General features: G+C 41.2%; 1 protein-coding gene across 1 annotated transcript; it reads right to left on the bottom strand.

Annotated features, from left to right (window-relative positions):
- Nucleotides 1–5,910: 5,910 nt before the first annotated feature.
- On the bottom strand, nucleotides 5,911–71,951 carry FAIM2 (Fas apoptotic inhibitory molecule 2). The gene is made up of 12 exons (XM_036761550.1): nucleotides 71,664–71,951; nucleotides 50,478–50,673; nucleotides 47,045–47,148; nucleotides 46,596–46,660; nucleotides 45,745–45,798; nucleotides 35,746–35,796; nucleotides 33,429–33,468; nucleotides 32,548–32,585; nucleotides 31,782–31,869; nucleotides 31,420–31,515; nucleotides 27,651–27,704; nucleotides 5,911–10,389 (listed from the first exon to the last, which is right to left on the bottom strand). Exons 1-12 carry the CDS (start codon nucleotides 71,676–71,678, stop codon nucleotides 10,240–10,242), a joined length of 951 nt encoding a protein of 316 aa, XP_036617445.1. The 5' UTR covers nucleotides 71,679–71,951; the 3' UTR covers nucleotides 5,911–10,239.
- Between the last annotated feature and the right edge of the window lie 53,999 nt (nucleotides 71,952–125,950).

The raw sequence follows: 125,950 nt of genomic DNA, 5'->3' as shown, positions 1-125,950 counted from the left end.
GCTGTCTTTCCCTTCTTCAGATACCTTGAATATTGAAATTTTTAGTTCTTTCACAATTGTGTCTTTGCCAGCAGGGATGTCTTTTATATTCACTTAGTCCAGTATAGCTGCCTTTGCCATCTTTATTTCCTTCTGATACTGATCCTTCCTATGGGCATGGGGATTATGCTCAATTGGATTTGAGTATAGGTGGTTGTGCAAACAACTGTATGTGAATATAGTCACCATGTACCTGTTGTGGATGGATTGATTTAAGTAGATTTGGTTGAAATAATATATAGCTGCTTGGAGTAATCTGTTCAGCACCCAAATTCAAGTCTTTGCAATAGTGATGGGGTGCTTGTGCTTGGACCCTAGCCCTAGGACCGTATCTCTCCCCAGCCCAAGGACCCTATTTTTAGCAGTAACTCATGGGCAGGCCCAGTGAGACAAACTATCTCTCCCTGTCATAAGAACAAGCTGACCTCTGTAGAATTTCCCTTGTATGAACAGGACTATCTTGTACCAGCAGAATTATCACGTACTGATTCCCACAGTTATCGTATACAATCCAGAGGTCAAGCTATAGACTCTAACTGGTAAGGCTATCTTGTCACAGATGTAGATGTATAGATGTATAGACCCCTTAGAAGCAGCCCTGTGGGCCTCCCTCCCCCCAATGCCAGTAATGAATGACTCCTATCCCCAAGGTACAGAAATTTTATGTTCACCACCTAATTAGCAGACTTGCCGTACAATTCACTGTACTTTTTCTATATAAGCTTTAGCATCACTCCTGTTAGGTTGAGAGTTCCTTAAGGAGCTCTGCCCGCCATATTAGTGTTACAATAAACTTTTTGGCACTTGACTGTAAGACTGCTTGAGTGCTTGAATTCTTTCCAGACAATTCCACCCTGAACCTTGGTATTTTGGCATTCCTGCTTCCCTAAAATCACATCAATAGCACATCTTCACACAGATTTTTGATATTTGGGGATAATGCCCTACTGGCTAGTATAGTATAGTAGAAAGTAAAATATAGTATAAAGAATGATAGACCTAAAGTCAGGGGGCATTCATAGTCTGTATCCAGTACTTCCAGTACTTATAACCATGGTTTCAACACTTCCTAACTATGTGACAATACGATTAACTCCTTTGAGCCTCAGTTTTGACATCTATAAATTGGGGATAGTATCTCTTACCCTTACTACCCCCATAGGGTTGTTAGGTGAAAAGCACTTTGTAAACCTTCAAGTGTAGTATAAACGATGAATTATTAGGAAGAGGCATATAGAGCTGTTTTAGATTATCATGGTCAACATTAATCAACAAGAACTTATTAAGCATCTACTAGAATCTCTTTCAAACTGTCCAAATCCAGTCTGAAAGCTGTTTCTTCATATACGTATTTAGCAGTATATATTAAAACAAAGTACTTTTCTACTCATATAAGACATTAAAATGTTAACCCACAAGTGGCAGCATCCCATACCTTTTGACATAATATTAATTTCTTCCTTTACATAAAAATACTTTTTCTTCCCTTTTTTCATTATTTCTTTATGAAAAAGACCTTAAAAGACAGTGTACCTTACACAAATGTCTCTCTCCCTATAGGCCCCAGGGATATAGATACAAAAAAGAGTGGAATAATCTCTATGCTTAAGGTGCTTATATTTCTTTTGGGGGACATAGTATGGACACACATAAGTATATGCAGAAAAAAATACAAGGTAATTAGGGTTAGGGTTAGGAAAAGCTTTATGTGATGCTTGAGTTATGTCTTGAAGGAAGAGAGGGAGTTTATGATGCAGAGGTGAGGAGGAAGTACAGGCATGGGAGAGAGCCAAAAGGCCAAAGATGAAAAATAGAATGTTTTGTGTGAGGGACAGTAAGTAAGCAAGTATACCTGCAAGGCATGATGATAGTATGGTAACAAAATGGGATTCCATCCATGTTTCTATAGTTTCCCTGTTCTTTTGGATAGTTAATACTAAGGCTTTATAAGTGGAAGGTCAAATGACAAAAACAAAAAACAAAAAGCCCTTCCATTTACTTTTAAGTTTTGCCCAGCTCTTTCTTCACAATAACCCCGTGAAGTAGGTAGTGTAAATATTATTATTATTATTCCTATTATAAGAATGTAGCAAATGTTTCTTCCTTGTCTTTTTGGTCCTAGGACCTTAGGGCTCAGAAAGTTTTCCTCAAAGGGAAACAGATGGAGCAGCATTTATGAGACATACAGCTAACATCTGTCAATCAATAAATTTTTATTAAACATCTACTATGTGTCATGCAATGTGCAAAATTCTGGGAATACAAAAAGAGGCAAAAGAAAGTTCCTGCCCTCAAGGAGCTCACAGTCTAATGGGAGACAGACCAAACAAACATATATAAAGCAAGCTATACACAGGATGAATAGGAAATAATTAACAGAGAGAAGGCACTAGAATTAAGAGGGGTTGGGGAAGGCTTCCAGTAAAAGATGAGACTTTGGTTGGGATTTAAAGGAAGTCAGGGAGATCTGTGGTTGGAATGGAGGAGGGAGAGCATTCTGGGCATAGAAGACAACCAGAGAAAATGCCTGAGAGCTGAGAGATGGACAAGCCAGGAGGCCAGCACCACTGGATTGAAGAGAGAGAGCTCTGATCCTCTCTGGAAAAGAGAGGACAGTGAAAGCTATCCTGCTCTGAGTGAACTTTAGGAGTGACATTTTTAGTTAAGGAAACATCACTAGAAAAAAATATTCCTCCAGTTTAAAGTCCTTCCCAGACTTACCTGAAGAAAAGAAATATTATCAGTACTTAATCAAACTCCTTTGGAAACAAACCCCTTGTACTGGGAAGCAAAATGGGCTCTTAGCACTTAATTCAACTAAGTGCCCTTGAAGAGTTTGGCCTTTATTTCCTTGATTAAATTAGGAGTCCTTGATGACCTCCTTGCCTTGAGGGAAAGCCTAGTTTACCTGGGTTTGAGTGACATGTTTGTGACATCAGAGGCTTTTAGACCACGTGGGTTTAAGTCACCTCTTTGTGACGATTTTAGGTTATATGGATGAGTCGTATGTGTGACTCACCCTTGACCCTGAAAAAGATATAAAAGCAGAGATTGGCTTTCTCTTTTTCAGAGCTCTGACCTGCAGCAGTAGTGACTCGTGACTCTGAGCCAGCCATTGTCAAGCTTCCGGTTGAACTCAGATGTTGGTAACTATGAATTGTATTTGGTCTTTTTATAAATGTCTGTTGGTAATTTGTTTGTATTTGCTCTGAAGTTCAGGGTGCTGGCTTTTCCCTCTGAACTAAGTGAACGATATTCGTATGCTGGATTAAAGTAAGATTGCTAACCCCTTAACGTTGCTTTCCTTAGTAAAGCAGATCAAAAGAACCTGGACTTGAAGTGTTCTGTGAGCTGGTTGTTGTGGGTTTTACACCCCCCACAGCAACTGCTAGCCCGATTGTTGAAACACCCCTTCCCCTAAATCACTGTCCCCTCCCTTCACTTAGACCCAACCTCTTTCTTTTAGGAAAGTATGTGAAAGGTTAAGGATAAAAGGGCTACTGTAGGTAATACACACAGACTGTAAGACTTATTCATTGATACTACTAATTAGCAGTTCTTTCAGATGGTTTTCTGAGTTCTTGCACCACAGATAGAGGGAATCTTTGTGACCTGTCTAGAAAAGGTCTCGAGTCTATGAGGTGGATAATGTGAATTGCTCCCAGGCATGTGCCATATCCCACTGTAGGATCCACTGTCCAGTACAATGCTGCACATCACATTTCCATTTTTTTTCTGTCATTTCTGTGTGGGTCCAATGACCCCAGGTGGAAGAAAGCCACATACAAGTAGTGTTGAAGTCAAGTTCACTTTTGGGGTGGGGGAAACTCCAACCTTGGTTCCATCTCTCTTTCCTTTTTCTTGTGTTCGTGTATTCAAGCCTATGTTTTCCTCTCAGGTGCACACATCACTCTTATATTCATCCAGGTCTTCGATGAAGCAGAAAGTAGCTCAATTTCCTCACCTGCTCTTTATTGTCAGGGTCCTTGCATTCGATGGCCATGACCCCTCATTTTTCCCAGGTAAACATTCTTGTCTGCTGTTTCTTCTCAGCAGAGTCTCTGTAGGTACTTGCCCTTTAGTCTGGGTGACTAGAGCTGATCTTTTATTTGATTTGAAGAAATTAATTCAGACTGTTCACTGGAAGGTCGAATATCGAAGCCGAAGCTTAAATACTTTGGTCACATAATGAGAAGACATTACTCATTAGAAAAGACCCTGATGTTGGGAAAGATCGAAGGCTAAAGAAAAAAGGGGGTGTCAAAGGATGACATGGACAGATAGTATCGTGGAAACAACGAACATGAACTTGGGCAGACTTTGAGAGATAATGGAAATGTCAACCAAATGGAAGGGCACAGCATTCTGTGGTTTACAGGATCACAAAAAGTTGGACGTGACTGAACAACAACAAAGCCTACACATGGGAAGGTGTCCTGGGGTTAGTCTGATTTGAGTTTTCCCAAGTTCCATAATTCTTTGCAGCTTGGAAATCTCTCATAAATTGGTTTACTGTGTGGATCACACTTTGAGCATTTTTGTTTCTCCTTAAGCATGCCTGCAGTTCTTGGGGGGGATATCTTATACCCTGAAATTCGTGTTCTAGGTTAGCCACATTTGCTTCCTCAAGTTTTATTGTTCTCTCTATCAGTCTCTGCAATTGATTCTCTATCCATGTTGCTGTAATCTCACTGGGGGACCGCCTCTTACATTTGCATCCCCATTGGCTGGAACATAACAGGGCTCAATAAATTCTTGTTGATTAAATTCCCTAATGGATAAATGGTCAAATGAGAGGAACAACATAGCTTTCAAAAGAATTGAAAATTATTAATAACTGTATGAGAGACTGTTTCAAATCACTTAGTACTGAGAGAAATGCAAATTAAAATAACTTTGAGGTTTCATTAAATTGCTCAGTGCTCATGGTTCTAAGGGATTTATGTGGTTTTCAGATTATAGTTGGAAAGATCAAAGTCATATGCCATAACCCAACAGTCTAGCACGTTCTATCTATTTATATCTCTTCCCTTAAAATGAACAAACAACAACCACTGATTAAATGTTTTTTTTTTCACTTTGGGAACTCCATTAATCTATATTTTTTAGGGTACATACTCAGTTCAGGCCATATGAATTTACACTTGTTAATATGTTCCTTTATAAGTGTTTTCATGCTTTATGTATGCATGGATAGTGTTTTCTATTTTCTTTGATTCTCCTCTGTCTTGTACAGTAGGTACTTAATAAATATTGCTGTCTCCCAATCCTATTCCTTTTCACCATACTGCCCAAACCTCCTGCTGATTTCCCTACCTGAAAACTCCCTAAGGGGTAGAGACCATGCTTCCTCTTTGTACACTGCCTTACTAGGCAGGTGTGATGTGGTGGAAAAAACACTGAGTTTGGAGTTATAAACCTGGATTCAAATTCTGCCTCTGGCACCTAGGAGCTGTGTGACTTGGGAAAAGTCATTTAACATCTACAGACTCAATTTTTGCATCTGCAAAGTGAGACGATTGCTATTGGCATTGCCCGACTCTCCAGATTGCTGCATTCAATATATAAAGTATGATTATTACTACAGAACTTTGAACACAAATATTTTCAGAAGTGATGTACACATCACTCTCATGAGGAATGACTGAATTCTAGGATTGGTAGGACCCTGCAGGTGGAGACAGGCCTTTTTCTCTTATAATAATAGCTGAAAATAAAAATAATACACTTGAGAGAGTTCACTATTGTGAAGCTAAATGACTTTAAAGTGAATCGCCCTCTGGTCCCACCCTCCCCCTCCCCCTCCCCGCCACATCCAGTAGCTGAGGTAGGAGATGCTGAGTATCACAAACGAGCCAAGAGAAAAAGGTGTTGGGACCACAATTGCTTTTATTCTTGCCCCAGGGGCATTAACAGCCTATGGGAAGAAATTTAGGCAAACGAAGGGCACAAGTGTCAGCCACTGGGTAGACATCAGAGGAATTCAGGCAACAGAGAAACAAACATATTCAAGCTAGGGGGGTTTGTGGCAGATCAGCCCTGATTCCTTATCCCAGGTCCTTAATTCACTTTCTCAGCTGGGCCAGTGCCTGTCCGTATTACCCTAAGGTGCCACATGGGGGCAGCAAAGGTGCCAAAACCCATCCCTTCTAGTGAGACACCTAAGATGCTGATGACTTTCAGGTGGGTATTGGGGAGGGTGAGGCAGCAACTTTTAGTGTCTCATGGGCAGGAAGAGATGGGGGAGGGGAATGGTGGAAAAACCTAATCAAGGAAACAGCATTCCTAGGGTCTCTCCTGCATGATCCTGCAGAAATCAAGATCTGCTATATTTTTAGCCTTTATTCAGCAGGATTGTACAGTAATTTATGCAGAGCATTTTAATGGCAGTGACACCAGAGACTCCCATGAACTCTGAGCTCCCTTTCCCCCCACCTCCCAGCCTGGCTCTGGAAATACAGTGTCCCCCTCCCCTGGTTGGGCTGGACTCTTGCCCTGGATCAACTTCTCAGATATTCCTTGGTCATTTAATAAAGTGTCCTGTCCTCAGCTCTATTTTTCACCCCCAACAAAAATGTGAGGTACAAAGAGTGTGTGTGTGTGTGTGAGGGGGGCAGGGATGGCCCTCCTCCCTCTCCAGCCTGTGGCACCTGCCCAGTTTTGATTTCTTGTAATCCTGCATTCCTGCTTCCTCTCCCTTTCTCCTTAAAAGGCTCATCCAGGTGTTTCTGGGGCTTGTCTTTCATGACTTATTCTTCTCCAACTCGCTCCTGTGTCTTTCCCGTTGGAGGAAAAGAAACTTGGGAGGTGGGCTATTTGCATCCTTCCCCCCCACCCCCGCCTCAGTTTCTTTTCCTGAAATGCTGAGATTATTCAAAACTTCAGACTCCCTATAGCACACAAAGGAATCAAGCATGTGGCTTTAGCCCAACAAACACAAAGAGAGGAACCGCAGTGATTCCCATGATTTCTACTGGTTTCCATATCGTATCACACTCTGATAGTTTTTTTTTTTTTAAACTGAGGATAGACTGGGATCTCTTCCTACATGTTGAAGAACTCAATTCTGGAAAAATCTTTTGCTCCATTTTTCATAAATTAATGGAGCAAGTTGATTCTGGCAAGCAGGAAAGATTTCAGAAGAAAAGAAAGTTAGAGACTAGAGGGCTCTTTTGGGTGGTGGGGAGTGGGGGTGGGGGGGGGAGGCTCAAAAGATGGTGCTGAGGCTTAATAGGCAGCAGAAAAAGAACCCAAACAAACTTCAGATGGAAGGAGGCGAGTAGCTTGGAGATTGGAAAGGGGTAGAAAATAGCCACCAAAAAGAGACTGTAGGGTCAGGAACAGGAAAGGGAAGACTGAGAAAGCAAGAGATGTCCCTGCTAGCAGCAGCTAAATGACAAATCCTATTTATCAATCATTTAAAGATTCAAAATTTCCTAATACCTATCATTCTGGTCCCCAACACTCAGTAGCACAGAGAGGACTTGTCTAACAACTAGGATCGAATCCAGCCTCGGGCAGATCGGGCTGGCAGATCTCTCCATGAGAAGTAAAAGGGATACTAGAAGATGTGGAGCAGGGCAAAAGACATCAACTTCTGCAATGTTCCTGAGTGGGGAACGTAGGTTCCCCAGGCCACATCTCACCAGCTAGCCCACCTGTTCTGATTCCCCAGGCTGTAAACAGCATTTTTTGTACCTGGACCATACTCTGCAAAATATACTTGGGGCACACTGGATTAAAAGAACCTAGTTCCTTGGAATGAATGAAACTCTAGGGTACAGCAAGGTCTTTCTGCTTTGGGTGGCATAGTTCACCTGGGGTGCCTCTGGAGTAAGTACACCTTTGGGTAGCTTTCTAGTTTAACTGTTCTTGCTACTTGGGCACTAAACTCAGCTGTTTCTACCCTACTGAAGACGTCTAAATGCTGTGAGGGGCCTGCAGATTTGTACCACTCTGAGAATCCCAATCACTCCATTCTAGTTACAGCGCAGCTAACTGCCTCCTGCTCCAATCTCCTGTTGACAGTTTTCTTTGCCCCTTGAGTACTCAAAGTATCATTCAATCCTTTTGGGCCTTGTCAGGTTGGAAGTACCAAGGGGTGGGAGTCAAGGGGTAATATGGGGAACTTAGTACATCCCACTTCCTTCCCTAAATGGAAAACCCTAGCTCAGCTACAAAGCCCAGGAAAGATCTTGCTCATGCAACAGGCATGCTGTGCAGAGTAGGCATGCAAAAAGGAGGCTAGAAGGAAAGGTGGGAAGAAGGAACGCTGATGGCTGGGCCGAGGGGCTCTAACGCTTCACCCAGTAATTTTCCACTGGTACCAGAGCCACCACAGCATGAACGAGCAGCCAGCTCCTTCCCTCTCCACCTCCCACTCCCAAAGGCCTCACTGAGTCCCCTCCCATATGCAGGCTACACTGCCAGAGGCTAGGTGGCTGACGCACATGCACCTGCCCAGGATCCCAGCCGACCACCCAGGCGAAAAGGGGCCCCAGCCTCATCACATGGACCCAGTTCTTATCAGGGGCTTGGTTGAATTAGCCATAGGCTGGCCAGTTTCCAAACTGGGGAGATGGGAAGATAAAGAGGAGAGAGAGGGGGAGCACATTTGACCCCTGAGGGGAGGTTGGGGAAAGCAGCTGGTTGGGGTGACCTGAACCGAAGAGGGGAGAGAATGGAAGCTGGGAAGAGTGAGGAGCGTCTTCTCTTTGGAGTATGTAGACATAGGCTCTGGCTTGGGCATTTAAGACCTGGGTTCACTGTTTGGCAAGGCAACAAGCTAGGGAGGCACTTTGGGGAAATGGAGTACAGGGAGGTGGCCACCCCAGGACGGCGGGGAGGGAGAAGAGGGTCCCCTGCTGGAGATCCCGGCACAGCAAAGAAGCTATTCTAGCCCCTGCCCAAACCAGTATTTTTTTTAAAAGACTCTTCTCTATTACTCACCAGAGGGTAGCATTCCTTCTCTTTCAGGGCCCAGGAACCATTTCTACTTCGCACTATTCACCAATCCCAAATCCTCCCTGGTCCCTAGAATCTTAGGAAGACAACTTGGGGATCTGGAAGGGAAATGAGTCTCGATTCTTTTAGTCAGCGCTATACCACAGTGAGGCAGAGAGTACATCAAGGGCCGTTCTACATCTCTCAAATATCCCCTTTGGGCGTATCTGGCACTGATTCGTTATTTCTTTAGGCTGTGATCTCTCTTCCTGATACGTGACTCAGCTTGGTACCTCTATCCCCTATCTCACTCTCCGAGGCCTCAGAGCAGACCTTTAGACAAGACTCTTAGCAGGGGCTCGCTTCTCCCTGCCCCTGCTACCCCAGGGTGCCCAACTCTACACAGGCATCTTTTTAGCACTGTGTTGGAAATGCAACCACAGATCTAACTGAAGCTCCCACATGAACAGTGAAGGGCCATTTTAAGGATTGCCATTCTTTAAACAGCATCCCTCATTCTCTTCCCCCAAGTATAATAATGTCACAGACAAACTCTTAGCTTTGGAGTTAGAAAGGATAGGTAGGGTACTGAGGCGTAGGGAGGCTAAAAGACTTGTCCAAGGTCATATATGCAGTGCACAGCAGACACAGGACTCAAACCCAGGTCCCGTGAGTCTAAGTACTACTGCATGTTGCTTCTGCGTATCTTCAGGGTGTGAAGCTTGGTAGGCTATTTTGCCCTCATGCTAACTCATCCCATTCATAAAATGCTTCAGTTTTTGACCCAGGGAAAGGTAGGGATGAGGGCCGTAACAAAGAGGGAAAACAGTTTTCTCTCAAATCACACAAATCTTCCGGGGTTCAGGATTCAGCTCACCCTTGGATCCCTCTGTTGACATCTAAGATCCTAAACCATTGTCTGCCATATCCCTTGGACTCATACCCCAAAACTAAGGTGGGAGATAGGGATTACACTGGATTTACAATCTCACATTTGGAAATGGAAATGACAGTCCTGATGGGCAGGGAAGCAGGAAATTTAGTGACTCCAGTCCTTTGGCTTCCAGAATTCCTCACATATATACAACCTACAGAAAATAACTCCAAGGATGCTGTAGAAGGAGCATAGTTGGCAGAGGGGTGATGGCTAAGATGATGTTTAGTGCTATATCTTAGGGGCTGGGAAAGAGCAGGGGATGGATGTTACAGGGGGACAAACAGGTCGCATTTCTTGGAGTCGGAAGAAGGGAAGTCTTTTCAATCCCGGTTGGTGCCAAAAAGCTGCAGAAAGAAGGAGAAGATGTAGACGATGTCCAGGTAAATGTTGAGTGCTCCAAAAATATATTCCTCTGGGCTCAAGGAATAGCGCCGGTTTCCCATCAACAGCTGTGTGTCGAATGCCAAGAACTAGAAGGGCAAAAGAGAGAGAGAGTACTGTCAGAGACTGTTCTGAGAAGGGTTATCACTAGGGTACGTTATGAGGTTGATCTTTCGTTTTGATCTAGGTGTCCTTCATCACAATTCTGTTGGGAATATCCTGCTGATACCTGGCTGCTCTGACCCATAGACTCAACCGTTGGGTCCTTTACTCCTACTCTAAATCATTCCCAACCCTCTTCCTATACACACCAATTCTGAACCGACCCATTTTCCATCCCAAACTTTCAGAGATATCTCAACTACAAGATAAATTAATATAGTTTATGCATGATTCCTCCTGGACCATATTTGCAGGAGGCAATGTGGCATCATGAAAAAAAAAGTGTTAGGCATAGTCTAGTATATATGTTGTGTGTATCTTTATGTATATATTCTCTCCCCCAATAGAAGTAAGTTCCTCGAGGGCAGGGATTGGTTTTGCTTTTTTTTTTTTTTTTTAAATAATCCTCAGTGCTTTGCACTGTATCTTTGACATAGCGGGTTGACTGTATGAATCTGGGGGAGTTATTGAACTTGAGTTTCCTCATTAGTATAGGGAGAGTAACAATCACTTCTCTGGGGGGGGGAAGAATCCTTAGGGGGCAAAGGGCTGTGCTTGGCCTAGTTGGGTGTTTTTTTCCTTTTCAACCGTACACTCAAACTGTACAGCCTGGGATCCCAAGCTGCTGGAGAAGCATATCCTTCTTTATCTCTCAGAGGATCACTGATTGAGGGCTGGGACTTCAGAGGTTATCAGAGGTTATCTGGTCCAACTTGCTGATTTTATAGATGAGAAAAGTGAATTGGGGGAGGGGAGAGTAGAAAGGAGAGAGAACAGATTTTTGTTCATTAAAAAAAGAAAAGAAACTAAAATAAATAAATAAAAGAATTGAAGTCTATAGAAGGGAAGTGACTTAATTAACATAGACTGTCTTAGGCGTGCCCTAAGCATGGATGGCTCCTCTTTCTTTCCCTTTCCTGTGCATAAGACCCGGGTTGCTTTTTTTTTTCCCCTTTTTTTCACCAAAAGCATTTAACTCCCACCAAACCTCTGATGATCAGCCTTCAGTCTCAGATCTTGGCCAGCCTCCCAAGGTCCAGGTGGCTGCCTGCTGTGTGTCTGCTGATACCCCACTGCTCAGACCCATAAACACATCCATTGGGTCTGTCTGGTGTGATGTAAGGGAGTACTTCATGGACAGAGATCCCTACCTCAAGATAGCAATGTCACTACCTGTTATTCCCTTCCTATAATTTTCTTCCTTTGAGTTTTGCAAGAGATCCTTCTTAGAAAGCAAATACCCTTGGGTGATGTTAAACCTAGGCGGATAAAGCATCAGGCCAGGAGTCAGCAAGACCTAGGTTTGAACACAGCTTCAGACATTTACTAGTTGTGTGAATCTGGGCAAGTCACTTAACCTCTCTCTGCATCAGTTTCCCCAAGTTTAAAATGAGGATCCTAATAACACTTAACTCCCAAGGTTGTTGTAAGGATCAAATGAGATGATCTTTGTAAAGCATGTAGCAGAGGGCTTGGTACATAGCAGGTACTTCATAAATGCTTATTCCCTTCCTTACCGTCCTCCCTTAAACTTTATCAACAGAACAGCTTAGCTGATAGCGACCTGAGAGCAAGACCCTGAAGAATAGGGACAAGGGACAATAGTCTCTAATGAGGGCAGGAAGGAGGAAAAGCATCCGGATTGGAAAGCTGATAGGGAGACAAGCTTTCGGATTTCACATTATTAATTAGCATTGGACCTGATCACCATTACTCTAATCCCTCCCAATGACTGTTCACTTGTCGTAGTGCCTGCCCTTAAGCTTTTCCAGGTCAGTATAGGAGAATATGACCTCCCAGAGGGTAGAAGGTGAACACATCTGGGGGACAGCCCCGAGGGTGTCTAGCAATAATAATACTGATGATGATAATAGTAGCTAGTCTTCACATAGCTCTTTAAGATTTACAAAGTACACATATTATTCCATTTGATCATCACAACAACCCAGTGAAGTAGGGGCTGTTACCATCCTCATTCCACAAATGTAGAATGTGACTAGAAAGTGACTGAGGCAAGATTTCAGCCCTATGACTTCAATACTCTTTCTATTTTTTAGTTTTTGATTGGTTTGTGGATTGGGGGGGAAGGGGAAGGCAAAGAGGGACTGAGGAGGTGAAGAGAGATGGACAGAGCCTTTATGGTAAGACCCCAGGATCTGGGAGTATCAGCACTGAGAAGAGGAATCTGGACAGGTAGCATCTGTGGGAAGGAAACACTCCGGGGTGGGAGCTGTGGCACATACAGGATTTCTCCTCTTGTCTTGGCTACCACCAAGCTCTGGGTTTCCTTTGACACAGGAGAATCTATATGCTGTCAACATAGGGAAGTGGTCGTGTTAAACAAAGGATGAGAAAAGTGCTAGAGTCACTCATTCTGCTTCTTCTATAGGACAGACAGTAGAGAGTCCTTTCCTGCCGTCTGTTCTTGAGTCAGTCAGTCCGTCAATAAGCAGCCAGGTGGCTCAATGGGGAGAACTCTGGGACTGAGTACAAATCCTGCCTCAGACATTTTCTAGCGATGCCATCTAACCTCTGTCTGCCTCACTTATCTCATCTGTAGAATGGGGGTAATGGTAGTACCTACCTTCTAGGATTACAGTGAGGAAAAAAATGAGATAGTATCTGTAAAGTGCTTTGAAAACCTTAAAGTCTTATATAAATGCTAACTAATATACCCTGGTAGGGACGTGCTCCCAAGACAAGTGAAGAATGAAGCAGGAGCTAAAAATATGTGGCTTTGTTCCCAGGACATTTGAGGTGCAGAGTAGGCAAAGGAATCTTGGATAAAGAGGACCTAGCAGATTTTACATTTTAAAACACTCTAATGCTCGTATAAGATTTTAAAGTTTGCAAAGCACTTTATATACTATCTTCATCCTAACAACAATCCTGGGGGATATGTGCCATGGTTTAATATATAGCCAGCCTAAAAAGTCTCAAAAGTAAGAAAGTCTAAATTTAGAGTAATTAAAGGTAAATCTTCAAGAAGAGAAGACAGAAATACAGTAGGATATAAAAAGCTCATGAAATAATAATGGAGAACTTATATCCTTAAAGCTCCCACTCACCAACCCAACCCTCAGCCCACCATGTGCCCTGGGCACAGGCAGCCAGCTCAAGCAACCTGGCAAACTGCTATTTAAAGGTGTAGTTGTAAGGGACCCTGCTTGGTTCTCCCATGGTAGTGAATAAATCTAAATCCTCTCTCCTTACCACTTCCTTCCCATGCCCTACTCCATAAGAATAAGACATTAATTCTGCCCAGCCATTTGAAAGGGATTCCAACTATGGCAGGGGTTAGAAAACTTGGCATTGCAGAGCCAGCCAGAGGGGAAGGGGTTCCATCCAAAGAGAAAGGGGACTAGAACCCTACCTGGGGTCAGGCCTTCTCTATAGAGTGTACTTCAAGCAAGGACCTAGCCAGACCTCCGAACCCCTAACCCAATTAGGATGAGGATGCCCAATTTCAAGGGGTCTGTGCAGAAGTGGAAAGGGAAAGAGCCAGCAGAGATAGGAGAGAAGTTAGAGACATGCTAGTGGGAATAAAAGGAAAAATCATGAAAGACAAAAAAATCTAAAGGAAAAAGGCTGTGTGTAAGCCAGACCCTGAACAGATAAAACAAGTGTTGCTCACAAAGAAGAAAAAATAAGCAATAAAAAAAATTTTAAAGACCATAAAACAGAGTATAATAGCCTATGAAGGAAAGTGAACCAAAAATCCTCAGTGGAAAAAAAATTCAGTCGGCTTCCCAAAGAAAATAGAACAAAAGTAAAAACCTACAGAGTGATTCATAAGAGACACAACTTTTCAAAGGAGATATTAGGATAGGCATCCATACCTTCTCATTCATCAGATCACTTTCAAGGCCAGAAATAAAAATGCTTCTTTCCAAGAAACTACAGATCATGGACAGGGCTTCCATAGGTTCCTGGAAAAATGCTATCCTCAATAAACAGCTACTGTAAGTACTATTGATGGGCTTTTAAAGAATTAAAATATTAAAAATACAAACAATACCAAAACTGAATATAATTTAACAATTAATATATCTTCAATGATTATGAAGGCACTTTAGGAGCTTGTTGTGGTTCAGGGTAATTATTATATTAGTGATAGGATATATCTATTAAAGATTATTCCCTATTGACAAAATTCCAGATAAACTAGTTTTTAGGGCATTTCTCTCTTCCCCCTGACACCTAAAAAGGAAGAAAGACTGGAAATCAGAGCTCTCAAAGCTGAATTAACAAAGGTGAACAACAGGACAGAAAACTTAGAACACACCAGGGAAAGCTCTCCAAAGAAGTAGTGGTTCTGAGAAACAGAATAAGAGATTTTGAACCATAAAAATACAGAAGTGGAAGCAACTTTGACAGAGGGAAACAAAAGACACTATATTGAAAGCATGTATGAACTCTACACCAAAGACACTGGCTTGAAGATAGGAGACAAGTAAGTGTAACTTAAGAATAACAGGACTCTAAGAAGAACTTGGTAGAATTTAAAAAACAAAAACCAAACAAAACACCTAAATACTATATTGCAGAGGGAAGAAAACCACCTAGAATTTCTGAATATAGATAAGGATTTATTGATTGAATCTAAATATTGTGATTATAGAAAAAGCTCATGCTTGAAATTTCAAAGAGCTTTTGAGGAAAAAATTGGAGAAAATGCAGAGGCAAAAAGGAAACTCAGTGATCACTTTCAATATGCTCTTCCCCTTCATCTTTCCTTCCTCCCCCCTTCCTCTTAACTCCTGTTTTTGGCCTATTGCTCTGGAAATTGTAATCAAATCAACACTACCATTGCTTTTGAAAAGGATGCACCCCCAAGCATTATTGGGAGTGGGATTTGGAAGAAGCATCATCAGAGTCTACATGGGCTATGTATACAAGAAATATAGTGAACAAATATATAAGACCAAGAGCCATTCAGTCATTAATGGATAAATGATTAAAAAAAAAAAACCAACAACCAAAAAAACCAAACCACAAACTATTAATACATAATGAAAGATTGCTCTAGATCACCAATAATAAAAAGAATGCAAAATAAAGCAATTCTGTGTTTTTGCCTCATATTCAGCAAATTGGCAAATATGACAAAAGATAAACAGTCATTCTAATATCTTGGTGGAGCTATGAACTGATCTAATCATTCTAAAAACAAATTTGGAATTTTGTGGGAAAAAGTAACTAAAATGGCTATATCTTTTTGCTCAGATATCTTACTGCTTGGCATTACTCCAGGGAATTTGAGGACAGAAAGGTCCCATGTATACCAAAATATTTATTCAGAGATAGTTGTACTTTTTGTGGTATCTAAGTCTTGGAAATGAGGCAGGTACCTATCAATTAGGGAATGGTTGAACAAATATGAATACAATGGAAGAGGATTGTGATTTTTGTTTTCAGAGAAACTTGGGAAGATGCAGAAACTGCTTTAGAGCAAAGTGAGCAGAATCAGGAGAATAATTTATATGATAAACAACTTTAATTTTGATCAATTCAATGACCACCCAAGATTTAGAGGGTCAGTGATGAGGCATGCTACCCATCTCATGGCAGAGAGATGACAGATTCAAGGTACAAAATGAGAGACCAAGATGGCAGAGTACCAGCTAGGACTCAGCTGAATTCTCCCAACAGACCCCTCCAAACAACCTTAAAATAACGGCTCAAATCAAATTTTAGAGCAGCAGAGCTAACAAAAGGGCAGAGGAAAATACTTTTCCAGCCTAAAACAACTTAGGACATCCATTGGAGATGTCCGTAAAACCGGGGTGGCATAACAGGAGCACGGGCAGCGGGCTGCAACAACATCAGCAGCTTTTGGAGCTCTCTGCCCAGAGATATAAGGGGATTGGGCAAGTGGTCAGAAAGGGGTGACAGGGGACCCTTTGCTGGCACTAGATGCAGCTGGCACGGATTGGCAACTGTGTTGCTCATAAGCAGTTCTGGATTGCACTTTCAGGGTGGAGAGGAGTGCTTGTGTTTGGTTACAAGAGAGCAGGGATCCTAGTCACAGTTCCAGGGCCAAGAGAAGCAATAGCACGTGCAGTTGCAGGGGAGCAGTGGCCCTTCTTGGGTAAAGACCAGAGAGCAGACCAAGAGAGCAGTGATCATATCTTTCCCGGAATAATACCACCTTGGAAGCACCAAAAACTTGCAGACCCACAGAATTAGCCCTGAAAACAGCAGCAACAGTGCCTCCCCATCCCCAGGTGAGCAGAGTCCAACTTTAACATAAAGTTCAAAGTGAAGAAATAGACTGAGAAAATGAGCAAAGAACAACAACAACAACAAAAAGAACCTGACCATAAAAAGCTACTACGACGGCAGGGAAAGTCAAGACATAAACAGAAAAAGACAACAATGCGAAAACAGCTACAAGCAAAGCCTTAAAGAAAATTGGTAACTGGATCCAAGGCCAGCAAGAATTCCCGAAAGAGGCAAGTGTGGTAGAGGAAAAACTGGGAAAAGAAATGAGAGTGATATAAGAAAATTATGAAAAGAGAATTAACAGCTTTGTAAAAGAGAAACAAAAAGTACTGAAGAAAATAACACCTTAAAAAACAGAATTGGCCAAATGGAAAAAGAGGTACAAAGCTTGCTGAAAAAAATAATTCCTCAAAAATTACAATTGGGTAAGTGGAAGCTAATGATTCCACTATACTTCAAGAAGCAATAAAACAAAGTCAAAAGAATGAAAAAAATAGAAGAAAACGTGAACTATCTTATCAGAAAAATAACTGACCTAGAAAATAGATTGAGGAGAGATTATTTAAGCATGACTGGATTGGGGTAGCTAGGTGGCACAGTGAGTAGAGCACTGGCCCTGGAGTCAGGAGGACCTGAGTTCAAATCCGGCCTCAGACACTTGACACATGTACTAGCTGTGTGACCTTGGGCAAGTCACTTAACCCCAATTGCCTTGCCCAAAAAAACAAAACAAAACAAAAAGAATGACTGGATTACCTAAAAGTCATGATCAAAGAAAGAGCCTAGACATCATATTTCCAGATATTATAAAGGAAAACTGCCTCCGTATCTTAGATTCGAGTTAAATAAAAACCGAAAGAATCTATCAATTACATCCTGAAGGAGATCCCAAAATGAAAATTCCCAGGAATATTATAGCCAAATTCCAGAGCTCCTGGATAAATGAGAAAATACTGTAAACAGCCAGAAAGAAAGAATTCAAATATTGGGGAGCCACAGTCAGGATCATGCAATATTTAGCAGCTTCCATGTTAAAGGAGCAGAGGGCTAGGAATATGATATTCTGGAAGGCAAATTACAACCAAGAATAACCTACCCCACAAAACTGAGTATAATCCTTCCAGGGAAAAAATGGATATTTAATGAAATGGAGGACTTCCAAGCATTCCTGATAAAAAAGACCATAGCTAAATAGAAAATTCAATATTTAAACAGGAAACTCAAGAGAAGCAGAAAAAATAAACATGAAAGAGGGACTCAATAAAGTTAAACTGTTTACATTCCTAAATGGAGAGATGATACATGTAATTCCTAAGAACTTTATCATTATTATAGCAGTTTGAAGGAATGTACATAGACAAAGGAAACAGGTATGAGTTGATTATGTTGGGATGATCTAGAAAAAAAATTTAAGAGTGAGAAAAAGGGATGCACTGGGAGAAGGGGGAAAATAAAGGTAGAATGGGGAAAATTTTCTGACATAATAGAGGCATGTAAGGAAGAGTTTTTATAGTGGAGGGGAATATTGAGGGGTGGTGGCAGGCAATGCTTGAACTTCACTCTCATCAGAATTAGTTCAAAGAGGGAAGAATATGTATACACAGACACACATACACATATATACACATATATATGCATGTGTGCATGTATGTGTACACATACACACACTCATTTGAGTATAGAAATCTATCTTACTCAGTAGGGAAATAGAAGTGGAAGGGGATAAGAGATATGGAGGGTATGTGATAAAAGGGAAGGTGGATTAAGGGAGGCAGTGGTCAGAAGCAAAACAGACTTTGAGGAGGGACAGGATAAAAAGAGAGAGAAAAGGATAAACACAAGAAAATAGGATGAAGGGAAACAGTAATCATAATTATGAATATGAATGGGATGAACTAACCCATAAAATGGAAGTGGATAGCAGAATGGGTTAGAAACGGGAACCCAACAATATGTATACAAGAGATACACTTGAAGCAGAGAGACACTCACAGAGTTAAAATAAATGGCTGGAGCAGACTCTATTATGCTTCAGCTGAAGTAAAAAAAAAAAGCAGTAGTAGCAATCTTGATCTCAGACAAAGCAAAAGCAAAAATAGTTCTAATTAAAGGAGGTCATCAATTGGGGAATGGCTGAATAAGTTGGAGCATATGATGGTGTACTATTGTGCTATAAGAAATGAGGAGCAGGAAGATTTCAGAAAAACCTGGAAAGACTCACATGAACTGATACTGAGTAAAGTGAGCAAAACCAGGAGAACATTGCACACAATAACAGCAACATTGTGCAATGATCAACTAAGATAGATTTAGCTCTTCTCACAATACAATGATCTGAGATAATTCCAAAAGACCCATGATGAGCAGGCAGATTTCAGAAAAACCTGGAAAGACTTACATGAACTGATGTAAAGTGAAGTGAGAAGAACCAGGAGAACATTGTGCACAGTAACAACAATGTTGTACTGTGAAAGTCAATGTCAACTGTGAAAGACTTGGTTACTCTGATCAATACAATGATCCAAGACAATTTCAAAGGACTTGTGACGAAAAAATGCTATCCACCTTCAGAGAGAGAACTTATGAACTCTGAGTGCAAACTGAAGTATAATTTTCTCACTTCCTTCATATGTTTTTATAATATGACTAAATTGGAAATATGTCATGCATGATTTCAAATGTATAATTTATATAATATTGTTTGCCTTCTCAGTGGGAAGGGGAGGGGTGGGAGGAAAATTTAAAAAGAAAAGAATGTTTAAAATAAATTTCTTAAAAAAGGTGCAAAATGAGAACTATGTTTATGAACATAGTCAATGAAGGAATTTGTTTTGCTTGACTATATATATTTGTTATGAGGTGTTTTTTTCCCAATGGGGATGGCAGGAAGAAGAGAAAATAAAATTTAGTTAATTAAAAAAATTAATTAAGAAAGAAAAAAGGAAATAAGCACACTAATGCATTGTTGATTGAGCTGTGAATTGGTCCAACTATGTTAAAAATATATTTGGAGAGATCCTAGTTCTAAGCACATACTCCAAGGAATTTGAAGAGAGAAAGGCCTCATAAATAATAAAATATTCATTCATAGCTGCGCTTTTTGTGGTAACAAAGACTTGGAAATTAAGTGGGTGCCCATCAACTGGGAAATAACCAAAAATTGATTTGATGTAAATGGAATATTATTATACTCTCAAAAGAGGAAGAATTCAGGAAAACAAGGGAAGACTTGTATGAACTCACACTGAATGAAGCAGGCAGAATTAATTAAACAATATACACAATGACTACAATAATGTAAACCAAAAGAACAATAAAATAAAATTGAATGTTATGTAATTATAATAAGTAACAAGCTCTGCAGAAGAGATGAGAAAATTCACCTCCCCATCTTTCATTGAAGATGCGGAACAATGCACATGTTGTTAGATGAGGTTAGTGTGTTGACTGGTTATGCTGAAGTGCTTTTGAAACAAGACGTGTCTTTGTTATAAGAGAAGGCTCACTGGAGAAGAGAGATAAAGATATATTTGGAAATGATGCTATATAAAACAAAAGGAATCAATAAAACTTTAACATTAAAAAAAAGTGGTCCCATTCTTTAGGAGAGGCTACTAGGAGGCATAGTGAATAGAAGAAGGTTGGGGCTGAAGTCCGGAAGACGTCAGTTCAAATCTAGCCTCATATACTTACTAGTTGTGTGCCCATTGGCAAGTCATTTAACTTCTACGGCCTCAGTTTCTTCAACTGTAAAATGGAGTTCATAATGGCACCTACCTACCTCACATGGTTGTTATGAGGGTCAAATGAGATAATACCTGTAAATCACTTAGCGTAGTGCCTAGCTTGTTCCCTTACCTTCCCCTTTAATAATGTGTGGTCAAGGGATAGTAACAGGTTCCAGAAGAAGAAATGTAATCTATCAACAAATATCTGAAAAATTGTTCCCAAAGGAACTTCAGCTTCTTGAGGACAGGAAATGTTTCATTTTCATCTCTGTATCCCCAATGCTATTCACAGTGTCTGGCACAGAGTAGACGCTCAGTAGATTCTGGATGATCGATTTCCATTACTCATAATCAGAGAAATGCAAAGTAATTTCAAGTAACTCTGACGTATCACCTCGTGTAACTCTAATTGGCAATGGTAGAGCTATGAATAAATCAAACTGTCCTTGAAATTTTGAATTGGTCAGAAACAGTTAACTAAATTGTTCATAGCCTTGGATTCACTATTAGGTTTATCTAGTAAGGAGATAAATGAGAGAAAGGATCTTTATTTACCAAAATATTCATAGCAGCACTAATAAAAAAGCTGGAATAAATGATGTGTCCAACAATTGAGGAAAGGCTGAACAAGTTACAATATATCGATATAATGGAATAGTATTTTAATCTACTAAAGAATGACAAATACGAAAAATTCAGAGAAACTTGGGAAGACAAACTGATACAGACTGAACTAGTCAGAATCAGAGGAAACATATATTATGAACAACGACTGCAACGGTATAAATGAAAACAACACTTGAAGAAAATAAAATTTAAATATAATGGGAAAATACTGATTCCAAAATACTCAACTTAAAACACACATGACAAATAAATCGAATTTAAAAGATGTGTGTTTTAGGCTTCCAAAATGGTTTCTTTTAAACTAGGAATCTTTTAAGTCTCAGTATGTGACTTGCCTTAGCCTTTGGCTCCTGGGCACAGGAAACCTACAGACTCCAGCAGTGGTCTGAGGGGAAGTGAAGTGACTGAGGGGACCTGTGCCCTGTTCACCCAGAAGTGCCTCTTCTCTTTTCAGAAAGGGGAGGGTACCTTGTCAGTGACCAGAGTCCTTGAACATTTTTCACTATGGTCTGGTCTCTAGGTGACAGTCTCATTTTTCTTTGTGAAGGGTGATCTGTTTTGATCTGAAGTAAATCAATATGTTTGCACGCGTGCATGTGCATGTGTGTATTATATATGTTAATCTGACATGTATAATTGACCATAAAAATAAATATAATAATAAAATAAGCCAATAATAAAGATTTATATATATAAACAATAAAATAACAATAATATGCAAATTAAGAAGCAAATTGAAGCTCTCCAGGATGTTAATAAGTAGAAAACCTGGGCCTTTTACAGAGCATCCTTTCTCTGCAGGACTGTGAGTCATCTGTATGGCTCTGACTAGCTGGAGAACAATAAATATCCCAACCCTTCAACCTGTAAGGATGACTCTGTGGTCATTCAGCTATCTACAAGGCTAGCCATCTACACTCCCGACATCTCTTCTAAAAACCCAGACTAAAGTATTCTCCAAATCCTCTGGGGCTTCTTCCGGATAAAGAGTTAATTCAGACCTAGTATATTTCCTGACTCACCCCCCCCCCCCCCCGCCCTGAAACTGGGGTGTGTCCCTCACTTTCTTTCAGTTAAGCTGCCCTGAACCTCCCAAATAGAGGAAGGTGTTAATAGGATTAGCACTTAGGTTATTAGCATTAGGAAAGTGTGAGTGGGGTGAGGCCAGGGATGGGGAACACAACGCACTTTCACCTTCTAGGGGAAATAGCCTGGTCAAGTTAGCCACCCCACCCTTCATAAGCAATCTTCCTGGGCTGGGCTGTCTGATCCTGTTCCCACCTGTCTTTCCTGTTCCCTGGAAACTCAGCCCCTTTTTCTCCCCAAGTGAGGCAGATCTCTGGTACATCATGCAAAGAGAGATAAAGAGAAAAAAGGCTGGTCAGCTCAACCAAACTCGGAAACATCATCTTCTACAGGTTGCAGCAAGAAGGAGTTGGGTTAGATCTCAAGAAGGATTTTGGGCCAAGAGCCTCAGAATACTCTTGAGTATCTTTTAGTTAAAGATGAGCCATTTATGCAAAAGAACATAGGCCCAAAGGACCCAGGGACTGGGAAGAAATAAAGGTAAACTTAATAATAAATATTATTTATTTAGGGTTGTTTGAAGGCATAGTAGATAGGCTGTTGGGCCTGGAGTCAGGACCACCCAATTTCAAATTTGGCTTCATGTATAAGTCCCCTGAAATGAAGATTATAATAGTATCTACCTCCCAGGGTTCTTTTGAGGATCAAATGAGACAATAATTGTAAAATACTCAGCACAGTGCCTGGCACAAAGTACATGCTATATGTTAGCTATTATTATTGTTATTATCATTACTAATAATCCCATCTTGAATTTGTATAATAGTTTAGTCTTCAATATATTTTCACATATATTATTGATATTTCTGTCAAGTAGGTAGGACAGGTCCCTTTCCCTCTAAATCTATGGTCCTATAAGGAAAATGAAATTCAAAGAAGTGGAGATTTGCCCAAAGTTATTAATAATGAGTTGGTGGCAGAATGGGCTAGACTGGAATCCAGGTCTCCTGACTATCAAGGCTCCCTCTACCCACAGGCCTCTCAATGAGTGAAGGAATACAAATGCATTTATTAAGTGCTTATTACGTGTGAAGCACTGTGCAAAATGCTGGTGAAATAAATCAAGGAACAATTTGTGCATTAATGAAATGGAGACATTAAGGCATGGTAGAAAGAAGTTGACATTAGAAGATAAGTGGAAGCTGGGTTCCAGCGCCAGGACTGTCATTAGTTAGTTGAGCGATGTTGGGAAACTCATTGAACCTCCCGGCCACTCAATTTTTTCACTGATAAAAGGAGTGGTTTGGATAAGAGAATAAATAATTCAAAGGTCCCTTCCAGTGACAAAGTGAGGTCAAGCCTTTCATTGCCTCCATCTTTCAACCTCAGCTTCCAGCAGTGCTTTCCTTACCGGAATCCACCTCTGGATCTTTTCCATTGTCTGTGTCTCCTAGGACTACAACAAATTCATATTTGAAGTTTGGTTGGAACCTTACTGCCCAGCAATTATCCTGTTCAATACCTGTGGCTGTTCGAAACCAGTGCTTCTTAAACTGTGGGTCTCGACCCCATAGCACTGAAGGGGCCCGAGAGTGAAAAAGCTTTACAAAGCACTGTTCTAACCTCCTATGCCCTTTGACCCCTTTAACCCACCAACCCCTCCCTCATTCCTGGTATGTCACCTCTGGCCCTCTGTATGAATCCCATAGAAATGCACAAAGAGGGGCCTAAGGGAAGGGCCAGGGAGATTCCATTTCTGTTAGATCTACTACTTAATTTATTTCCTAGGTCTTTAGGGAAGGTCTTTTTTCCCCCTGCCATTTTAGCAACGTAGAGACCTCTGCCTCATCCAGAAAGAACCAAAGGATTGGACAACTCAAGTTCTCAACTTCCTAGCTCTGGGCAGGCATCCCAGAGAAGCTAAGCATCCTGCCCAAAGCCACACAGTCTAACAAGATCATGGGCTGAGCCAAGACTAGAAACCAAATGGCCTATGGTCTGTCCCTGAACTCTTCCCCTCACTTCATCACACCATACTCCTTCTGCAACATTACCTGCTGGGTTCTTCAAAATACCTTAACAAAAAGTACACTGGAAAGACAAAGAGGGATGAGGTTCATGCTAGGGCCAAGCTCCAGCCTGGCTTACTCATCCACTTTCATTGATATTTTGGTTCTTGTGCCCAAGGGCTCTGTAATCATTGGTCAGGAACTAGGTTGAGACAGTGGGTTAGGAGTGAAGGGCAGGTTATCCCCAGCCTGGGAGAGACAAGGAGATATGGATCTTAGGGTCCCAGAGAACACAGGATGCCTAGAAATTTCCACAATCTTTCCATCATACCTCATCACTGCCCTGGGATCCTCTAGAGAGACTGTGGTTTTCTGCCCATCCTGAGACCTAGTACTCCAGTGCAGAGCACTGTGAGGGAACTTGAGAATTGGCTGGGGTTAGAAGGGGCAGAGACCAGAGGCTGAAGCTGAGGGAGTGCAAAGAAAGAGACTAGCAGGAATGCATTTGGAATAGGAGCCCTCAAGGAAACCTTTGCAGGTGATTCGGGATGGAATCCCACATCAAAGGAACTGCAGACATTGAGCAAATATGAGCCCAAAGAGCTCTTACAGGGAGACAGGGTATACATGAGTCATAGTCTTGACCCAGCTCTGAAATCCCTCCTACCCTCTCTGGTTCTCTGTCACTCCTACTCTGTCCTATCTTACCTCTTATAAGTCCATTGCACAGATGGGAAAACTGATGCTAATGAACAATCTCATTTGGAGGGGCAAGAGAAGCAAGATAGTAAGTCAGACTGCACCCATGGCCCAGGAGTCCTATATTACTCTTCCTGAGCCCCAACATGGAACAATGTAGCTTATAATCCTAGAATATTAGAGCTGGAGGACACCATTACAACCACAAGAACCCAACCCTATCCTACCCAACAGGAAAGAATATTGCAGCCAAGTATTCAAGGGATTTGTCTAAGTAGTTCTACAGTCAAGTAATGTCACAGCTAGGGCTGGCACTCAGGGCCCCTACCTCCAAGGCCAATGTTCTTTCCAGTGATAAAGGGAAAAAGTGAGCCTCAGGGATGGCATTTTACAAGGAGAAAGCCCAAATTTTATTTCCTTTGCCCTGGACACACATAACTTGTGGAATTATCCTGGCCAAGTCTATTTAGAGAAAAGTTTCTTAACCTTGGGTCCACAGATTCTGTTCCCTCCCCTCTGCCCCCATGGTCTATGGATAATTTGGGGGAGGGAGGTATCTGTGAGCTTGTATGGGAAAAAATTTCCATCTTTATTTCAATATAATCGGCTCTCTTCATCATCCGAGGTATTTTATCCTATGCATTTAAAAACATAATTTTGAGAAGGGGTCTTTCCAACCAGACTGGAGGTCTGGTGACCAAAGGGTTCTATGACAAAGAAGATTAATAGTCTTTGATTAGAGGTCTAACTATTATTATTATTATTAGGTTATTACATTTTTATATATAATAATTATTAGGTCAATCATAAAAAAAAGACTGGGGACAAATAGATGCTACAGTATTTTTATATCCTATGACTCTGAGATAGATTTAATTTATCATCCTGAAGCTTGACAAAGGAAGCTATTAAATCAATTTCCTAGCCTGAGTTTGGCTTTCATGTGACAGCTGCTGAAACCCATTCCAAAATCTGGGCTCTATTCAGAATGTGATGAGGCCAGTGGATGTGACTGGAAAGACAGGCGCCTCTAAGAACTTCCACTGGATCCCAGGGGAATCCAGGATTCCCTGTGAGGCACCAATATTCTCTACAAATGGCAAGGCAAGACAATAACCAGGAACACACTGCCAGACCTGGGGCAGTGTGGTGGTGGTGGTGGGGGGTGGTGTGTGTGGTGGTGGGTAGTGGTGGTGGGTGGTGGTGGTGGTGGTGGTGGGTAGTGGTGATGGGTGGTGGTGGTGGTGGTGGTGGTGATAGTGGGGAAGCAGGAGAAACCAGGTGAGCAGGCAGGCTCCCTTGGCAGACAGGCTCTATGGTTTTATCAGCCAGCAGGGCCTACCTCTGAGGTTTCTGTTCCCATAGCCTCCACCCTAGAAAGAGCGTTCTGCATACCTGTATGGCTACAAAAGAATCCATGCCTTCGGGCACCCTTGCCACACAAGGATTATCCTCCCTTGATAACATTTGGAGAGACTATCTCTCTCAGAAGCTTACTGTGGCTCACTGTTACCTCTTGGGAGTCAATCTAAATTCAGAGCTTAATTAATTTTTATATCAACTTCTTCCTTCAGACTTTCCACCAACCTCATTTTCCTCATATGGGCTTTGTGTTCCAGCTAGGTAAAGATCATTTCATTTTGATTGAACTTTGGAATTGATCATTTACCTCACCTGAGACATCCTCCCTCATCTTTTCCCCTCAGCCCTATCCCTTTTTTCCAAACCTTCTTCCAAGGAAGCATTGTGTAATAGAAATAATATGCTTTAAGAGACAAGAGAAAGTCAGTAATTCTCATCATATCACCCTGTGGAACAAAAGTTGACTGTAAAAACCACATACTAACGTTATCTATGTTTAATTGTGTTTATTTTTATTTTCTTAAATATTTCCTAATTACATTTTAATATGATTCAGAAGTGTGGTGGGCGGTATCCACATATCTGATACCTTTGATAGAACGCGAATTTGTTCTGACACTAACTAGTACGGACCTCCCTCTGCCCCAAGTACTAAAACAAGATTTCTTTCAGTTTCTGAAAATATTCAATCAAATTAACTAAAATTGCCCCCTACAAAATTACACATTTCTAACAATAAAAACTTATATTGGTAATATATGCTAAATAATCTGCAAACAACAATAAGCATCCAAACATAAAAAGAAATGACTGACTGGTGATGTTTTCTTTAAGAGAGGACTTATAGCCTCCCTTACAGGCTTTAACACATTCTACACAGTATATAGTCATTTGTTTACCTTTTACCACTCTATTTGATTGTATGCTCTAGGAGGGCTGGGGGGCAGCTAGGTGGCACTACATGCATAGAGTCCTACGCCTGGAGACAGGAAGACTCATCCCCCTGAGTTCAAAACTGGCCTCAGACACTTAGTAGCTATGTGACTCGTGCCTCTAAACTTTCTTCTAGGCTACAGTGGAGTCCCAGAATGTGTTCCCTCCAAGATGTCTCTTTCTCATCCTTCTCACAGTTTCTGAATTCTCCCCTCGGAAGCCTTCCCAGGTTGACCAACAGTTTTGTGAAAGGCTCCATCCAAATGACTTCCCTGGGTCATCCCACCCCTCATTCCAATGACACATTTATTTGCCCTCCATTCTCACCCTTGCCCACCTTGATTTAATATTTCTGCTGCTTATACCCTTCACTTCTCTTCTATCTATCTTATAGACTACATCTGCCACTCACAGGTATATGATGAATAATCATGGAAGGGAGGAAGAGGAGGATGATTCATCATTGCCCTGGTGATGGTTGTGGAGGAGGAGACTGAGCAATTATCAACCAGAAGACAAGAGAAGCGATAACTCAGGCTGCATGGGCCCTGTACCCTTTGGGGGCTTGGCCAGACTCACCATTGTAAACACGATTGCTCCCAGCACAGCATAGATCCCGTGAAGCCAGGGTACCTGCCAGGACACAGATACAAACTTACGATACAAACTCAAACTACCTTGTATTTATTTATCTATGTCACTGAATCCTCCCAGGAGAAAGTAAACTCTTTCACGGAAGGGATGGAATCATTTTTGTCTTCAGATCCTTAGGCTCTGGCACAGGATGTTACACTCAGCAAATGCTTAATAAATGTATAATCAAATGACTCTGGAGAAAGGGTGGGGAGTAGGGTTGGATGGAGGGAGCAGGGTGAACAGACAAAGGGAGGATAATAGAGCCTTAGAAATGTAAGGGCCCTCAGATACCATCTAGTCTAATGCTTGGGGCAGAATTCCCTCTTCAACATCCTACACAAGTGGTTCTCTAGCCCCTACAGGAAATGATGGAGAACTCTTTATTTCCTGAAGCAGCCCATTCTCTTTTTAGACAGCTCTAGTGAACTAAGTGGCACAGTAGAAAGAGCACCCTGCCTAGAGTTTCAAAACCATGAATTCAAGTCTAGCCTCAGACACTAGCTAAGTAATGACTCTAGGCAAGTCACTGTACCGCTGTTTGCCTCAGTTTCAATAGAAACAATAATAGCACCTGCCTCCCGGGGTTATTGTGAGCATCAAATGAAATCATATTTGTGAAGTACTTATCACAGTGCCTGGTACATAGTAGGTGCTGTGGAAATGTTTGCTTCCTCCTCTTTTGCTTCTTTTCTCCCATCCAGGTGCACTCCTTTGAACTTCTGCATGCCTTGTCCCCATCTACCTTTCCTCCTACTCATTTTTCAGCTTCCTTTTATGCGTTGTCTCTTCCCATTAGATTGTAAGCTCCTTGAGGGCTGGGACTGTCTCTTCTTCTTCTTCCATATTTGTATTCCCAGAGCTTAGCTTAATGTCTGACTAGTTTATTAACTGACTCTAACTGTCCCGAGGTCTCCTCCCATTATGTTGAACTAGAATCCTCCTGTCTGTAACTTCCACCAGGAGGTAGAAACAGCAAATAGTCTGTTCTTGGTTATCTAAGGTCTTTTACCTAGGTGATTAAAATGGTCAAAATTCTTGCCATTCCCAAAGATGAAGCCACTAGAAAAGATTTATTTCTCCTTAATCTCCCTGCTGCCCAATGTGGATCTGCAAGAAGTAATCAAGAGAAGTGTGAAGGGGCTGAATTATACACATTCGGGCTCACCAGTCCCTGGAAAATGGAGAATTGGCTGCCTTGGGATCTTCTGATGAGTCTGACTTCCTCTTCTTTCGGCAGAATCAGGCTGTATTTGACAGTACTGTGCATTTGACACGCACAATCGAAACTCTCACCTTCCACACAACATACACAGTTTCCATCCCTTCCCTCTCCCATCTCCAACCTTTTCCATGAACGTGTCCCCCAACCTGGTTTGATGTACTCCCTCTTTCTCTTCCAAATCTTGTTGCATGCTTCCTCCCAGTCAGTTAACAATAAGCATCCTCACCCTCCATTCCTGGAAGCCTTCCCAGATTAATTCTACTTGTTTTCCCTCCTCATAATTTTTCTGCTTGATTGTAGAGTTTACATTTATTTCTCTGTGTCTGTTTCCTCTGAGGGTACCATTGTCTTCATCAGACTCGGGAGTTTCCAGATGGCAAGCACTGGGCATCCTCTCCCTCTGGCACTCTCTCTCTTCCTTCCAGTGTGAAGAGAGAAGAGTGGGAAGCGGAGAATGGTCTGGATGAGAGGCTTAGAGAATAGCAGGGAAGGGGTGGTCTCTGAAGGTCCTTGCTAGACAACAGTAAGAGATTAAGACTGCCTGGGCATGAAGTCTTCCCTCGACTCCTCAGATGAAAGTAACAGTTATTTCTTATTTCTTATAGAGTTAGACCCCTCCTTTGCCCACATCACAGTCTACATTGTAGCTAAACTTATTTGCATACAGGTCTTCTCCCTTTCTCATCTTTATACATCAGTGTCTAGCACACCACCTTGAACAAAACAGAAACTTTATTAATAAAGTTTCCATGACTTCAATAAAATGAAAAGGTAGAACCTAATGCAGCCAGAGGGTTACAGACTTAGAACTAGAAGGAGCCTTAGAGTTCATCTAATCTCCCCTCCATTTCATGGATGAGGAAGCTGAGATTGTGACTTGCCCACTGGTACACGTACAGTTGTCAGAGCTGCGATTGAAGTTCAGGTTTTCTGACTCTGAATCGAGTGCCCTTTGCTTTCTCCTAATTATCTTCCCCACCAGGAATCTCAGTTTAGGGAATATTCTATAGGACTGCATTCCTTTCATCTTCTTCCTCCTACCATCCTGGGCTCCCCACTACTTAACACTTCCTAAGGTGGTAATATCCAGCCCCCTACTGGAACCTAGCATGCCCTCTACGTCACATCTGCCCCACCCTCCTCAAGGCCCTAGCTGTACAGATTCTTGGAAACACAAAAGACCTGCTTGACCAACTAAGGTCAACAATGGACTGCTTGATGCTATAGAGGCCCCTTCCTGTCACTCCTGCCCCGCTGCCCTCAGGGGCCCCAGCCTAGCTCCGGCCCCTCCCTTGATCAACAGGATCCAGGGAACTGCCAAGAAAATAGTGGGGGCTTTGACTTACTGAAGACAACTTTGTGACAGAAAGGGACAGGGTTAGTGTTCTAACTAGACCCCCTCCCCCCACTTTTATCTTTCCTGCTGATGCCTCCCCTTCTCTCCCAACCTTTCTGGTGACGGTGGGAGCACATCCATGTTTGGATATCTTGGCTGCTGCCAATATGGCCTCTCCCCACAGTTCCTGGTGCCAAAGCTGAAGAGTGGCCAAGTGTGGGATGGGGGAGGGGAAAGCAAAGGAGATAGAGATACCCATGTGGAGCTTTCCAGCCCATTATCCTGGGGACTATGGTATTCAAACCCCAAGCTATAACTTGTTCTCCTAAGCCTATTCTTTCCTCTCCCTGGCCATGGAGGGTCATTGTATCTCTTTCCTTGCTCTGACTCAACTCTCTTCAGTGGCAGTTTTACTCTAAAAGGCTGAAGATTTCATAGTCCCAGCAGGTGGATTCCCACCCCACCCCCAAACCCAAACAAACAACCAACCCTTTTGTACTAGTTCTTACACAGATATTCCAACCCTTGTTCAATGTCTGTTTGACCTCCAGGTGACCCCAGAGCCTCCCATTTAGGGTATCTCTAATCAACACCAGTCTGGCCTTCCAGATGACCACCCTCCCGCCACCCAGCTCAATCTACCCTCACTGTGGTTTCAATTTTTCTCCTCCCCTCAACCCTCCATGCATGAGAAACGTGAAACCGGATGTCAGCTGAGGAGTCAGGCAGGTGCCCATACCTGCCAAAGAAAAGCCACCTTGTTTGCCCATGGTCTTTAGCTTCCAGTCTTGCCAGTACACATGGTATTCGCTGCCAAGCCCAGGGTAGGGCTGCTGGGTGATGACACAACTACCTCCTAACTAGTCTAACTGTCGCCACCAGATCCGGTCTTCCTTCCCCCCCCCCTCCCCCGCCAACTTCTTGTTACCAATTTCTGCCCTCAGTGCCCCTGACCTGGGCTTAACTATCCAACATCCCTGCCCGGAGGCCAGGGGAAGAGTGCACACATATAGATCCCCAGCAGTGACCTGCCTGGCTTATTGTTGGCCTTAAGACCCCGGGACAGAAGGGGAGCAGAAGGGGAGAGAGAGGAGTGTAGAAGGCCTGGACAGGGATGTGAGAGTAGGGGTTTGTGGAGGGAGGAGGTGACTCACATATTGGAAGGGAAGGATGATGGCCAGAAGGATCCCACTGAAGAACATAACCATGAGAAGTACGAAGAGGATGCCTTGGCAGGATGTGAAGTCAAACTGTGGGGGAGAGAAGCCAGTAGAGCAGCATCATTTTGGAGGTCCTCTCACTTCCACAGTCAGCAGCCTTGATCTACCTTCCAAACCTTGCTTAATATCGCCCTTTTTTCTCCTCAGTCCTCCACCCAGCTGTAGAGTTTTACCCATCCTCTGGATGTGGACCCCAGATCACCCCTTCCCCTGATCTCCTGTTTCCAGACAGCCCTAACCTCACTGATTCCTACCCAGTCTCCCCTCCTTCATTCACTTGGGGTCCTTCAACTAACCTTGGTCTGGAAGCTGAACAGAGTCACGGAGAGGCAGACCAGGGCTGTGATTCCCAGACACAGAAGCACGGACTTGGTATTGTAGTAACTGTGGAGGAAGAATCTTTGTCACCTGGGTGGGCAGGACCTGGGGCCCAGGGCTAGGTCATCTGGTTTGGGACCTCACCAAATGGAGTTCACCTGCATCCCAATGAACCCTACCTTCCTTCTTGGTTAGAATCAAAGAGCCCCTTTTCTCCTGAGTGGAGTCTGGAAGTCTTTTCTTAGCTGGGGCTCCCCACTTCCTCCCTCAGTAGAGAGGAGAGGATAATCAAGAAGATGTTTTTAGGGCTCAGTTTCCACAGGGAATTTGCTAGGGAGTTCAGCTAGGGGCAAATCACCCCCTGTGTCTAACCATCAGATGCCTACATTTTTGAAGACGAGTAAAAGTTGATGAAAATGACCCTCAAGGAGTATTCTTGTAAGGAGTTACAAAGGGGCAAGGTATAGCCTAAAAGGGGGTGTGCGCTGGTGTCTGTGTGTGCGTGTGTGTATGTGGAATTTTGCCTTGGCAATATTAGGAAGTTTAGGGACTGATTTGCACGTGCATATCAGCTACTTGGTGGGGAGACATGGAACTGATTAGGCTTGGCTCTGGCTGCCCTCTCCCCTCTTAGAAAGAAGGACTGATGCAGGCAGATATAGAAGTCAGTCTAGAAAAGGTAGGCCAGGTTCTTCCATTTCCTGGAATTACAGTTACATCCCCTACCTCTTCCCTTTTCATTACCTGGACAACATCCCAGTGAGGTAGGCCATAGACAGGGTCTGCAATGAGAAATAAATTAGAAGGGAGAGCTCCCAGAGGTTTTTGGGACACAAGCTCATTTTATTTGAGTCATATCACTTGTGTCTTATTTCTTGCTCTTTCTTCCCACCAACATTACTGTCCCCCCCACCCCCAAACCCATTCCCTAGTCCCCAGGAGGGATGGATGTCATCAGTCTCTGAACTAGGCTAGATCCTAATCCTGGCAGCTTCACCCAGTGGTCTGGGAATTGACTTATCCAGTTAGAAGGTCCCTGGAGATCCCTGCTAGAGGTCAGGCGTGGAAGACAGAGACAGCAATCCTATACGAAAACTGCCCCAGGAGACAGGTCCAAAACTACCCTAACTTCTAGCAACTGGTATCATTTGTCCAGGTGTTTTCTCATTATCACCATCTTGTCTCTACTTCCCGCTCATCTCTAACTTAAATCTCTGCTCCTCACCCCCACCCAAAGACCCTATCCCTTTCTTCCCCATATCTACCCTAAAACCAAAGTCCCTCTTGGATTATTTTTATAAACCACTGGATAAAGGATTGGAAAGGAGGAACTGAGTGTATATGTATATGCATGTGTATGTGGGACAGGGGATTGTAGGAACTGTGGCTTTCTTTTTAAAGGAGAATCGAGATAGCAATAGCTCTGTTCCCAAAGACATCATAAAGGGCACTGACCATCTATAGTCTCAACCCATCCCCCTAAGTGGAAATGTTCTGGTCCTGATGGTATCCTGCCTCTAAATTTTAGACTCTCAAACTTCAGAGAGATGAGAGGACCATGCCCATGTCTGAGACCTGCTCAGCCCTTGTCCCAGGCCACCCTCAGCCCCTGCTTCCTCACTTACAAAGATGCTCAGGAGAATCAGGTTCCAGGGGAAATATCTCCTGTAATCCAAATCACAGAGATCAGAGGTAGGCCCATGGAACCCCCTTCACTTTCTATACCCTCATTCACATCTCAACTCTTTGCAACTTGGCTCCTAACTCATCATTCAACTGGTCACTTTTAGAAATCTTTTAAAAATGTTATTCTGAGCTTGATAATATCAACAAATATGAACAGTTCTATACATGAAGAAGGAAGAAAAATTACACATGAAACTGCAGATCTCTATTTTGGACAGCTTGGTTTTGAAAGAGTTTACAATAACTTCAACTCCTGAGTTTCAAAGCTGCCCTGCTTGTCCACCTCCCTCTGGACTTCCTTCTGTGATCTTTTATACATTTTAAAAATGCTTCAATGACCCTTTTTCCTGGTATCATTATCATTACCCTTTTATTCCCCCAAGTCCCCCACCCTGATTTTAACACAAAAACCCTCTCTTGTAATGAACAAGCAAAACAAATCTCCATGTTGGAGATGCTTGCAAATATATGTCTGACTCTACACCTCTAATCCATCATCTCTTAGTCAGTAGGTGAATGGCATGCTTCATCATTGGTTTTCTGCAGTTAGGGTTAGTCACTGTATTGATCAAAGTCCAACAATCTCTCAGGTGCCATATCTTTTCTCAGTTCTCATTCTTGTAGACCTTTCTGCGGCCTTTGAGTATCGACCACTTCTCTCCTTCTAAAGACTCTTTTTTTTCTGGGTTTCTGTGATACTGTACTCACTTGGTTTTCTTCCTACCTATCTGACTACTTATTCTCAGTCTTTTTTGCTGGAGCAACATCCATATTACATCCTCTAATTGTATATACCCCAATGCTGTATCCTGGTCTTCTCTTCCATATCTATACATTCTCACCTAGTGATCTCATCAGTTCTTGTGAATTCAATTACCATCTAGCCCTATGCAGATGACTCTTCTATTTGTCTATCAATCATCTATCTATCTATCTATCTATCTATCTGTCTGTCTGTCTGTCTGTCTGTCTATCTGTCTATCTATCTATCTATCTGTCTCCCTAGTCTTTACTTTGCTCTTCAGTCTCAACTACCTGTTGGATATTTCCAATCAGATGTCCTGTAAGTATCTCATATTCAACATGGCAAAAACTGAACCTAGTCTCTTTCCCTTCAAATTCACTTCTCTTCCTGCCTTCTCTGTCTCTGTCAAGGGCACCATCATTCTTCCAGGCTTCCGGGTTCACAATTTTGGCTTCTTATTATTCTTGACTTCTCACTCTCCCTCTCCCTCACTCCACACATCTATTCAGTTACCAAATCTTTTCATTTTTACCTTGCTAACACCTGGTATCTTCCCCTTTCTTTCCACTCACATAGCCAATATCCCTAGTTCAGGTCCTTATCATTCTCCCATGGATCACTGCAAGAGCCTGTCTTAAGGTATCTTAAGGTGTTTCCTGTTTTAAGTCTCTCCTTTCACCAACCCAACCTGCACATAGTCAACTGCCAAAGTGATCTCTCTCAATGACATGCATGTCACTCCCCTATTTGGTAAATTGTAGTTGCTACCTAGTGTCTCTAGGATCAATTATAAACTCCTTTGGCATTTAAATCCCTTCCCAACCTGGTCACAATATACCTTTCTAACCACATTATGTATTATTGACCTTCGCTCACTCTGTGATCCAACCAAACTTCTTATTCTTCACACATAAAACTCCATCTCCCATCTCCATGGCTGTCTCCCATGCCTAGAGTTAACTGCCTTCTCACTTCTGCCTCCTACAATCCATTATTTCCTTTAAAACTCAAGTGCTACTTTATAAAGAAAACTTTCCTGACCTCCTAGTTGCTAATGCTTCCCCCATTGCCTTTTATTTTGTATATACCACATACATATGTACAATACATATGTTTACATGCAGTGTGTATGTATATGATATCTCCCCCCATAGAAGGTAGGTTCTCTGAGAGTATAGACTACTTCATTTATGTCATGGTATCCCCAGTAGCCCAGTTCTTGCCACCTAGTAGGTGTTTTATAAATGACTGTTGACTGAGTAATTCTATCAGAGGGCTAGATCCCTGCTGCTTCCCTAACTATCATACTATTTCCTGAAGACTCCTGCCAACCCTGCCCCCATTCTCAAGTCTATATAAAGACAGGGCAAAATAAGATCTTGATGGAGATACAGAATGACTGGATCTTCAAAGAGCTGCACAGTATGTGGGTCCCTAGGGTTCCAAATCCCAATTTCCTGCTCCACATCCCATTTTCCCTCTCGATCTGGCTGCCCCTTAAATGACCATACCTTGGTCCAGAACAGCAGGCCAGGATTAGATAAGTCATGAAGAACACAGCACTGAGGGAAGGAGAAGATACAAAGCATTAGCCATCTGGTACCAGAGTTAGGAGAGGGAGGAACTGTCTCCCTTCGTTCCCCACCCCACGCCTTCCCCAAGAGGGACACCTTTGGTGGAATTGAGAGAACTATGTGAGATGAGAAAGACCTGGAACTGATTCTTGACTGTGGGGAGAACTTAAAATTGTAGCATTTAAACGTAGAAGGGACCTTAGAGATTGTCTAGTTCACTCTCCATCCCTTAATTATTAGTTATTAGGTAACTAGCACCCAGAGAGGAAGTGCAGTATCTTATAAGCAGCAAGCAGCAGAACTAGTATTCAAGCCCAGGGCTCTTTTCACTACACCAGGGTGCCACCCATGGCTTCCATGTAATTCAATTCAACAAGCATTTATTAAGCACCTACTAGACCAGGCACTCACCTCGGGGAGGAAACAGTCCCTGCCATGAGCGGGGCTCATGTTCTACTAGGTGAGGGAAGGTGGTAGAAGGGGGAAGTGGTATAAGTAAGGTATGTAGAGTAAGGTAAGTAAATACAAGATAGCTTAAGGATGGGGAAAGTGCTAATGAAGGGGTTGGGGGTGCAGTACTCTCTGGGAAGTCTTTCCCAAGAAGGTGGCACCTGAGCTGAGCCTTGAATAAGAGTGCAAGGCAGCGGAGTTGAGGAGGGAGTGCTTTCCAGGGATGGAGGGGACTGCATCTTTGTCCAAGGCACTAAGACAGGAGATGGAATACTGAGCTTAGGGAACAGCTAGGAGGCTAGTTTGACTTGAGGGTAGGGTGCATAAAGGGCACTCGTATGAAATAAGTCTGAGAGGTAGGCTGAAATAAGATTGTGGAAGACTGAGGAGTCTGGAGTTTATCTGGGGGGATTCCAGGGAGCTATAGAAGGATTTTGATTTGGAGAGTGATATTCTCATTCCTATGCTTTCATTATTTTAGCAGCTCTGTGGAGAAGGGGAAGATTGGAAGCAGGGGGACTAATTGGGAAGTTACTATAGCAATCTAGGGAACAAGAAGAGCCTGAACTAGGGTGGTAAAAGGTAGGGTCAACAAGATTTGGCAACTGACTGGCTAGATAGGGTAGAGAAGGGATATTGAAGAGTCAAGTATGGCACTCCAAAGTTGTAGAATTGAGAAATGGAAGGGAATAAGTATTTATTAAGTACCTACTATGTGCCAGGCATTGTACTAAGCACTCTTTACAAATATCTTATTTGATCCTCACAACAACTCTGCAAGGTAGGTACTATATTACTGTCCCCATTTTAAAGCTCAGGAAAGTGGGCAAACAAGTTAAGTGACTTGCCCAGGGTCACATAAGCTAGTAAGTTAGTGTTTGACTTTAGGCACTTCTCAGAAACACCCCACCTCCAGGCATTTTCACTGCCTGTCTCCCAAGTCTGGAATTCTCTCCCTTCTTCACTTTAACTCCTGGTTTCTATCAAGTTCCAGATAAAACCCCTTCTATGGGGATTCTTTTCTGATTCTCTGCTTAGTTTGAGCACTTTCCCTCTCTTGATGATCTCTAATTTATTCTGTGTATAACTTGTTTGTACATAGTTGCTTGTCTCTCCCCTTAGTCTGTAAGGTACTGGAGAACAAGGACTATCTTTTCCCTTTCTTTGTATTCCCTGAAATTAGCACAGTGTCTGGTACGTAGAAGGTGCTTAATAAAAACTTTCTGACTGACTGAATCAAGGAATGGGGAAATTTGGAGGATTGTTAGATTTTTGAGGGAAAGATAGTGACCAAAATAAGGGTTTAGGAAATGCTGAGTTTGAGGTGGCTATGGTATGTTCTGGTGGGTATGTCTAACAGGCGTTTGGTGATATGAAACTGGAGCTAAGACACCAGTATTCAATATAGAGATTCGGGAGTCATTTATAAAGAGGTGATAATTGAAACCATGGGAGCAGTTATAACCAAGGGAGGGTTGAAAAGAGGGCCCCGGATAAAAGACATAATTAAAATTTATTATATTAAAAATAGTTTGAAGACAAGTGTTCTTAACTTTTTTTGTGCTTCATGGACCCCTTTGGCAGTCTGGTAGAATCTACAGACCCCTTCTGGGAATAATGTTTTTAAATGCATAAAATAAAATTACAAGATTACAAAGGAAGCCAATGATATTGAAATACAGTTATCAAAATGTTGGTTAAAAAACCCCTGCCTTAGAAGGCAGAGGAGAAGTTAGAAGAATTATAATTAGAGAGGATAATTTTAGAGTCCAAGTTCATGGAGGTAATACAAATGATGGAAAATGGTGCAATCCAAGATATGACCATCCTTGCGGGTAAATGAAATAGAAGGAAGATAACAGGAGTTGAAGAAGTTGATTAATTGTCAGGCCAGGATGTTTGAGGACTCATTAACATTGATACTGAGGGCAGGTGATGGGATAGAGAGTGAGCTAAATGCTAAACTCCTCAAGGAAGGAGGGAGAATGACCTGGAGGTCAGTGGATTGTAGCAACAAGAATAGAGAGTGAGTGGTATAGATGGTACAGATGTGGGTGACAAAGACAGAGCAGGGAAGTAACAGTGAAAAGGAAGCAGTCAGTATGACTTTTCTTCCTCCTGTCCGGGTGTGTTGGTGAACATGAAAGAAGGGGGCACCCCTCTCTAGAAAACATGGCCAAGAATGTCACTAGGGGGCATAATAGAAGGGCAAAGTGCAGAAGGAGAAGGACTGGGGGTGGGGAAGGCTGATCCAAGAGTAATGGAGGGAAAGGAGGTTTTGATCTGGCAGATGGTGACTAAATCACAAGGCTTCAGGAAAGAGATGGGCATAGCATAGAATGAGGCTCTCAGTCAAAACCCACCATGATCCAGGTGTCTGGGTGATGATTAGTTCTAGAGAAGTGGTTCTAGGGAAGTAGGATGAGAGCATAAAAGGCCAGCCTCATCTGGGTATGGTCCCCAGCACCTAGTCCTTGTACCACCTTCTATCTTGTCTACCTTGAATAAAAATGCACATCTCTACCTCCTATCTTCAAGGCTGCACACCAAAAAAATTAAAAAAAAATTGCCTAGAAGGGCTCTGAAGAAATCCCTGCTTAGATGTGGAGGAGGAAAAAACGTCACAGACCCCAGGGTTTATCTCAGCTTCACACTTAGCCCCAGGAATCATGACTTGGTGAGCCAGCCTCTGTGAGTGACACAGTGACACGAGCCTATAGAGGTGTGTGATATTGCATCCTCAGTGCCTAGCACAGTGTCTGGCATAAAATAAATTTTTGTTGATTGACTGAAATCTTGAGCTTGCTTCACAGCTCCTGCAGCACTGTGAAGCTTTTCCTCCCTATCTCCCTAGCTACCAGTGCCCTTCCCAATTACTCTGTGTATTTACCCTGCCTATACTTCATACTTACTTTTTATGTATATACCTCAATAGAATGTAAGCTCTATGAGGCAGAAACTTTTTTTCCCATTATTTTTTTGGCTTTGTATCCCTGGCACCTAGCATGGTCAGTGCCTGGCACATTAAGTCCTTAATAAATGCTTGTTGATTGATTAGTCAGGAATACTTGATTCAATTTTCTCTCACATACATATATATATACATATATATTTCATATATAATTATTTAGATACTGTCTTATGTATATACTCTCACATATATGTGAGTATATATGTATATGTGAGTAATAAATACAATTTGTCTATATGAGTATCTGAATATGTGTGTATGCATATACATATACGCGCACACACACAGATATAGACCTCTGCCTTCTATTACCCAAGCTCAATAGTTACCTACTCTTTCACTTTTTTCTTCCTAAGGACTGTCTCTTACAGTTTTTATCACACTTATAGCCTTCCTAAGGTTATCTCAACCCCCAGTATCTAAGTAGTCTTGAGCCAGGTGAAGGTCTCTTGTCTCTTTCCAAACCCAACTCAAGATTCCTCGCTTCAAAGAAGACTTTCTTGTTTAACCCTGAATCTGGGATCCAGTTTCATCCAATCCCTGAGCTGGAATTGTCTGGAATTCTGTCTCAGTATTTGTAGTGAGATTATTACACACTGCTAGGCACTGTGGTACATACAAAGAAACATGATGTAGACTTTCTCCTCATAGAACTTATAATCTAGAAAGTGAAATCAGATATACAATCATTTATAATATAAAGCAGTAAAGGCAATACAAGTATCATGTGAGTAGTGGAAGCTGGATGTTACCAGACTACAGAGGAAAGAGAGATCACTTATGGTTGGTGTGACTTGGAGGTGGCATTTGAGCTAGGCTTTGAATGAGGAGGGGAGGGGGAAGGGGAAAGGGGAAAGGGAAGAGGAAGGTGAAGAAGGGAAGGAGGAAGTGGAAGAGGAAGAAGGGGAAGGGAAAGGGCAGGGGGAGGGGAAAGGGAAGGGGAAAAGGGAAGGGAGGTACTTCCAGATAAAAGGAGTAGCAGAGGCAAAGGCTAAGACGAAGAAAAGCAGAGGGCACATTATAGGATTAGTATATAGTCTATTTTGACCGTTCTGGAGGATTTCTGTAGAAAAGGTTTGTATGAGAGAGACAGGTTGGGATCAAATCAGTGAGGTCCTTGAATGATATGCTTAGGTCTTTTTTTATATATTTTTTGGTTTTTCATGCTTAGGTCTTAAAAAATAATGCGATGACAGCCATGGAATTTGAGGAATGGTGTGACACTATCAGTGTAGTACCATTGGAAGAGTAATTTGGCGGTCACGTGCAGGATGGGGCAGAGAGGTAGGTGAAGAGGTTATGACACCAGTCCAAGGGGAGACAAAGAGAACCTGAACTGAAGCGGGGGGGGGGGGGGCGTGGAAAGAAAGGGATGGATCCCTCGAGATGCTAAAGGTAGCCGTGCAGGACTCAATTACATGCCGAGCCGGGATAGAGAGATGCTCCAAGCGTTCTCACCTGCATGATAGAAGCACACCTAACAAAAACTGGGAAGTAAGCAGGAGCTGCAAGTTTCATTGGTCAGTTGGTAAGTGCAATTTGTTCAGTTATTTCAGTTGTGTCTGACTCTTCATGACCCCGTTTGGGGTTTTCTTGGCAAAGATACTGCAGCGCTTTGCCATTTCCTTCTCCATTCATTTCACAGATGAGGAAACTGAGGCAGTCAGGGTTAAGTGACTTGCCCAGGGTCACACAGCTAGTGAGTGGCTGAGGCTGGATTTGAACTCAGGTCTTCCTGACTTCAGGGCCTGTACTCTATCCACTCCATCCTTTGCTTCACCTAAATGCAATTTAGGACATATTAAATCTAGGATGTTGTTGAATTTAATGTCCACCAGGTAGCTAGAAATCTGGGTCTGGAGATCGTAGCATCCTGACTTTAGAGCTGGAAGGGACCTCAGAGTCCCCTTGGTATACAAATGAAAAAACTGAAGCACAATGAGGTCACACAAGAAGTAGCAGAGCTGGGGATTTGAACCTGGGTCCTGTGACTACAAATCTGGTGTTCTTTTCATTCTTCTTCACTACTTATCTTATGCTTTTGCAGAATCTTCCACCTACGTGTAGGTGACATTTGAAGCTGTGGGTCTGGAGAGTGCCAAGAGAAACAGTACAGAAGGAAAATGGGGCTGAGGTCATAGAACCTTCAGGGACACCTAAATTTAAGAGGAAGAAGATCCCGAGGAAAAGGAAAAGAACCAGGATCTTGCAATACTATGGAAGCGAGGGAAGATAGTGCTTCAAGAAAGAGGCCCAAATGCTGCCGAGGGGCCTCTCACAACTCTTAATCAAAAGGTCAGTTGGTCAGTTGAGGAATGGAGTCGTTGTTCTTTTGTTTTGGGTTGACCTGACTCTCTGCCACCCCTGGAAGCTCTGGCTTCTCCTGCTCTGGCTTTCCATGGCTCTTCAGGGTTTGCTCAGGCAGGGGGAGAAACAACAGAGAAAGATGGAGACTGGGAAAAGTCGGGACAGCCGACTGGGGCTTCAGGAAGGAAGGCATCATTCCTCAAAGTAAGGAGGAGGGGAGGTAGGAGGAGAGGCTGAGTCATGAGGGAGGTGAGAAGAAGAGCAGCAGGAGCGTTAGACTGAGTCCCCAGGCTCAGGCTGAGTTCGAGAGTCTCAGGGCTGTTTACAGACTGTCAGGAAAGGAAAATTTGGCTCCCCTGAGGCCAGCAAGCACTCGGAGGCCACCAGGTGCCTCCTGGGTGGAGGGTCCTGGGCATTCTGAGCAAACCAAGATAACCAGACACACACCCCAGGAACTCAGACAGAGAAAGCAAAGAGAAATGAAGAGCAGCCTGACAGGGTTCCAGACAGCTTTGCTGGGCGTTGGGGGGACTGAACAACAATAGAGCTCTGGGGACTCCAGCCAGGGAAGGCTGCCTGGAGGAGGAGGGGAGGGTTCCCTGGATGGCGACTTGAGGTTTGGGCCAACACAAATAAAAATAATGCTTTACTCCTTCTTCAGCCCTGGATTTTTCTCCTTTCTTTCCTCCCCACCCCCATCTTATTACTTACTTACACACACACACACACACACACACACACACACACCCCATGATTAACATCTCTATGTGCTGCCCAGTACCACCCCCTCTCCCCTTGTAGCCAGGAGAGGAGGTTTCTGCAGTCATGGTTGGAGAAATTTCTCTCCTGTTACCCAGTCTGTGATGGCTACATGCCTATTTCCCATGGCTAGATCCTCTCCCAAAGCTTCTCCCCTTTTCACCTTGCCCCCCAACCAAGGTGGATCACAGAAGCCCAATTGGAGCTGACAGTCTCAGAGTCTTTCCCCACACAAAAATTCCCATAGCAACTTATGCAGAGGAGCCCTAAGAGCTAGGGCCAGGGAGATTATATTTCTCATTAGGCTTGATGCCTCCTTTCCATGCAGCCCTGGTTATGTGGGCCAAAGCTTATTTTCTAGGCTGCTCCAGCACAGGATGCTGCGCATGACAAGGGAACCATGCCAACCAGACATGCTGCTGGTCCCAGGGAGACCTCATTAGCTTGGAAGCACATGCAGGAGGGGAGTAACCCTTAGGGCACCTGTCCTTCCCTCCTCCACACACACAGAACATATCCCCAGGGTGATATTTCTTCCAAACCCTGCTCCCTTAAGAAAGGTCAAACAGTTGGAACCAGGGAAGCATCTGCAATCTGGGTTTCAGTGGGAGAACCTTCCTCATCAGTCTAGCGCTATTGTGGGTGGTGGGGGCAGAGTTCTGGTTGCTTTGAAACTCTGGGGGACAGATGGCTCTAGAGGAGAGGGCTACTCTTGACCTGGAGTCCATGACCTTTTAAAAATATTTTTATAACTCTATTTCAACATAATTGGGTTCCTTTGCATTTTTGCAAAAAATTTTGCAAAAAAATTTGTAAACAAATTAGCACTTTTTCATTTTTCCTGTGTATTTTTAAAACATTTCTCTGAGAAGGGTTCCACAGGCCTCACAAGTCTGCCCAAAGGGTCTTGGTCTTGACAGATTTTTGTCATCTCTCAATCAAATGTTGTTACATGCGTCCCATGTAGTTTGCCACTGTTTTCTAGCGTAGCTCAGAGGGCCAGTTTGGAGCAGGATTGACAACCTGTTCCCAAAGTGAGTTACCTGCCTAGGGCTCTATCTTTTTTTCCAGAGGAGGAGGGAGACTAGAGGATAATGACAGCATACCTTGAAAGATGGAGTACACTGCAGGATTAAGTCCAAATTTCTCAGTTAGGTATTCAAAAGGCCTTCCATAATCCACTCCCAATCTGCCTCTCCAAATGTGCTTACTCTCCTACATAAACTAATTCGGTCTGGCATAGCGTAAAGAACAGTTTCTCTGGAGAGAGAGAACCTGGGTTCAAGTCCTGCTCTTGACACTTAACTATAAAACCTTGACCAAGTCACTTAATCTTTGCCTGTCTCAGTTTTCTCAACTGTAAAATGGGGATCCTAGTAGAATCTACCTCCCGGGGTTGCTGTGAAGATCAAATGAGATGATATTCGCAAAGTACTTAGCATAGTGCCTGGCACATAGTAGGTGCTCAATTAATGCCTGTTCCCTTCCCACCTAAGGCTCAGGGAAGTGACTGGTCCAGGATCATACATCTAGTAAGAATGTGAGGCCAGATTTGAACTTAGGTCTTTGAACCTAGGCACACACTATCCACTGTACCACCTAGATGCTTTAGTTTTCACACGACAGTTGGACTAGATGATAAACTTTGAAGTCTCTTCCCACTCTTAATCCATGATCCTGTCAATGCTGTGTTTTGTCCAGACTGGCCCATTCACTGAAGCCTGAACAGACAGTGAGAATTCCCATCTTGATCCTCTGCCTGGAATATCTTTCCTAACTTCCTTTCCCTACTCTTCCCTAACTTTGCTGCTCCCTGCTTCTTCCTGTGGACTCCCACAGCATTTAATGTCATTTGGCCTCGATCAAATATTTCTTTGTATTACTAGTTATCTTTTTCACATGTGATTTGTTTCTCTGACGATATTTTAAGCTCTTAAAGGACAATGACCCTATCAGAAACCTCTCCTTTATCACCCATAGTTCCCAGCAGAGGTGCTCAGCAAATACTTCTTGAATGATTAAGATAGTGGTGACGGCAGTTCTGTTCCGGGGTTTTTCCCTCTGGCCCTCCTCCCTCATCCAACTGGCTCCCCAGCTCAGCCCAGTCCCAGCCCCCAGGAACTCCCAGAAGCTAAATCTACATGGCAAAACTGTTTAGACAGTTCAGACAACAGTACAACCTCAGTTTATCTTGATAAATGAGGCCAGTGTGTATTTTTTTTTGCTGGAATCATATGGATTCTTTGCCTGCATAGACTTGGCCAGAATTATCCAACTGATACAAACCCATTCCCCTCATTTTACCCACTTGTTTCTTAGAAGGCTAGAATTTGTTTGGAAAATTAAGTAGGTAGTTAGCAAGGGGATTACCCTCAAAATTACTACCATTGTTCAGCATTCTTTCTTACAACCAGGACCCCAAGACCAGAGTTTCCCTCTCTAGATGGGTTTTCCCTTTCTTAAGGGGATAAAAATAATACCCAAGGAGTAAAGTCTAGCTTTGTTAACATCTAAGCATTATAGAAATGGGATTTGTTACAGTGAAGAGGCAGGTGAAGGAAGTTCCCAGGCCAATGCCTCTCTTCAACTGGCCACCACTCATGGGTAGAGAAACAACAAATTAAATAGAATGCCCTAGGATGGAGGCCAAAAGATTTGGGGGGCTGTTGTATTTTTCCCTTTACCTTTGGGAGGCACCATGGTTTAGTGGAAGGAGTATTAGATTTGGATTAAGTAGCCTTGGTTTCAAATCTTGGCTCCTATCCTTATTACCTCTGTGACCTTGGACCAGTCATTTACTCTCTGGGTCTCAGTTTCCTTAATAGTAAAATGAGAGATGACCTCTAAAGCCCTTTTTATCACTTAGCCTAGGAGTCTGTGACAATGAACTCAGTATGATGATTGGTATTTAGTATGTTCTTTTTATTAGCTGTTTTATAAGATTTGTGTTATAAAACTATAATAAATTCTTAATTTGAATAAAATATGAGCTAATACAATTATTTGTAAATGTCGTTTTATGAAAAACATGGAAGAAGTGCGGCCATTTTGATTATAACAAAGATGGACAATGCTCCATAAAAACTTAATAAAAGTTCGGAAACCACTTCTCTAAGGTTCCCTTATAGCCCTAAGTCCTAGGATTCTACATTATCAGTGCTGCTAAGACTCAAATTTCTGCCAACAGAACCTCTCTGCGGGCTTTGATTGGCCCAGTCCTCTCTGAGAAGGAGAGGGTCCAGGCCCTCTTGAATAGCAGAGGTCATAGGACATTCCAGAGGATACGTATGTATAGGCCCTCATCAGAAGCCTGGTCCTCTGTGTCTGACCCCTCTTAGCTAGCAAGAGGCAGTTTGGGAGTTCCTGGGACAACAAGGTCTCTCTACCTAGACCCCCTGGGAAACGGTTTCCTGACCCAATCCAGGAGCAGGCCCACTTGCTATACTCACTAGGATGCCCAGTACCAGGCTGGGTTGCTCTGAACATACATCTTGACTGGTTCACTGCAGGAGAGAGAGAAAGAAAGAGAGAGAGAGAGAGAGAGAGAGAGAGAGAAATTAGATATACTATATTTCTTTTTCCCTGTCCCAAGCCCCATGCAAGAAACAAGCATTTATAAAGATCCCTATCTGATACCTCTCAAACCTGGCTCTCCTCTATAAGGAGGTCTATGCTTGAGATGCCTAGTGTGCGGATGGGTCAAAAAGCCTGAATCCTGAGCCTAGATGATCCATTTAGGTAATTCTGGGGCCTGAGAGATCCTGCTTGCCTTTTTCTCTCAGGCCTTTCCCCTCAGACCTCCAAAACACACAGGTCCCTTCCTTTGACACTAAACTTAGAGGAGACACACAGAATTCCTCCCCAGAGTTAAACAGAACCAGCTACGTATTTTAGGCCTTGCATATCTGCCATCTAATTTCTTCAAGGAGGCTGCTAGGTAACACAGTGACTAGACCATAGGATTTGGAGTCAGGAAGACCTGAGTTCAAATCCTGCCTCTGACATGTCTATGAACCTCTTATAGTCTCAATTTCCCTATTTGTAAAACAGAGACAATAAAGCATCTTCCTCACATGGTTGCTGTATGAGATAATTATATGCAAACCTTAAAGCACTATATAAATGCTAGTAGCTATTTATTATTATTTATTATTATTCAAGATCCAATGCTCTTCTCTGCCTTGTGCGTTAGCTCAACAAGTCTATGTGCCTGCTGTAGTGGTACCTACCAGCAAACATGAGGAATCGTACTTCTTCCCCTGAAGGGGAAGGAAAGGCTGAGCCCGTAGGCCAGACTCACCAGAAGGTGAAGAGAGCCACAACCCCCACAGTCATCAGCAGCTGGATCATTAGGATGGAGTACACCTGTTAGGAAACAGGGTAGAAGGAAGAAGGGGTTCTCAGCAATGGGGATGAGCCACTCAGGGCCTGGCAAGCCCTAGGCCTGCCCCCGTGGGTTAGAGATGGCAGTCTGGCTTTCCATGCAGTCTTATGAACAGGTGACCCAAGTCAAGACCTGAGTAGCTGGACTAGATAAATTCTTACTCTTCTTGGAGATACTGGAAAGGGGTGAAGATAGGACCCGCCGTAGGAAGCAAAAAGCAACCAAGGGGTTGAAAAGTGGGGCCCACCGGGGAAAGGCTGAAGGGGCCGATTCAGTTTGGAGAAAGGAGGAGGGCGTGCAGAACATTAAATATCCAGGTTTTCCCTAAAGATGTGGATGGGGCTATGGGGAAAGGGGCTACTTACCTTCCTGACAAATACTCTTCTCACGTTAGGATCATCCCAGCTGAAGGTGGTGAAGATCTCAGGGTCTCCAGAGTACCCACCACTTCCATAGCCAGGGCTGCTATCTGTAGAGCACAGTTGGTTTTGTCCTTATTCCCCATGCTTCTCCATCTGCCCTATCCCTGAACTTTCAAACAGACTATTCCTGCTCTTTGCAAACCCTTTTCCTTTTCTCCCTCATTTATATGTTGTTCCATGAGCCCCTCTTTAAGAACCTTTCCCTGATTTCAACATTATTCTCCAGATTCCCAGGGTCCTTCAGCTCATCACTGATGTTCACAGCTCTGCTTTACAATTGCTTGATCTCTCCTTGTCTCTCTGTTCTGTGTCCTTGGTACATCCTACCTCCCCCAACAGACTTGGACTCATCACTTCTATTCAGGTGGTTCCCAAATCTATAGCCCTGATCTCGCTCTCGAAGTTAAATCAACAAACATTTATCAAGCACCCACTATATGCCAGACCTATATCTTCCACAACCATCTCCAGTTGTATGTGCCAACAGGTCCTCAAATTCAACCCGTTCAGAGCCAAGCCTTTTCTCTTTCCTCTAAAAAATCCTCCCTACCCCTTCTAATGGTACTTTTTAAAAAATCACTGGTACCATCATTTCACCCAATCTCTCATGCTTGTAACCTTGGAGTTATTTTCAACTCTTCTCTTTCCTACATCTCTCATATCCAACCAATCATTTGTCAAGTTCTAGGTGGCCCAGTGGATAGAGTGCTGGGCCTGGGGTCAGGAAGACCCGAGTTAAAATCCAACCTCAGACACTTGCTAGCTGTGTGACCCTGGCCAAGTCACTTTACTGTGTGCCTCAGTTGCCTCATCTGTGAAATAGAGATGATAATAGCACTTATCTCCCAGGGTTGTTGCGATGATTAAATGAGATAATAATTGTAAAGCATTTAGCACAGTACCTACCATATAGTAAGTGCTACATACATATTTGTTGTCGTTCAGTTGTGTCCGACTCTCCGCGATCCCATCTGGGGTTTTCTCGGCAAAAGTTTGCCATTTCCTTCTCCAGCTCATTTTCCAGATGAGGAAATGGAGGCAAATAGGGTTAAGTGACTTGCCCAGGGTCACACAGCTAGTAACCATGTGACGCTAGATTGGAATTAAGACGAGTCTTCCTGACTCCAGGTCCAGTCCTCTCTCCACTGTGCCACCTAGCTGCCCTAATTATCATTATTAAGTTCTGTCAATTCCCCAATCCTGAGAGTGAATAGTGAATAACCTTCCCCATCTTGGAACTAAGCTATCGCTTTGTTTGCATTTCTGTATCGTTTTTTATTTTTGTTATTTGTATGTGGGTTCTCGTAGACCTAGTAGACCACAAGTTATATGAAGGCATAAACTTTGTGGATCTAAATTTTGCACTCCTTCAGCATACCCCAAACTTGCTGTGATTCAGTTAGTCCTCAGTGAGGAAGAGTGCCAGAGGCAGATGAACACCACATCCTGACCTCAGAATTACCTTGATTGCCCTTGTGGAATTCAAGACCTAAAGAAACTTCTAGTGGGCTAGAGTATGGTCAAAGTCATAGGTTAAGTAGCTTGGTAGGGTAGGATTAACTCAGGGATTGAGTGATTTTAAATATGGGCAGCATTCTTTCCAAGCCCCAGGAGGTCCACAGAAAACTCTTCAAATGCCTCTTCGACTCAAGCAGCTGTGGGTCCTGGCAGGGGGCAAGTGTCTATGGTTGGGGTAGGGATCGTAGGGCGTCCAACCTTGATGGCCTAATGGTTCAGAAGAAGGTGGGATAGTTTCCTAGCCCTTTTCTGCCCTGCCCATTCCTCAAGGATGGATGGCTGATGCTGCTCTCCTGGTAACGGTCTTGGGGATATCCTGAAATATCAGGCTTTGAAGAAGGTGGTTCTGGAGGAACTCGATATTACCTCTTTAGGCAATTCTGGAGTCCTTAGAAACCTTAACTTCTAAGCCTCTCTACTATCCTCTTTCCTCACCAGCAATGAGTACAACCTATATTCCTCACTCTTAGGTGAGGAAGGGACTATTCTGTACCCATTCTTCTGCACTTAAATCAAGACAGAAGCTGGGCCTGGAGTCAGGAAGACCTGTGTTCAAATCTAACCTTAGACACTTACTGGCTGTGTGACCCTGGGCAAGTCACTTAATCTCTGTCTGCCTCAGTTTCCTCAACTATAAAATGGGGGTCATAATAGCACCTACCTCCCAGGGTTGTTGTGAAAATTAAATGAGATAATGTTTGTAAAAAGCTTAGCACAGTGCCTGGCACATAGTAAGCATTTAACAAATGCTTATTTACTTCCCCTCTCTCCCAAATCCTATTTCTCTCCTTAACCCCCAACTCCTTTAGTTGAGACTGGTGATGAGGGTAGGAATGGTAATAAAAAGTAGAAGTGGGGAGGAGGAGAAAGAGTTGGTGACAGTCCTACTGTTTCCATGGTGTCTTCTGTGCAAACAGATCCTATGGATTGGACAGACCCACACAGAGGCCCTAGTCCTCATTTTCCCCCTTACACTGAGCAGAGGATATGGGGAGTTTTAGGGAATCTTTAGGTACTTTCTGAGTCCCTTTCTTTCTATTTCAGGATCTAGGGCTGAAGCTGCGGGCAGGAAAGAATAAGGTAAGAATCTGGAAAGAGAGCAGGGCGCAGGGGAGTGTGACAAAAGGGAAAAAGAAGTCAAGGCAGAGATTGGTTCTGGGCTGCAGAACCCATCGAGCCCAGAATATTGAGGCTGGAGAAATACCAAGACTTCTATCTATCCCAGTGAAATGCCCTTTCTGGGAAACAAGATAGAGTTGGATACGGGGAATTCAAAAGAAAATGAAGACATTAGGAGCTGTCACCAGCAGGTAGTTTAGAGGACACTATTCCCAGGCCCTGTTACCCTGTGCCATCTAATCTAGATAGTCAACTCCCATGATTCCCTGGTTCTGCTTTTCCCTTTCAACCATGCAAAATCCCAGGCACACACCGTTGTCTTAGCCACTGCCACCTCTGAATCTTGACAAGCCATTACCCTTACCTATGATGGCCTCTTCTCTCTTTTGGACTCATTATCCCCAGAATTGTTGGATGAACTCCTCCTCCAGATTAGAAAACCTTCCCTTCTCCTTCTTCCCCCTGCCATTCCCACTTTGGATAGGGATCCAGAGCCCCAATCAGTAATTCCTAATTTGGTCCTTAGTTCTGTCTACCTGTCCTGCCCTTCTGATCAGCCTTTCCAAGAACAGAAACAGTTATGTCCCTTCCTTCTTCCAGTACCTTAAAACTTAGGAACTGGGGCTGACTAATCGATATCATTACAACAACAATACAGAAGATTGCTTCCATGCTACTTCTAAGTTTTTCATAGGGTCCCCACCCCAAAAGTCCACCCTTCCAGGTTGGGGAGACTTACTTGGGTCCACGTAAGCCCAACTGGGATGAAAGGGCACCGTTGGGGCTGGTGGAGGGAAGGCCCCAGCCTTCAGCCCCTCCCCTGAGGTAGCTTCCTCATAAGTAGGAGGGGCCAAGGGAGCTGATGGAGTCTCCTTCTTTTCTCCATTTGCCTGTTGCTGCCCCTCTGTCCCAGGGGCCTTGTTAACCACTGAAACCTGTGGAAAATGAGCAGAGAGTCAGTTATTAAGGAGAAAAGAAGAACCATGCCTTGATAAACACACACAAACACACACAACTTAATTCTTATGTCACTTAGCTCCCTGGGGAATGAGAAAGAAGGGAAGCAGACCATTCTCTTTTTCTATTTCCTTCTTAAAAACAGTATTTTCTTTTTTTCCCCCAGTTACTTGTCAAGAAAATTTTCAGCATTCACTTCTACAAGATTTTGAGTTCTAAATTTTTCTCCCTCTCCTCTTCCGAAAATGGTAAGCAGTTGGATAGAGTCTAAACATATGTTATCATGCAAAAATATTTCCATATTAGTTACAGTTGTGAAAGAAGAGACAGATCAAAAGGGAAAAAAAGCCACAAGAAAGAATAAAGTAAATGAAAACAATATGCTTTGATCTGCACTCAGAGTCCATTGGTTCTCTATCTGGATGTGGACAGCATTTTCCTTCAGGAGTCCTTCGTACTTGTCTTGGATCCTTGGGTTGTGACAAGAGCGGAGTCATTCATAGTTGATCAATTACACAATGTTGCTGATACTGTGTAGAGTGTTTTTACCAGTTCTGCTTATTATCTTCATCAGTTTGTACAAGTCTTTCCAGGTTTTTCTGAAATCTGCCTGTTCATCACTTCTTATTGCACAATAGTATTCCATTATATTCATAGACTACAGCTGGTGCAGCCATTCCACAATTGATAAGTATTCCCTTGATTTCCAATATTTTGCCACCACAAAAAAAGGCTGCTGTAAATATTTTTGCACATGTAGCTCCTTTGTCCTTTTTTTTGGATGTCTTTGGGATACAGACCTAGTAGTGGTATTGCTGAATCAAAGGGAATGCACAGTTTGGTGGCCCTCTGGGCATAGTTCCAAATTGCTCTCCAGAATGGTTGGATCAGTTCACAATTTCACCAACAGTGCATTAGTGTCCCAATTTTCCCCACTTCTTCTCCAGCATTTATCACTTTCCCTATTCTTTCATATTAACCAATCTGATAGGTGTGAGGTAGTACCTCAGTGTTGTTTTAATTTGCATTTCTCTAATCAAAAGTGATTTAGAGTACTTCTTCATATGCCTATCGATAGCTTTGATTTCTTCATCTGAAAACTGCCTATTCATATTCTTTGACCATCTACCAATTGGGGAATGACTTGTATTCTTATAAAGTTGACTCAATTCTCTATATATTTGAGAAATGAGGCCTTTATCAGAGATATTTGCTGTAAAGATTGTTTCCCATCTTTCTGCTTTCCTTCTAATCTTGGTTGCATTGGTTTTGTTTATAGAAAAGCTTTTTAATTTAATATAATCAAAATTATCTATTTTACATTTGTAATGCTCTCTATCTCTTGTGTGATCATGAATTCTTCCCTTCCCCATAGATTTGACAGGTAGAGTATTCTTTGCTTTTCCAATTTGCTTATGGTGTCACCCTTTATGTCTAAATCAGGCCAAAGATGTCATATCTAACTTTTCTAATATCCTATTTACCTCCTTAGTTTCTTTCTTGTTTATTTTCTAGTTGGATTTATTGAGTTCTGAAAAGGGACATCTGAGGTCCCCTACTAGTATAGTTTTGCTCTCTATTCCTGTAACTCACTTAACTTTTCCTTTAAGAATTTGGATGCTGGGGGCGGAGCCAAGATGGCAGCTGGAAAGCAGGGACTAGCGTCAGCTCCCTGCCAAGTCCCTCCAAAAACCTATAAAAAATGGCTCTGAATCAGTTCTAGATCAGCAGAACCCACAAAGTAGCAGAGGGAAGCAGGGCTCCAGCCCAGGACAGCCTGGATGGTTGCTGGGTGAGGTCTTTCACACATGGAGCTGCGAGTGGAGCAGAGCCCAGTGTGGGCTGCGCAGATCAACCAGACCAGGAGCCAGGCGGAGCGGGCCCTAGTGCCCTGAATCAGTGAGCTGTGGCAGTTGCCAGACTTCTCAACCCACAAACACCAAAGACAACAGAGAAGAACTGCAGAACCCACAAAGTAGTGGAGGGAAGCAGGGCTCTAGCCCAGGACAGCCTGGGTGGTCTCTGGGTAAGGTCTATCCCACATGGAGCTGGGAGCACAGCAGAGCCCAGCGTGGGCTGCGCGGACCAACCAGACCAGGAGCCGGGCAGAGCGTGCCCTAGTGCCCTGAATCAGTGAGCTGTGGCAGTTACCAGACTTCTCAATCCACAAAAACCAAAGGCAACAGAGAAGGTTAGTGGGGAAAGCTGCTGGGGACAGAGTGAAAGAAGGAGTTCATGGTTGGGCTACCGCTCCAGAGGCAGCGGGGGTGGGGCAACTATAGAACTGCAGCTGCAGCTGCTTCCGGCCCCAGGCCCACCTGGTGGGAGGAATTAAGTGGCAGATCAGAGCAGGAGTGCAGAGCCTGCTGAAGATCTGAGTCAAGTCCAGGTTGGTGGTTCTTGGGGAAGGAGGAGTGCTGGTGTGGCAGCACATTCCCTCAAGCTTGGAACATAGTACTCTTTACTCTATAAGCAGTCATACCCCCCTGAAAAACTCAAGGGTCAAGTAAGTTGGCTGGGAACATGGCCAGGCAGCGAAAACGCACCCAGATTTAGTCTCAGACTTTGGAATCTTTCTTTTGTGACAAAGAAGACCAAAACATACAGCCAGAAGAAGTCAACAAAGTCAAAGAGCCTACAACAAAAGCCTCCAAGAAAAACATGAACTGGTCTCAGGCCATGGAAGAGCTCAAAAAGGATTTGGAAAAGCAAGTTAGAGAAGTAGAGGAAAAATTGGGAAGAGAAATGAGAAAGATGCAAGAAAACCATGAAAAACAAGTCAATGACTTCCTAAAGGAGATCCAAAAAAATACTGAAGACAACACCTTAAAAAAATAGACTAACTCAAATGGCAAAAGAGCTCCAAAAAGCCAATGAGGAGAAGAATGCCTTGAAAGGCAGAATTGCCCAAATGGAAAAGGAGGTCCAAAAGACCACTGAAGAAAATACTACCTTAAAAATTAGATTGGAACAAGTGGAAGCTAGTGACTTGATGAGAAATCAAGATATTATAAAACAGAACCAAAGGAATGAAAAAGTGGAAGACAATGTCAAATATCTCATTAGAAAAACCACTGACCTCGAAAATAGATCCAGGAGAGATAATTTAAAAATTATTGGACTACCTGAAAGCCATGATCAAAAAAAGAGCCTAGATATCATCTTTCAAGAAATTATCAAGGAGAACTGCCCTGATATTCTAGAAGCAGATGGTAAAATAGAAATTGAAAGAATCCACAGATCGCCTCCTCAAATAGATCCCAAAAAGAAATCTCCTAGCAATATTGTCACCAAATTCCAGAGCTCCCAGATCAAGGAGAAAATACTGCAAGCAGCCAGAAAGAAACAATTTGAGTATTTTGGAAACATAATCAGAATAATCCAAGATCTAGCAGCTTCTACATTAAGAGATCGAAGGGCTTGGAATACAGTATTACAGAAGTCAGTGGAGCTAGGATTAAAACCAAGAATCACCTACCCAGCAAAACTGAGTATCATGCTCCAAGGCAAAATATGGATTTTTAATAAAACAGAGGACTTTCAAGCTTTCTCAGTGAAAAGACCAGAGCTGAATAGAAAATTTGACTTTCAAACGCAAGAATCAAGAGAAGCATGAAAAGGTAATCAAGAAAAAGAAATCGCAAGAGAATTACTGAAGTTGAACTGTTTTGTTTACATTCCTACATAGAAAGATGATGTGTATGATTCATGAGACCTCAGTATTAGGGTAGCTGAAGGGAATATGCATATATATGTATATGTACATATATGTATATATGTGGGTGTATGTGTGTATATATGTATGTGTGTGTATATATATGCATGTATATGTGTATATATATATATATATAGAGAGAGAGAGAGAGAGAGAGGGCACAGGGTGAGTTGAAGATGAAGGGATAATATCTAAAAGAAATAAAATCAAATTAAGGGATGAGAGAGGAATATATTGAGAGAAGGAGAAAGGGAGGGATAGAATGGGGTAAATTATCTTGCATAAAAGTGGCAAGAAAAAGCAGTTCTGTTGGAAGAGAAGAGAAGGCAGGTGAGGGGGAATGAGTGAATCTTGCTCTCATCAGATTTGACCTGAGGAGGGAATAACATACACACTCAATTGGGTATCTTACCCCACAGGAAAGAAGGAGGAAGAAGATAAAAAAGGGGGGATGATAGAAGGGAGGGCATATGGGGGAGGAGGTAATCAAAAACAAACACTTTCGAAAAGGGAAAGGGTCAAGGGAGAAAATTGGATAAAGGGGAGGGAGCAAAATATAGTTAGTCTTTCACAACATGAGTATTGTGGAAGGGTTATACATAATGATATGCATGTGGCCTATGTTGAATTGCTTGATTTCTTAGGGAGGGTGGGTGGGAAGGGAAGAGGGGAGAGAATTTGGAACTCAAAGTTTTAAAAACAGATGTTCAAAAACAACAACAAAAAAAAGTTTTTGCATGCAACTAGAAAATAAGATACACAGGCAATGGGGCATAGAAATTTATCTTGCCCTACAAGAAAGGAAGGGAAAAGGGGATAGGAGGGGAGTGGGGGGACAGAAAGGAGGGCTGACTGGGGAACAGGGCAACCAGAATATACACCATCTTGGAGTGGGGGGGAGGGTAGAAATGGGGAAAAAATTTGTAATTCAAAGTCTTGTGAAAATCAATGCTGAAAACTAAATATATTAAATAAATTAAATTTTAAAAAAAAAGAAAAAAAAGAATTTGGATGCTATACCACTTGGTGCATATATGATGTTCGGTATTAATATTGCTTTATTATCTATAGCACCTTTTAGCAAGATGTAGTTTTCTTCCTTATCTGTTTTAATTAGGTCTATTTTTGCTTTTACTTTGTCTGAGATCAGGATTGCTACCCCTGCTTTTTTTATTTCAGCTGAAGCATAACAGATTCTACTCCAGCTGCTTACCTTTACTCTACGTGTGTCTCTCTGTTTCAGATGTGTTTCTTGTAAACAACATATTGTAGGATTCTGGTTTTTGATCCCTTTGCTATCTGCTTCCATTTAATGGGAGAGTTCATCCCATTCACACTACAGTTATGATTACTACCTGTGTATTTCCCTGCATCCTTTCCTTCTTCCTTTCTGTTCTCTCTTTCCTTTCACCCTTTCTATACTCACCAGTGTTTTGCTTCTGTTTACCATCTCCCCTGATCTGCCCTTCCTTTTCTCACTCTCTATCTCCTTTCCCCCTTTACTTGATCTCCTCCCCTCCTACTTCCCTGTTGGGTAAGATAGATTTCTATATTCACTGATTGTGTATAGAATTCCCTCTTTGAGCCAATACTGATGAGTATAAGGTTCAAGCGATGCTTGTCCCCCACTCTCCCATCTTCCCCCTTCACTGTAATAAGTCTTTCATGTCTCATGTGAAATAATTTATCCCATTCTACCTCTCCCTTGTATTCCCTTTCTCATCCCTTAATTTTTTTTATGTCATTCCCTCAAATTCACCTTATACCCATACTCTCTGTGTATGTATATTCCTTCTAGCTATTGTAATTTGTGACACAACTTTTAAGAATTACAAGCATCATCTTCTCATGCAGGGGTGTAAATAGTTTAGCTCCACTGAATTTCTTATGTTTTCTTTTCCCTTTTTACCTGTTTATTCTTCTCTTGGGTCTTGAGATTGGAGGTCAAATTTTTGGTTTAGTTCTGGTCTTCTCCTTATAAAAGTGTGAAGTCCTCCTATTTCATTCAATGACCATTTTTCCCCTTGATGTATTTTGCTTAATTTTGCCAGGTTAGTGATCCTTGGTTGTAGTCCTAGCTCCTTTGCCTTCTGGAATATCATATTCTATGATTTCTGATCCTTTAATGTTTCACCTGCCAAGTTCTGTGTAATCCTCATTGTGACTTCCCAATATTTGAATTGTTTCTTTCTGGCCACTTGTAGTATTTTTTCCTTGACCAGAAAGTTCTGGAATTTGACTACAATGTTCGTTGGAGGTTTTTTTTTTTTTTTAGGGGGACAATTGGGGTTAAGTGACCTGCCCAAGGTCACACAGCTAGTAAGTGTGTCAAGTGTCTGTAGGCCAGATTTGAACTCAGGTCCTCCTGACTCCAGGGCCAACGCTCTACTCAGTGCGCCACCTAGCTGCCCCTTCCTTGGAGTTTTTATTTTGGGATCTCTTTCCTGAGGCGATCGGTGGATTCTTTCAATGCCTATTTTGTCCTCTGGCTCCAGGACATCAGGGCAGTTTTCCTTGATAATTCCTTGAAAGATGCTGTGCAGGCCTCCTTTTGATTATGGCTTTCAGGTAGGCCAATAATTCTGATACTGTCTCTCCTGAACCTATTTTCCAAGTCAGTTGTTTTTCCCATGAGACATCTTACATTTTCTTCCATTTCTTCATTCTTTTGAATTTGTTTGATTGATTCTTGATGCCTCAGAGTCATTAGCTTTCACTTGTCCAATTCTAATTTTTAAGGTGTTGTTTTCAGCTTTTAGTACTCAATTAGCTTTTGTACATTCTTTTCCATTTGCCCAACTGCACCCTTTAAGGAATTTTTTTCTTTAGTGGATTTTTCTATCTCTGTTTTCATTTGGCTAATTCTACTTTTTAAGCAGTTTTCCAAGCTGTTGACTCTTTTTTCATAATTCTCTTGCATCACTCTCATTTCTTTTCCCAATTTTTCTTCTACCTCTTGCATATGATTTTTAAGCTCCTTTTTGAACTCTTCCATGAGTTCTTTCTGGGCTTGAGAACACTTCCTATTTTTCTTTGAGGTTTTGCCCATAGGTGTTTTGATATTTCTGAGTTTGTGTCATGGTCATCCCTGTCACCATAACTTTCTATGGCCAGATTATTTTTTGTTGTTTTTTTGCTCATCTTTTTTTTTTCCTTTCCCCTTTCTTTTAAATTTGAGCTCTGCACCTGGGGTGGAAGGGGCTCTGTTTCAGGCTTCTTGTGCCAGTGGCTGCAGGCCCTGCCTGGTGTTGTGCTGATATTGCTCTGAGGCCCCCCAATGAACCCTTGTGCCTGGTGCTGTGCTGAGGGGGTGGCTGGCACTGCTGGAGGCTGTAGGGGTCTGGCAGCTTACTGAGAGTTGAGCTGGGGTCCTAGTGATGGTGTCCATCGTGTGCTGAGGTCCAGTGGGGTGTTTCCACATTTCCCTGGGGCTACCCTGAAGCATGTGGAGGTCTGGCCCATTTTCTCGTCACACTGGAGGATGCCTATTTGCCCAGTGCTACGCTCAAGCATGTGGTGGTTCTCAGATTTGGAGTCTGCTGATTTCCCTGGCTATGCACCAGGTCCTGGTGTTGGTGTTTGCTTGATCCACCACACTGGGGCTCAGGATCTCCCACTACTTTGCTAAGGTGGGGCTTTCTGCTGGTTTGCTGGAATGCTTCCTGTCCTGGAATGCATTCCCCTTTTACCAAAGAGAGACAGACCTTTCTTGTCAGTCTTCCAGGTTTTTTGGGCTACAAGACTGTTTCATCCCACCTTTTTGATGGCTCTGCTCTTTCTGGATTTGTTTGGGGGAGCTATTTTATGGTTGTTTAGAGGTGAATATGGGAGAATTATAGTGATTTACTGCTTACTCGGAAGTCTGTCCTCGGCAGAATATTTTCATACTAGATCTGACCATATAGTAAGATCTAAAAAGGAACCTACACATTAACTAAGTCCATCATCTCCTAATTTTACAGATGAGAAAACAGAAATCTAGAGATGTTAGGTGATTTGAGCATGCTGCAGAGACAGGATTCAAAAAAAGTTGTTCCTTTGGCTCCAAATCTGATGGTCTTTCCTCTTCACCACAAGAATTTTCCAATTTTATAGATGGAGAAATAGACTGCAAAGAGGGTCAGGTCAAAATATCACAGAGTGGAACTTGGAGAACTCTAGGTGATCTGGCTGTCAGCTTAGTGTTTTGTCTATAAGGCTGTGAAATGGGAGAATGAGAAAAGAAGGAAAAAGAGAGGGAGGAAAAAAAGGAAGAGGACAGGGAGTTAAAAAGAGAGAGGAAAGATGATGTATTGTCTTTAGATTGATGAATCAACAAAGATAAGGGTAGGGGATGGATCATAGATTTAGACCTAGAAAGGACCAGAGTCCAACTTCCTTATTTTACAGATTGGGAAACTGAGGTTTGAGGAGGTTAAATGACATGCCCAAGGTCACACATGTGGTCAATATCATGGGTAGGATTTGAACCCAGATCTGACTCCAGCATCAGAACTGACTCACAGACTGAATCACACAGAGTGAAGTCCCTGGCCTGGGGTTTCCCCTTTTCTGAATACTCTGAACCCCAAGACATGACTTTGTCCCTAAGGCTCCCTTAATTATTCTTCCAAGGGAGCCCTCAGAAAAAAGGTAGGGAATGTACCTCAAGTAACGTTCAGAAATTCGGTCATTTCAACCTAAATTTATTCCTGCCATAAAAGAGCAAGCCCAAGAATGAGTGATAAGATATATGAGGAAAGAAGAAGTGGTTGAATGATTTATCTCAGAACATTCAAGATCTGGGGAGAGGAAAATGGAGGACCAGATCCCAAATCATCATGAAACCTCTGAAGACACCACTACAAGAGAAAATAGGCTTAGAACGTACAGAACAAGAAATTTAGGTTAGACAGAAAGAATTTCCTAAACCAGAAAGTTAAGAATGCCTTCTTTTGAGGGTCTTAAGCAGAGGTTGAGTTCTCAGTGACAAGGATGGTTGGGTAGAAGTTTACCTGAAGCAGGAGGATGAATAAGATGAATTCTGGTCCTTGTCTAGCCTGTAAGGTGCTAGAGCAGGTGGGTTTTATCTCTCTCGGAGAAGGTGGTGAGCTTGGCCAGGAAAGCTAGATCACAGAAGCAGAGAGCTAGAGAACTGAGGCCCAGGGAGGTTACATGATTTGCCCATGGTCACTAGAGTAGTAGTATTCATTAGTGTCCCTTAAATAACCAATCAAGACTTGAATCCTGGTCCTCTTACTCCAGTCAGAGATCTGAATCTGTATCACTTTGGTAAGAAGGAGAACTCTAGACATTTTATATAAATAGGGAATGAGACTCATTTGGGGAAAGGACTAAAAGAGACAGGTTGAGAAATTTATCAGCAAGATATCAGACAAAGACAGAGCTAGGCAGAGGGGAAAAGGGTTCTGGGTTGAAGAGAAAGGGAACCAGAAACTCAGCTGGTATCAGTCTTCATCCGGGAGTATATTCCTGTTAGGGATCCTGCCAGGCCCAAACACCCTTATACTGAGGAAACTGAAGAAGTACAGCCTAGAGAGTCTGCATAGCAATGGAAGGAGCAGAGTGGGACCCTCTGGGAAAAGAGCGATGAAGAAAGGAAGCAGGGAAAAAATATTGTACTGGGAATACAAGAAAAAGACTGTAAGACAAAAAGTCCAGTGAAAAAGGCTATGTATAGGCTTAGCTCCTAAAGCAGTTAAACAAACTGTAAAACTCAGACTGAAGAAAAATGAGCAAAAATTAAAGAAAAAAAATTAGCAAGTATTTATATAAAACTTTAAGATTTGCAAGGCACTTCAACAAACCTATAAGATAGGTGCTATTATACCTGTGTGAGGTAGTGAGAGAATAAAGTGTGAAGACTTCACAGGGAATATGTATATATGTATTTATATCTAAAATGTTTGAGAATCAATATTTAGAGAAAAGTGAAATGGGATAAATTTGAGTCTGTGGGAATCTGATTATTTAGCCTTTAGGAATGTCTTTCTCTCCCTTCTTCTTTAGATTTATAGATGTCACCTCAGCCATGAATGGAATACAAGATTGTGAAAGCTTCCCTATGAATAACTCATGCAAGGCAATATTCAAATAGAGATAGTACAAACTTAGTTAGGATGTGAACCTCCCCAGGCCTAAGTTTCATTTTCCTGTAAATCATATGATTTTGGGGAAACCAGATGATATTCCCCTCTCCCCCTCCCCTAGCCTACTTACAAACAGCCATCTTAGCATTAAAGTTTCCCTATAAGGTAATTCTGTAGTTTCTGTGCTTGTATTGGGTAGAAACTTATTCCTGGTCAGATTGTGAGGCCGCTCGTCTCGACAAATGGGGACAGGGGTCCAGCCTCTGGGGTGGGATTTATTAGAATTGTTTGTACAAGGGTATATATCTCCCTGCTTGCCTTCTCCCCCTCGCCTCTCTTTACTGCTGTCTCTGCCCTGGTAGTGAGAGATGCCCAGTTCTCGTGAGACTTGATCAAATGAAGCTTCTGGTTTTTTTTTTCCTGCCTCAAGAAACCAAGACACCTCTGTTTTTTTTAACTTGAGCCAGTGGTCTTTTGTCCCACACATACCCATTAAACAGATGAAGAAACTGAGGCACATAGTGGTTAAGCGATTTGCCAGGGTCACATAGTAAGTTCTAAGGCAGGATTCGAACTTAGGCCTTCTTGCTTTTCAGAATTCTATTCATGGCATCACCTAGCTGTCTCAGTGCCACGAGACACTGAACCAAGTATGATGAAAAGTGACCAAAAATCCCTAATGAAGAATTGAATTTTTCAGACTCCCCAGAGATTATGGAACAATTACAAGAAATTCTAGAATGGTTTGAAAGAGAAATACATCTTTTAAAAGAATTAGGATGGGAAGCAGGTCAGACCTTCAGTTAAGATAGTGCTATGAAAGGTCCACAGAGAAGTCCAACTCTCCCATGTACACTATAGTGAAGATCTGAAAAGGGCACCAAATTGCAAAATGATCAAGACATCTAAAGAGAAATAGGAGCAAACTCCTTTATCTAGCTTAGGATTGCTCAGAAGGAGCTTGTGGTCACTGAGAAAGGGCTGCCAGTGGCTAATGCTAGCGGAGTCAACCAGAGCTCTGACTAGAGATCCTCTGGAGATACCTGAAGCCTGCTGAGCTCTATTCCCCAGGGAGGGGTGGGAACAGAAGACCCACATGGAGAAACTCCAGGGAGGTCAGAAACCATCAGCCTTCTAACTACAGATGTAGGACTGGAAGGGCTTTGATCAAGGCACACCCCGGGGTGGTGGAAGTCTGAAGCACTCTGACTTTTAATGTTCCAGAGAGCCGTGGAAATCACAACACTATGACCCTGACTGACATAAGGGGGCATAAAAGTTGCCCCCTGAAACTGAGTGCAGAATCCCTTGATCTGACAACCAACAGTGTAGGAGGGGTGGTATGTAAACTGGTTCTGGCACAAAACCCTAGTTCAGAAACTGAGGATGTGGCCAAACAGAAGATACAGCTGCTTGAAGGAATTATTGTAGGTCCAAAGACAAAAAAAAAATCCAATTCAGAAAAAGAAAGTAACTCCACAACAAGTATAAGCAGGACCTCAGGGGGAAAAAAAGAAAGAAAAAGAAAATGACTTTGCCACAAGGACAACAAGAGGATTTGGAAGAAAAGAAGGTTAAAAAAAAAGAAATAATGAATGAAATAGGAGATCTGAAAGAAACAAGTAGAAGGATAAATACTTAGAAAGGGTAGAAAACATGCAAAGAGTTTAGTGTAGAAAAACATTAAATTCAGCAGCAAACAGGTAGGGACAGAGAGAAGGGAAAGGATGTTTTTAAGAGTGAGAATACAGTCAGAGGGAATCTTCATAAGCAAAAGAAATGTTATCATCAGAGGGTGGCTCATAAGAGAAGAATGATAAGTAGAGAAAGAAAAGATAAGAACCAGTGATCAGTTTCTGGGCAAGGGGAAGAGAGGAGGAGCAGTGGAATGGAAACAGATCACTTCAATTACAGATCACTAGTGTTGATCACATTTGTTACTCTTTCACCACTTTTCTCTTCTTTGTAAAGTGGGGAGGATAAAAGAGAGAGAAAAGCCTAAAAAGATATGATGGAAGGAAGTGAACAATTAACAAGCTTGATCCTGAACGGATCCAGAATGGAATGGACTCAAACATGAAATGGAAGAGGGTATCAGAATAGATAACAAAACGAAGTCCTGCAATGTGTTTTTACAAGAACCAGAATGGCCTTTGTTTTCTTTGGGTGGCTCAGTTTACCTCATTGGGTCTTGCTGGGTCTACTGCTCCTCTTCCAGGACAGGAAGCCCAGACACCATGCCAGGAAGCAGAGAACTTCCTGTGTGATGAGTCATGGGGCTGGCTGAGGGGAGGTGTTAACTCCAGAGCCATGCCCTGTTGGGTGTTAACCTAGTCTACGCTAGGGGGAGTGGACAACTCAAGAACCAATCGGCCCTGGTCATTTAGGCGGCACTTGATGATGTCAAAAACTCTATAAGAGGGGAGAGGACAGCTTGAAGAGCTCTCTTTCCTTTTCTGGTTGGTGTGGCAGCGGTGGGGAGCGTGAGTCTGGGCCAGCCCTTGCTCTCGGACCGAGCCCCGATGTTGGTAACTATGAATTGTATTGGGTCTGTCTGTTGATATTTGTAATTTGTTTGTATTTTGGTTTTGAGGTTCGGGTGCTGGTTCTTTTCCCCCGAACTAAATGAATGTTCTGAACCTCAGGGTACTGGTTTTTTCCCCTGAAGTAAGTGAATGAAATTGTATTTGGTCTGTCTCTTGATGCCTGTCTCTTTGCTCCCCTAAACTAACTGAATGCTAACTGAATGCTGGCTTTTTCCCCTGAATTAAGTGAATGTTGTCTGTATGCTAACTGAATGCTGGATTAAAATAGGCTGGTCAACCCCTTCACCGTGCTTTCCTTGTTTAAGCAGATAAAAAGAACCTGTGCTTTCCTGGCGTCCCAGCAGCCTCCTGCGTGCTGGCTGTGGGGGGATCTTACGCCCCCACAGGAGCTGCTAGCTGGGTTGTTAAAACAGAAACATAAAAAGTCACACAGAGTAAAATGAGGGGATGATTCAGAATTTATTATGCTTCAGGTGAACTCAAAAAAGCAAGGATAGCAATTATGATTTTAGACAAGGCAACAGTAAAAGTAGACATGGTTAAAAAAAAAGATAAATATATACCATACTTAAAGACAACATAGAAAACAGAATAACATAAATATTAACACATGTGTACTGAATGAAATAACATTCTATTACAGAATCAAACTGAGCAAAACGGTAATTTAGGGACTTCAATGTATAAGTTTCAGTATGTCTGAATGTCAGTATGTTAAATCAAAAAAAGATAAACAAGAAAGAACTTAAAGGCTTGAAAAGAATTTAAGAAAAGTTGGTAGATCTTTGGTGATTATTAAATGAGACCAGAAAGGAGAATACATATTTCTCATTTGTGCATGGTACATTTACAAAAATTGACCATGTGCTTGGGTTCCCAACTTTTTAGTCCCCATACCTCCTATTCAATCTGAAAGGAAATAAATTCTAAATTCTATCATTCACTATGAAATAAAATAAATAAATTAGTTTTCAATAAATCTTTATTCAGAACATAACTACATTTTTAGTTGTTCTCCATTTCACAATTTTTTTCCATTAAGACGACTACTTTTTGGAATATTTCAATAGGATAACATTGTTATTTAAGGCAGTAAATCCTTAGTAGTTATTTATTAAATATTTTCTTAATGCCTTTGACTATCTTCTCATCCCCACAAGAATACAAGTACTCCATGTTATGAAACCGAAAAGCAGAAATGCCAAAACCAACTTTTATTAACCCATATAACACAATTTAAGTTATAATTAATAAAGGACCTTCACAGAAAGAATTAAAATGTAAACTAGCTTAAATAATTTAATCCAAAATAATTGGGGGAAGGGAGACAAGAAAAACTAATAGGAATAATAGGTAATTTCAAAGAAAATGACAACAACATAATATACTAAAACTTTTGGGATAAAGCCAAGGCGGTCCTCAGGGGAAAATTTATATCTCTAAATACTTTCATCAACAGAAAGAGAATAAATCAATATGAAGCATGCACTTAAAACAAACTAGAAAAGCAGCAAACCAAAAACTAAAAACAGCTAAACACAAAAAATAAAAACTCTGAAAAATTAGAGGAAATTAATAAAATTAAAACAAAAAATTAGATGAATAAGTTAAACCAGGAACTGTTTTATTAAAAAAAACTAATATGAAATAAAACATTAGCTAATTTAATTTAAAAAAGAGAAAGATGAAAGCCAAGCTGCCAATATTAAAAAAGAGACTTCCCAACTAATGAAAAACAAATTATCAGAAAATTTTGTCCAATTATATCCTAACAAAAACTTCTAAGTGAAACACGTATATGTACAAAATTATCAAATACTCAGATTAAAAGAATAAGAAAAAAAGAAGCTAAATAGCTTAGTCAAGGAAAAGAAATTGAATAATTGAATGAACTTCCAAAGTGGGGAAAAAAATCCTTAGGACAAGTTGGATTTCCAACTAAATTCTGTCAAAAATTTAAAGTACAATTCCAATATTCGTCAAAGAACATTTATTAAATGCTGACTGTGCATCAGGCACTACGTTAATCACTGCGGATACAACAAAAGGTAAAACCAGTATTTTCCCTCAAAGAATTCACTTTCTAATAGAAATAAAAAAAAAAAAACCACTGGGCTAAGAGAAGGGGATAAAAACAGAAAAAGTGAGACAGTTCATGTTCTCAAGTAGCTCTCAGTCTAATTGGGGAAAACAACATATAACAGAGAGTTTGGTTTCAGGGAGATGAAAAAGCTTAGAAGTCTTAAGGGTTCAGGATGGGGTACATAACAAGGCCCAGGGGTCCTTAGTTTGTTGGTTTGTTGGAGGACAGTGCTGAGGGTCTGCAGGGTAGTACATTCAGGGAGGATGCTAAGGTAAGGAGGTTCTTACGATACAGTAGTAAGGCCTGGTGATTCTCCATTTCACTTGAAGGAATGGAGTCATGACTCATCTAAGCTGTCTGAACGGAGAAGTATCTCACATGGGTTGTAGGTATGACCAGGACATCCTGAATGAGTTTTGGGATGGCCCGTGACAAGAGAAAGGGAGGAGAAAGGGAAAGAGGTGAGGGTGTCAACTATGCTTGCAAAAATAGGAAAAGAAGGTATCTTTCCGAATTCCTTCAACGATAAAAATAAGGTCTTAAACTAAAACCAGAAAAAGTCAAAGCAGAGAAGCAAAATTATAGATCGATATCCCTTAACAAATGTCTACATAAAAATTTTCATAAAACATAGGAAGGAAGCTAAGAGATCAGAGAGGATATCCCACAGAAAGAGACCAAAGAACATGCTTAGATCCATGAGCAATGTGCCATCCAACCCAGCAGATAAGGTGGATTGCCCTTATTATCCCCTAATACATTTAATACAAATTTTGTTTATCCAGAATTCATAGGATGGTAAGTATAGTATTTGCAAAATAAAATAATACTTACCTATTACATATATGCACTAACCTCAAAACATGTCAGACCTTGAACTCAACAAATATGGCTACTCTTATTGAGGGAAAATTGTTCATTTATGTAGTACTGTCCCAAGCTTTACCAACTTGAGTTCTTGGAGTACCATGATTCCTCACAACAAAGAATACCATGGGGTTTACTCAAAAAGGTTTACTTAGCCATAGCATTTCACTGCATGAAATTCACATGCTAAATTTTTTTCAGCCATTTCCATTGTTTCCAGTTCTTTGTTATAACAAAAAGTGCTGCTATAAATATTTTTGCATGTATCTGTCCTTTTCGTCTGTTTTTGACCTTTATAGGATACATGCCTAGCTGCAGGATCAGTGGGTCAAAGCTTATATACAGCTTAGTGACTTTGGGGATAGATTGCTTCCCAAAATGGTTTTACCATCTCACAGCTCAAACAACTGTGCATTAACATGCCTGTCCTCCCATATCCCCTTTGACAACTGTCATTTTCTCTTTTTGTCAATCTGATGGATATGAGATAGAACCTCAGAATTGTTTTAATTTGCATTTGTCTAATTATTAGTGACTGAGTGATTAATGATTAGTGATCAGACATACTATGTCCAGCTTTGTCTTTGAGAATAGAAACGACCCATTAATTGAAAAGCTATCCCGCTTGTTGATCTCTCTAAGCTTCTTTCTGTTTTCTTTGCATTAAAAAATGCTTCACTGATACTATTTTTTTCTTTCTTTTTATTCTTTTTTTCATTACCCTCACTACCCCTTCCCCCAGAATATTACCTTCATCAAAGAATTATGTTTTTTAACTTTCCTTCTAACATCCACACATTGGGCAATCCAAAAATGTATACCTGCATTCTGTACCTCTAGTGCTTCACCACTCTGTCAGGGGATGAGAAACATACTTTATCATTGGTCCTCTACAGTTGTGTTTGATCATTACGTTGACCAAAGTTCTTAAGCCATTTAAAGTTGTTTTTCTTATTGTAAATCAGAGAAAAGAACAGAATAGCATATTCTAAAAAGCAAAGGAACTCAAAGGAGGCTGCATGATACGGTAAAAAGAGCAATGAACTTACAATCACACACCTGGACCTTAACACTTTAACCACGATGACTAAGGTTCTTTCCTGCTCTAGATCTGTAATCCTAAATTTCATCTCCAAACAAAATATCTTGTAAGCCAGGCCTAGTCATTATTGAAAAGGAGCTTTTTCTTCAAGAAAAAGAGACAACTGAGTCATTCCTACAACAACCAAAAGACAACGACAACAAACAATAACCCAGAGGTGAGCAGCATATTTGACTTGCAAATGCTCCAAGCAAGAAAAATGAAGGAAAGATAAGTAAGTATAATTATCAAGAAAAGATTAAGCAATGAAATAAATTCTGTCCTGGATATTATTTTTTTTTAAATATGGACCAATGGGTAAATTTTTAAACTGGACCAACGGGTAAAAGAAAGAAGTGCTATCAAGGGAAAAAAAATACCTAGAGACTTAAAAGAAGCAGGAGAAAGAAAGAAAGAAAAGCTGAATGAATATTGCAGGGATTAAGTTCCACTCTTCCCTATAAGTGAATTAATATATTTTATGCTAGGGATAACAGAATGGAAAGTTGCTTGAACAAGGAAAGGGAAGGCAAGAAACAAAGGGGAATTACACCTCTTAAGTCTTCTTTGGTGAGAAGAGAATGGATAGTAACTTATTTAGTCTCTCAACAATAGTGCGGCTGTAGATGTGGGTGTGGGTGGGGTTGCTGTGAGGAAAATAATATAGGAGCAAAAGATAGAAAGGACCATCAAAGGAGGACTTATAAGGCTGGTCTTTTCCTAGAGGGGGCAACGAAAAAGTCTCATTAAAATATTTCCATACCGGGACTAATAATGGGATCTATTATCTAGGGATAATGGACATCATAATTGGAAGCCACCTCCAAAGAATGCTTGTACTTCCCAGAAGTGGATCACACCCTAGGAGAGAGGATGTGTTCAAGGGCAGTCAGCTCCTAAGATGGTAGGGGGCTCATAGCCCCAGACAGACATAATAACCTAGCTTTCAGAGTTGTAAAGTCAAGACATGACCCTGTGATGACACTGGATCTCTTTAAAAGCAAAGGATGAACAAGTCATTGTAAGGGCAAGGAGTAAGACAAGGCTTCAGGACCTGGGACATAATGATTCCAAACACATGACACTGCTTCCTTCATTAACTGTTATTTCTGTGAGACAAAGCAGGAAAAGATCTCATCCAAAACAAAACAAAATAAAAATTAAGCGCATGCATACACGTGTAATGAGGGTTGCATAGAACAAAGAGATTCCCCGCCTGCTACCAGCTGAGCCCATGTGTTTGACTTGGTGTTGTGGGGGCTTATCCTCCCCTCACCCTTTCTTGGGAAGTCTACTGACAGAGGGAACTAATGGTCAAACATTAGAAAGTTGAAGGAAGAGAGTGGGCCCCAAGCTATATCTCCTTTTTTAACTGACACTGCGCCATGCCCACTGCAGCTGTCCTGAGAGACGATGCAGGGTTTTCTGCATCACACTAGAGCAGTACTGAACCACTCATCATCCCCAAAGCATAAGTGGTTGCCTGGAAACAATCAGAGGACCCCTGCACATGCTCTGTGTAATGCCTGGTCACACATATACAAATACAAAAGCAGTAACGCAGATATTGGATGGATGAGAGTGCTCAAATCTGGAACTCCAGGAGGTTTACCTTCACAAGGGACATAGAGAAAATAGATGCACAGCCCTCCCTCACTCAAATTAAAGCCAACTGCAATTCATGTCATCATTTCCCTGATGTGATGGTCCTCTTTGAAAACGGAGGACAAACACAACAACCACAACAAGAGAAAAATAGAGAAAGTACAAGAAAGTACACTGAAATAAGCTAGTATAATTCAGAAGAGACTAGTCAGAGACAGAAATATGGGAGAGGGCAAGGTAAATTAAATTTTCTTGGAAAAAGGTACCACAAAACATTTCATTAAGTTGAGGGCAGGAGAAGAGCTCAAATAGGGGGTCAAATGAAAGAAAGGAAGGAACAATTTAAGTAAATTCAAGGAACTTGGGGTAGGAAAGGTAAATAGGAGTGGGCAGGGTAGGAAAAGAAGCTATGGAAAAAGCCTAGCATTTAACTATTAGAAACAAAACTAATCACAGGTACAAAGTGATGATGTTTTTCAAAGAGGAGATAAAAATCAATACAACAGAAATAAGGGGAGGAAAATATAATCTTAGCATTCACGCTCATTTTAAATGTGAAGAGGTTATACTATTTGATAACTATTCATGAAAAGACTAGAAGAGAATAGAAAGATAACAACAGGAATAAGCAAACAAAACTCAACAATTTCTTGATTAAAATAAATATCTAAAAATACAGAATGAATAAGAAACCAGGAAAATTCCACTACACATCAGGTAATTGTAAAAAGTATGGAATTACATTCATGCTACCAGAGGAAAAATAAAAGTTCACAATGTTAAGAGAGATAAACAGAGATGATACATTAGAACCAAGGCTGCTATAGACAGTGAAACAACATCAATATTAAACACATATGCACCAAGTGAGATAGCATCTAAATTCATAAAAGGAAAGTTTGCTGAAATGAAAAAACACATACAACAGGAAAACTAATTTGGGAAACATTCGTGTTCTCTCAGGGCTTGGTTAATGAACTATGAAGATAAAAAGGAAAATATAGAATAATCAAAAATGAATTAGGAGCTGGGGATATTAATACAAAAATGAAAATGAGTTTAGCCACGAAAAAGAGAGATCTAGGATGAAAGATTAAGAGGAAAAATTTAAACATGAGAAATTTCAGGGAAAATGAAAATACTTATATGAATTGATAAAAAGTAAAATAAATAGAATCCAAAACTATACATATGTATATATGTGTATATATACATATCCTACAAGAACATGTACGAAAAGAAAAACTGAAATTGAACGATAATTAGGATGACCAAGGCTGACTCTGAAGAAGTGAGAAAATGCACCTCCCTCCTTTTGTTGGAGATGCGGGGTACTATGTGCCTGGAATGTTGCAGATGCAGTCAGTGTGTTGGTTTTGCTGAACTGGTTTTTTGTGGGTTTTTTTTTGTTTGTTTTTTAAAGCCTTTGTTAGAATGGAAAGCTCTCTGGGGAGGCGGGGGTTGGGGGGTGGGAAGGGAATATTCAGAAAGTGATGTAAAAAAATTACTAAAAAAATTTTTTAAGATGGGTAAGAGGAAGTCTACTGATTAGCAGGAAGGAAAATTTGATTTCCATTGGGCAACCTGATGCAGTGACAAGAGAGCCGGATTTGTTATCAGACGTCTGGTTCATATCCTTGCTTTGACTACCTGTGTGACCTTTCAGGGACTCAGTGTCCTCATTTGTAAAATGATGGGGGTGAGGTGGGGTGGGAATAGATAACTTCTAAGGTCCCTTCCAGCCGGACTATTCTTTCCTAGCCTTTGGGAGTGAGTTCCTAGGAACCTCAAGCATCCCAAGCTGAGCCCTAGTGCCAACAAATTAAGGCTCTGGTCCTTGGCTACAGACAACTTCCTCTTACATTCTGCAACCTCATCCCCTCCCACTGGTTTAGATGAATCTATTCTCCCTTCTCCAAAGCCAGAAGGATCACTCCCAGAGTGAAGTGAAGAAGTCCTCTTTGTCCAGACGCCCAGCACTCACCAGAGCATTCCAGATAGGGGGAAAAGTAAATACAACAATCCATAATTACATAACATCCATTTTGTCCAGAGCTAATCGCCCCTTTCCAACACATGCACCTGAGCATCACCTAAACTCTGGCTTCAATGAATCTGGAAGCCCTCATAACCTTACCTAACCCATAACAGGTGATACCATCACACAATGACATCACCTTAAGTCCCGATGATTCAAAACTGGGACCAAGGCTAGACGGTAAGGTTTTGAGGAACCCGACAACAACACTATTGATCCTATTCAACATTTGGAAGAAAAGGAGGAGCCTAAGGGTTTTGCCCTCAGGTCTATTTGTCTAGCCTTCATCAATCCCGGACAGAAGACTAAATACCAACCCATCCATTTTGCCATCCCTGGTTGTGTAACTCCTGTAGCAGATGATGTTACATAAACCTACTGGGGAGGGGCCAAGACTCTGAACCCCCGATAAGACTCAAACTTAAATTTCAATTAGGGAAAGGAAGACATTCCATCCAGCTTCCTTCCCACCTCTTCCCAAAGACCCCCAAACAAACTAATAACACCTGACCAGCCTAATGATGACGACGGGCAAGAGATCTATCAATACCCCCCTTCCCAGCCCAGAATCACACACAGAGGCCTCCAGATGGGAAATAATAGGGAGGAGGTGTATGAGAGAGAGGAGGAGAGAAGCGTATAAAGTGGCGTAGTCCTGGTAGAGGCGACAGATGGCACTGCCCCATGGGGTCCTCATTAGCAAACATAACAGCTGAAAGGAATAGACTGGGGAGAGGGTTTGGTGGAGGGGAAAGAAAGGAAGGTGGCAGCCCTCAGATAGCCCAATTTGGGGATACTACGTCTTTAAATGGTTCCTTTCATCTCCCCTCCATTCTCACATCCTCAGCAAACAGCTGTAGTGAAGATGCTTAGAGAAGTCTAGGGAGTCTGGCTCTCCGTTCCCAGGGGATGGGGAGGATTAGGGGATGGGGGCCGCAAAGTACCTTTCCCTGGGTCATGGTGCAGTCTCGGGGGGAGCCTTGTCCCTGGGGCTAGGGAAAGCCGCCCAGGTCACTGCAGCCGCCAGCTCAGTCTTCGGCGTGGGTTCTAGCAATATCCACTGCAGCTCAGAGTCGAGACTGGGGAGCGTACCATGTCTGTACCAGAAAGGGGGTGGGGGTGGGGGTGGGGGTGCAGGTCTGGGGATGGATTCTAGATGGGGAGAAACTGCAGCTTTGGGTGTGGGGAGGGAAAAAAAGTGATGTTTGTCCCCTCGTTACTCAGAATGATGCAGTCTACCCGCTCCACCCCCCAATTCCCTCCCCCCCTTTAAGAGGGGGAAAAGCATCAGACATCAGAGCAGCCCAAGTGGAAGGGGGGTAGCTCCTAAGGGTAGAGGGAGGAGGAGCCAGAGGACAGTGAGGGGAGGAGCCAGGGATAACGTTCCCCCGCAGCCACAGAAAGTAATTCATTGAAATCGAATCAGCTGATGTTTGTCTCTGGTGATCTGGAGCTGTATTTCGGCTCTTTATCTTTTAATCCATCTCTATGATCTGTGGCTATCTCTATCTGTATTATCACTATCGCTGACACTATTCCAGTCTCTATTATCTCCATCTGGTCTCTTTCTTCATCTCTAGTGTCTTTATCACAGTATCGATTCCTTCAATAAACATTTATGGCACCCCTACTCAGCGCAAAGCACTGTGCGCATTGTGCTAGGTGTTATGGGCGATGCAGATAACTATGACAAAAGTTCAGCCCTGGAGATTCTTGAAATCTAGTAAGGAAGATGAGCAAAAAAAAAATACATCATGTTAAGTGCATAAAAATCACAGGAAAAGTGTATTTAGAGAGGGAAGATCTAGTCTGACTCATTTTTTAAAATTAAAAGCCATTTATTAAGCTCTATGTGCTACACACTGACAAAAACATATTTAGAAAGAGATGGCAGCTCCTGCTTATATTCTAGTAGGAGAAGGCAATGCAGTAGGCTAATGGTAACCAGGAAAGGGAGCTCGTTCTGGGTAGGTAGATGGGAGTAGAGTATGGCTGTGGGTGGGTACCTGACACAGATACCATCGGTGGATGGCTGGATGGGTTATAAAGTTGAAATACGGTCCAGTGTCTAGGACTAGCTAGTAGGTAGAGGGGGATCATGGACTAGTTTGGACAGTCATACATTAGGTTCAATCCATTAGTTTTTCAAATGAGAAAACTAAGGCCCAGAGAAGTTAATTGATTTGCCCAAGGTCAAAGAGGTTGTAAGAGCTACAAAGCACAGACGGACTTCAATGACTGAAGAGACCTCTATCTAGCTTTCCTGAGAGGGAATGGGGTGAAGTTCAAGGAAGTCTTCATGAAGGAGATGACATTTAGAAAAGATGGAGATCAAGGGGAAAGACATTTCAGGGTCTAGTGTGAACAAAACTACAAAAGTCAAAAACAGAGGGATTAATTTAGGGAAGTAGTTCATTCTGATTGGTACCTAGAGTACCTTAAGTGAAACAGTAGAAGACAAGGCTGGCAAGGTTGGTTGAAACCAGATTGTGTAGGGCCTTGAATGACTCACAAGTAAGTCTGATCTTGATTCAATGGATAATGGGACATTATTGCAGATTTTTTTTAACAGAAGAGTGATGTGATCTTTTACGAAGATTAAGCTGGCAACTATTTATAGGAAGGATTAGAACAGGGAAAGACTGAAGATGGAGAAATTAAGAGGCTATTGCAATAGTTCAGAATCTTTGACTGAATCCAAACTTCACAGAACAAATCCCCTTAATAAAAAGATTTGTTCTGTAAAACTTGGACTCAGTTAAGAGGCCTTACCCAAGGACCTAGGAGGCCACATGTGGCCTCCAGGCCTCAGGTTCCCAACCTCTGGCTCAGAAGGTCTCTTTATTGCTTATTGTCCTTTGTTCTTGAGGAGGACCACTCAAGAGGGTGTCTTGCCAGTGAATTGGATTTAAGTGAGGCAGAGCTGTCCAAAGTCATTAGCTTCACTTTCTCCTTCAGTCATTGGAGTCCAGTGGCAAGACATAAGTCAGGACATTGTCAGTGACCCAGCAGATGATCTCTTTATTGCTAAGCGTGATAGCCTTTTCAAGATAGGTCCTTGAAGAACACACAAGCTGAGCCTCGTTAGACCCAGCTTCCAATGGACTGCTCTGCCTTGTTTGATGCTGTTGAGCACCTCTTCTTCCTAGATACTCTCCTCTCCCTGGGCAGTGAAGCAATATGTAGAATGAAGGATGATGTGTGTAAACAAAGCGTAGGAAATTCTACCAGTAAGAGATGTGAAGGGGAGGCCTAATTCCACAGACTATGGATATTCCATGGGTGGCTAGGTCTAACTAGGCTCAGTTTGTGTTTGCTTCAAGGATCTATTTTGATTACATCTAGGGGTACATATATAAAACGATGACTCTCTGCTTCAAAGCTTCCTTGTTTATGGAAATGTGCTTGCCTAGAGATATGAGATCAATGCATTTCTCTTTCATGGGGAAGTTCTGAATGGGATCAGAGTCTGCTCCTCCACCTTGCCTTGTGCCTCAGTTCACACAGAAGCGAGGATGTATCTTCTATCTCCCTAAAGCAACTAAAACTCATCAAACCCCAAACCAGTCAGGCCTCGGTCCCTTTTTACCTCTTCTCTGAGCTAGAAGCAGGGTGGGGCCAGTATTGAAGGTCCCATCAGGGCCATTGTCTTGCTGCCAAACCCTACCAGAATCCAGCTTAATTTTCTAGAAATCAAACTGATCTCCTATGCTCTGGAGTGAAAGATGGAGAACCTTCCAATTTCATTTACCCAAAAGACTTCAAAGCCAAGTTCAAAGAATCAGTCACTAAATTGGTGAACTCTGGCTTGCAGTAATTCTCCACTGCCAGAGTCTGATGGTTCTATAGCAATCTGAGTAGGGCAAGGGACCCCGGGGAGCCAGGGTTACACATGGCACTACTCTCAGCTCTCCTTCTAAATGTCAGAATGTTCCTTTGCTCATCATCAATACCCCACCTCCTAACTGTGGGTATACCCTAAAATTTTCTCTAGAGGGCTCTCCTCTCCATACCTTCTCTCAGTGATATCATCTCCCATGAATTCATGTCAAGTTAAATCAACAAGAATTTATTAAGTGCTTACTATATGCCAGGCACCGTGCTAAATGCTAGAGGTATAAAGAAAGGCAAAAACAGTCCTGCCCTCAAGGAGCTTATATTCTAATGGGGGAATAAAGCACGTACGTAGAAGATATATACAGTTGAAGGAGGTCATCTCAATGGAGAAAGCACTAGTAGCTGGAGGTGACTTGAAAAGATCTCCTGCAGAAAGTGGGATTTGAGCTGAGGCTTGGGCCAGGCAAACTAAGAGGCAAAAGTAAGGAATGAGGAAAATTTAGGGAACAGTCAGTTTGAAAGCCTATGGATGGGTTATAGAGCAGCATATGTACAGAAATGAAAGTGGGTCAACATAGTTGAACCATAGAGTGCATGGAAGGGAATAAAGTAGAAGACTGTAAGAGCGAGAAGAGGCCAGGTTAGGAAGAACTTTGAATTCCAGATAAGGAATTTTATATTTGATTCTGGAGGTAATAGCCACTGGAGTTTATTAAGGGGGGGACAGGTAGGAGAGGGGATATGACATGGTAGACCTACACTTCTATAAAATCCATTTGGCAGCTGAGTGAAGAATGGATTGAAGTGGGGAGAGACTTGAGACAGTTCACTTTGGAAGTTATTTCAGTGGTCCAGGCAAAAGGGGGAATGAGGAAATGAAGTAGGGGAGCAGCTATGTGAATGGAGAAGAGAGGATGTACATGAGAGATGCTGTGAAGGTAGAAAGGAGATTTGGTCAGGGATTGGATATGTGGGTCAAGAATGAGGAATTGAGGATGCCATTGAAGTTGTGAGCCTGAATGACTGAGGGGCCACTGGTGCCCTCAATAGGAATAGGGAAGTTTAGAAGAGGGGAAGGTTTGAGGGGAGTGGAAAGATAATGAGTTCTCTTTTGGATATGTTGAATTTGAGATGCCTATGGAACATTCAGTTGAAGATGGCCAAAAGGTGAAATGGAGCTATAGCTTGAGAGAGAGCCTAGGGCTGGAAATGGAGACCTGGAAATCATCTACATAGAGGTGTATTCCATACCTACATATCCAGCCTGAGTGTCTCTCCTGAGCTCCAGTCCTATGTCACCAACTGTATGTTGGACATTGTGATTCACACACAGGGTATACTGGTAAATGTTTATCTATCATCTTCCCCGCCACAAAAATGTATGTAGGACACACTTTTAAGCTTAATTTATATTACTAACAATTTCTTAAGTCTAGAGTCTAGAGTCCAAGTTTACAGAACAAATCCTTTTCTTAAGGGGATTTGTTCTGTGAAGTTTAGATTCAGCCAAAAGGATGCACTTGAAGAACTAGAGGTCCATATGTGGCCTCGAGGTCCCAGGTGCCCCCTGCCCCAGGTCTGGACAATCAAAAAAACAATAAATCAAGTCCTGATTTGTAGCTTGCTGATTTCTGAAGTGAAAATACATTAAAAATTTAACAGTCACCTCTCCAAAACAGAACTCATCATCTTCCCCTGCTAAATCCCCGTTTCTCCAAACTTCCCTATTTTTATCCTTCTAATCACCTAGATTTGCCATGTAGAATCTTTGATTCCTCCCTCTCCTTCAGCCCCCATATTCAACCAGTTACAAACTCTTTCTGATTCTGCCTCTACCTCAGGTCCTTTTTCTCCATTTACATGGCTACCACTCTCTTTCAGGCCCTCATCATCTGTTGCCTAGACTATTACACCAGCCTCCTCATTGATCTTTTGGACTCAAGCCTCTTCAATTCATCCATGGCAACCAAAATAATCTGCCTGACCATGTCACTCCCCTGCCTAAAAACTTTCAATGACTTCCTGTTGCCTCTAGGATAACATAGAAGTTCATTTGGCATTTAAAGTCTTATAATCAGGTCCCAGCCTACTTAAAAAAATTTCCCCCAATTAACAACCATTTATTTTCCTTCCTTTCCACCCTTCCATACAAAAAGAAAAAAGAAAAAGAAAACCTTTGTAATAGATACGTGTAGTCAAGTAAAATACTCCAAAAATATATGTCTCATTCTGTATCTTGAGTCCATCACCTTTCTGTGAAGAATGTAGTGTGCTTTATCACTGATCCCTTGGAATTGTAGTTAATTGTTACAGAGTCCTTAAGTCTTTTAAAGTTGTTTTTCTTTATAATATTGTTATTATACAAACTGTTCTACTGATTCTTCTCACTTTAAGTCTGAATCAGTTCATGCAAGTCTTCCTAGGTTTCTCTGGAACCATTCCCTTCATCATTTCTTATAGCACGAAAGAATTCCATTGCATCCATATATCATAATTTGTTCAGCTGTTCCCCAATTGATGGGCACCCCCTTAGTTTCCAGTTCTTTGCCACTACAAAAAGAGATATGAATGTATTTTTGTACATATGGGTCCTTTCCCACTTTCTTTGATCAGTGATATAGGCCAATTGGTGATATTGCTGGATCAAAGGGTATCCACAATTTAGTGGCTTTTGGAGCCTAGTTCAAAGTTGTTTTCCATAATAGCTGGACCAATTCATTAATGGCTCTTCCAACAATGCATTAGTGTGCCTGTCCTCCTATGGCTTCCTTCAAAGTTTAGCTGTGTGTCACCTTTTTGTTGTTAGTGTCCTCCCCTTCTTCAAATTATCATGAATCAGACTGGGAACAGACTGAATCTGTGATTTACTGGCACACGGAATTCTTGATGAGGAATCTCACTTTACAGGTTAGTATACTCTCTGCAATTTATAATGTAAAAAAATGAGAGGTTAAGTGACTTGCCTCAGGTCAAAAAGTCAATATGTCACAGGATGGGTGTTGCCTCAGACAAACAAACCTGGGAAAGACCCTAATTTAGAAAGGTTAAGATCAACTACTGCACCCTGGGCCATTGCCAGTCATCTTGACTTTTATCTTGCCACTGGACTTGGATGACTCTGGAGGTGAGTGAGGCTGATGACTTTGTGCAGTTCTGCCTCACTTAAATCCAATTAACATGTAAGTCAAGATATCACCTTTGTGATGTCATTGGTTTCAAGGATGAACAATAACAACAACACAGAGGTTGGTACATCCTTATTAGAATGTAAGCTCCTTGAGGGAATAAACTGTTTTCTTTCCCTTTTTTTTTTTTGCATGGCAATTGGGGTTAAGTGACTTGTTAAGTGTGACTTAAGTCACACAGCTAGTAAATGTCAAGTGTCTTAGGCAGAAGTTGAACTTGGGTCCTCCTGACTCCAGGGCTGTTACTCTATCCAGTGTGCCACCTAGCTGCCCCTAGACTGTTTTCCATTTTGTCTTTGTGGACCTATGTCCTAGTATAGTTCCTTGACATTTTATTTTTTGTTTTTTGGGTTTCTGAATCTATGACTTTATTTACCACGAATTTTCAGTATGCATATCCCTCTACCAATGCAGGTCAGCAACTGGTCTATTATTTGTAGTATTTTTTAAAAATACTATTTTATTTTTTCCCCAGTTACATGTAAAAATAATTTTTAACATTAGTTTTTAAAATTTTTTCAGTTCCAAATTCTCTTCCTCCCTCTCCTTCTTCTCCCTAATGGAGAAGGCAAGCAATCTGATACAGGTTATACATGTGTAGTCATGCAAAACACATTTCCACATTAGTTGTGTTGTGAAAGAAAACAGACAAAAAAACCCAAGAAAAATAAAGAAGGTAAAGAAAGAGTATGCTTCTATCTGCATTCAGACTCCATCAGTTCTTTCTCTGGGGATGGATAGCATTTTTCCTCAGAAGTCCTTCAAAATTGTCTTGGATCACTGTATTGCTGATACTAGTTAAGTCATTCATACAGTATTGCTGTTAATGTATACAATGTTCTCTTGGTTCTGCTCATTTTACTTTGCATCAGTTTATGTAAGTCTTTCCAGGTTTTTCTGATGGCATCCTGCTCATCATTTCTTACAACACAATAGTACGCCATCGCAATCATATACAACAAGTTGTCCAGCTATTCCCCAATTGATGGATATACCCTCAATTCTTTACTATCTTTACTATCACTAGAAGAGTTGCTATGAATATTTTTGTATAAATAAGTCTTTATCTTTTTTGCTTTTTATCTCTTTTGGGAGATAAATACCTAGTAGCGGTATTGCTAGGTCAAAGGGTATGCATGGTTTATAGCACTTTGGACATAGTTCCAAATTGTTCTATAGAATGGTTGAATCAGTATATAATTTCACCAATAATGCAATAGTGTTTCAATTTTCCTACATCCCCTCCAACGTTTGTAATTTTCCTTTTTTGTCATATTAGCCAATCTGATATGTATGGGGTGGTACCTCAAAGTTGTTTTAATTTGCATTTTTCTAATCAATAGTGATTTAGAACATTTTTTTTCACATGGCTGTAGATAACTTTGATTATTTCATCTGAAAATTGCCTGTTAATATCCTTGACCATTTGTTAATTGAGGGATGGCTCTTATTTCTATAAATTTTACTCAGTTCCCTATATATTTCAGAAATAGGTCTTTATCAGATAAACTTGCTACAATTTTTTTTCACAGTTATGATTCCTAACTATGTATTTCCCTTCATCCTATTTTCCCTGTTTATTCTACTCTCTCTCTCTCCTTTCACTCTGTCCATTCTCAAAAGTGTTTTACTTCTGACTTTTACCTCCCCTAATCCTTACTCCCTTTTATCAGCCTCCTCCCATTCTCTTATCCCTTTCCCCTCTTACTTTCCTGTAGGGTAAGATAGATTTCGACACCCAACTGAGTGTATATGTTATTCCCTCTTTGAATCAATTCTGATGAGAGTAAATTTCACACACTCTCTCCTACCTCCCCCATCCTCCCCTCCACTGTAAAAGCTCTTTCCTGTCTTCTATGTCAGATAATTTACCCCATTCTACCTCTCCCTTTTCCTCTTCTCCCAGTGCATTCCTCTTTCTCACTCCTTAATTTTTTTTAGATGATTATTCTATCATATTCAGTTCACATCCGTGACCTCTGTCTATGTATAATCCTTCTAACTGCCTTAATAATGAGAAAGTTTTTAGGAGTTGCAAGCATAATTTTCCCACATAGGGATATAAACAGTTTAACCATACCCCTTATGATCCCTCTTTCCTATTTATCTTTTTTATGTTTAAGTCTTGTATTTGAAAGTCAAATTTTCTATTTAGCTTTGGTCTTTTCATCAGGAATGCTTGAAAGTCTTCTATTTCATTGAATTGAGTTTTTGCTCAGTTTTGCCAGGTAGTTAACTCTTGGTTGTAATCCTAGCTCTTTTGCCTTCTGGAATATCTCTAAGCCCTCTGATACTTTAATGTAGAAACTACTAAATCTTGTGTGATACTGACTGTGGCTCCATGATATTTGAACTGTTTCTTTTTTCTCTGCTTGCAATATTTTCTCCTTGACCTGGGAAATATTCCTGGGAGTGTTCATTTTGGGATCTCTTTCAGGGTATGATTGATAGATTTCTATTTTACCCTCTGGTTCTAGAATATCATGGCAGTTTTCCTTGAAAATTTCTTGAAAGATGATGTCTAGGCTCTTTTTTTTATTATTATAGCTTTCAGGTAGTCCAATAATTCTTAAATTATCTCTCTCTGATCTATTTTCCAGGTCAATTGTTTTTCCATTGAGATATTTCACATTTCTTTTATTTTTTCATTCTTTTAATTTTGTTTGATTGTTTCTTGATGTCTCATAAAGTCGCTGGCTTCCACTTTTCCAATTCTAATTTTTAAGGATTTTCTTCAGTGAGCTTTTGTACCTTCTTTACCATTTAGCTGATTCTACTTTTTTTTTAAAGCTAATTTATTTAATTTTAGTTTTCGACATTCACTTCCATAAGCTTTTGAGTTTTAAATTTTCTCCACTTCATTTCCCTCCCTGCTCCCCTAGACAGCATGCAATCTGATAAAGGTTTTGCATATACATTTTATTAAACATATATTCACTTTACTCATGTTGTAAAGAAGAACTAGAATGGATGGGAGAAACCACAAGAAAGAAAAAACAAAAAACAAAAAAGAGAAAGCAAATAGCATGCTTTTATCTACATCCAGACTGACTCTCCTTTTTAAGGAGTTCTTCTCTTCAGTAAATTTTTGTATATCTTCCATTTGGCCAATTCTGCTTTTCAAGATATTCTTTTCTTCATTGGATTTGTGTGCCTCTTTTATGATTTTGCTTATTCTGTTTTTTTAAGGAGTTATTTACTTCAGTATTTTTTTTTTGCTCCTCCTTTACCAAGCTGTTGACTCTTTTTTCATGTTTCCTTATATCACCCTCATTTCTTTTCCCAATTTTTCTTCTACCTCTCTTACTTGATTTTTAAAGTCCTTTTGGAGCTCTTCCTTGACCTGAGACCAATTCATATTTTTCTTTGAGGCTTTGTATGTAACAGTTTTGACTTTGTTGTCTTCTTTTGAGTGTGTGTTATCATTGTAACATAGTAACATAGGATCTTCTGTTGTTTATTCATTTTCCCAGTCTATTTCTTGATTTTTAACTCTATGCTAAAGTGGTGCTCTGCTTCTGGAGAGAAGAGGGCACTCTCCCAAGCTTCATGTATTTTGTGCAGCTGTTTTCAGAGATAATCCTGGGGACCTGTAAGTTTTCTGTTTTTCTAAGGTGATATGATCTAGGAGATATGTGATTACTACTCTCCTGGCCTGTGCTCTGGTCTGCATGTGAACACAAACACTCTTTTCTGCCCTAGAATTGTGACCAAGGTCCCAACTCCCCTGTGGCAGCAAGTTCTAGTTTGTTAGTGCTCCTTCTTGCTCTGGGACTGAGAACCAGGACTGTGACCCAGATCTGAATATGGGCAATGTAAGAGTCCTACCTCTGGGGCCAGTATAGAGACCCCTGTAATTTTCTTCTGATCACTTGTCTGACTCCCTTACCATCTGTGGGATGAAAGATCCAGAAACTGCCACTGCTGCACTGATTCAGTTGCCCCCAATGCCTACGGCTGGTTTGCTGCGGCATGGCCTGCTCCGGACTGCACTCCATTCTCACCCTAGTGCAACAAACACTCTTGCTGACCTAAGTTGTTTTGAGCTGGAAAATTGTTTCACCCCATCCTTTTGTGACTTCTGCCACTCCAGACTTTGTTTTGGGGCATCATTTAAAGTTGTTTGGAGGGGCTTGGGGGAGAGCTTAGTTAACTCCTTGCCTTCTCTCTGGCTCCTTCCCCTATACCTTGTAATCTTAAAGAGTTATCAGGGACCCTCAGAAGTCAGGAGGTCAGTCGGTCAATAAACATTTATTAAGCACTTACTATGTGCCAGGCCCTGTGCCTAAGTATTGGAGACACACACACATACACACAAGAGAGGCAAAAGACAGTACCTGTTCTCAGGGAACTCATAGTCTAACGGGGGGACAAAACATGCGAACATAAATACATGCATATATACACATATATCTTTAAACATAAAAAACATGCAAACATAAAATAAGATATATGCAGGATAAATTGGAGATAATAAGCAGCACTAGAATAAACAGGTTTTAAGAAAGGTTTCCTGTAGAAGGTGGGATTTTAGGTGGGACTTGAAGAAGACAGGAAGCAGAGACTAGGGAGAACATTCCAGGCATGGAGGGCCACCAGTGAAAATGCCATTGGGAGATGGAATGTCTTGTTTAAGGAATAGGAAGAAGGTCAGTGTCGCTGGATCAGAGTGTATATGGGAAAGTGGCGGGAGGGGTGTAGGGTGTAAGGTATAAGAAAACTAAAAAAGTAAGAGTTTTTAAAAGGTTCCTAAGGGTTTTGAACTCCAAACAGAAGATTTTATATTTGATCCTAGAGGTGATAGGAAGCCATTAGAGTTCATTGAATACTAGAGGAGGGCATGATATGGTCAGACCTGAACTTTAGGAAGATTACTTTTACACCTGAGTGGAGGATGAGGAGAGAGGCTTGTGACAGGCAGACCAACCAGTAAGATAACAAGCCAGTATACAATCTAGCCTCTTTTGGTCCCTTCTAGATGCTTCATATATGTGTTCTGAATTGTACTGAGTTGTGTGGGTCTTTTTCCTTTTTCTTTGATCTCCTTGGGGTGTAGACCTAGTAGCAGTGTTGCTGGGTCAAAGGGTATGCACAATTTCATAGCCCTTGGGCATTCTGTGAAGCATACATAGGAAAATATTTATAGCAGCTCTTTTTTTTTTTTACAGTGGCAAAGAATTAGAAACTGAAGGGATGTCCATCATGGGAATGTATGTACCTTTATGTATAGAATTATGTATAGAATATTCATATGTTATGTATAGAATACTATTGTTCTGTAAGAAATGATAAAGGGGATGGTTTGAGAAAAACCTGAGAAGATCTATATGAGCTGAAGCAAAGTGAAGTGAGCAGAAACAGAAGACCGATCCACAGAGGAACAGCAATATTATAAAGCTAGTCAACTGTGAATGACTTAGTAACACTGATCGATATAATAATCCATCACATCTCTAAAAGACTTATGATATAAAATGCTATCCACCTCCAGATAGAGAATTGATGAATTTAGAGTGCAGGATTGTTGTTTTTTTCCCCTTCCTTCTTTTTTTTTTCCAGAGGGAGAAACATAGCTAATGTAGAAATATGTTTTGCATGACTGTACATGTATGATGGGTATCATATTTCTTGCCGTCTTAATGGGTGAGGAAAGGGGTAGAGAGAGGGAGAGAATATGAAACTGAAAATAGAAATAATATTAATTTTGAAAATGCTTTACATAGAGTTGAAGGAGGATAAGACCTAAGATAGTGGGTAATTAGGAGGTGATCTTTCAGGAAAAATTTCCAAAGAGTGGTGTGGGCAGAAACAAGGTAGCAAGGGAGTAGAGGGTGAGTGACTGGTGAGGAGGAGGTAGCAAGTGTATTTTCTAGACAATTAACAAAGAAAGGATAGCATGATTAATAGATTTAAGGAAATCAAGGTAAAGGGAAGGGTGGTTTCTTTGTTTTTTGGCAAGAAGGTGGGAGATGGCAGAGGGTAGGGATAGCAGAGACCTGCACGTGTTAACATGGCACATTACAAACAATGCTGGATTCAGAATCAAGCATTTGAGTTTGAATCCTACCTAGTTCTGCTCTTTAATACATGTGTAACTCTGAGGTTCAGGTTCCTCATCTTTTAAAATGAAAGGTTAGACTAGATGGCCTCTTGGGTCCCTTCTAGTTCTATATCTGATGCCATGATCCTATAAACTATGTTGTTGGTGAAAGACAAAAGGACACTGAAGGGGAAGAGATAGAAGATACAAAAAAGAGGAGATGATAAATGGAACAAGATTCCAGAGGAGGCAAACAGGGCTACATGGTTGAGGAGAAAAGTTACTTTGGAGAGGAAAAGCATCACATCTTTTACTCACATAAGCAGAAAGGAGAAGCCTGACCTATCTATAGGGAAACTTCCAAGTATGGAGAAAAGAATTTGGAGGAGCTTATTTGTGATCTCTTGGATCTCCAGTAAAGTAGCAGGCAAATTAACTGCTGAGAATGAGGGGTAAGGCATAGAGTTGGGTTCTTGAAGAAAGTAGAAAAAGTTTGAAAGAAGTATTGCTGAGAATTTGATAAAAGAATAAATAAAAAGATTGCTTTTTAGCAATGTGGATGTGGATAAAAACTGTAAGCTTCACGAGGGCAGGGGTCCTATCTTATCTAAACTTTATATCTCCTTCAATGTCTAGCACAGAGCTCTATACTCAGTGGGTCTTACATAAACATTTGTTGGATGAAAGGAAGCATGACTTTGGAGTGGACCAAATAAACATGGATCGTCACTTTCTCTAACAACACTCCATGGTTCAGGAACAGAGCAGAGAAGGAAAGAAGGGAGAAAAATGATGGAGGTGGTCTAAATCTAGGGAGGGAGGCACATGAAACTAGAATGTGAATGGTGGACTGGTGCAAAGGAAGGTGTCTAAGAAGTTGAGTCATAGTGAGGATAAAGGGCAGGTTAGGTTGGAGTGAGGGGTGTGGAAGAAATGGAGGGATCAGAACCTGCGGTCAGAGAAGGGAACTTCAGAATTCAAGATCTTGGAGGTGTAGTAGTTTCAAGGGATGATGACGTAAGAGGTGTGGCCATTCAGGTGGATGGCTAAGGTTGAGTGCAGTTGTTTACATTGAGGAATGCTAAGATTCATGGTTTTAGGAATGATCATTAATCTCTAGTGCTTTTAAATTTGTCTCCTTTTCTATTTACCTCCATTTCTGTTCCTAACCATGTCTGAAATCTAGTCCCTATGTTAGTCTCTGTCTCAATGTCAGAAGTGTGGTAGAATAGAAATGACTTCTTGGATCACCCCTGTCACTAATTAGCTGCATGACTTCGAGCAAGTCATTTAATAAGATTTCTATGTCTTAGTTTTTTCATCTGTAAAATGGAGATAATAAGTCCTGCTCTACTTGTTTCACAAGATTGTTGTGAAAATAAAATGAAATCATGTGCAATCACAGTGGCATCTATGTCACTTTTTCAAGTTGTTTGTTGTAGCCCTCTCTCATAACCATCTGATTCTGGGTTTCAGCGACTCTGCTTCTTCCTGTCCCTTCCAGTCTCCACCATCTTTGTTCCTGTTGACTTGCTTTCTCTATTACCACTTACCTATTATTCCCTCATTTTCTCCACTATCCCCTACTCAAGGTTTCATGTGCTTCTTTTAATCCTTTCTCTCTGTCTCTGTCTTTCTGTATCTCTCTCTGCCTCTATCTCTCCAACTTTCTCTGTCTTCCTCTCTTGCTTTTTGTCTCTGTCTGTTTCTCAACATTTATTAAGTACCTACTATTTGCCAGGAATCAAGAAAAAAAAAATAAAGCTTTCAAGAAGCTGACAGTCTTTAGTCTTGTCCTTGAAATATATCCTTCCTTGATTAACCACATGGACTCTGATAAATCTTTTCACCTTTCTGGGCCTCAGTTTCATTACCTGTAAAATGAGTGGATTGGAAGAGATGATACCTAAGGTTCCTTCTTAACTAGAACACTCTGTGAAGGTGACACAACCCTACATTTATTGTCCCTGACAGTCACCACGCTCTTGCCTCTGCTTAGGGTGCCAACAGTGATTCTTCCCTCTTTCCCCTGGAGCTGGGCAAACTTTCTCTCTTCCTTTTTCTGCTTCTAGCATCTCCCCAACTCACTGGCCAAGCCTGCCATTTTGAACACCAAGATGCAATCGAGGAACTGATACCCATCCCAAGGAAAAGATACCCTTTCCACCTCCTGCAGCCCTGCTTGAGGATGATGGTCTATCTCCAACGCTGGCCTCTGCCTCATTCCCTTGACCCAACTACAGCTATGTGTTTAAGTGGGAGCCCCTGGGGGTTGTGGGAAGCTCCTTCTCCTCATCCTGACCTGACCTTCCTGCATTCTGTGAACATTTAGTAAGTACCTATATTCAATGCAGTGTGCTAGGTATTAGGGGAGATATGAAGATAACTAAGACAAATACCTGCTGCCAAAAAATTTACAATCTAGTAGGGGTGACAATATATACACACACAGATAAGTGTAAAGAAACCATGCTATTATGAGGGCATAGTGGAATACAAAGTGCAATGAGATCAGATTCCTTCCATGGAGATCAGAAAAAACTCCATAGAGGAGTTCACATTTGACCTTGACCTTGAAGGATGGATAGAATGTCAATAGTCAAGGATGACCCAGTTTTGACAGTTTTGGAAGTTCTCCTGATTCTGATTCCTGATTCCTGTGGGCAGGACCGTCTCAGAGCCACTCTACACATACACACACATACACTGAAAAAAAAAAAATCAAAACCCTCAAACCATCCCCAAAACAACATCTCTCTTATATATGTGTTCATTCCTAATTTATCTTCCCCATCTTCCAGTCAAGAGAGAGACTAGGAATTGCTGTAAATGATCTATCCCTGGTGCTTAGTTCTGTGTTTGTCCTTCATTTTCGAAGAGGACCATGGTATCAGGGAAATGATGACATGGCTTATAGTTGACTTTGATTTGAGTGAGGGAGGCCTGTGCAAGGTCACCAGCCTCCCTTTCCCCTCCAGAGCCATCTGGATCCAGTGACCAGATATTCATCAGGATGACTGGAGATGACCCAGGATGCAATGGGAGACCTGGCCCTTTCAGGCTAAGGCCTCTTCATATACTCACTTAGAGTGAGGTAACGCCCTTTCAGTGAATAGGCCTCTTTAAGAAGTGAGTCAAGGGATGGCCCCTTTATTTAGAAAAAAGAAAAAAAAATCAAGCTGGGAAGGGAAGACCCTTAAGGTTGCTGTTCCAAAGAGAAACAGTTACCATTGACATTCCCTCTAAGTGAGGACCTACTCAACAACCTGGGAAACAAGACCCTGCCTTCAACCCCCAGCATTTTTACCTTCATGATTTTCTTTTTCTTTTCTTTTTTTTTTAAATTTTATTTAATTTATTTAATATATTTAGTTTTCAGCATTGATTTTCACAAGAGTTTGAATTACAAATTTTCTCCCCATTTCTACCCTCCCCCCCACTCCAAGATGGTGTATGTTCTGGTTGCCCTGTTCCCCAGTCAGCCCTCCCTTCTGTAACCCCACTCCCCTCCCATCCCCTTTTCCCTTCCGTTCTTGTAGGGCAAGATAAATTTCTATGCCCCATTGCCTGTGTATCTTATTTTCTAGTTGCATGCAAAAACTTCTTTTTTTTTTGTTTTTGTACATCTGTTTTTAAAACTTTGAGTTCCAAATTCTCTCCCCTCTTCCCTTCCCACCCACCCTCCTTAAGAAATCAAGCAATTCAACATAGGCCACATGCGTATCATTATGTGAAACCCTTCCATAATACTCATGTTGTGAAAGACTAACTATTTTGCTCCTTCCTAATCTATCCCCCTTTATCCAGTTTTCTCCCTTGACCCTGTCCCTTTTCGAAAGTGTTTGTTTTTGATTACCTCCTCCCCCATATGCCCTCCCTTCTATCATCCCCCCTTTTTTATCTTCTTCCTCCTTCTTTCCTGTGGGGTAAGATACCCAATTGAGTGTGTATGGTATTCCCTCCTCAGGTCAAATCTGATGAGAGCAAGATTCACTCATTCCCCCTCACCTGCCTTCTCTTCTCTTCCAACAGAACTGCTTTTTCTTGCCACTTTTATGCAAGATAATTTACCCCATTCTATCTCTCCCTTTCTCCCTCTCTCAATATATTCCTCTCTCATCCCTTAACTTGATTTTATTTCTTTTAGATATCATCCCTTCATCTTCAACTCACCCTGTGCCCTCTCTCTCTCTCTAATCTCTCTCTCTCTATATATATACACACACATACATATATACATACATACACACACACACACACATATATATATACATACACACACACACACACATATATATGCATATTCCCTTCAGCTACCCTAATACTGAGGTCTCATGAATCATACACATCATCTTCCCATATAGGAATGTTCAACTTTAGTAAGTCCCTTGCGATTTCTTTTTCTTGTTCTTTTTCTTGATTACCTTTTCATGCTTCTCTTGATTCTTGTGTTTGAAAGTCAAATTTCCTATTCAGCTCTGGTCTTTTCACTGAGAAAGCTTGAAAATCCTCTATTTTATTGAAAGTCTATATTTTGCCTTGGAGCATGATACTCAGTTTTGCAGGGTAGGTGATTCTTGGTTTTAATCCTAGCTCCACTGACCTCCGGAATATCATATTCCAAGCCCTTCGATCTCTTAATGTAGAAACTGCCAGATCTTGGATTATTCTGATTATGTTTCCAAAATACTCAAATTGTTTCTTTCTGGCTGCTTGCAGTATTTTCTTCTTGATCTGAGAGCTCTGGAATTTGGCGACAATATTGCTAGGAGATTTCTTTTTGGGATCTATTTGAGGAGGCGATCTGTGGATTCTTTCAATTTCTATTTTACCCTCTGCTTCTAGAATATCAGGGCAGTTCTCCTTGATAATTTCTTGAAAGATGATATCTAGGCTCTTTTTTTGATCATGGCTTTCAGGTAGTCCAATAATTTTTAAATTATCTCTCCTGGATCTATTTTCGAGGTCAGTGGTTTTTCTAATGAGATATTTGACATTGTCTTCCACTTTTTCATTCCTTTGGTTCTGTTTTATAATATCTTGATTTCTCATCAAGTCACTAGCTTCCACTTGCTCCAATCTAATTTTTAAGGTAGTATTTTCTTCAGTGGTCTTTTGGACCTCCTTTTCCATTTGGCTAATTCTGCCTTTCAAGGCATTCTTCTTCTCATTGGCTTTTTGGAGCTCTTTTGCCATTTGAGTTAGTCTATTTTTTAAGGTGCTGTTTTCTTCAGTATATTTTTTAGTATTTTTTTGGGTCTCCTTTAGCAAGTCATTGACTTGTTTTTCATGGTTTTCTCGCATCCTTCTCATTTCTCTTCCCAATTTTTCCTCTACTTCTCTAACTTGCTTTTCCAAATCCTTTTTGAGCTCTTCCATGGCCTGAGACCAGTTCATGTTTTTCTTGGAGGCTTTTGTTGTAGGCTCTTTGACTTTGTTGACTTCTTCTGGTTGTATGTTTTGGTCTTCTCTGTCACCAAAGAAAGATTCCAAAGTCTGAGACAATCTGGGTGCGTTTTCGCTGCCTGGCCATGTTCCCAGCCAACTTACTTGACCCTTGAGTTTTTCAGGGGGTATGACTGCTTGTAGAGTACAGAGTACTTTGTTCCAAGCTTGAGGGGATGTGCTGTTGTTTTCAGAGCTATTACAGCCAGCTCTGCCACATCAGCACTCCTCCTTTCCCAAGAACCGCCAACCTGGACATGACTCAGATCTTCAGTAGCCTGTGCACTCCTGCTCTCATCTGCCACTGTATTGGCAACCAAAAATGGGCTCCTTAGCACTTAGTCAACAAGTGCCCTTGACTAGTTTGGCTTTTTCCCCTGAACTGAATGCTGTTTGTATCTTGGACTGGAGTAGGCTTGTCGGCCCCTTCACCTTGCTTCCCTTGCTTAAGCTGATGGAAAGAACCTGTGCTTTCCCGGTCAACCCCTTCACCTTGCTTAAGCAGACTGAAAGAACCTGTGCTTTCCCTGGCGTACCTTACACCCCCGCAGAAGCTGGATGGTTAAAAGCAGCTCCCGTTGGAGCCAGAGGCTGCTACAGCTACAGCCACAGCTGAAGCAGGAGCTGCCAGTAGCAGAGCTGACCTACGGGAGGAAGCTGAACAAAGACTTCAGGCCAGTGGGTAATCTTTTTACCATAGAGGGGGAAGCATGATTTTGCTTTATGCAATCATGCTTCTCTGTAGCCTCCTGGTTACTCTTTCAAGGCGTACTTATTGGGCCTGGAAGCTTTTGATCAATATATCGAAATGGGGTTGCTGGTTCATGGGTTGGTTACTGTGGAGCCTAAATATATGTTTTGATTCTTCTGCCTTCTACTTTGAGAGTTTCTTATATCCGGCGGTTCCGAACCTTTCAGACATGTTTATGATCCTCTTTGAGATTATAAACTCTGCCCTCCTAATACAGCCACTTAATTCCTCCCACCAGGTGGGCCTGGGGCTGGAAGCAACTGCAGTTGTAGTTCTGTAGCTGCCCCACCTCCGATGCTCCTGGGGTGGTGGCTGAACCGCAAACTCTATCACCCTGTCCCCAGCAGCTTTTCCCACTAACCTTCTCTGTTGTCTTTGGTGTTTGTGGGTTGAGAAGTCTGGTAACTACTGCAGCTCACTGATTCAGGGCACTAGGGCATGCTCTGCCAGGCTCCTGGTCTGGTTGGTCCGCGCAGCCCACGCTGGGCTCTGCTCTGCTCCACTCTGCTCCCAGCTCCGAGCAGGACAGACCTCACCCAGAGACCATCCAGGCTGTCCTGGGCTAGAGCCCTGCTTCCCTCCACTATTTTGTGGGTTCTGCAGTTCTAGAATTGGTTCAAAGCCATTTTTTATAGGTTTTTGGAGGGACTTGGCAGGGAGTTCACACTAGTCCCTGCTTTCCAGTTGCCATCTTGGCTCCGCCCCCTACCTTCATGATTTTCTAAACTCCCCGGATGACTGAACCCCAAAGGAATGGGCCTCTTTTACCTGAACTCAAACCTTAAATATTATTCAGCCTTCTTCCACCATTACCATTTCCTGAAGCTTCATCCCTGTGTACATGTAATAGAATTTCACAGTTGGAAGGATCTCAACAGTCCAGCTGACACTTGAATAGGAATTCCTTCATAATAAGAATAATGAGGATAACAATTATAATAGTAATAGCTTTAAGCTTTACATCCCATTTTCATATAACATAGCACTCTTTTAAAATTTTAATTGACTTTTAATTTTCAACATTCACTTTTATAAGATTTTGAGTTCTAAATTTTCCCCCTTCCCTCTTCTTCCTCCTTCCCAAGACAGCATGCAATCTGATATAGGCTATACATACACAATCATATTAGACATATTTCCATATTAGCTATGTTGTGAGAGAAGAATCAGAACAAAAGGGGAAAACAATGAGAAAGAAAAAAAGAGAGAAAATAGTCTGCTTCGATCTGCATGCAGACTCCATAGTTCTTTGGATGTGGCTAGCATTTTCCATCCTGAGTCATGTAACCCTTGAGGGACTGTCCTATCTCATATAAGCCTGCTACTCTCACAAGTGATCATCTAGCTTTTATACGAGGACTTCAGTAAGGGAGGACTGATTATTTCCCAAGATAGCACTTTGGAATAATTCTCATTGTTAAATCCTTTTATCTGCTTCTCTATAACTTCCATTAATTACTCCCAGTTCTGTCCTCTTGGGCCAAATAAAGCCTGTCTACTCCTTCTTCCACAAGACTGCTTTTCAAATACTTGAAGACAGTTCTATTACCCCAAATCTCTCCTCCAGGATTGTTGTTCTTGTTCAGCAGTGTCACTCTTTATGACCCTGTGATCCATAGCATGCCAATACTGTCCATGGGGTTTTCTTGGCAAAGATAATGGAATGGTTTGCCATCTTCTTCTCCAGTGGAATAAGGCAAATAGAGATTAAATAACTTGCTTACAGTCATATAGCTAGTAAGTGTCTGAGGCTGCATTTGAACTCAGGTCTTCTTGATTCCAGGCCTAGCACTCTAGCTGCCTCTTCTCCAGGATTACCCAGTACATTATTTTTCTTGGGGGCAGGGGGAACCATCATTCTTCCAGTTACCCAATTTGATAGTGCTTCTCTCTCCTTTGTCACTGCCATATCCAATCAACTAACAAAATCTTGTCAATTATACTTCCCCAATATCCCTCACATCTATCTGTTTCTCTCTACTCAAAAGTCAACCACACTAATTCAGGTCCTTATCATCCCTTGCCTGGGCTGTTACAAAAGCTACCTGATTGGTTTCCCTGCCCCAAACCTCTACTCTCTTCAATTTATTCTCCATAGAGCTGTTAAATTAATATTTATTAAGCACCTGCCTGATCTGCTGAACAAACTCCATTGGCTTCCTGTTTTCTCTAGGATAAAATTAAACTCTTTGGTTTAACCTTTAAAACTCCTCACAGTTTAGATCCAATACAGCCATCCAGACAGTTCTTATTGTTTCCCCTAAATATTCACATCCTATACCAACCAAAAGGACCTACTTGCTCTTCCCCACATAGGATGATCTGTCTCCCACCTCTGGGCCTTTGCACAGGCTGTCTCCCCAACTTAAAATGTTCTCATTTCTCCTTCCTCGCTTCTGTCTCTTGGAATCCCACACTCCATTCAAGGATCAACTCAAATACTACTTTATTGATTTCTCCAATGGTTAGTGGTCTCCATCCCCCCCAAATTACTTTGTATTTACTTCTCTATATTTACCTCTTTGTATGTTTTGTCTTCCTAGAGTAGAATATAAGCTCCTTGAAGCACCTGGAATGTAGTGGATGCTTAATAAATACTAAATAAATTGTTATTAATTCTTTCAACTTAGCCTGTTGTGGCACTTTCAAGATTGCTCATATTCTGGTTGTCTTTCTTTGGAAACTCCCCAAATTTTCAATCTCCTTCCCAAAATATGGTACCTTAAAATGAACACACTACGCCAGATGTGTTCTGATGGAGCAGAATGCAGTGGGATTTGATGAGGTTTGGGGTTGAGGGGTGCTCAACACCCCAAAGTACCGACATGCCAGGTCCTGCTGAAAGAATTCAACTCAAGCTTTCTCAGCCAAGGAAAAAGACAAAGTTTACTAAGGATTAGCCATATTGGGTTGTCTTAAGAAATCTCACCCTTTGTGAGGCTTGTTTTCACAGGCAGGCCAGATTCAATCTGAACTGAGCTTGATTGAATCTAAGCACCTTTATGGAGACAGGATGAGACTTATATACACAAAGATTGTAGGAGGGATCTGAGGTGGTCCTGGGGTGATGGGAGGAAGGGTTTAGGGAGGGTCTTGAGGAGGAGCCTGAGGAAGAGCCTGGTGGGACTGGGATGAGGTCAGACTCCATGAACCAAGAGAATGGGATTAAGGGTGGGAAGTAGCCTAAGGCTACCTAAGGAGGTAACAAAACAATGTAGTGCTAGGCTAGTTTAAGGGTGACGATTTGGGCGTAGATGCTTTGACAAGATCTAGGGTAGAAACTAGCCAGATCAAGTGGGAAGATTCAAGGAGAGTTCAAGGGGGTGCCCAGAGACTGTACCCTCATCAGGATCGTCAATTCTGGAATTATGCCTATCACTGCAACCAAAGCTTTTTGGACGAGCATGTTGTCCTGCTTACTTGCATTGAGTTTATAGTCCACCAAAATCCCCACATCTGTTGTTTAGCCATTCCTTGCCCATCTTGAATTTGTGAATCTGGTTTTTTTAGCCCAAGTGGAGAGCTTTACATTTATTTCTATTTAATCTTATTGGCTTTCATCCATACCCACCATACCCACCAGACCCAAAACAAATTGTTGGAGACAAGGGTAGGGAGGGTGCCTATCTACTTGAGCCAGTGCTATATCCTTGATGAATATACTTTCCATGTTAAGAATAAGGAAAGTTCCTTTTGTTAACTGTTAGGTGGTCTAGGAATCTCGTTTCCTTCCATTTCTGAACCTGAACCACTAGACCAACTTGAGTCAGGCCTGACCTAAGACATTTGGCAATAGTTTGCAGGATGGGATCAGAATGTATTTCTTGTGGTTGAAGTGAAGGAAAGCTAATTTGGAGGAAGTAGACCTTTGGATAAATGTACAATCAAATACAAGAGCCTAGGAACTTCATAGCTCCAGAGGGTAAGCCCTTTCAGTGGGAAAGAAAATAACTAAAGTGTCCATAGCCTTTGAACCAGAGATTCCCCTGCAAGGCATATACTCTAAGAAGGTCAATGACAAAATGAAAGGCTCCCTACACGCTAAAATATTTATAGCAGCAAAGCACCAGAATATTTATAGCAACTTTTTTTTTTGCCGAGGAAAAAGACAAAGTTTATTAATGATTCGCCATAATGGGTTGTCTTAAGAAATGTTACCATTTGTGACGCTTGTTTGCACAAGTGGGCCAGATTCAATATACTGAGCTAGATTGAATCTGAGCGCCTTCAAGGAGGCAAGATGAGACATATACAGAAAGACTGTGGGAGGGATTGAGGGGTGGTCTGAGTAGTCTGGGGTGACTAGAGGAGAGTTTAAAGAAGGTCTTGAGGAGGAGTCTAAAGAGAATCTTGATAGGACTGGGGTGACTAGAGGTCAAGACTCCAGGAAACAAGAGAATAGGATTTTGATAGGATTAAGGGTGAGAAGCAGCTGGACCACAGAGGGCTAGGCTAGGTAGAGATTTGGGCCTAGATAAGGTAAGGCTTATGGCCTTGGGCAAAGGCCAGATCTAGTGGGAAGATTCAAAGAGAGTTCAAGGGGGTTCCCAGAGACTGTGCCTTCATCATTCCCCCCTCAAACAAATGGAACCCAAATTCTTTTGGGGTCAGGGTTGAAGGTCTTGGCTACTGAAACTGCTTCCTGCTGGCAAGGGGTATAGAGCTGTCCCTGCCTCGATGGGTCCAGTTCAAGGGGTACGTAGTCTGAACAGTCATCTGGAAGTTGATGGCTTGGAGCCTGGAGGAGACAAATCTGGCAAGGAGGTTAAGCAAACAAAGACCAAACAGACAGTATAAGAGCATAGAGAAAGGACAATTTCCCTGGTGTAAAAGACAATTTCCCTGAAGGGAATTAAAGATCACTATTTTGTACCTAGCTCCCTTAATCACTTATTCTGTGTACAACACTGCTTTGGGGTTCAGGAGTGTGTGGCACACACAAAGAATTAGGTCAGGGATATCTAAGAATAAGGTTTGATATTTGGTGAGCCTGTGGCTAGCCAGCCACTGGTGGTTCTCTGCTTCTAGGATGCTCTGAACTCAATGGGGATTCAGAGCTTCTAGGGGCTGGTCTGCTGGAGGTTTAGAAGTTTCCTCAATTAGAGTGGCTATAGCAACCATGGAGTCTAATTCTTTTGAAAAACAGGCAACTGGCTTGGGGTCAGGTCCTAAGGATTGGAATAGGATTCCCAAAGCCTGTCCTCTTCTTTCATCGACATACAGAGTGAAAGGTTTTTCTAGATTAGGTAGAGCTAATGCTGGAGTGGTGGTCAGTTTAGTTTTCAAAGTACCAAAAGCTTTAGCCTGGTTGGAGCCTCACTCTAGAGGGAGTGAGTCAGGGCCTTGAGTAGCAATTAATAGTTGAAATCTCTCCCAGGCCTTGGGCTTAATTGGGTATTGAAGGTGATGGGGGAATACTTTAGGATCTCTGAGGGGAACTATGGCTGGGGTGGCAGAAGTAGCTCTCCCAGGAATTCCCTGATCCCAAACAATTGGCTGAACTGTCTCCTACACATCAGAGGGAAAAGGGAGTTATGAGGTTTAACTAGAGAAAATTGGCTTCCTAATTTCACCATCAGGTTGCTTCCCAACAAGGGGACAGGGGAAGAGGAGAGCATAAAGAAGGAGAGTTCAAACAACAGATCCTCTAGTAGGCAGGGGAGGGGGTATGTCTGGAGACATCCCTTAGTTTCCCCTTTGATGCCTATGACCTGACAGTTCAAGGGGCGAGGGTGTGTAGGGCCAGAGTAGTTAGTCAACACAAGAGAACACAGCTGTGATAAAGTGGGTAACCTTACCTTCTGCCTCTATTTTGCCCAGGGCTTGGTGAGAGAGGTGGAGAAAGTGGGAACACTGCAAAGTCCCAGGCTTTCCCCTCCTTCCAAGTCTTGAGAAGACTGGAGGACAGGGTACTGGAAGGAGGCTCTACCACTTTTCCAACTTCGGGGATAATCCTTCCTCCAATGTCCCTCCTGGTCACATGCTGGGCATGATCCTGGAGGCGTGGATCCTGTGGGGCTTCCTCGGAGGGGGGGAGCACCCTAGAGGGGTACTCCTTGGACCAGTGACCTTCCTTGTGGCATTGAAAGCAGGTTTCCTCACTGCCCAAGTTGCAGGGCTTCCTCCAAGGGGGTGCCCTGAAGGGGCGCTCCTTAGGTCTTTTCCTGCCCATGGCAGCAGCCAAGAATTGAGCATGTTCTCTGTCTCTAGCCCTTTCCCTGTATTTTACTTCCTCTGCTACAACCAGGTCTCTGTTGTTAAAGACTCCAAAGGCTGTCTCCAGTAGTCGGGCCTGAGGTGTTTGGGGTCCCATTGCCAATTTCTGCAGTTTTCTCATAATATCTGGGGCAGACTGATTAATGAAATATATGCTAAAGGTTGCTGTCCCTTCTATAGAATCAGGATCCAAATTTGTATACTTCTTAATAGCTTCTACTAGCCAGTTTTAGAAAAGAGCAGGGTTTTCCTTTTCTCCCTGAGTAATTTCCCTAATTTTTTAAAAATTTATTTGCTTTTGAAACGCTGTCCTTAGGCCTTCTAACAGGCAAATTACCATATGATCTCTTTTTCCCCTATCCTCACTCTTTTGATAATTCCATCCTCGGTCACTATTGGGAACAGCAGCTGTTCCTGGGGGGTATTTTGTGGGGTCATTGCTAGCCAAATGATCCCCAAAGTTTTGGGCATGTTCCCAGATTCTCCTCTTCTCCTCAGTGGTACAACAGATGGAGAAGAGGATGTGCAATTCACCCCAAGAAAGCTCAAATTGTAGGGACAGATCCCTAAAACCCTCAGTAAACTTAGTGGGATCTTCTGAATATCTCCCCAGTTTTTCTTTAATTTGAATGAGATCCAAAATGGAGAATGGAACATGCACTTTCCTTGTCCCTGCACTGCCCTCAGGGAAAAAAGCCCTGAAGGTGCTGTGGGGCCTGGAGCTTGGGGAGGGATGTAGGAAGTCCTGCTTCTGGTGAGGGAAGGACTGGGGGGTGCCAGCTGAACTAGATTAGACTGCAAGGCCAGGGCATCTGGCTGGCAAGGGAGAAGATCAGCTGGTACCTGAGGAGGGGTAGGGGTCAGAGGGGGAGATACCAAAGAGACCTGAGTGGGCACCACCTCAGAGAGAGGGGCCAGGGGAGGAGGTATTGCTGTAGGGGCAGGGCCAGAGGCTGGAACCTGAGTAGGGGTTGCCTCGGGGGTAGGGCCCATGGTGGTAGATACTGCAGGGCCTGAAATAAGGGCAGGCTATCAGGCCAGAACCTGAGTAGGGGTCCTTTCAGGGGAAGGGGCCACAGAGGGAGGCACCTCAACAAGACCCTTGACTGGGACCTGAGCAGGAGTCACCAAGGGGAGAAGGGCCATGGGAGGAGATGCAGGGTAGGAGACTTGGACAATGAAAGAGGCAGGAAAAGAGGGGAGTTGGGCTAGAGGAAAAGGGAAGGGAAACTAAGGGAAAGAGGGGGTGACCAAGGAAGGGGTAGCACAGGAAATAATGGTTCTCTGGGGAGGTTGGGGAGTAGGAGGGGCTGGGGCCACAGCCCTGGGGGCCATAGTAAGAGGGTCATCCAAAATGTCCTGCTGACCGCCATTGCCCCTTTATGGGGGGTGGGGGCTCTAGCTATGAGCATCTCACAATCTTTAATGAAAATGGGGTTCCGAGAGAGCTCGACAAAGGCCATTATGTAGGAAATTTCTCTCCATTTTCCTTCTCGCTGGCAGTACAACTCTAGCTTCCAGTTTTGGCTGGAGAAGAACTTGGGATTAGCAATATTCCCGGTCTCAGGGAGCAAAAATGATGAAGTTTAAGAAAAATGATGATGTGCGGAACCATATGTTTCTGGGGTACTCGAGACCCCAAAATACCGACACGCTGGGTCCTGCCAAATGAATTCGACTCAAGCCTCCTCAGCTAAGGAAAAAGACAAAGTTTATTAAAGATTTGCCATAATGGGTTGTCTTAAGAAATCTTACCATTTGTGAGGCTTGTTTTCACAAGCAGGCTAGATTCAATCTACTGAGCTAGATTGAATCTGAGCCAGCAACTTTTTTTTATAACAAAGAATTGGAAACAAAGTAGATTCCCTTCAATTAGGGAATGGCTGAACAAATTGTGGTACATGAATATAATAAAATACTACTGCGTTGCAAGAAATGAGAAAAAAATAAAATGAATACAGAGAATTATGGAAGGACTTAGATGAATTGGTACAAAGTGAAGCCAACAGAACAAGGAAAATAATATACACAATGACTATGGAAATGTAAAAGGATAAAGAGCAATACAACAAACCAATTGAAATTGAATGAAATCACATTGATCAACCTTGTCTCCAAAGAGGAGATATGAAAAGATACTTCTCTAAACTTTTTTGAATAGGTAGGGATTAACAGTTATGGAATATTGTATATAATGTTTTTGATATGTTGGATGGTTTTGTTGAAATTTTTTTCCTCTTTTAAAAATATTTATTGTAAGGAGTGACTCTCAAGGAGGGGGTAGACAGAAGGATGCTGTTGAGGAAATGTAAGTGGTGAAATATCACTTAACCCCAATTGCTCTGCCTTCCCCCCTCCAAAAAAATAGTAAAATCTATTTTAAAAAGAAATGCATATAAAAGAAACATCCATTTGTAGACTGAGTGACTCCTAAGCTTTTAAACTTAATCCTTAATTAAGTCTCTACAGCATGGTTAGGATCCTTTCAAAACCAGGTTTGTCATGGTTTTTTGGTTTCCTCACAAGATAATGTTTTTCATCCTAGAATCTTCCCCTACTTCTCAACAACCCTTGCCTTTTTAGCAGGTTAGGAGGCTTTCTTATTGAATGGTGGATTTTTGTTGTCTGATCCAATATCAATTTGAAATCACTTAGCTGAATAGCTTGCCCTCTTTCTGTCCCAGGTAGGAAGGAAAATATAACAAATTTCCACATTAAGTTTTTCCTGTCATCTCAAAGTATTTGGAACTCCCAGAATAGCTACCTTCAGATTCAAGGTATTGCATGGGTCTGAATCCACTCAAAAACCACAGATCACAAGCCCTTTTGGATGCGTTTACTTTTTTCTTTTTTCAAGAATAGTTGAATAAAATACAAAGGCATTTAATCAAATAACATAGTAAGAAAAGTCTCAAAGTAAATTCCCCTTCATCTTCCAACATAAAATGAGAGCACACTCTCTGGCAAACACATATACCATTATTGGGGAGAGTGCATGCATAGCGAACATGTATGAAGGACATGTTCATAGGGAGCATACATGGAGGAGCAACTCATGCCTCTAAAACTTCAAGGCTACCAATATACTCTGGCTATGCCATTGTACTGCTCTCCCTTGGCCTGGGTGGTGGGTGGTGATGTTGCTGAGCACAGTGCTCTGCCAGTCCCCTAGTAACTAGTAGCTGCTAGGTGGGAAGTTTCTGTTGGACATTGCTCTCTATTACCAGCTTCTGGGATCATATCTTCAGGGCCCCTGCTGACTATTTCAGGTGTTGTCTCTTAAGGAAGTAGCCTCCAAACTTTTATGAGAAAGTACCCTTATCAGTAAAAATTTTTGAGTATCCCTCCAATATGATGTGTTTTTGATTTTCTGCATAAATTGGATTTAAGTAAAGCAGAGTTGCACAAAGTTGTTAGCCTAACTCTCTCCTCCATAGTCATCACAGTACAGTCAGAAGATGGAGTTGGGTTCATAACAGACAGAAAAGTGAGTTTTATGAACAAATGAGATAATATTTGTAAAGTGCTTATCACAGTACCTGGCATATAGTAGGTGTTATGTAGATGCTTATTTCCTTCCCCTTCCTCTTTCATGAGTTTTATCTCACAAGATAAACATCAGTCACTGATTTAAGCTCTAATTTAAGACTTTGGGAATGTGGTGAAGTAGTTAAGTGTAAAGAAGCCAGGAAGAGAGTAAGCTGGTAGGACTGCATCAAGTGCCTTGCTGGGAGCCTGCTGATTAGAAGAGATGCACTGCTTTGCTGATTGGCTAAAAGAAAGGTTAGAGCAGTTGCTGGGAAACTCATTAGGAGAGAGCTGAATTCTGCTGCAATTTGAGCTTATAATTTTTGGAGGGGGAAAACTCAGAGGTACACAGATGTCCTCTACTGTCCTCTCTAGTTTGAGAAGAAGAAACAGCAGGAAAAAGAAACAGACTTTGCATCTATTTAATGTGAGAAGAGGCTTGACCGGCTGAGGACTGACTGAGCAAAGCAGAATCCTATTGAGTGAAGAGGTGGCTAAGCTTGTCTATATTGTCTGAAGAGCCAAGTTAAGGAATTTTACAGTTCTCTTGCTTAAGGGAACTGCTTGTTACTTTAGTAGTGTAAGATTTTCTCCACAACCTAGTAAGTTTGACTATGAGTTAAAAGTTCGTCACTACTTCATTAGATTGAGAATAGAAGAGGAGCAGATTTGCTTAGTAGTAAAGTTAAGGACCAGAAGGCCTCATGTGGTGCATGGTATTTCTGAAGAGACCAAGGACATCTGTAGTCCAGATTTGTGAGCTGACTTGAGCACATGGGTTCCCAAATCATGTGTTTCCCTGCTAATTTTTATAAGTATATACTCACTCTCCTCCATGGGTACTAAATACATCAGTGGCAGTGTTTGATCTAGACCCATGGGTGGACTGTGATATTTTGATTATTCCCGAATTTTCTTTATACTCAGTAACTGTGAAGTTATGATTAATTTTGCTTTTGTCTTATCATTAAGTAAATATTTTATTTTTGAAAGTTAATGGTGTTGTGGAGACTGATTTTGTGTAAACGGGAAACACACCAGTGGGGGTCCAGGAGCTACAGTGACATGCTTGGGCTAATGGAATAGCCTCTTAGTCTCCCTGACGCCATTCTTTCCTCCCTTCAATCCAACCTCCATACAGTTGCCAAACAATTCTTCCTAATGCACAGTTCTGGCCATATAATTACCCTTTAAAAAAAAACCATCAGGGGCAGCTTCTGGGATAAAATACAAACCTTGAGTCTGGCATTTAGGGTCTTTAATTCTGACTCCCACCCCAAATTGTTCTGTTGAACCTGAGAGTCCTTTGGAAAAGGAACAATTTTTCTTTGCTATTTCTCAGGTATTTCTCCTTTCCCTTGTTGAGACCACATCCTAAAGGCTATCCCCATGTCTGCCCATTGTTTCAACAAACCTTGCTTCTCTACATCTTTGCATAGGCTGTTCCCAGTATCTGGATGGACTCCCTTCTTACTTCCACTTCCTAGAAATTCTAGCTTCCTTCAAAGATCAGTTCAAATGCCACCTCAATTAGTTCAAACACCATATGCGAGTCTCATGTTTATCTTTGTCTGTTTTGGTAAGCAAAATTATTGGTTTTTTTGAGTGTCTAGACTTAAGAAAAGGATGGAGAAAAATTTGATAATACCAATTAAGCTTAAAAATGTGTTGTGCATATGATTTTTTTTCTAAAGAGTTGGTTGTTAAACATTTACCAGGATACCCGTACATACATATGTATGCATATGTATAACTTTGTGAATTTCTATTAAGAATAACTTTTTAAAAAATATACATATATATTAAGTTTAACATGATATTTCTAAGGATCTATATCCCAGCTTGTCCTATGTTCCTTGTTAAACTTCCTTCCATTCTCTTCTGTATATTTTTTAAAAACACATTTATTTTAGTCTGAACTTAACAAACCACAAATAAAATGAGCTTTTTCATATAAGAATAGAACTGAAAAAGAGGATTGTATATGAAGCTATGACTCTCTATTAATACAGATTGCTTTTCTTTTAAAATATATAATAAATTCAGTGTTGTAACTTTCAAAGCTGTCCTGCTGGTCTGGGATTCTTTCTGACCTTTTCTTCTGTGCATTATAAAAATGCTTAAATGACTTTTTTCTTTCTTGTTTTTGGCTACTCCGTTTCTAGTTCCTTTAGTTCTGAAGTCTTCCATAGTTATTTTCCTGTACAATGTTGTATTCATTGTATAGTTTGTTCTTCTGGTTCTGCTTACTTTACTCTGTATCAGTTCATACAAATCTTTCCAGGTTTCTCTGAATCTGTCCCTTTCATCATTTCTTATGACAATAATATTTTATTCATGTACATAATGTATTCAGTCATTTCTCAGTTGATGGACATCCACTGTTCTTTGCAACAATTAAATTTTTTTTAAACATTTTTATATGTACATGTCTTTTCTCCCTCCTTTAAAAAAAGTGTGGTGTATGCCTAATAGTGACTTCGGGGTATTGTTTCAAACAACTTCGCAAAATGGCTATACTACTTACTTCATAGCTCCACCAGCAACGCATTAGTATGTTTATCTTCCCACAGCCCCAGCTGCCATTTTGCTCTTTTGTCAGCTTTGAAAATCTAATGGGTATAAGATGGAACCTCAGGGTTGTTTTTATTTGCATTTCTCTTATATGATTTGAAACATTTTTTTTCTTTAACATGTACACTTTTATTTGAACTGGTCTCTTTAACATGTACACTTTTATTGGAACTGGTCCTAAGTTGGTGAACAGGTAAAGCTCCTCCTGTCCCCCAAGTACTGGCACCAATCTCATTGAACTCCTGGGGAGATTGTTAAAAACCTTCACTCATCTCTTTGTTGGGGGCCAGAGAGGGAAAGGAGGGGGCCATTACGGCTCTGAGCATTCTTTTAAAGGAATAAGAATTAAAGCAGAAGATACAAAAAGTTGTTTGTTTGTTTTAGGATTATATAATTAACACGTAAGCAATCCTGCTATCCACCTCCCTCCCCCCTCGTCTGGATTTATGTAATTAACTCCTTTTGTAGCCAGGGCAGCCTTCATAGAGTCAAGTAATAGCAATGCATTATACAATGTTTGGAATGACTTTTCTTTTTTAATTTAAGAAAACAAATGCAAAATCAGAATCTTGTAGAACTTTGAGGATGTTTGCCTCTGACATCCTTAGACTGCTCATCACCTTCATGGTTCCAATTTTTAAATCCTGAGTCAAATGCCAAAACAAAACAAAACAAAACAAAAAAACAAAGTCAAGTCAATCTCATTTCTTTCCAAACGCTTATCATGTCACACCCTTTGACAAGAAACACAAAAACAAAAAAACCTAGTCCATTTAGAAGCATTTTTGGTGGACAATGAAGGGCCCAGATTCATCATACTTGCTGACCCATATCTGCTGGAAAGCAGACAGGGAGGGCCAGCATGTACCTACCCCACCTCCAATCTAGACAGGGGAGGCAATGATCTTGATTTTCACTGTGCTGGGGCATGGGACTGCAATCTCCTTCTGTATTCTGTCAACAATATCTGGGTACTTGGTGTCACCACCAGACAATACAGTATTGACCTTTGGATCCTTACGGATGTCAACATCACCCTTCATGTTCAGAGTTGAAGGTATTTTTCACTACCACAGGATTCACTGCTTAATAAAGACGGTTGGAAGAGGGTTTCTGTGGACCTGAGCCTTTTTGCTTGAGCTCTTCTGTGGTCACCTCTTTTAGAAATTATTGAATTATATTATATTATTATAGAAATTATACTTTTAGAAATTATTGAGGACCTCCCCCAAAGAGCTTTTGTTTATGTGGATCATATCTACTAATAATTACTATATTAGAAACGAAAACTGATATAATTTAAAATATTCATTAATTTATTATTAACAATAATAAATGAATTATGTATTAGTATGTGCAATGCAGGACTGTGTACAAAAGATACTTACTTCCAAAGGTATAAATACAAATATACAAACTTACACCCTTAACACATTCCACAACATTCAGAGGCATAATCTTCCCTCCTGTACCACCTCAGTTCCTGGGGAGTAGAAGGGTATTGGATTCATAACTTAGCTTAGTTCTTAGTGAGCACAGTCTTATTTTTAAGTCCAAAATTCCTCTTGGGCTAGAGTCCCAGATACTCTGGCCTCTCAGGGTTTCCATGCCAGCCTAGCTGACTGCACCACCCTGTCTGTAATCCTGGCTCTATGATCACCATGGCTTGAACTCCTAGATCCTGTGGGAATAACCCCCTGCACTTGAAACTGAGGACAAACAACACAGAATAAAAGCAAACACCACTAGACCCATTTCTAGGAGCTGGGCTAAAAGAGAGGTAAGCAAGAGAAGGCAAGTTCTTTCCTTTCACTGGTTCAGTTAATAGCATCTATGTACTGTGCATAGTAGATAGATGTCACTTAAGAACACAGCCAAAGAGATGAATGGAAAAATGGAGTGAATGGCTTGTGCTTACTAGTTTTAAAGGCACAAGCAGCCAATCAAAGGTGGCTACCTCTACTCCTATGGTAAAGGACTCAGTGGGTTCCATGTTAGACAAACTGGCCATGCTCAAAAGTGCCCCTGCCACTCCCCTTTTCCTCCCAACCAAGGAGACTCCATGTCAGAACTGGGCATGCCCAGAAACCCAGGTTACTTATATAAATATATAAATAACATTTTTAATGATTAATAACTATATTTTCCAAAATAAAAAAAACTGTAAGAAAATGGCATTATTTTACATATTTTTGCAAATCTACTGTCTAGTTTATTTTAAATTTTATTTTTATTTTTTAAATTTATTTTTTATTTTTAGTTTACAACACTCAGTTCCATGAGTTTTTGAGTTCCAAATTTTCTCTCCCTCCCTCTCCTCCACCCTCCCCCACCAAGACGGCATGTATTCTCTTATCTGCTTCTACATTCAATCTATTGTGATATTTGTTTTGGTTGAAGTATATGAAGAAATAGTATTCCATTACATTCAAAATAAAATGCTATTAAAATAAAACAGCAGATGGTTATTGATAGCTTGAGTTTCTTCTGAGAATTGCCTGTTCATACGGGTTCTGTTCTAGGCATTCTTTTTTTTCTTCTCTTTACTCTATCACTTGGAGTTCTTATTAGCTCTTGTGGGTACAATTATCATTTCTAGGCAGATGATTCCCAATTCTATTTATTCAGCCCCAATCTCTCTCCTGAGCTCCAGTCCCTCACTACCAACTGCTTTTTGGACATCTCAAACTGGATGTGTTAAATGTTTGACAGTCTTTTGCTTGACATTTAAAGTACTTCACAACGTGGCCTCTTCCTACCTTTCCAATCTTCTTACGTTCTATTCCTCTCTACATACTTTATGATTCAGCTATGCAAGTCTATATGGCATAAGACCCTCCATCTTCATGCCTTTACATTGGCATTTACTGTGCCTGGGATATTCTCACCCTCAACCTCTGAAACTAAACTCCTTAGATTCTTAAAGGAATCTACTCATTCCAATTGCCACGTCCTTTAGATCACTTTAGATCACTTTCCATCTATTCTGTATTTAGCTGGTATATCCTGAAGGGCAGGGTCTGTTTATAATTTTACATTTTCTTTGTATCTTCAAAATTTAGCATAGTACCTGGTATATAATAAATATTTCATAAATACTTGTTTATTTTGTTTGTCTAAAACTTAAAGAATTTTATGTAATCAAAATTGTATTTTTTTTATCTTTTGTGATTCCCTCTATTCCTTATTTGGTTATGAATTTTTTTCTTCAATTTATAGTTGCAAAAGTTATTTCCTTTTTTAATCTCCTTATTTGTTTTTGATGCACCTTTTTACATTTCAGGTTATTTATCTATTTGGAGCTTATCTTGGCATGTTGTATAAAATAGTTCCTAAACCTAATTTCTGCCAGACTAATTTACAATTTTCCTAGCAATTTTTGTTGATTAGTGAGTTCTTACCTCAGTTGTCAGGGTCTTTGGATTTATCTAACACGCTGTAATGTTAGTTTGTTTCTGAATGCTGTATACCAACTATTTTTCCACTTATCTTTTCTATTTTTAAAAATTTTTTAGCTAATAGCAAATAGTTTTGATGATTAGTTTTGTAGTATTGTTTGAGGTCTTCACTGCCAGGATACCTGTAATGGAAGGAAGGTTGGGACTTTTTGCTATTTTCTCTTTTGGAGTGCTTCTTAGCACTTAGGCAATCAAGTGCCTTTGATTCTTGCCTTCATTTCAATCAAGAGTCTTTGATGACCCGCTTAAGTCACAAGAAAGCCTAAGTCACAGGAGTTTGAGTCTCATGGTTGTGATGCCGTCTGACCCTGAAGTGTATATATACTTGGAGGTTAGCATTTTGCTTTGGGGGCTTACTCATTGGCTTTGAAAACCCAGATATTGGTGCTTCTCTCTTTGGTAACTATGTACGTAATGCTACAGACACGCCGAAGCCCTGCCTGCTGATTTGTGTTATTTGTTCTGTTTATATATTTTCTGCTCATAATTTCTGTTTGTGTTTTCTCTGAAGTTCAGGGTGCTGACTTTTCCCCCTGAATGATATATGTACATTTAATTAAAGTAAGATTGTTAACCCCTTAAAGTTGCTTTCCTAGGAAAAGCAGATCGAAGCACAAATCTGTGTTAGCGCCCTGCTGCATGCTGGTGTTTACACCTTACGCCTCCACAGCAGCTGCAAGCAGAATTGTTGTTACACCATCTTCCTTCAGAACTTTTTTTCATTATTTCCCTTGAGATTCTTGACCTTTTGATATCCAAGATGAATTTCGTTATTATTATTTCTAGCTCTATAAAGCATTTCTTTGGTAGTTTGACTGGTATAGCACTGAATATATAAACTAAATTCAATAATAAATTAAATTTACTAAATTCAATTCAATTTTTGTTATATTGGTTTGGCCTACTCATGAGCAATTAATATTTCTTCAATTATTTAGGTCTAGCTTTTTACTGTAAAGAATATTTTGTAATTGAATTCATATAGTTTCTGTTTGGCTCTTGATAGGTAAATTCTCAAGTATTTTATATACTCTGGAGTTATTTTGAATGGAATTTTCTTTCTATATCGTTCTCTTGGGTTTCTTAGTGGTATAAAGAAAAGCCAATGATTTGTGTGGGTTTATTTTCAATTGTGCAATTTTGCTGAAGTTATTTTTCAATTAATTTTTAGTTGAATCTTTAGTGTTTGCTAAATAGACCACCATATTTTCTGCCAAAGTGATAGTTTTCTTTTTGCCTATGTTTGTTTCCTCAATTTCTTTTTCTTATCTTATTGCTATAACTATAAATCCTATCACTATATGAAAAAATAGTGGTGATAATGGACATCCTTGGCTCACCCCTGTTTTTATAAGAAAGGCCTTCATTACATATAATGTTAACTCTTGGTTTAGATAGATACTATCTACCATGAAAAACAAACATTCAGAACAAATAAAGATGAAATGGAATTATCAGAAACTCTTTTGCCCACCTGTATGTCAACTAGACTGATAATTTATGTGAAGTGGAGAAACATTTACAAAAACATAAAATACTCAGGTTAAAAGAATGAGAAATGGGGAATTTAAATAACCCAATTTCAGAAAACGGAATTTTACAAGTTGTGAGTGAACTCAAAAGCAAAACCTGGAGAGACAAAACAGAGAAACCACTACAGACCAAGTTTCTTAATAAATACTGATGTGAAAATATTAAATAAGATATTGGCAAAGAGGCTACAACATATTTAAAAGATAATTCACCATGACCAAGTTGGATTTAGACCAGGAATGTAAGGTTGGTTCAATAGTAGGAAAATCGTAAACATAATGGATAATATTAATAATAAAAACCAATAAAAATCATGAGTATGTCAATTGAGGCAGAAAAAGCTTTTAACAAATGACAGCATGTGTTTAAAAAACAACACTAAAAAGCATAGGAATAAAAGGGCCTTTACTTTATATGGGTACATAGCATAGTCAATAAGTCAGTAAACATTTACTACATGCCTACTATGTATCAGGCTCTATGCTAAGTGCTAAAAATACAAAAAAAGAAAAATAGTCCTTGACCTCAGGGAGGTTACAATCTATTGGGAAAAGACGATACACGAAAGGAAGCACTAAAGGGTATCTGAGTGGGAGGAGCATGAGATTGGTGGAGTCAAAACTAAGTAGAGAAGCTAGTGGGAAATTAAGAGTTGGCTGGAAATTCTGAGCCCTCTGTAAAGACAGGCATTGGGAGGAGATTTTTGCTCTACTCTCTGTCCTCCAGTTTGAGGGAACAGAACAGTTACTGAGGAGGTGTGAAGCCCCATAGCTGAAGCAATATTGTGATGATGAGATTTCTGGTGATGAGATTATCCTGAGGGAAAGCATTATATATTCATGGAGTCTAAACCAAGCAGAGCAGCTGGTGGGAAATGAAGAGCTGATAGGAAAGCTATTTAAAACCCAAAGCCAACATTATATATAATGAGAAAATGCCAAAGGTGTTCCCATTAGGCTCATAAGTAAAGTAAGTATGTCTACCGTCACCACTATTATTTGGAATAATGCTAGAAATGCTGGCTATAGCAATAAGACAAAAAAAGAATAAGCATAGGCCAAGAGAATATAAAACTATATAACTTTTTGCAGATAATATGATAGTCTATTTAAAGAACCCCAAAGATTTAACTGAAATTAATTGAAGCAATAACTTTAGCATTTTAATAGTCTATAAGATAAGCCCACATATATTATCAACTTTTTTCTATATGGCAAACAAAAAACCAAAAACTCAGCAGGAAGACATAGGGAAATTCTATAAAAAAATAAATACAGAATGTGTCCAAGACACACACACATGTACACACATACACACACTCAGAGGAAATATATGAATACAACTACAAAATATTCTTTATGAAAATTGACAGTTCTAAATAATTGAGGAAATGTTAATTGATCATTTTGGGGTCATGCCAATATAATGAAAATAACAATAATTCCCTAAATACCTTATACATTCAGTTCCATATCTCAGTGTTCTTGGCAATTTTCTAAGCTACAAAGCGCTAACCTGCACCAATGTTAGACTGAACTTTCTCATTTCGGAGTTCCCTATATCAGTGAAATTACAGGTCCAATCTCTAGACCTATTCAGTGCCATATCACCACAACTACCAAAGGATTAATTTACAGAGCTAGGGGAAAAATAATAGTCAAATTCATCACAAGGTCAAAAATCTCAAGGGGAGTAATGAAAAAATGATAAGAAAGTATGAGATCTCAAGCCATGCTGTGTAACAGTAATCATCAAAACTATCTGGTACTGCCAAAAAAAAAAAGGATTCAGTGGAACAGATGAGGTATACAATATTGAGAAACAAAAGAACATGGTAGGTTAGTATTTGACAAATTTCAAAGGCCTCAGCTACTGGGACAAACACCCACTGCTGGGAAAACTGGAAAGTAGTTTGAAAGAAATTACTTTTAGACCACCATATAATGATGTTACACAGTAAGCTCTAAAAGGATGGATAAATGACTCTTACATAAAAGGGAACGTCATAAAAATTAGAGGAGCAGAGAAGGAAATATCTTTTGCAATGATGGATTGGGGAAGAATTCATGACCAGACAAGGAATGGAGAGGATAATAGGAAATAAAATTGACAAGTTTAATAACATTAAATTCAAAAACTTGTGCTTCAAATGGAAATAATTTGATACAGGTAAAATTAAAAGGGAAATATTTAACTTTGAAAAACAATCTTTGCAGCACATTTCTCTCAAAATGCTGTAACATACAAGCTACTTAGGGAACAGATTCAAATATATAAGAACAAGAGCCAATAGATTAATGGCCAAAGGATATGAATAGGCATTTCTCAAGGGGCAAAACTCAAGCTATGAACAACTTTATGAAAAATGTTCCAAATCATTAATAATAAGATAATGAAAATTAAAACAATTCTGAGATTCTACCTCATAACTATCAGATTGGGAAAGTTGACAAAAATGGAAAATGGCAATTGTTGGAAATGTTGTGGGAAGGAAGGCACACTAATACACTGTTGGTGGAGGTATTAATTGGTCCAATCAGAAAATTTTAGAAAGCAGTTTGGAACTATATCCAAGTCACAAACCTACACATACTTTTTGACCCAATGATACTACGATGAGACTCATACCTCTTGGAGGTCAGACACAAAGGGAACAGTTACAAAAATATTTATAGAATCATTTTTTGTTGGAGCAAAGAAATGGAAAATAAAGGGGTACCCTTAATCGAGGAGTGGCAGAAAAAATGATAAAATATGAATGAATGGAATGGAGTATTATTATACCATAATAAATGGTGAAAGGGACAGATTCAGAAAAACCTGAAAGAATCAATATAAAGTAAAGTGAGCAGAATCAAAAGAATAAATTTTACAATGGCTACAATATTATAAAATATAACTTGGAAAGACTTAAGAGCTCTGATCAATGCAGTGACCAATCATGACTTCAGAGGATGGATGATGAAATATGCATGCTACCCACCTCCTAACAGAGTGGTGATGGACTAAAAAGGCAAAATGAGAGATATCTTTTTGGACAAAGCCAATATTTGGATCTTTGTTGCTTGACTATGCTAATTTTTTTTCACAAAGGACAGTTTTTAAAAAAAAAATTGTGGGGCATTTGTGCGCAAAGGGGTGCAAGTGATGTCCCCCCCCAAAAAAAAGAAGAAAAGAAAGAAAAGAGAAGCATTAAAGCATTTCAAAAAATGCACAGAAGCAAAGGGTATTCAGAGAGAGACAAAAAAAAACAGGCCAATTCTGAGGCTAACATGCTGAATTGATTACATGCTTAAAAAACAAACTGTTTCTAATAGAGGCTTATAGTTTCATATATAATCTTTTTCTCTTTTTATTTGGAAATGTTTAACATAAACATTTGGCATTTGTCAAATTTTAAAAAATGGTATTTGCCAAGTTCAAAATAACAAAATTCTAAATTATTCAAAATAACAAAAAATCAAATGTATTTACAGTTTTCTAGGTTTTTCTTGACTTCTGTGTTTTCATTTAAGAATTTCTTCCTAGCTCTGTTCATCAGGAATGTTTAAAAGTACTCTATTCTATTATTCTAGGCTGATGAAGAATCAGAATCAAACCCAGGCTAAATAGAGGAGGGCCAGTTTCAAAATACTCCCCTCCTACCCGAGATGTTTCAAGTCCACTCGACAGTGAGGGTTATTTCAGCTCTGACAAGGTGGGGATAAAGACGTTATTAGATACTAATGATTTAATGTACCTGGTCTCAGTTGAGTTTATGCTCTCTTGCAAACCCCTTGGATTATCCCCTTTCAGGAAGCTTGCTGGCTTTGTACCATTTACTGGGTCTTATACTGACTCCCCTTAGACTGATACCTCTTCCAGCCTCTGCCAATTTCTGACCATCTTTTGTTTTTGGATTAGATGAAGGAGCTTCTGTTTCTCTTTCATTTTCGCTACCTGGGTCCCTTTTCAGATATTTTTTAGGCTGTGTGTGGGAAAGCTGGGGTCTTCTACAACCCTTTATAATGCCATCAAACCTGGAAGTCCCTTAGTGTGTTTTTTTTTTTTCCTTTTTGATACCAGGACTCCTTATCTTGCCTAGGCTGGAATTGCAGTGGACCCTCATGGGCTGGGTCCCAATACTGATTGGCACACAAGATTTAACCTTCTCACCTAGGTCAGTTTAACCTTCCTTCAGCAGCCTGGTGGCTCTCCACTCCTGGAGGCTCACCATGTTGGTATGGGACTTCATGCTTTAGTCCTACGGCAGCTCAAAACTGCTGAACTCAAGAGATCCACCAGCCTTAGTCTCTCCAGCAGTTAAAGATCAGAGAAGTCTGGCAACAAATCCAGGACCTTGTAATCTTAAAAAACAGGCAGCCTTGGCTACTTCCTCCTGAAACTAGTCTAGAACACCCTGTTGGCAATGAAATAAAGTTTAAAACTCCTTTATCTTCTGAATTCCTGTGTATTTTTGAAGTATAACTGAAATCCCACCTCCTCCATTAAGCCTCCCCCAATCCTCTCTGTGACTTCCTTCATCCAATTGCCCATAGCACTTTATTTTATATCTCTCTAATAAAGCTATCATACAATGTTGGGTATTATCTCTGTGTCTTAGACGCCTGCAAAATTGTAAGCTCCTGAGAGCCAAGTTGTTTTATCTAAATGTTATGTCCCCAAAGCATGAAGCGAGGCACCGCTTGGAGGGCTTTCCTTGAATGGAGATGAACTCTATGTTGCTTCATTCAGATTAGGTTTAGTTCCTCACCCTTCCCAGCAGAACTAGGCAAAGCTGGGGATCAGTTTGCCTCAGTTTCCTCATCTGTAAAATGGGGATAATAATAGGGTTGTTTCGAAGACCAAATGAGGTAATAATTGTAAAATATTTAGCACACTCTCTGGCATAGTAGTAAGCTCTAGATAAACGTTAGTTATTATTATTATTATTATTATTTATTATATCAAGGAAGCCTGGAAGAAGTTGGTAGCAGTTCTGGCCAGAGGCTGTTAACCCAGGAGAACTGGGAGTGGAGGTCTTCACGATCTAAAGATTATAAAAGAAACCTCATCAGAATGTTCTGGAATTCTGTGGTAAGTGCCAAGGCTCTTTCCTCTTTGGGGTTCCTTTATACCTCCATTCAATCATGGCTCAAATCAAATTCAAATTTCATGACTTAGGCTCCTCCACAGGCTTTCTACCATTTTATCCTCCTGCATCAGATACCCAAAGATATTCCTGGTTTCCTCTGCCCATCCCTCCACCTGCCCTGACTTTATGTTGGCTGTTTCTCCCTTCTGCATAGTCCTGCCCTCCTCTCTGCTTTCTCCTCCCCACCTTCCAAATTCTGCCTTACATTCACATCTTCCATTAAGTTTCATCCCTGTCCCTCCCCCCACATCCTCTCCACCTGCTCTGTCCTTGTCTTTGTCAGCATCCTGGCTGGGGGTCCCATCACTCCCATGGGAGGACTATATTTCTCCTTCCCCAAACCCAGGATAGGATATACAGGGCTAACAGTGACAGCAATAATAATGTTAGCAATTAGCAAATAATGAAGTTAGCGTTTATATGTAGGTTGGAGGTATGCAAAGCACTTTACATGTGTTATCTCATTCGATCCTCACAACAATCCTATGACATTGGGGCAATTATTATCTCCATTTCACAGAGGAGAAAACTGAGGCTGAGAGAGGCTAAGCAACCTGTCTAGGCTCACACAGGTCTGCGGTAGCATTCGGACTCGGAGCTTCCTGACACCAAGTCTGACACTCTATTCACTATGCCAAATAGGCAGCTAGATTAAAAAATGTCTGGGTCCTTCGTCTCAGGGTCTGGCGCATTCATAGGCAGACAGTTATTATAAATCAGGTGGAGGGTTGTCAGCCAGCTCTGTTTCCTGTTGTCTCTTTTGAATCATCATCATCATCTTCTTCTTCTTCTTCTTCTTCTTCTTCTTCTTCTTCTTCTTCTTCTTCTTCTTCTTCTTCTTCTTCTTCTTCTCTTCTCCTTCTCCTTCTTCTTCTTCTTCTCTCTCCTCCTCCTCCTCCTCCTCCTCCTCTCCTCCTCCCCTCCCCCTCCCCCTCCTCCACCTCCTTCTTCTTCTGCCTTGCACTCACTTTCCAGCTTGAGAAACTGAGGTCTGAGATATTTCATGACTCGCCCAAAGCCACAAAGCCTGTTGTGGGGAGAACCTGGAAAGACTCGGCTTTCTCTCAACCCCGTGATCAATACCTGAGACTACAAAGTAAGGGGAGGATGTCTTGGGGTGTAGGGACATCCTTTCTCCTTGGATCCTGACTGGAGCCTAGATACCTAAGCAGCCAGAATCAAATCCATTCTGACCAATACTCTACCCTAAACAGGGAGGGAGAAAAGGTTGTGGGTTGTTGAGGGCAAAGACGGTTGGGGGCAAGGTCTCTCACTTTCATTGAGCTGCTCCCAAAGCAAAACCAGGAGCAATTCCACAATTATACCTGCCACCCCTTAATCCTTGCCCCTGTGCTGGGCAAGGGGGCGTAACTTCTCCGATCGGGCCGGGCACGTCGGGATCTCGGCATCTTGTAAAGGCCTTAAGCCGTAGCTTCCCTTCCCCCAAGCCACGGAAAAAGTTCAGGTTACTTCACAGGTCATAAAAAATCTCCCTCCTCCCCTAGTCCACCCGGTTCATATAGTCTTCCTAACTCAACAAGAAGCCGCACATCAAGAAACTCGACCCTGGCAACCCAGTGAGGCATAGGTTGTTTACACAACACTCCTCTCTCTTGTTCTTTTCGGCATCTGCTCCCATCACCCCTCCCGTGCCCCATCACTCCTTGAACCTAGTAAGTACGCTGCGCCCTCCTCTCCCCAACACCTCCTTCCTTCTTTCCCTCCCTCCCACCCCACCTTACCCACAATCTCCAAGATATAGGTGATAAGAAATATTTGGCAGGCATGGAAGACCTGAATCACCTTTCTTCCCTTCTCTTCCCAGAAGCCGGATCTGGCCGTCATGAGGCTACATTCCCGTCTCCCCTTTCCTCTCTACCCCTACCCCATGACCCACTCCTACTTCCAACCCCCATCTCCTGTCGGCTCTTGCTTCTGTCTCAGCTGACCATCACAACAATCCCAAGGACTACTTCTTAGCAGTATCGCCTCCATTTTGCAGATGAAAAAACCAAAGCTAGTGGAGGTTGTGTCTTGTCCAAGCTTCAGCTATTTCCATTGCTGACAATTATAGGTTGCGTGACTCTGGCCAAATGCCTTAGAGCCTCAGGCACTTTATATAGATTGCCGAACAATGGCCTGTGTTGACAGAGAGACGTTCTTCACCAGGAATTCCCTACCCTGATAACGTTGTAACATTGTCAAATCGTTCAAGACACGGTGACAGACACTTGAGAATACAAATACAAGAACAAAATAATTCCTGACCTTAGGGCGTTAAAATTCTGTGGAGAGATATGGTAGATTTAGTGTAGGAAGGGACTCCAGAGGTCATTTAGCTCAAATCTCTTATTTTACAAATTAGGAAATTGAGGCCAGAGAAATTAAGTGATTTGTCCAAGGTTACACAGGTTACTCAATCAGTCAGCACATTGAGGCACCTATTATGTGCCGGATGCTATATGAGACAAAAATGAAACATTTCTACCCTTGGAAGAGCTTCTACTTAATGGGGGGAAATTACATATGTTTTATGATATATTATACATATATGATATATAATTATATGTTTTATATAAGATGTTTATTATAATATATGGTATAAATTAGATATAAAATAAATTATAATATAATACAAAATAATATAAATTAATTGATTAATTAAAATTAATAATATAAAATAAATACTATTAAAACATGTAAATTATACATTTTATGATATATTATATATAATAGATAATTTTATATATAGATATAATTGTATATATATATATATATATACACACACATTAAAAGTACATAAAAAATAGAAGGTGATTTGAGGGTGGGGAAGACACTAGAAGGTCAGGCAGGGAATCAGGAAAGACCACACTTCACACTTGGTCAGTGGCTCTTGGGCTGAATTATGAAGGATTCTAAAATGTGGAGGTAAAGAGGGAGAACATTCAAGGCATAGGGGAGAGCAAATGCCTGGAGATAAGAGATGAGGTGCTGTGTAGGAGGAACAGCAGATAGATTGTTTTGGCTAGAAGGTATGTGAAGGGGAGTGATGGGTAATAAGCCTGGACTAGTAGGTTGGTGTGAATGGTTTTAAGAGTCAGACAGATGAGTTTGTAATATCTCAAAGGAATAGGGAGCCACTGTAGCTTTTTGAGCAGGGGAGTGACATGGTCAAACCTGTGTTTTAAGGATATCTCTTCAGCAGTCGTATGGAGAATGGATTGAACAAGGCATAGACTGGAGGTCTGGAGACCATTTAAAAGGATACTTTGACAGTCCAAGTGAAGGCTGGTGAGAGCCTCAACTAGGGTGGTGGCCGTATGGGGGTAGAGGAGGGAATGGATTCAAGAGATGTTGTCCCTATAATTGTTAGAATTTGTTGACTTATGGGGTAGACAGGGTGGGGGCAGGGGAGGAAAAGTGAGGAACCAAGGATGACACCAAGGTTACAAACCTGGGTAATGATAGAATGGTGGTGAGTCTTATGATGACATTTCAAAATTTCTATTCAGCTCTGTTGATTTTTTTTTTAATCAGGAAAGCTTAGAATTCCTTTATCTCATTAAAGGTCTATTTCCCCCCCCCCTTAAAGCATTATGCTGTTTCATCATGTAGGTTTTTGTTTATTGTAAGCATTTATACTATATTGTATGTGATAGCTACTAAGTCTTGTGAGATTTTGATTGTGGTTCCTTGGACTTCAACTCTTTCTTTTTGAATATTTGTAATATGTTTTTCTCTGACTTGGAAACTATGGATTTGGGCTATGGTGTTCCTAGAAGTTTTCATTTGGGTATTCTTTCAGGGGATGACTGATGGATTCTTCTTTTTTTTCACTCTGCCTTCTGGTTCTAATAAGTTTAAGCAGTTTTAATTCATGAATTTTAAAAATATGATTTCTAGGCTTGTATTTTGGTTATAATTGCTAGGGGGTCTCAGGATTCAGGGAGACTAATGATTATTAGGTGATCTCTGCTTGGCCTATTTTTCCCATATCTCGATTTATTTTTCTTTTTCAGATTTTTTGACCTTGTTCTAGTATTTTTTATTTTCTCATGAAGTTATTTATTTTTGTTTTATGCATTCTAATTCTCAGGAAGCCTGTTACTTGAACAAGTTTTTATAGCTTCTATAATAAGCTATTTATTCTTCTAGTCGACCTTATGGCTAAGTTGTGTTTTTCTTTGAGGCCTTACCTGTAGATGTTACAGAGCCATTCTTTATTTTTTTCTCTTGGGTTTGTGCCTTGGGTGTCCTGGGATCTACAATATTTCTTTGTCATTGGTGTCTTTTTCTGTTTACTCATTTGTGTCCTATTTGGAGACTTTATCAGGGTCAAATTCTGTGTGCTTCTGAAAGAAATGATGGAGCTTCATTTGGCTCCTAGCTATGTTGTCTTGGGTCCTGTCATTACTTTTTCTATATACCAAATACTGTATTCTTCAAAGACCTCAGGGGCAACTCAGGCCAGTGAGTGGCAAACTTATAGAACCATAGGGCTAATTCTGATCTAGGGTGTCATCTGATTGCTGCCTTTCCATTCTGTGCTTTGTAGGCTCCCAACCTCAGTCCAGGATTAGATCAACAGAGCTTCAGGCTCCAAATATCACTGTATTGGCTTTGGCTCAACCTCTTGTCTTTCTACTCAGAATACAGTTGCAGGCTCCAAGTTTCCCTGGTTCACCCCTGGCTTTGGTGTGCTGCATTCTCAAGCTCCACTGTTCTGACTGGATGCCTTCTATAGAGCCTGTACATGTCTAGTTATCTTTGCGCAGACCTTATCTGAAAAAAACTCATTTTTTTCCTGTGCTCTCTAGTGTTTTTTTTAAATTAATTAATTTATTTTTAGTTTACAACATTCAGTTCCACAAACTTTTGAGCGTTAAATTTTCTCCTCCTCTCCTCCCCACTCCCCAAGACGGCATGCAATCTGATATAGGCTCTACATATGCATTCGTATTAAACATATTTTCACATTAATCATCTTGTAAAGAAGAATTATAACCAATGGAATGTACCATGAGAAATAAGAAATGAAACAAAACAAAAAAGAGACAGCAAATAGCATGCTTTGATCTGTATTCAGACTCTTTCTTTCTCTGGATGTGGATAGCATTTTCTATCATGAGCCTTTTGGAGTTGTCTTAGAACCTTGCATTGCTGAGAAGAGTCAAGTCTATCAAAATTAGTCATCACACAATGTGGCTGTAACTGTGTACGATGTTCTCCTGGTTCTGCTCCCCTCACTCAGCATCAGTCCATATAAGTCTTTCCAGGTATTTCTGAAGTCCACCTGCTCATCATTTCTTATAGCCCAATAGTATTCCATTACATTCATATACCACAACTTGTTCATCCATTCCTCAATCGATGGGCATCCCCTCAATTTCCAATTCTTGGCCACCACAAAAAGAGCATAAATAAAAAAACATAAATGTTTTTGCACATGTATATCTTTTTTCCATTTGTATGATCTTTTGGGGATACAGACCTAAAAGTGGTATTGCTAGGTCAAAGGGTATACACATTTTTATAGCCCTTTGGGCATAGTTCCAAATTGCTTTCCAAAATAGTTGGATCAGTTCACAACTCTACCAACAATGCATTAGTGTTCGGATTCTTCTTCTCCAGCACGAAAAATGCATTTCTGTAGTTTTTCCCTAGATTTCTTGATCATTACTCAGTATGATGCCTTTTTTCATTCTTACTGGAGTAGTTGGGTAAAAATTAGGCTATTCTGCTCCTGATCACTCTGCCATATTAGCTAGAACTTCCCATTATCTCTTGTTCCTTCTTTGGGGTACCTCATTGTTTCATAAACTGCATAATGTCCCTATGTGTGGGGTCCCAGTCCCTGTTTACTGACAGGGAGACAGCACAGGGTAGTAAGCAGTAAAAGGAACATTAGATTTGGCATCAGGACATTAGGTTCAAGTCTTGGCTTTTCTCCTTGTTAGGTATGTGATATAACTTCTTTGAATCTTCATTTACTCATCTATAGTAACTCACCAGTGTCACAAAGGATATCCTTCAGATTCTGAGTTGAAGATTTAGTGAGGAAAGATTGGTAAGATTCTCCAGGTGTTCTTGTTTATGTATATACCATATACATTGTGCCAGAATACTACAGGGCCCCTTGAGTGAAAGCTGCAGACACTCGTAAGAGATTGACCCAACCTTTTACCTTTCACGTTTCAGGTGTCTGATACATTTGAGCAGAAATATCAGGCTCTCCAGCAGCATTATTTTCAATTGATGTCTTTTCCACAGAATAGAATTCAAAGCCTGTTCCCAGAGGAGGTAGCAGAAATCAACCAACAGCATGATGTCTTCTTAACTGAAACCTAAATAGGTCTTCAGCATAGACAGGTCACTTCTTTCCATTGCACTCCACCACCCCTAACACACTAACCTAGTATTTTCACCTATACTGAAATGTAGCCAGGTCAGCTAGTTTAATGGGCCATTCCTAAGGGACTAAATAAACTTAGCTTCATCCTCAATCAGATGGCTCCATTTCAAACAACATGGCACCACTTCACAGCAGGATAAGCAACAATTTAATCTTGTCTCAGAAGGTGGTGTACCAGTATCTGAACAAACTCTGGAGAGTTATCTCCTAGAGACTTTATTCAAATCTTTCCCAACTGGGGCATCTACCAAAACTGAACTAAAAACCAACAGAAGTTTTTCAGGTTTAAGTCAAATATTCTTTATGTCCTTTGCACATAGATGGTGAGCTTCTTCTTGAAGTTAATCCTACTAGTAACAGGGACAAACATTTTTCACATGTTGCTATCATCTCATAGAAATTATCATTGAACTCATGGGAGCTAATGATGTCACCAAGAGAAATACTGTAGAAAGAGAGAGAAGAGAAAAGGTCTTATGACAGAGTTTCGGGTTACACTCACAGTCAGGGAACAGGACGTGGAAGATGATCCAGCAAAAGATGATGAAAAGAAAATATCCAGTAGGTAAGAGGAGAAGAGGGAGAAGGCTGCATCATGAAAAATCTGAAGAGAAAGAATCCAAGAGAAGAGCGGCCAAATGTTTCAAAGATGTGAAAAAAAAAATTTTTAAAGATGAGGACTGAGAAAAGGACCCTGGATTTGGCAATTAAGAGAGTGGTAGTAACTTTGTAGAGATGATAATTTTAGTAGAGAGATGGGGTTATTAACTTCAGGGGTTGAGGAGTAAGAAGAGAGAAAGTGGAGACAGCTTTCCCCAGTAGGACTTGAAAGGCAGAAAAGATATCAGATAATATACAGGAGAAATAAGTGCCAAGTAATGGCAAGGAGATTTGAACTCAGGTTCTCAGGCCTTATGTTCAATTACATACAATTGAAAAAAAATTTCAACACCTTTTCCACTATGCCGTACTGCCTATTGTAAGTGAAAGTGATGGTTGTACCTCCTCCTCCTACCTTACACAGCTATTGTGCAGATCCAAGAGATAACATATATATAATGTGTGTGTATACATACATACATATATATATACATATATATATGTATGTATATACACACACACACACACACACACACACACACACACACACATATAAATGCTTGGAAAAGTATAAAGGGCTCTATTCATGGAGCCTTTACTGAGTGACTACCCTTCAATGGGTTAGGTACTTTTCTTATCATAATCAAGAAGGTTTTATTCAGCTCTCATTTCTGCTGGATGCTATGCAGATCTAATTACACACATCAACATTGTACTTGTGGAGTTCATGGCATAAGACACACTGATGTTTGGAGTAAGTAACTTTATAGAACTGGACAAAATAATGACAAAATTAATCTGGAGGAAGAAAAGCTCAAGAATATAAGGAAATATAAGGAAAATAATAGGCAGAAAGTAGCCAAGGAGGGAGCTTAGTATTACCAGATCTCAAATAATACTACAAAACAGTAATCGCCAAAAAAAATTTTAAATAGAAAAGTTGGTTAATGGAATAAATTAGGTAAACAAACCCCCCAAATAATTGAATATAGAAGCACATAAATCCTAACATACCCATTATTGGGAGAAAGAACTCAATATTCAATAAAAACTGCTGGGCAAACTGGAAAGCTGTCTGGCAGAAATTAGGTTTAGACCAACATTTAACAATATATACCATAATAAGCCAAATAGATACATGACCTTATTAGAGAAGGGAAAGAGATACTTTCACAATTATGGCTAAGGGTAGAATCCTTAACTAAATACAAAATGGAGGTGATAAAATGGATAATTTTGATTACATAAAGTTGAAAAAAAATCCAAGCAATATCAATGAAGTTAGGATGAGAAGAAACAGTTATCTTTGCCCCAAGCGTCTCTGATAAAGGTCTGGTATCTAAGATAGGTCGGGGAACGACTCAAATACAAGAGTAGGTGCCATTCTGTAATGTATAGTCAATATGATATGAACATACAAGTTTTAAATGGATAAATGCACACTATCAACAATCATATGGGTGGATTCTCCACTTCATTAATAATTTAAAAAATTCAATTAAAGCGACTCTGATGTTAGACCTCACACCAAGAAGATTTATGAAGATGTCAGATGATGAAAAGGACAATTGTTAGAGGGGCTGTGGGAAAACATGTACATTAATGCATTCTTGGTAGAGTTTTGAATTGTTCCAATCATTCTAGAAAAGTTTGGAACCATATCCCCAAAAGTCACTAAACTAAACATACTCTTTGATCCTGCAATACCATTCCTAGGCATATGCTCCAAAGAGGTCAAAGACAGAGGGAAAGGATTAAAATATGCACAAATATTTATAGCAGCACTTTTTGTAGCAAAGAACTGGAAACAAAGTGGGTGCCCATCAACTGGGAAATGGCTGAAAAATGTGGTAATTGGAGAGATGGAATATTATTGTATAAGGAATGATGGAAAAGATAATTTCAGAGAAACCTGGGAAGACTTATATGAATTGATGGTGAAGTGAGAAGAACTAGGAGAATAATTTATAAGATAACTGCAATAATTTGTAATGAATGTAATTGTGGGTTATGGGGAAGGGACCCTGATTTTTTGGACTTTCCGTGTAGCTGGATATGCACTCTGATCTCTTTCTGTGCTCCAAGTCCTTGGTAAAGAATATTCAGAACCTAGAAACTCCTAATTGGTCTCTTGGTCCCTATGGCTTGAGCATTGTACCACAAACGATTGGCACCGTGGGGATAGATTCTTGTAGAAGGCCCTCTCTCTGGAGAGTATAAGAAAATTTGTAGAGAGGCTCTACCCTCTCTTTGAGCTTGTCAGCTTGGGACATTGCCAGCCTTTCCTTGGTCTTCCAGCAGTGGGGAAAGGTATTGCTTTCTTTCCTACCCCCTATTGCATCGTGGCCCACAAAGCAAGATGCTTGCTTATGCAAACCTGGCACTGGACCTCAAGACACTGGCTGCCTCCTCTGATGATGTGTTTCTTTCCCTTGACACAGGTGGGCAGTCATTCAGTATAAATCCTGAGAGATGTATGCTTCTAGTCTTGGCAGCTATCTTAGCAGAACTCAGTTCAAGAGTTCTTGGGTTTCTAAGCCAGTTCTATTTGTCTAGAAAGAGGTGCTGTCTTATAGAACTACATGACTTCTCAGAGGAAGAGATGACCAACAAGATAATATTGAACCTGAAGGGGCTGAATGATCATACCTAGCGGTTCCGAACCTTTCAGACATGTTTATGATCCTTTTTGAGATTATAAACTCGGCCCTCCTGATACATTTGGCGTCACGAACAGGATCGCTAGGTATAAGATCTCTATTTAGAAGCAGAACAATTTCAGAGGAAGAGATGAATATCCCAGGATGGGAGGATCCATTTTATTCCTCCCTAGCAAAAGAATTGGCTAAAAAAGCTGGACCCTGTGAAAACTGGGAACCAAGGCTACGGAGAGGAGATCCTAGGGATTTGGAAAAGTGTTTACGAGAAGTTGGGATTCAGTCAGGGGCATCACTATCTAGGCAAAGCTGGATAGTGTTATCAGCCTACCGGCTAGTATACGAAAGATTGAGATTAAGTGAAAGACATGGGGGCACTCCTACCCCACAGGAAGAAGGGGAATCTCAGATAGCAGAAGACCAAACTGACTCAAATGAGAACTTTTCTATTAATGTGGCTAAGAGCAACAGGAGACCAAAAAAGCCCAGAGTGCATTTCAACCCAGCCCAGAAAGAGCCTGATTGCCTGCTTCGTCCTAGCCATGGTGGCAGAGGAAGTGAGTGGGGAGAGAATGAGACAATGTTAGGGGCTGAGGCACAAAACACTACTGGGGTTCAGGATGTGCCTCACACAGAGAATAGGAGATGGTTTAAATGATCAGACAAGGGCTCGACCCATACAAAGGAGGAAGACAGAAACCCGAGGTGAAGACTCAGTTACAAGGGAAATTCAGGAAGATTTCTCACCGCAAGAGGTCACAGATATTTTGAGTAGATTCAGCCAAAGAATAGGAGAACCATTGATATCTTGGATGGTAAGACTCAGTGATCAAGGGGCCGGTGGAATATCAGTAGATGGGACAGACTGCATGAGATTCATAGGTATCAGCCATGATCCTCTAGTTCAACAAGCTTTTAGGGAACATCATCAGCAAGGAGATGGTGATAGCAGGACTACTCTGTTGGCATTAGCCGCTGTGGGATGCAATAAGAGATATGCTACTGATTCTATGTGGCCCACTGAGCACAGACCCTGGTATTCACTTAGAGATTGTATCATGAGACTAAAGGAGGAGGTAATGAAGACTGCCATTATGACAGGAACTGCAGACAAATATTACAATGATTCAATGGAACTGCCTCATAGGAATTTAATAATTAGGACAGCTCCCCCTGCTTATAAACAACTAATTTTGAATTTATTACTTGGAGAAGTAGGGAGCCGTCTTACAACAGTGATAAATAAGATTTTACAGTTACATGACTTAGGTGACTGGGGAGGGGATAGATCTCCTCGAGAGAGAAGGGTGAATAACCAGCAAACTTGGCGCCAAAGGAGAGTAACAAGGAAAGAAATGTTTACTGCTTTATTGAGAGCAGGAGTAGGTTTTGAAATGATAGATGGAATTCCAACCAATGAATTATATAGAATGTACAGAGATAAAGGCCTTGATAACAGGAGAGATAGGGAAATAAGAACTGCTCCTGCAAGCCCACAAGCCACTCAGAGTGAAGGTGACCTTGTGTGATCAACGGATGAAAACTTGTACATCTGGGGAAAGGCTGGGAGGACAATCTTAGTCTATATCTAGGGTGGGATCCTCTTGGCTTCCTCATTATGTTCCTTTTGAAAAGAAACATTTCCCACCTGAGTTTGGCTCTGATGTTGGATCTTTGCATAACTGAAATCTCAACCAAACTTGAGATGATTTTATTTGAAGAATTATAGTCCATACTTGTCTACTCTTTTTGTCCTTTGTTTTGGCTAACCTTGTTGCTAGTTTTGTTTCCTTCAGGCTTAAGCACCCTGCACTTTCCGGTGACTGCCTAAGCATGTAGCATTCTTGGAATTCCTGCCAGCTCGTTAAAGAAATGACCTCTGGAATGGGACTTTTTGGGGGCAGGGCCATCTCTACATCCAATTTCAGCATGAAGAAGCTATGGAAAATGAGACCTTCACCCCTCACCCCAAGATTTTGAGCCCCAATCGTTCAAGGGGGGGGGGGGTGGAAATGATGATAGTGTTCTGTTTACTTATTTTGTGTTATCCTTGCTGTGTTGTTTTATTGTTATGATATTATTGATCCTATGTAATGGATACAAGGATTTAGGGGTGGACATTTGAATTATTAATAATTATTTTGGGGATGATTGATTGAAGAGATTATTTTGCTGGGATCTAGGGGTGGATCACATTTGAATCGTTAACCAATGTTTGGGAATGTCACTGAATGATATGTTTTGCTTTATAATGAATGATATGTTTTAGTTTCCTTTGTAATTGGATCACAATGTATGTTCTAGGATACATGGCTGATTAGATTATGTATCCTATAACAAGGGGTGGAGTGTAGCCATAATGGCCTTTGTTTTCTTTGAATGACTCAGCTTACCTCATTGAGCCTCTGGACACTGTGGCTTGCTCTTCCGGGGCAGGAGGCCCGGGGAGCATGCCGGGAAGCAGACAACTTCCTGTGTGATGAGTCATGGGGCTGGCTGAGGGGAGGTGTTAATGTCTATGCTAGGGGGAGGGGCCAACTCAGGAACCAATCGGCCCTGGTCATTCGGGCGGAGCTTGATGATGTCAAAAACCCTATAAGAGGGGAGAGGACAGCTTGAAGATTCTCTCTCCCTTTTCCGGTTGGAGCCAGAGGCAGTTACAGAGGCAGTTACGACAGTTACGTCAGTTACAGACACAGCTGAAGCAGGAGCTGCCAGTAGCAGAGCTGACCTACGGGAGGAAGCTGAACAAAGACTTCAGGCCATTACAGAGGCAGTTACAGAGGCAGTTACGACAGTTACGTCAGTTACAGACACAGCTGAGGCAGGAGCTGCCAGTAGCAGAGCTGATCTACGGGAGGAAGCTGAACAAAGACTTCAGGCCAGTGGGTAATCTTATTACCATCGAGGGGGAAACATGATTTTGCTTTACGCAATCATGCTTCTCTGTAGCCTCCTGGTTACTCTTGCAAGGCGTACTTATTGGGCCTGGAAGATTTTGATCAACATATCAAAATGGGGTTGCTGGTTCATGGGTTGGTTACTGTGGAGCCTAAATAAATGTTTTGATTCTTCTGCCTTCTACTTTGAGAGTTTCTTATATCCGGCGGTTCCGAACCTTTCAGACATGTTTATGATCCTCTTTGAGATTATAAACTCTGCCCTCCTGATACACTAGCTGACCAAATCTAGACCATAATTGCTTGGATAATACATGTCTGAGGTGTAATTGAAAGGTCTGTTCAGACAGTCCCAAAAAGTGCCTTTCTCTTTCAAGAAGATTATAATAGTGGCCATGGGTTATTGTCTATGTGTTAACTATTTGTTAACACATACTTACGAGTCTTTTGCATCTAAACATTTCTTTTGTAGTGGAGGAAACAAATAACTATTCTATGCCTGATGTAAATTTTATGTGTTGAATATCTTTTCTAGACAAGACTCTGTTAACTCCTTTTGTGATACCCTGGATATGAGTCATATTTATGCTTTGTTTTCAAGATTTTCCCCAGAGGTCTATTTCAGGATGGAGACATAGCAAGCTAGAGAGTTGGGGAAAAGCCTTACTTCCACCTTTTAGGGGTTAGACCAGCCTTACGATGAATCCAGAGTGAGTAGGAACCCCTTATAGGAAGGGGCTTCCTGGATCATATAAGATAAATGTAAAAGAAAACAATTTTGAAAAACTTCAGATCTCTGGTCAATGTTGTGACAAATCATTAATTCACATAACTGATAACGAAACATTTTGTCTACCTTTTGGCAAAGAGGTAATATATTAGAGGTGCAGAATGATATGTAAATATAGATAAAACATCAATTAAGCCCTTGCTATGTGACAGGCACTGTGCTAAGTGCTGG

This window comes from Trichosurus vulpecula, chromosome 5 (assembly GCF_011100635.1).
Source record: "Trichosurus vulpecula isolate mTriVul1 chromosome 5, mTriVul1.pri, whole genome shotgun sequence".
NCBI lineage: Eukaryota > Metazoa > Chordata > Mammalia > Diprotodontia > Phalangeridae > Trichosurus > Trichosurus vulpecula.
Note: the sequence above shows the minus strand (reverse complement) of the source record. Positions and strands in the feature narration are given on the sequence as shown.

Coding starts and splice junctions, on each gene's coding strand:
- FAIM2 (XM_036761550.1), bottom strand. Junction 45,799..46,595: donor GTGGCTCTCTTCACCTTCTG/GTGAGTCTGGCC, acceptor TCTCTCCTGCAG/TGAACCAGTCAAGATGTATG. Junction 33,469..35,745: donor GCCTGCTGTTCTGGACCAAG/GTATGGTCATTT, acceptor TTTGGATTACAG/GAGATATTTCCCCTGGAACC.